Source organism: Monodelphis domestica, chromosome 1 (genome assembly GCF_027887165.1).
Source record: "Monodelphis domestica isolate mMonDom1 chromosome 1, mMonDom1.pri, whole genome shotgun sequence".
In the NCBI taxonomy this organism is placed as follows: Eukaryota; Metazoa; Chordata; class Mammalia; order Didelphimorphia; family Didelphidae; genus Monodelphis; species Monodelphis domestica.
The window spans coordinates 679,206,188-679,350,366 of NC_077227.1; the positions used below are offsets into that span (position 1 = coordinate 679,206,188).

General features: G+C 37.4%; 6 protein-coding genes and 3 pseudogenes across 6 annotated transcripts; 1 reads left to right on the forward strand and 8 right to left on the reverse strand.

Annotated features, from left to right (window-relative positions):
* Positions 1-7,444: 7,444 nt before the first annotated feature.
* LOC103092122 (olfactory receptor 1D2-like) lies at positions 7,445-8,377 on the forward strand. The gene has a single exon (XM_007477408.2). It carries the CDS (start codon positions 7,445-7,447, stop codon positions 8,375-8,377), a length of 933 nt encoding a protein of 310 aa, XP_007477470.2.
* A 9,829-nt stretch (positions 8,378-18,206) lies between these two features.
* LOC103092294 (olfactory receptor 1G1-like) lies at positions 18,207-19,124 on the reverse strand. The gene has a single exon (XM_007477409.2). The coding sequence runs from the start codon at positions 19,122-19,124 to the stop codon at positions 18,207-18,209; it is 918 nt and encodes a 305-aa protein (XP_007477471.1).
* An 18,783-nt stretch (positions 19,125-37,907) lies between these two features.
* LOC103092480 (olfactory receptor 1361-like) lies at positions 37,908-38,896 on the reverse strand (annotated as a pseudogene).
* Positions 38,897-47,867: 8,971 nt separating this feature from the next.
* Positions 47,868-48,800, reverse strand: LOC100015283 (olfactory receptor 1361-like). Its single transcript, XM_001369360.3, has one exon. The coding sequence runs from the start codon at positions 48,798-48,800 to the stop codon at positions 47,868-47,870; it is 933 nt and encodes a 310-aa protein (XP_001369397.3).
* Positions 48,801-55,023: 6,223 nt separating this feature from the next.
* On the reverse strand, positions 55,024-56,065 carry LOC103092848 (thioredoxin domain-containing protein 15-like; annotated as a pseudogene).
* A 3,854-nt stretch (positions 56,066-59,919) lies between these two features.
* On the reverse strand, positions 59,920-60,852 carry LOC103093019 (olfactory receptor 1361-like). The gene has a single exon (XM_007477410.2). It carries the CDS (start codon positions 60,850-60,852, stop codon positions 59,920-59,922), a length of 933 nt encoding a protein of 310 aa, XP_007477472.2.
* Positions 60,853-69,449: 8,597 nt separating this feature from the next.
* On the reverse strand, positions 69,450-70,382 carry LOC103093197 (olfactory receptor 1361-like). The gene has a single exon (XM_007477411.2). The coding sequence runs from the start codon at positions 70,380-70,382 to the stop codon at positions 69,450-69,452; it is 933 nt and encodes a 310-aa protein (XP_007477473.1).
* A 27,318-nt stretch (positions 70,383-97,700) lies between these two features.
* LOC103093379 (olfactory receptor 1361-like) lies at positions 97,701-98,633 on the reverse strand. Its single transcript, XM_007477412.2, has one exon. It carries the CDS (start codon positions 98,631-98,633, stop codon positions 97,701-97,703), a length of 933 nt encoding a protein of 310 aa, XP_007477474.2.
* Positions 98,634-115,814: 17,181 nt separating this feature from the next.
* LOC103093563 (olfactory receptor 1361-like) lies at positions 115,815-116,549 on the reverse strand (annotated as a pseudogene).
* Positions 116,550-144,179: the final 27,630 nt, after the last annotated feature.

The following is a 144,179-nucleotide window of genomic DNA, read 5'->3' on the forward strand; positions in this document are numbered from 1 at the left end:
TCATATTATATCTATTCATATCTACTTTCATGCTTAATATCTTATGCACTCTTATTTTTGATAACCATAAATCATAGTTGCAGTTTACTAACTAAAATATATATATATATGAATAGTATATTTATGATTAATGATATTAAAAGCAACAAATTATAATTTCCTTTTCATTTCTATACATCAATTACTGTACTAAGCACTGGATATACAAAGAAAGGCAAATATGTAGTCAATGTATATGTATCACAAGATCTCCTATTCTATTGGAGGAGACAACATGCAAACAACCACATACATACAAGATATACACATAGTAAATGCAGTATTAGAAGGAAGATACTAGCTCTGAGACATGGAGGGTGAAGTGAAAACTAGGAAAGGTATCCTGCAAAAATGAGCTTGAGCTATTTTGAAGGACACCAGAAAAGCCTTTCTCTGTTAAAACATTCCTAGGTCCTTCACCAAATTCTCCTATGATACGAACTTGAAGGTTTCTTAGTAGGAAACTAGTTTTGATGTGATCAGGGCTTGTAAGTTTTTCTATAATTGTATTGGTACAGGTATATTCAGAAGTTAACAGTTCTAATTAAGTGACTAGGATTGCACTGAGTAATTATATTGGAGATATAATAATGGAGATGAGGCTATAGTGGTCATTCTAAAACTTCTTGGAGTACAGATTTTCTCCCAAAGTGACAGAATTGTTCTTATTGAAAGTCTCAGGATGCTGACAGGTGTAGAGAATAATCCACTCATTTGGGAGGAAGAAATAATGTTAAACAGTCTAAAAATCACACATATGTGCCTCCTCACACATACATACATGTAAATTCATGCATGGGTCTGTATATATACTTAGAACTAAACATAGAATAAGGTATATGAAAGGTCTTTAACAAAACTATAAAAATCTACATGATGGACTAATCTACATTTGAGAATATAATTCTAATCTTGTCCCATTGTAACTTGTTTGGTTTCTCTCACTACTGCTTTTCAGATTTGTTCCCTTCTACTCAAACTTGAATTTTCTATTTTCCAAATACTTTCCATACTTCTCCACCAATGTATCTTTACTAATGCTCTTCCCTTCACATAGAATGACATTTCCCCCCATCTCTTTACTACCCACCAGTTGAAATCCTATAAGGTTGAGTTCTACTTCTTCCAGGAAAACTCTATTGGTTACTGTGAAGGAAAGTAACCTCCCTTTTCCAAACTGCAATGGAAATGTCTCTTTTTTGTACTTAACATTTTCTACTATACTTATGTGAATATGCATATCTATCTAAAGTCTTCTCTTTTTATGTCCTAGATGTAAAATTTTGGGTTGAACCAAATGATATCTCAGATTCCCTATATTTCTTACAGTCTGATGTTTCTATGACTTTAAATATACTATACATGAGGATTTTTAAAATTAAAATTTGAAATTTGAAAATTTTTATTTAATTAATTAATTTAGAATATGTTTTCCATTGTTACATGATTTATGTTCTTTCCTTCCCCTCCTCCCAACCCCCTGTAATAGCCAATGAGCAATTCCATTTGGTTTTACATGTGTCATTGACCAATATTTATTTTTATATTATTAATAATTGCATTAGGAAGATTGCTTAGAGTCTCCATCCCCAACCATATCCCCATCAACCCATTTGATCAAGCCCACAGTTCTTTCTCTGGATGTAGATAGTGTTCTTTCTCATAAGTCCCTAAGAATTGTCCTGGATTATTGCATTGCTGCAAGTAGAGAAGTCCATTACATTTGATTGTATCACAGTGTATCAGTCTCTGTGTATAATGATTTCCTGGTTCTGTTCCTCTCACTCTGCATCACTTTCTGGAGGTCTTTCCAGTTCCCATGGAATTCCTCCAGTTTATTATTCCTTTGAGCACAATAGTATTCCATCACCAACATATACCACAATTTGTTCAGCCATTCCCCAATCAAAGGGCATTTTCCCTTTCCCCCCCATTTTCCAATATTTTGTCACCACAAAGAGTGTGGCTATAAATATTTGTGTACAAGTCTTTTTCCTTATTAACTCTTTGAGCTATAAACCCAGGAATGGTATGGCTGGATCAAAGGGCAGACAGTCTTTTAAATCCTTTTGGGCATAGTTCCAAATTGCCATCCAGAATGGTTGGATCAGTTCACAGCTCCACCAGCAGTGCATTAATGTCTCAATTTTGCCACATCCCTTCCCAGCATTCATTACTTTCCTTTGCTGTCATGTTAGCCAATCTGCTAGGTGTGAGGTGACACCTCAGAGTTGTTGATTTGCATCTCTCTAATTATGAGAGATGTAGAGCACTTTTTCATGTTCTTATTGATAGTTTTGATTTCTTTATCTGAAAATTGCCTATTCATATACATGATGATTCTGAACAAGAGTGAGATCAGGCTATCTGCTATTAATTCACTTCTAGATAGGGGAATTAGGAAGGGCCCCAAGAAAAAAGTATCATGGGATCTGGGTCCCAAAGGACAGGAGGGAGAAGATAGGACTAAAAAATTCCCTAGTGCAGCTGGCGCCAGATCTCAGAATGGAATGGAGTCTGGGTGAGTACTTTTCCCAAGATTTCTCCCCATAGGCCACTCAGACTAAAGAACAGTGATGAGATAATTATTTCTGTTCAGCTCCAATGGGGAGTCTTAGGAATTGTCTCCCAAAGGACTACCAAATCTCATTCAGATATATGCTTCACACTGCCCTGGTTCAAGGCCCTCTGGCTTTAGAGTCATGGTATCTAGTAATTGTTCCCCTAGCCCAATGCTGAAGTTCCCAAATTTGAGGCATCAGTTCTCATACTGCAGGAAAAGAAAGTTCCTCTGTCACTGTGTAGTGTGTCACTATGAATGTTTCATCATCGGAAGAGAAGGCAACAGAGATTTGGCCTTGTAGGACAGCTTCTGAGGTCAGCATAGGCCATTGAGGTAAGAGTTAGCATAATCAAAATGTTAGCATTTTTTCAGATCATTACACAGACACCAAGATATGTACAAAAAGCAGAGATTTATACAATGTTCATAAATGCTCACATACCTGCAGGGATGTTCACATTTACAAACAAAAGTGCAGATACATAGAAGCTCATAGAGCTTCCTTCTTCCATCTTTTTTCTAAGCCCAAGCTGAGCCAGACTGAAGAGACAGTTTAGAGTAGACCATTCAAACTGGAGATATTTCTTTATAGAATCTCTCTCCATTTCCCACTACTTCTAGAGATTGAAAGCATAAATGAGAGAAATGGGATTGTGCACCTAAAGGCAATCATAGTCAAACAAAATCAGGAAGTTTTTATATTTGATACAATTTAGAGAGTCACATGAGACATGTCATGGAATAGAAGAAAGACTGAAACTTGATACAGATGATCTGGGTCCAAAGTCCTGCTCTGTAATGTATTGCAAGATCCTGGACATGCCACTTAAACACTGAAATTCCATTGCAGTTCATCTACTAAAGAAAGCTGACAATGAAATTGGACTACTTACTTCAGAGGGTTATTGTGAAGAATAAATAAGATTAAGGGTGAAAAACATAAATGTATATAATATAGTGTTATGTATGATATTATTATACTTGCAAGAACACAAAAGAAATCATTCAATATAATTACAATATTTATTACAATATATTACAATATATATAACAGTATAATTATAATAATTACTATTATACCATTAAATTGAACAAGCATATACTACTACTCCCTATGTTCATGCTGCTATGCTAGGGTCTGAGAAGAGATGAGCCTTGGGTTCCAGTCCATTGATGTATAGACATTCAAACCTGTGGAATCTATGAATGAGGTAACAATGAAAAAACGTGAGAAAACCAGAATGAGACTCTACTATTATGTATAGCTTCCTTGGGTTTGTGGCGCACTATGGTTTAACTAGAGGGGAATCATCCTGAGTTAGAGCTTCCTTTCCAAATCCTTTCTTTGTGTCTTGATGCAGTTCAGAATTATATTTTAATTCTTATTGGCTATCACTCTATCCTGATTCCTATGTAATAACTAAATTAAACTCTGGTCCTTAATTTCTATAGAGTTTATTAAAATTTGCTTGAATAGGAGAAGGCAGACAGAAGAGAGAAAAAAAACCTATTCTAACCTAGCCATGTGGATGCTCTCCACATGGCTCCCTCAGCCACCTTTCTTTCACCAAGCCCAGGAAAATAGAAAGACCCCCACTTTCTGTATTCCCCACTTTATTTTCTCCCTTTACACCAGGATCAATTTTCCCATCATTTCTAGGTCAAGTACCTAGGTTATTCTCCAGTGACCCACACTGGAGTGCAGGGATACAGATCAGACCCAAATGTGTGCTCCCTTCACACACCTATAAGGTCTTTTAACCTGACTGTGAGGTGTGGATAGCTCCAAACATCCAGCTCTTTTTCCTTCTTCCTTTTGCCAACAAATTCTGGAGTCTGTGTGCAGCTCTTTCCAGATTGATTTATTAGGGAAAAAAGTAAATTCACAAATAATTCACATTGGTTCAAAGAATCAAAAAGACATAAAAGTAATTTATTGGAAGAATCTAGATATTTTAAAATTTATCATCTGTTTTCTTCCTGTTTCCCTCATGAGGACAAGTAAGGGATATGACACTGTGATCTCAGGCCTAGTAGTGCCATTAACCATGGTTTAATTTCTCACAAACTCCCAGCAGACTGGAGATGTTTCCTCTAGGATCTCTTATAGGGGATTCCCTCCCCCCCTTTTAAAGTTCATTTATTTATTTAATTAATTTTGAATATTTTTCCATGGTTACATGAATAATTTTCTTTCCTTCTCTTCCTCCCACCCCCCTCCCATAGTCAATGAACAATTCCGCTGGGTTTTACATGTCATTGATCAAGACCTATTTCCATATTAATATTTGCAATAGAGTGATCATTTATAGTTTATATCCCTAATCATATCCCCATCAACCCATGTGATCAAGGAAATGTTTGTCTTCTGTGTTTTTAATCACATAGTTCTTTCTCTGGATGTGGATAGTGCTTTTTCTCATAAGTCTCTCAGAATTGTCCTGTATCACTGCATTGCTACTAGTGCCACAGTGTATCCATCTCTGTGTACAATGTTCTCCTGGTTCTTCTACTTTCACTCTGCATCACTTCCTGGAGGTCTTTCCAGTCTCCATGGAATTCCTCCACTTTATTATTCCTTTGAGCACAGTAGTATTCCATCACCCACATATACCACAGTTTGTTCAGCCATTCCCCAATTGAAGGGCATTCCCTCTTTTTCCAATTTTTTGCCATCACAAAGAGTGCAGCTATGAATATTCTTGTACAGATCTTTTTCCTTATGATCTCTTTAGGGTATAAACCCAGCAGTGGTGTGGCTAGATGAAAAGGCAGGTAGTCTTTTAATGCCCTTTGGGTATCATTCCAAATTGCCCTCCAGAATGGTTGGATCAATTCACAACTCCACCAGCAGTGCATTAATATCATAGGGGATCAATTTGACCCAACAACTAGGTCATGAAGTTCACCCTATAGAAAATTATTAAACATCCACACCAAAATCCAGGTAATAAAATATAACTACATGTTTAAATGCTTACATTTACATGCCAGTGGATCCTGTCTGCCAGAGTTTGGGAGCACAAATCAGAATGTCATGTCAAGATTAATATAGTTTGCTCATGCCCTGAAATGCTTTCAAATCCATGAATTTTATCTGCCCACTATTCCTTACATTCTAAGGAACTGGCCCATGAAGGGGATATGAGGCACCTACTTAGAGGGAAATCCCTTGACAACACCTATAGTCTAATTAATTTTTTTTTCACTTTAACGTGTTTTCCCTTACTTCACTTCCCAACACTAAGATGTTTCTGATTCTACAGCGTCTTTACTTCAGTTCTGTCTCTTATCATTACCTAGTATTTAAAAGTTTATGAGATGCTTTTTCTTCATTCTTATCCTATAAGGTAGGTTAATACATGAATGATTATCTCCACTTTTCAGATGAAGAAAAAAGACCTCAGAGTAATTAAATAACCTGTATACAGTTATGTTGGTGGTAATTGTCAGTTTAGAGTTCAACTGACATGTTCTAGGTCCCCATTCACTTCTCTTTTCTACTATGGCACACATACTCTTCCTCACATCATTTCTGTATCCTCTACAAACTATACAACATCTCTACTTTATATCCTACCATCTGTACATGAAACCCAAATTGTACAGAATCACTTACTACTGTCCCCAGTTTATTGTCTTTCCTTCATAGTAATACTACTTCCTAGCCTTCCAGGCTCAATATCATCAAGTTAATTTTGATTTCTCCTCATGTTGACTCCCCCCCCCCCATTACCTAGTTTGTCAACAAGTCTTATCAGTGCTTTTTCCTTTCAAACTTTTATGAAATAAATTGTGTTAAAGTCTTGTTTGTTCAGCCTTCTTTGTCATTTCTGGATATACCTCATCCTGAACTGAATACTCTTTTGTAGCAAAGAAAATTATTTAAATAAAAATAGCTTGTTACACATTGCCCAATATTTCTCTCAAAATTAATAGCCTATTTAAATGCATTCAGAAATGTCCATATTTTCCACCAACTACAATTGCCAATAGTCTTAGAGAGCTGACTGTCTCAGAGCACACAAAGGCTTTGCTCATGATTACCTAGTTAGTAAATCTCAATGGTATGATTTGATCTGAGGATTTCCTTTTTAAAAAATATAGCACTTTATTTACTATTTATGTTCCATTTATGTTTACACGTGCAATCAGAATTTATTCATAATTTGTTAAGTTCTTTGAGGATAATGACTCCCCCCCTTTATATTGAAAATGTTTAGAATGCAAAGTTAATTTTTCCTGAATTAAATGGAAAAATTCATACATTTATGTTGTAAATATTAAAATCTAGGGAAACCGAGGCAGGTAGAAATTAGTTTCTCAGATCAACTCCTACCTGGCTCGCCAACTGTAAAGATTAAAATTTAGGGAAACTGAGGCAGGTAGAAATTAGTTTCTCTCTGCAAGGAGTATTATATTTTTATGAGGTTTATTAAAGATTAAGGATTAAAGAAAATACAGGATAAGAAAACATGTGCCTAGGCCAGAGAGGCCTAGACAAGATAATCTCACATCATGGAAAAGACGCCTTTGCTCCAAAATGGAAGTCCAAAAAGAGACCGAGCCTATTCACAACCAGGTTTAAATACCTTCTCGATCTCGGCTCACATGAGAATTCAGTGAGATTACAGGGCATTCTGGGGATTGAAGTCCTGGATTTGTTTCTATTTTTTACATTGTACTCATAATTTCATAATTTATTCACTTACATTTGCATTCATTAGCCCATTCATTTAAGGAATAATTATTGGTTATTTGTAGATCATTTTTAATGTGTAGGATTCTAGTACTCACTAGCTATTGAATAAATGTTTGTCCTTGTTGTATTCACACAGAGATATGGGCTTTCAAAATCAGACCACTGTTTCTGAGTTCCTCCTCTTGGGTCTCACTCAGGATCCAGAACACGAGAAATTTCTTTTTGGACCATTCCTGGCTATGTACCTAGTCACTATGGCTGGGAACCTGCTGATTATCCTGGCTATTGTTTCTGATGTTTGCCTCCACACACCCATGTATTTCTTTTTGGCCAACCTGTCCTTCACTGATGTCTGCTTTGTATCTAATACAATCCCCAAGATGCTGGTGAATCTCTATACCCAGAAAAAGACCATCCCCTACACTGGATGCCTGATACAGCTGTATTTTTTAGTTTCATTGGTGGCTTTGGACAATCTCCTCCTGGCTGTGATGGCTTATGATCGTTTTGTGGCCATATGCCGTCCCCTTCACTATACCATGATCATGAGCCCCAGGCTATGCATTCTTTTTTTAGTTGCATGCTGGGTCCTCTCCATTCTTTATGGACTGACCCACACAATCCTCATGGCCACTTTGACATTCTGTGGGCCCAGGGAAATCAGTCACATCTTCTGTGAGATGTATGTCCTACTACGATTGGCTTGCTCTGATACCCGGGTCAACCAAGCAGTGCTAATCATAACAGGTTCTCTCCTCTTCATCATTCCCTTTCTGCTCATGCTTATTTCCTATGTTCAAATTGTCAAGGCTATCCTGAGGATCCCATCAGCTTCTGGGAAGTACAAAGCCTTCTCTACCTGTGCCTCACATCTGGCTGTGGTCTCTTTGTTCTATGGTACCCTCTTTGGGGTGTACTTGCAACCTTTGAAAACCTATTCTATGAAAGACTCAGTGGCCACAGTTATGTATGCTGTGGTGACACCCATGTTGAACCCCTTTATCTATAGTCTAAGGAACAAGGACATGAAGGGTTCCTTGAAGAAGCTTCTCAGAGGGAAAACTGCATCTTGATTTCTCTTTTCCCTGACTCCCCAAACTTATAAACTCCATGGTTTGATGCAATCTAATGCAAATCAGCAAGTATTTATCTTACATATTCTATGTGCACAACTCTGAACTAAATTAGAAGACTGAAGGAAGGAAAATAGAATATATTGTTTCTGCCCACAGAGTATTTATACATGGACATGCCAGATTCTAACAAAACCTGTGTGTGTGTGTATGTGTGTGTATGTGTGTTGAAAGAGAGAGAGAGAGAGAGAGAGAGAGAGAGAGAGAGAGAGAGAGAGAGAGAGAGAGAGAGAAGAGAGAAGAGAGAGAGAGGAAGAGAGAGAGAGAGAGAGAGAGGAAGAGAGAGAGACAGAGAGAGAGAGAGAGAGAGAGAGAGAGAGAGAGAGAAAGAGAGAGAGAGAAAGAGAGAGAGAGTCAGAGAGACAGAAAGAGAGACAGAGAGAGAGATTGGTTTTTCCTTTTCCTGTTGGCCAATTATTTAGAAATTTAAGAATATTCTAGCCCTGGTTCAAGGATTCCATATTCTCCACAATATGTTCCAGATCTTTGTATCTAATGTGATAGGGAAAGGATGTTTTGCAAAAGACTGTGTAATGCAAATGTTAGAGTGATTGACAGGAGCATGTGACTGAGAGTCACATGGGAGCCTAAGTGTGAGGATCTGGGCAAAGATTCTAAGGTCCCAACAGTCTTTGCACTTCTCTCCTGCTGGACCTGGAGTTGGAGGTTTGAAAACAGGTTTCTGGCTTTTGTTGATACAAGCTGAAGTCAGGAATCCTTTGCACTGGCTGCTGGTAGCTTGAAAAGAAGACTGAGGATCCACCTCTCCACTGCACCTGTTTTGAACAGCTTTCATCTGAAGATTCTGGCCCATTTGATTGGACTCCACTTGTGAGATTTGGTTGGGGAAACTTATTGTTTTAGCTTAGATAAGATAGGTTAAGATAGATTTATGGAAATTAGGGTTTAAGTTTAATTGTAATAATTCTCCTAACCCCATTTCCTTCTTCCCTTTCCCAAAAATAAACCTGATTTTTATATGTTTCCTTCTTGTTCATTCCCATAATAAATACCACAATTACACTACACAGAATCTAGGATAGTTTTAAACACCAAACCATTTCTTTCTTTCCTTTTCCTTGTTTTGTTTTTCCCTTTTTGCTTGATTCTTTCACCTTTCCTTAATCTACTCCCTTCCTACCACTGGAAATAAAAGCAAAACAAAACCTTGGTAATAAATATGCATGGTCAAGAAAAACAAATTCCCACATTGGTTTTATCTGAAAATGTGTTTTATTCTGAAACTGTGTTTTATTCTGAAATTTCTTTCTTTCACCTTTCTGTTGGGTTCTGAGGAACATGTTTTAATACAATGTAAAGTTATTTATTGCATTGTTCAGTTATTTTTTTCTATCTAAAATAATCTGTTGATAGTTGATAGGTACTGAATAAATAAAGGTGGGTAGTATTGTCATATTTATTTTAACTACATAAGCAATTAATATTTCTTCTATTACTTATATATGCCTTCATTTCTAAAATAGATATTTTATAGTTACATTCATAGAGTTCCTGGATGTATCTTGATATGCAGATGACCATATGTTTTATAATTTTATAGTTATTTTGAATTAAACTTTTCTTTTTTCTGACTTAGTTGTGTTTATAGGATACTGAAATGTCAATCATTTATATTGATACTTATTTTATATTCTGCAAAGCTGCTGAAATCATTAATGGTTGCAATAATTTTTCTAGTTAATTCTGGGATTCTTCTGCTAGAATATAATTTCACCTATAAAAAGTGGTAGTTTTGTATTCTTGTTGCTATCACTTATTATTTCTATTTCTTTTTTGTGCCTCATTGTTCTACATAGTATTTCTACAAACATATTAAATAGTGGTATAGGGATAATAGGAATCTTTACTTTAACCCTTATCTTATTGGAAAGGCTTTTAAACTTTCTCCCTTAATTAGAATGTTTGCTTTTGGTTTTACATAGATATTACCATGTTAAATAAAAATGTATTTCTTTCCTTTTTAATTTTTAAAAATGGATTTCATAAATAGATTTTTCAACATTTATTGATCCTATGATATATTATGTTTATATTTTCCATGTATTGAACCAACACTAATTTAAGAGTTTAAAATTAAACTGGCCATAGTGTATAATCTTTGTAATATGTTGTTTCAGATTCTTCCCTAATATTTAATATTTTTGGCACCAAGGTGAATTAGGTGAATTGTTGTCTGTAGTTTTCTTACTTTTATTTTTCTCTCCTTGGTTTAATTATTGAAACCATTTTGTATCTTAAAAAGAGTTTGGAATGTTCTTTTCTTTTGCTATTTTTAAGAGTTTATGTAATATTAAAATGATTTGTTCCCCCCCCCCTTTGGATATTTGATAGAGTTCACTTGAAAATCCATCTGATTATTTTTTTTTCCTTTGGGAGTTCATTTATGACTGGTTCAATTTCTTTTTCTGATATTTGGGTTACTCAAGTTATTTATTATTTTATTTATTTGGATATTTAATATTTTTGAAAGGCTCACCTCTTTACTCTGATTTATCAGTTTCATTAGCATAATTAGTCAAAGAACCAGGAACAGATGATTTTACAAGTGAATTCAATAAAAAATTTAAAGAACTTCAGTGTTATATGAATGGTTTGTAATAAGAGAAGACATCCCCAACTCTTTCTATTATTAAAATATAGCATAACAAAGATAATAGGTCAATATATCTAAAATAATTGATGCAAATAATTTAAATAAAATATTACAAATAGGCTATAACAACACATTAGAAAGATTATATATTATGACTAGGTTGGGTTTCTATAAGGAACACATTGTTATTCAATATAAGACAATATAAAATAATCAACCATGTCAATATATAAATAATAAAATTCATAAACTTAAATGAATAGAATTGGTAAAAGATTTTGAGAAAACACATTACTTAATTCTACTAAAATTCTAGAAATCATAGAAATAAATGAACCTTTCCTTAACATAGTTAATAGTTGATTTATACAAATCCAATAGCAAGCATTATATGCAATGGAGAAAAGTTAGAGCTTTTTCCTGATACGATCAAGGATAAAGCAAGGATGACCATTATCACTATCACAATTTACCTGTGCTAGAAATGCTGGCTACAGCCAATGAAAAGATAAAGAAATTAAACAGATAAAGATAAAGAAAGATTACTTTTTGAAGATGATGTGATGATATATATGTATATATAATCTTAAAAAGTCACTAAAATGAATGAAATTGCTAACTAGTAAAGATTCAGGATATAAGATAAGTAAATCCACATAAATGACCAACATTCCTTATATGATCAATAAGATGTAGCAGGAAAAGTTAGGACAAGAAATTGCATAAAAACTATAGAATTTATAAAATAATTTGGAGTGTATCTATGAAGATTCACTAAGGGACCATATGAATAACTATAAGACACTCTGTAGAAAGAGTCCTTTACAATTGGAACTCTATAAAATTTCATAAGTATATCAAGCCAATGTAATAAAAATGACAACACATTAATCTATTTATTCAGCATTATACCATGTGAACTCTCATAAGAATAATATATACTAAGAAAAGCAATAATATTTGTATGGGGAAAATGTTAAGAATCTTGAGCATGATCATTTTTAAAAGTGCAAAGGAAAGATTCTACTCTAAAAGATTTTAAATTGTTTTACAAAGCAATAATCATTAAAACAATTTGATATTGGTAACAAAATAAAGGTGAGTAAGTCCAATACATTATGTTCAAAATAGACAAAAACACAATACAATATAATTGAATACAATAGCACTAGAATTCCTATACCTCCATCTAATTGTACTTTTACTGCTTATTTCTTTTTAGCTTGAGTAGAAAGGATTTTTACAACACCATGTACCTAACTAACTTCTACTGATTGTGATTTTACTTCTGGATGGAATTTTCTCCAAACATTTTTGCCAGAGGACCTAATTTCTTTGGATCACAGAGTGGCTTCACCTCTTCTATAGGAACCACCATTGTCTATGATAAAAAGGCTCATAGAGTACATCATATTCATCCAGGTTGCTTCTTTCTAACATGTAATGTACACTGAATTCATAATTGACTAAGGTTCATTTCTGAATACATAATAGTAAATACTTAGTGTTCATTAGGTCAAAAGGTTTTTCTCTGTGGACACTTATAATACTGATCTGTAATAAAAATAACTGATACTTATATTCCTTGTAACTGGTCTTTCACACCTGTCTGTGATGTTTTGTGTGCATTTGAAAATGGAGATATGACTTCTAATTGGAAGAGAAAATGCTCATATTATATTGCTTCCCTACATAGAGATTGGGTTGGCATTAAAGCTTCAAGAGAGAGAGAGAGCCCCATATGGTTCAAGGCATTCTTTAGGAGAAACATATATAAAGGCTTTTTGAGCTAGGGACAAATAGGGAAAACCAACTGCTTAATTTGTCCTTGAGTTCTGGGTTGCTTCTCAAGATACCTTTGTGGATTTCCCTGTCTGTGAGGTCATGATTCCTCTTTTAGTTCGAGTTGAGAGATCTCTATGAATCCAAGCTGGAGAGCTCATTCCTTCTGTATATTTTCTATTTTATTCTAATATGCACATTTTTCTGATCTGATTATTTGTTTGGATAAATACATTTACTATTTTCTACCTGTGATAGTTTTGTGTGCAAGTACTATTTAGTGGAAAGGAATCATGCTGTTGTGTATAATTTTGGGGCTACTGTAGCTCCTTAAGAGAGACCATGGAATGATTGTACCCTTGCACCAGCAATATCTTTTTTGGAGGGGCCAGATGTATATACTTTTATTCAATTACCCTTGTATATTGGAAAGGGAAAGCATATATACTCAGCCATGGCCATTCTTCTTCTGCCCTGAAGATAGGAATCAGAAATTGCAGTATCTCTTAGAGAAGATTGGGTTAGATTACAGATTCATGTTGCCTTTGAGCTCATTAGAGAATAACAAGAACAAGAACAATGGCTAGGGTTAATATAATGCCTTGAGTTATGGAAAATGCTTTTCAAATATTATCTAATTTGACCCTCAGAAAAACCCTATGAAGTAGGTGCTATTATCCCCATTTTGCAGATAACAGATCTCAGTTTGAGAGAGTTCAAGTGACTTGCTTGAGGACACACAACTAGTCTCTCCTTTTCCTGAATCAAAGTCCTATTTTCTAATCTACTGTACCACCTACGTGTCTCTTCTGAGCAAACATAGCTTACATGGGCAAACATATTTTAAATTTGTAAAGTATTTTCCTCAGACCAAGTCTGTCAAGAAGATAGTGCAAGAAGTATCTTTGTTTAACATGAGTAATTGGAGATATTTAGAAGTCTAGTGATGTGTTCATGACCTCAAAGTTGGTAGGGTGGAATTCAAACTTAGATATCCTGTTTACAAATTGAACACTTGATTATCTAGGGCATATTACCTTCTCTGTGGGAAGAACATTGATCATCTGGAGATTGACCAGAGGATGTCCAGGAAGGTTCAAAGTCTTGAGATAATATAAAGATGCATTGAAGGAATTGTGGATGTTTGGACAGAGGAAAGTAAGTCTTGACATAAATTATGATCTTCAAGTATTTGAAGGTGAGGGCAGTGATTTGTTTTTGATGGTGCCAGTGGGCAGAACATGGAACAATGAGTAGCAGTTATAAAGAAACAAATCTAGCCCTGAAGTAACAAAAATGATTGCCAGTGAATGACTCAAGCTATCCTAAAGTAGAATAAGTGACTTTAGAAGGTGGTATGTTCACCCTCACTGGAAGTTTTAAGTAAAACAAGGTGACCACTTGATGGCTATATTGCAGAATAGATTCTTGTTCAGTTGTGGATTGGATGAGATGGAATTTGAGGTCCCTTCCAACTCTGAGTCTATGATTCTATGTTTAGGAAGCTTATGGTTAACCTAAAAGTAGATGATTTTTATTCTATTAAATTTATATGATAAATAACTAAATTAAAGTTTGTTTCAAACAGGCTTTGTAGCCTCTTAGTTGGTGTTATCTGCTTCTCCCATTTTTATACCATCACTCATTTTATCATCATATTTCCAAAGTCCAAGCTTCTTTAAAATTTTTTTTATTCCAAAATTTACAAAACCAAATAAAACAAGCATTTCTATATGCAAAAGTAAAAGAAAATTGTACATAAATAAAATCACAGATCTCTTATGTTTAGTTTACTTTTCTTCATATCTATGTAATAAACCTTGTCCACAAGTGTCCCAGAGTCTCTCCCCCATATCAGAGAAGATATTATTAAGGAAAGTATATGTTCATATAAATTGTCTTTCATGTTTTCACCTTTCAGTTCAATTTCTTTTTTTTTCTTCTTTTTTTGAAACCCTCACTTTCCATCTTAGAACCAAGGCAGAAGATGGTAAGGGCTAGGCAATGGAGGTGAAGTGACTTGCCCATGGTCACACAGCTGGGAAGTGTCTGAGGTATTGTAAGAAAGAGAGGATTTCAGAATATGAGATGGGTCTTTAGGGAGACTTAGATGCAGGGAAAAGATTCTACTATGTGTGTGTGTGGGAAGTGTGAGCCAGTTAACTGGAGTTGGAGCCAGATCTTTCTCTAGTTTGACCAGGACGGACTGACTGCTTTCCCTTAGTGGCTGTTTCTACCTTGTCTTTCCCATCCTATCTGCTAACCTGTCGACTTGTGGTCATCTACTGAGCTTCCTGGTGTGATCCTGAACCACTGATACTGCCTTTCCAAATCAGTTAAATCTTCTGATACTGGCCTAACTAAACCATCTAATCCCATTCCCAAAGAAACTACCATTACAGAGGCCAGATTTGAAGTCAGGACTTCCTGTCTCTGGGCCTGACTCTCAATCCACTGAGCCACCCAACTGCAGCCAAGTTCACTTTCTTGATGTAATATTCACAGTTTATTCTTCTAGCATTAATTCAGTAGTTGTGTTTAATGTTCTACTAATTTATTGTTCACTATCTCATGTAATTCTTTCCAAGGTTTTTTAAAACTGGCCTGCTATTTTCTTTTTATGGCACAGCAATGTTCCATCACAATCATGTTCTCCACTTTATTTAGCCATTCCCTAAGTGATGGACATCCCCTCAATTTCAAATTCTTTTCCACTATAAGAAAAATGAAGCTGCTATAAAAATTTTAGAATATATGGGTCCTTTTCTTTTCTTTTCTTTTCTTTTCTTTTCTTTTCTTTTCTTTTCTTTTCTTTTCTTTTCTTTTCTTTTCTTTTCTTTTCTTTTCTTTTCTTTTCTTTTCTTTTCTTTTCTTTTCTTTTCTTTTCTTTTCTTTTCTTTTCTTTTCTTTTCTTTTTTCCATGATCTCTCTGGGGAATAGTCCCAGATGATAGGTCTAAGAGTATACCCAAATTTTATAACGCTCCAGATGAAATTACAAATTGCTCTCCAAAATGCTTGGATCAGTTCACAGCTCCACATCCATTACATTTGTCAATTTGTCCTTTGGACATTTTAACCAATCTGATGGGTGTGAGATGGTATCTCAAAATCCATTCTTCTTAACCTATTGGCAGAAGAATATGGATGAGTGAAGGCAGACTGAAGGGAGCAAAGGTTTAAGGGGAGAAAGTTATTTAAAGAGGTATTTTTAATTAAATGATAGTGTATTAGTCAATATTTATTATGCAAACTGATGTCTTGCAATATGTGAATTATTTTTTTAATAAATCAAGAAAAATTTTATATAACTCAACCCTCCCATTGTTCTCTCTAATTATTTTTCAAATGTATGTGGGTTCCTGTATGACTAACAGAATACAAATAAATCTAAAGGTATTGCTAAATTAATGATACTGTATTATGTATCTTCTCTATCAACACTAAGAATACAACAGCTATCACATGGAGACCCATACAAAGTTTTGATATTAACAAGGGGACACCATCACAAATTGTCATGATTATTATTATCATCATTACTATCATGATAGTTAGCAGTTATATAGGACATATTATGTCCTTGGCACTGTGCTAAAGGTGTTACAAATATCTCATTTTATCCTCACAACATCCCTAGAAAACAAATGCTATTATTATTACCGATAATAGTTGAAGAAAGTGAGGCAAACAGATTAAATTAATACAGTGGGCACAAATATTCAAAGCTACTCAACTATAGCAACAAGGTAGTTGAGAGCTGTATCAAAGCAGGCAAGATGTGGCAGACATTGGGCATCAGAGCAGAAGTATAGTTGCAGGATCTAAAATAAACTCATATATATCATCAGTATTACTATAACACCTATAAATATCTGAAAGAAGAGAAAGTAAAGGACATCTAATTTAAAGTAACAATAGACAGCATAAAATACCTGGGATTATCCCTGCCAAGACAAAACTTAGGAAGTACATGGGTATAATAATAAAACATTTTTATATAGACAGATTTAAATAATTGGAGAAGTATTAATTATTTGTAACTGGGCAGAGCCAATATAATTTAAATGACAATTCTACTTAACTGAATCTACTTCTTTGATGTCATTCCAATAAAAATAACTAAAAATTATTTTATTGAGCTAGAAAAATAATAACAAAACTCTTTTAATGGAACAAAATGTCAAAAATGTCAAAGGAATTAATGAAAAAATTAAAGGAAGGACATCCAGCAATACCAAATCTTACACTACATTACAAGGCAGTAATTATTAAAACTATCTGGTGCTAGCTAAGAGATAAAAAACTAAATCAGTGGAACAAATTAACTATAATATACAGTAATACATGATTATAATAACCTTGTATTTGGAAAATATAAAGATTACAGCTTTGGGGATGAGAATTTACTCTTTCACAAAAAGTGTTGGGAAAACTGGAAAACAATCAGGCAGAAATTAGGTATAAGACAATATTTTAGACCATTTACCAAGATATGGTCAAAATAGATACATGACCTAGACCTAAAGGGAGATATTGTTAGCAAATTAGAAGAGTATGGAGCATATTGCCTATAAGTTTTATGTACAGGAGCAGAATATATGAATAACTAAGAGATAGATCATTGTGAGATGTAAAATGAATAATTTTCATTACATTAAATTCAAAAGATTTTATACAAATTAACCAATTTAGCTAAGATTAGAAGAAAAGCAGAAAATGGGGGGAAATTTTCATAGATTGTTTCTCAGATAAAGGTCTCATATCTCAAATAGAGAACTAAACTTTTAAGGATATGAGACTCTCCCTAAAGGACAAATGGTTAATGAATATGAACAGGCAGTTTCTGGATCAAGAGCTGTTGTGCTAAGGAACTGGAAATTTGGGGGATATACATCCATTGGGCAATGGCCAAACAAGTTGTGGTATATGATCATGATGGAATACTATTGTGCTATTAGAATTGATAAGCAGATTGAATTCAGAAAAAAATGAAAAGACATGCATTAAATAAGGAAGACTGAAATGAGCAGAACCAACATAATATTGTCTATATCAACAGCTAATGCTAATGATAAATAACTATAAAAATCTACTTCCAAAGAACTGACAAATAGAAGTAAGCCTGGTATATTTTTCATTCATATGTATTTTTCTTTCATTCATTTCATTCAAATGTATTTCATTTGTCAAATGGCAGACTTCTCTGCTGGGATTGTGGAAGAAAGAAGGTAGACAGCTTAGAACTTAGAATGGAACAAAAATTAAAGAAAAAAAGAAATTGTCATCCTCGTCTAAGTTTGGGGAACTAAAGGGAAGAGAAACATACTTTAAGTAGATAATTTAGATATTTTAGCCCTCAGGAAAAAAAGATTTAAAATAGTCTCACAAGGGCTGCTTTCATGTCCCTATTCCTCAGGCTGTAGATAAAAGGGTTCAGCATTGGGGTCACCACTGTGTACATTACAGATGCAATTAGGTCCCTTTGGGCTGAATGGTTGGATGAAGGACTAAAATAGACTCCAAAGACAGTCCCAAAAAAGAGAGATACTACAGAAAGATGGGAACTACAGGTGGAAAAGGCTTTTTGCTTTCCTTTAGCAGATGGAATCCTTAGTATTGCCAAGACAATGTACACATAAGAGATGATCACACAGAGGAATGGAATCAGGCCAACAAGACTACCAATGGTGAGGATCATTAGTTCATTAATAAAAATATCTGAACAGGATAGCTTCAGCAGGGGTTTAAGGTCACAGAAGAAGTGGGGAATTTCATTTTTGGCACAGAAATCTAGCTCATTCATCAACAGTGTATGTAAAAGGGAATAAAGAACATTAAAAGCCCATGTAATTGAAATAAACAGGAAACAAAGTTGGGGGCTCATTACTAAAGTGTAATGGAGTGGGCAACAGATGGCCACATAGCGGTCATATGCCATTGTGGCTAGGAGAAATTCATCCACCATCCCAAACATGATAAAAAAATATAACTGTGTCAGGCAGTCAGAATAAGAGATGGCATTATTTTGAGTTTTGATATTCACCAACATCTTGGGTACTGTGGTGGAGATGAAGCTGATATCGGCAAAGGACAAGTTGGCTAGGAAGAAGTACATTGGGGTATGGAGGTGAGTGCTGGAACCAACAGCCACAATGATGAGTAGATTTCCAATCATAGTAACTAGATACATGAGTAAAAACAGCCAGAAGAATAGTTGCTGGTATTCTGATCCTTCAAAAAGTCCTAGGAGGAGGAACTCAGAGCTCCTGGTCTGGTTTTTCAAACCCATGAGTCTGTGAAGAGAAAATCAGACTTACTAAACAATATAATTAAATAAACAATTTCTTTAGGAAATCATTGGAAATGTAATAAGCTATTTCTGCTGAAGGGGCCCTAAAACCACCAGTGATCATGGCACTATTTTGATCTATTCACCATAAAAGAGGCAAGTAGGTGTCACAATGCATAGAATTCATGATCTGGAATCAGGAAGACCTTAGTTCATATCTAGTCTCAGATATTTATTAACTGTGTGACCCAGGGAAATAATTTACCTTTTCTCAGCTTCATTTCCCTCATCTTTGGCACTTACCTGCCAGAGTTTTAAGAAGCAAATGACATAATATTCATAGTCTGTCTTGCAAAACTTAAAGGGAAAATTAATGCCAGCCATTTATTATTATCCAAAAAGTGAAGTTAAGCACACAGTGAAGACTTTCATATTTAAATTAGAAGTGACCTTGGGCAGGTTATTTTTCTTCCCTGGGCCTCATTTTTTTCTATATATAAGTTGAGAAGATAAGGTTACACATTTTTAATAGATCTTTTCACTTCCTGATAGCCTCTCTTTCTGAAATCCTATAATTCTATAAAAATTGAAGAAATTGTTATATAATGCTATAATTGTCTAATGGATGGTGGTGACCAGATCCAGTCATGTGAGCATATAGAAGACAAGGAAAGGCAATGCAGATTTTAAAAAGACCCAATTTCTACTCCTGCCACAGACAATTAGCAATTGTGATATTGGGAAAGTCATTCAGGTTCTCCATTAACCTCCACCATACCCCCAAATTTCCAAGATGATGACTTGGAAGCTTAGCATTAGTGTCTCAAGAGAGGGAGTTGCCTCCCTAGGATTCCATATATCAATAAACTTACAGGTGTATGGAGAGAGAGAGGAGCAAAGAGGGAAGGAAGGAGAGAGAGAGAGAGAGAGAGAGAGAGAGAGAGAGAGAGAGAGAGAGAGAGAGAGAGAGAGAGAGAGAGAGAGAGAGAGAGAGAGAGAGAGAGAGAGAGAGAGAAAGAGAGAGAGAGAGAGAGATAAATGCAGAGATAGACAGACAGGGATAGAGACAGACAGAGACTAAGACAGAGAGACAGAGAAAATTCAGCCAAACTGGACATTTAGCTGTAGTTTCATTACCTATTTCCAAACTTTTGCACTGGTTGTCCTACATGTTTAGAATGCACTTCTTCTTTCCCTCTATCTACTAGAATTACTTGTTTCTTTTAAAACTCAGCTCGAGCATGTCTTTCTATATGAAACATTATTATTGAAGTCTCTAGAAGGAAAGCTCCTTTAAAACAGGGACTAATTTAATGTTGTACACAGTAAGAGCCTGATGAATATTTGTTGGTTGGCAACTGCACAGAATACCCCAATAAAGACATTCTTCCATTACTCTATTTTCCATGTTTTACTTTGAGCTTAGATTTCCAATCAAACTAGTACTAGCTGTTTATTGCATTCAAAAGGCCACCATTTGTTCCATTCATTTCCAAGAGCTCTTTCCTTCATGTTAAAAATTTACCTCCAGCTCACTTACCCTCCTTTATAGAGGGAGAAAGAGAGAAAGAGAGAAAGAGAGAGAGGAGAAAGGGAAAATGAGACAGAAAGAAGTTGGGATAAAGGAAGGAATGAAAGAAAGGAGAAAGAGAGGAAGAGAGAATGAGATAGCCTAAGAGAGGAAGAACAGAGAAAGTTAGGTAAGGAAGGAGGAAGGAATGAGTGAAAGAAATACAGAAGGAGGAGGAAAAGATTAGGAGGCAAGGTGGAGGGAAAGTGAGAGATAGAGAGACAGAGAAAGTCAGAGAGAGAGAGAGAGAGAGACAGAGAAAGGAACAGGAAGAGAGAAACAGAGGCAGAAACCAAAAGGGAATCACTCTAGATGATTTTGGAATAATGGAAATCAAATTCCTTTATGAATACTCTATGCAAGGTTTGTGATCTGTTTTACATCTTATTTCTTCTTTTTATTCAAGTGGCTTGTAATTTACTCTCATGAAAATAATGCTTCAGTTTCTTTCTTCATCAATCTTCACCTAGTGCTCATCATATAGCTCTGTGATTGTGATATTGGAAGACACTCAAGTTTTCAATTAGCTCTCACCATACCCCAAAATTTCTAAGATGATCAATTTGAAGATTAATATGAGTGGAAGAAGGAAGTTGCCTCCCTAGGATTCCAAATATCAATCAACTTAAAGGTTTGGGGAGAGAGTGGAAACCTTAGGTTCTTGGATTTACTCATATGAATATATCTCCTTATCATACAATTATATACTAATGCCTCTTTTTTTATTCTGTTCCTTTTAAATGAGGGATAACTGTCTATAGCCACATACTAATCTCATTCCACAAAGATTTATTAGTACTTATGAAACAATTTGTTTCCTTTCATTCGAGTTTATTTTTATAATATTTTATTTTCCCCCAAATACATTTAACATTTTATACATTTATTTTTAAAAATTAAGTTCCAAATTTGCTCTATTTCCTACCCTCCTTTCATTACTCCTCATCCTTTCTCCCTCCCTGAGATTGTAAGTAATCTGATAAAGATTTTACATAATATGATATTATGTAAAGCATTTTCCCATGTTAGTCTTTTTGTGGAAAAGGATTCAAACAAAAAAGGTACTTATGAAAAAGAATCTTTTCATTAGTTTAATAAGGGACAGTACACCACTATCAATGCTAAAAGTGTTGAAAGTACTATGGTTAAACTTGAAATATATTTAAAAAACAAATTAAGTATTGTGGAAATTTATAGTTTAATATGTGGTCTTATTTCATTCATGTATAGCCCAATATTCATCATTGATATTTTTCAAGCTCATAATGACAAAAAGGAAAACTTTTTAAAAGTTTGCAGTTTTTCATGAGAATTTGATTCTAACAATTCATTAACCTGCCTTGGTAGACTTCTAGTGATATGTGGATTATTACAAGTGAGATAACATATAAAATACTATAGAAACTTTAAGGCTTTATATAAATGCTAGATACTGTTATCATCACCCTAACATCTACTACTACTACTACTACTACTACTACTACTACTACTACTGCTAGGAAAGAATGTCCCCAACTATGCACTCCCTGAGACTAGTCTTTTGCATTCTGAATCCCTAAACACTGAGTGAACAGTAAACATGGACAGTTAAAAATAAAAGATGGGGAGAGTAGGAAGCAAAGGGTAAGAGGAAAGGAGATGAGGGTGTCCAGGAACTTTGCATTCTCTGTTCTGAATAATTCTTTCCACTTTTTACAAAAACTAAGGGCTCTTGGAAGTAAATTATCCTACATAGATAATGGAACTTCTTGACAATTTAAAAAAACAAGAGAGATTTCATTTGAAGTCAAATTATTTAAGTAACAATGATATGTGTGTAGGTGTATGAATTAGATTTTCCATTATCTCCCCTACCCGAGAGAAGCTCCCCTTATTGACAACAGAACATTAAGAAAGAACAGAAAAAAGGAAGAGAGAACATTGATGGAATTGAGTGAAAGGAATATTCCAAGCCCTTCAAATCTTACCCAACTGATGTCTGCTAATTTCAGATGTTATCACACAGAGCCCTGACTCTGTTGGTGTGGCTTTTCTCTTGTAGTCAAAAGACACAAACATTGAAGGTGATTAGATGAACCATCAAGTCTCTCTGCTACTAGCAGCAAAATGATTTATAAATTTCCTTCACATCCTGTACTGAATCAATGGTAATCATTGTCCTCATAGTCATCTCCACCATCCTATTTGTACTTCACAATGTAAGAAAAAACATCTCATTGTAGGGATGTTGATATGCAGGAGATGAGACTTCTATGTCAAGTTGAAAAGATATCAATGTATTTATGGCAGTTCCTAGCCATATGCATTCATATCGAGTACTTTTGATGCCAGCCACTCAATGCGTTTTCTTCCTATCTTATTATTTGCTGCTCTTATGTGTTATTTTACTGACTTATTAAAGACTTTTACATTCTATTCCTTTAAAATGCAGTATAATCTTCTATAACCACATTCTAGTCCTATTCCCCAAAGGCTCAGTAGTACCTATGAAACAATTTGCTTCCTTTCATTCTAGTTTATTTTTTAAATAATATTTTACTTTACTGACTTATTCAAAACTTAAAAGAAATATGACCCCAATTTTCTGTCATCTTGCTCAGTATATATCCCGTTCATTATTATCTCATCTTTGTAAAAAGAGAGATAAATTTATGCAGTCAATTCCCAAGAGAACTGAACGTTCCTGTTCTCCCTTGTTAGAAGCTTGGCAAGCAGAAAGAGACCAGGGAAATTTACCACAGCCCCCTAGTAGCCCATTAAAACCAAAGAGGTCTGAATATCAATTGGAAAGCTCAATTCCTCCTAGAGACATCATCCACTAGAGTAATTAACTTTACTCTTTAAAGGAATGATTCAAATGGCCTGTTAGCACCATGGACAGGGCCAGGTTTTAGTCTTCCAATTTTTGATCTCCAAGGTCCTGCTTGGGAACTCTTTCTTCTGAGGCCAAGATGGATTTGGAACAGAGTATTATGAGGTAGTGTCCATAAATAACTTTATGAGGGACACTCTTTGTCTAGCCTGGACTCTGTGAGGGATAATTTAATAACATTAATCTGGAAGAAAAGTGGAATCACTGGGGATGCTTTTTAAATCTTATTATTTCAGGGTCTTTATTTTGAATTTAGATCTCATATAAAGTGGCAGAGACAAATCATAGAAGGTTTATTTTTAATTTTCACATATTGGGATATTTTGTATAGGTGAGATATATAAATAAAAGAGGTCATAAAGGTCAAACAGTAGAAGTTACTACATTGGAAAGGACACTGATAAACTGTATTTGGCCCAGAAGAGACTAGGAGACTGGAAACCATACCACATGCTGATTGAAGAAAAGGCATATGAGGACATGATAGTTATTTATGAAAATTTGAAAGATGATCATATGGTAAGTAAGGAGACCAGACTTAGTTGCAAAAGGTAGACATGTGGAAAATTGTGTGGAAGTTGCATAAAGGCAGATTTAGGCTCCATATAAGAAAAATTGTTGTTCAGTCATATCTGACTCTTCATAATCCTTTTAGGGTTTTCTTGGTAAAGATACTGGAGTGGTTTACCATTTCTTCAGCTCATTTTACATATGAGGTAGTTAAGCAAATGGGGTTAAATGACTTGCATAGGGTCACACAGCTAACAAGTCTCTGGGGTTACATTTTTAACTCAGAAAGATAAGCCTTTCTGAGTTCATGTCTGGTATTCTGGCCACTGCACAACCTAGCTCTCTATCAGGAAAATCCTACTTATAATTAGAGCTGACTAAAAGTGGAATGGCTATCTTTTAAGATAGTTGTCTCCTCATCTTTGGATGTTTTTACTGAGTGATTGAATCAAACAATCAACCCATGAACATTTATTAAGCACCTCTTACGTGGTAGGTATTGTAAAAAGTACTGGGAATACTAAAAGAGGCAAAAGAAAATGCTTGTCATGAAGGAGCTTTCAATCTTTTACATAAAAACAGACATAGAAAAAGTTAGCTATATAAAGGAAATTATTAAAAGGGGAAGATACTGGAATTAAGAGGGATTGCAGAAACTTCTTGTTGAATTTAGGATTATAAGTAGGAATAAAAGGACTGAAGGGCATCAGTAGCTGGAGTAGGGTTGGAAGAACATTCTAGGTATGATGGTCTGCCAGAAAAATGCTTGGAGCTAAGAGGTTGAGTATCTTGTTGACCACTCATTCACTATTTACTTATTGATAATGGTGTTTTCTGTTGAGTTATATGCTAGATCACCTATGAGGTCCCTTCAGATATTTATGGAGCTCTGGAAATCATGAAGGGGCAGCCACACCATTAATGGGAGTACTCAGTTTACTCTCATCAAAAAAGTACATTAATAAATTAAGTATGTTCACAGGAAACAATGACCTTTATACTCCAAAACTAAATATAGTGTGGGTTTTAAAGTTTAAAGTGGGTTTTAAAGGAAAATAACTTTTTATAAAGTAGAATTGGCCAGATGGAAAAGGAAGTACAAAAATCTCATTTATGAAAATCATGTCTTAAAGAATTGGGCGGGGGGGGGGCAGGTGAGTAGCTCAGTAGATAAAGAGCCATGCTTAGAGATGGGTTGTAGGTTCAAATTTGGCCTCAGACACTTCCTATCTGTGTGACCCTGGGCAAGTCACTTAACCCCCATTGGTTGCTGCTTTATAATACTGTTTGAGATCTGTTATAGTGAGGTCACCTTGCTCATATTTTTTTCACTAATTCTATCAATATTATTGGTAGGAAAATATTTTATTATGCCTTGAAAAACTTAAAGTGATATGGAAGTGCTAGCTTTTATTATTATTATTAAAAAAACAAAGTTAAGCACACAGTGGAGAACTCACTTAAATAAGAAGTTATCTTGTGCAGATGATTTTTCTTCACTTTTTCTATTTGTAAAATAAGGTGATTAGGTCATGTTTATAGACCTTCAGTTTTTTCTCAGACTTTCAATTCTGGTAGTCTATGGATGTGAAATTCTTTGATTATATAAACATCAAGTATATCATTGTATACTATAATTATCCAACAGTGTGGTGACCAGATTCAGCCATAGGGATATATAGGAGACATAGACAAGCAATGTGATTAAATCCAACCTCGGATCCAGAAAGATCTAGTTTGAAGTCCTGCTTCATACACTCAAGACTTATGATTAGGGTTAAGGCCCTCAGGCTCTCAGAGAATCCCCATCCTACTCCCAAACATTTTAAGATGATCAGTTTAAAGATCAGTGTCAGTGGAGGCAATTGCTTCCTTGGGAGTTCCATATGTCACTTAATTTTTCTTTCATTTTTTAGAAAGGGATTGTACACTAGTAAGCATATTAGAATTGTTAGAAGTATTCTGCTTTCTTTTTTTAATTTTATAGTATTTTATTTGATCATTTCCATGCATTATTCATTAAAGACAAAGATCATTTTCTTTTCCTCCCTCCCACCCCCCGTAGCCGACACGTGATTCCACTGGGTATCACATGTATTCTTGATTCGAACCCATTGCCATGTTGTTAGTATTTGCATTAGAGTGTTCGTTTAGAGTCTCTCCTCTGTCATGTCCCCTTAGCCATTGTAGTCAGGCAGTTGCTTTTCCTTGGTGTTTCTACTCCCTCAGTTTGTCCTCTGCTTATGGATAGTGTTTTATATATATAAAGAAAGAGTATCAGCAGAGAAACTGACAGCAAAGCTTATTGGATGAGAGATTTCAAAGAAACCATGGCATCTGACTTCCTCATTCTGTTGTTAAAAACAAAGGCACAAAAGACTAAATGACTTGCCCAGGCTTACACATTTGTGCTGGCAAAAGTTTCACACTAGCTCTCCATGAAAAAAAATGTAAACATAAATCACTTTTCATTTTAATTTGAATTATGAACATTTTCCCCATAGCTTTATTAAATCTAGAAAATTAACAACAACAAAAAAAGAATTGTTAGAAGTACTGTGCTAAATTTGAAATATACTTAAATACACAAATTGTAGAATTTCTTACTTGACAATTTGAAGAACAAGAGTTTTATTTGACATCAAATTATTTCAGTAACAATGGTATGTGTATATGTGTGAATAAAGCTTTTCAATCTCTTCCCTACATGAAAGATGCTCTCCACATTGATGATGGAATATTAGGAAAGAACAGAAAAAGTAGAGAGAACATGAAACAATAGAGAACATGGATGGAATTGGATGGATGGAATATTCCAAGACCTTCAAATCTTCTTCAAGCTCTTCTCATTCAGTGAAAAGGCATGAACATTGAGGGTGATCAAGAAGAAACATCAACTCCCTCTGCTATTAGTACCAAAATGATTTATACATTTCCTTCACATCCTTTACTGAATGAATGGTCCATTGTCTTCACAACCATCCCCATGAGCCTATTTGTATTTCAGTCAGAGGACACATTTCAGTTTAGGGACACTAAGATATGGGAGTTGAGATTTCTATGTCAAGTTGAAAGAATATCAATGTATTTATGGCACTTCTCTCCCAGGCATATGCATTCATATTGAGTACCTTTTAATATCAGACCTTCAGTGCCCTTTCTTCCTATTTTATGATCTGCTGCTCTTTTTTAGGACATCCAAAACTTTAAGGAAATATAACACCAATGTTTCATCAACATGATCAGTATTTATTCAGTTCATTACTGACTCATCTCATACTCTTGCCATGTAACAATAGTGATCACAATGGTAGTGAAAACAAGAAAATGAATATTATTATGGTGACAATTAGATGAAACTTATGGTCTATCTCTATTTTGAAGATGGTGCCTAGGTCACCCACCTCTTCTTTTCTCACCAGGCTGTAATGTGCACTCTTTTATGATGCCACAGAAAAATTATTGTCTGGAAAATCATTTCCTCACTGGAGTCTACTCTTGGAAATACACCCAGCCCTAGTGATCCCTCTCTCTGATTGAATAGCTTCTTCTAGGACCTTCCTTTAAGGAGAGTGCATAGGTTAGCTATCCAATCATCTCTCATTGTAAGAGAATAAGACTGCAGAAAACCTGGAGAAAAGATGCAATGAATGGAAGCTTGGAGATCCATCCATCAAGGAAAATTCCAGGGGAGAATGTGACCTGGAGAAGGCAGTTAAAACAGGAACAAATTGTAAGGAAATCATCAGTGGAGTACTCCAGGAATCTTTTCTTGGTCTGTGCAATTTAGTATTTTAAAAATCAATGTATTGAGGCAGGTGGGTAGCTCAGTGGAAAGAGAGTTAGTCCCAGAGATGGAAAGTTCAGGGCTCAAATCTGACCATAGACACTTCCTAGCTGCGTGACCCTGGCCAATTCACTTAGCCCTGATTTTTCTCTTCTGCCTTGATTCTAAGATGGAAGGTAAGAGTTTTAAAAATTAATAAATGTGCAACTTGGATGAAAGGGTAGATTGTATTTTTACCAAATTTGCAATGACACAAAGACAGTAAGGAAGACTAACATGTTGGATGACAGTCACTACATAAAAGGATTTGACAGGCTAGAATTTTAATAAGATGAAATATATTCCTACAAATATAAGGTGGTACAAAAAGCAATTTCATAGGTATAGACTAAAGAAGGTGTGACTAGACAGCATTTTGCCTTCAAAAAAATTAGGGGTGTATTGGAGTAGAAGTTTATTAGGAATAAGTAGTATGAAAAATGCTCCTAAACTAACTGATATGACATACAAGAAAATAAAATTTTAAACTCCATTAAGAAAGGATTAGGGAGGTCCAACAATATGTTACTCTGAAGAAAATGCATCTGGAATAATATTTTCTATGAGCCATGTTTTAGGAAAGATTTTGATAAATCACAGAATATCTAGAGGAGGATGAGTAGGTTGGTGGAAGACCTTGATGTCTTGCTCTAGGAGGATCATCTTTTATTTTTCCCTATTTACATGTAAAAACAATTTTACCATTAATTTTTAAAGCTTTGAATTCAAATTCTCTCCCTCTTTCTCATCTATCATCTGTCTCTCTCTCTCTTCTACTTTTCCTCCTCTCCCTGAGTTAGTGAGCAATGTAATATTGATTTTGCATGTGAAATCATGTAAAACTTTTTCATGTTGGTCTTTTTGTGGAAAAGATCTCAAACAACAAAAGTAGAAAGAAAGTGAAACAGTATATTTCAGTCTGCATTCAGACTTCATCAGCTCTTTCTCAGGGAATGGATGACATTTTTTTTCATCCTCAGTTTCTTGGATTGTCTCACTTGGATCACTGCATTGCTGAGAATAACTAGGTCATGAACAGTCATTTGTCAAAAAATATTGCTGTCACTATGTACAATGTTTTTTCTGGTTTTGGCTCTCTCCACTTTGTGTCAGTTCATATAATTCTTTGCAGATTTTTCTGAAATCATTCTGTTTGCTTTTCATTATAGCACAATAGTATTCCATCACAATCATATGCCAGAACTTGTTCAGCCATTACTAAATTGATGGATAACCACTCAGTTTCCAATTCTTTGCTATCATAAGAAGAACCACAGTAAATATTTTTGCACAAATATGCTCTTTCCCCTTTTCATGTTCTCTTTGAGATATAGGCCTAGTAATGTTATTGATGTATTAAAGAATATGCACAGTTTTAGGGTCCTTTGAGCATAGTCCCAAATGGCTCTCTAGAATGGTTGGATCAGATTGCAACTCCACCAACAGTGCCCCAATTTTCCTCCATCCTATCAAAAATTTATCATTTTCCTTTTCTGGCATATTAGCTATTCTGATAGATGTGAAGTGGTACCTCAGAGCTGTTTTAATTTGTATTTCTCTAATCAGCAGTGATTTATAGCATTTTTCACATGATTATAGTTAACTTTCATTTTTTTATCTGAAAACTGCCTATCCTTTGACTATCAATTAGAGAATGACTTTTTTTCACAAGTTTAACTTAACTGTCCATATATTTGAGAAATGAGACCTTTATCAGAGATACTTGCTATAAAATCCCCTCTTCCCCAGCTTTCTGCTTTCCTTCTATTCTTGGTTGTATTTGTTTTATTTGGATACCTTTTTAAGTTAAGATAATCCAAAAGTATCCATTTTATATTTTATAATTTTATCTTTTCTTTGTTCCTAAAGTCTTCCTTTTTAAAAAAATTAACTTTGTTTTATTCCAATAACAAATTTACATATGTTTTCCCAAAGTTATATGATTCAGGTAGTCTCCTTCCCGTTTTTTTCTCCCCCCTTCCCAGAATGGTCAAGCAATTCCACTGGGTTATGCAGTTTTATCACTCAAAACATATTTCCATTTCCATATTATTCTTTTTTTGTGAGAGCAGTCTAAAAGCCTTCCTTTATTCATGTATCTTGAAGCTAAGCTATTCTATGCTCTCCTAATTTATTTATGGTGTCACTCTTTATGTCTAAATCATGTATCCATTTTGATTTTCGATTGTGAGTTGTTGGTCTATATCTAGTCTCTGCCATATGTTTTTCCAGTTTTTTTCCCAGCAGTTTTTTTTTTTTTGGTAGCAATTTCTTGTTTCAAAAGCTTGGATATTTGGGTTTATCAAATGCTAAATAAATATGGTCATTTGCTACCAGGTATTATGTAGCTAATCTATTCCACTGATCTACTGCTCTATTTCTTAGTTAATACTGGATTGTTTTGATGACCACGACCTTGTAATACAGTTTGAAATCTAATATTCCTGGGCTGCCCACTTTCATATTTTTTCATTGATTCCCTTGCTATTCTGTGACATTATTTCTAAATAATAATGGGGTTGCAATATTATAAAGTTTTCTCAGAATTGTAGAATCTCAAGCATCACAGGGAATCTAGCAATCATGTAGTCCAATCTATGTCTGAAGAATCCCCTCTAAGTCCTACACAAGTTAAATGTCCAATTCAGTCCTCTAGTGAGGCAGAACCAGGAATTTGCTGAAATGAACTTGGTCAGGATCATGGGAGTTGACTGCTGAAGTTTCAGTATAAATATTTACATTTAGGAAATCAGCAAATACTACAAACCTGGGCTTGATTTTTGTTTTTGATATTGATTTTTGCTTTTGATTTTGATTATCAATAAAAATAGCACCTTCTTCACAGAGCTACTGTGAGGATAAAATGGGATAATAATTGCCAAGATTGCCACATTTGAAGCAGTATCTACATTAGTTATTATTTTTCTCGTGATTATGATGATATGAAAACCATTTTCTTTCCCAAACTCTTATACAATAATTTTAATTAGTCCAGAGATTTTATTCTACTAGTTTTCACAGCGGCATTTATTTGTTGAAATGAAAATTCAAAACATATACAAAATAGATGTCAACTAATAGTGTATTGAAAGCAATAAAATTTCATAATTCCATACAAACTATTATTGATTTTTTCTGAGAAAAAGTATAACAGGTCCAGTTTCTTCCATGTTTATTAACATACAAAATTTTAAAAAGCCGGCTACCACTGTGAGTGGTAATCTTAAGTGTTGGTTATCATGGTAAAGAACTGATCACAATATGAACTGAATTACAAGAAATATAGAGCATCTTCTATGAAGAACAGCAAGGAGTCCAGTGTTACTGGAGCAAAGGGAACAGGTTGTAAGGTATAAGAAGACTGGATAGGCAGTGGGGGAAGTTAAGCACTAAATAAAAAATGTTGTATTTGATCCTGGAGGTTATAGGGAACCAGTAGAGTTTATTGAATAAGGGAGGTGAGATGGTTTTGCTTTAGGAAGATTAATTTGACTGCTGAGTGGAGGCTGGAGGAGAGAGGGGAGAGACTTGTGGCAGGAAGATCAGGAAGCAGAGTACTGGAATAGTCCAGCCTTGAAGTGATGAGGACCTATACCAGCTTGGTGACAGCGTCAGAGGATAGAAGAGGGTGTGAGATGTTATGAAGCTAAAATCAATATGATTTAGCAATAGATTAGATAAGGTGAGGTGAGAGGGTGTAAGGAGTCAAAGATATGTTTTGAATTTTGATTGGGAGGGTGGTAGTACTTTCAATAGTAATAGAATGGGGAAGAGGGCAGATTTTAAAGGGTCAAGCTACAATTTCAATTTTGGCTATAATGAGTTTAATAAGTGTTATTATTAATAAGAATCCTCAACTTGCACTGGCATTGGCATATTGAAACTCCAGACGGATGGCACAATCATTTTCAGGGATCTAGACAAAACTTTATAAGGTTTCTCCTCCACAGACTAATGCAAAAGCTCTCACCATTGTTTTTTCCCTTAAAAAATATTCCAGGATGGGGAGCTAGGTGGCTCAGTGGACAGAGAACTAGGTCTACAGACAGGAAGTCCTCAGTTCAAATTTGGTCTCAGATACTTCCTACTTGTGGGATCTTAGGCAAATAAATCACTTAACCCAAATTGTATAGCTCTTACCAATCTTCTGCCTTGGAACTAATACTTAGTATTATTTTAAGACAAAAAGTAAGAGTTTAAAGAAAAAAGGCAGTAGATCTAATTATTTAGCAAAAGTGTATATTCAAATGACTCAGTAAAAACACTGATAACAAGACATTTGCCCTAAATTCAAGGGTGTATTCTCTCCCAAATATACTTACAGAGTGAGGTCAACAGTGGATCTAAACTTGAAGTATAAGGGTCTCAAGGCACACATGTACGGTATCCATAAGGCTAAGGCAAGTTGCAACTCGGGAACTTCAGGGTCTCTATTTTTCCTTTCCTCAGAGGGTCCTCGAAAACTTTATAGTAGATGGTCTAGTTGCTCTGCTGATCTGCTGGACTGGATCCTCCCAGGACATCCTTTCTGGATGGGTGTCTCAGCTGTGGTTTTCCTTCTTAGAGGTCATTTAGACAGTACTGAATGGGCCATCCTGTTACTGGACTGGCTCAAGGACTCTATTTGGCTGTTATACTGTCTCCTCACCAGGCTTGGCTGCTTCTGATCTGGGCTAGGTAGACTACTGTGATATTAGGGTGCTGCTGTCAGTCAGAGTTGGACCTGCCACTCTGCTATAGCAGGAGCTTCTGGTCTGGGTCAGGCAGGTTGCTCTGTCCCTGGGCTCTTTTCAGAAAGGGAGGTTTCTGGGTATAGGCAGATACACTGGATGCCTTGGGCTCGTCCTCTGATGTGCTGCTGCAGTCTTTTAGCACCTTCAGCCACTGGTCTGGCTGGTGGATATTACACTCTTCAGGCACAGTCCTCTTTCCACCATGGCAATAACCCTTAGTCTGTATTGGCCAAAGCCCTTCCTCTCTGACTCCTTCAGAGTCTTGACTCTGAAGTTTGCCAGCTCTACAAAGGAGGGAAAGGCCTGATGTCTGCTATTTGATAATCCTTCTGGGTCAAAATCAATTTTTTCAGTAATGTACTCAAGCCTGGCTTATGATGATCAGCATCAATTCATTTAGAGAAAGACATTTGGCTTCTTATGTGTATGACTAGCTAAGGATGAAAGTATGAATGCAGTCTGGTTCTAGGGGACTTTCATTGTCTTTGTTGACCTTTTCATAGGATTAATCTATTCAAGCCTCAGACTCTTCCGAACTTGTGGAATATTTATTTTGAATCTTGAAACTTCCCTCACCTCGAAAAAAAAACACCTTAGCTTTTGTCTTAGAAATGATGCTAAGCATCCATTCCAAGGCAGAAGAGCAGGAAGGGCTGAGTAATTTGGGTTAAGTGACTTGTCCAAGGTCACACAATTAGGAAATGTCTGAAACAAGATTTGAGACCAGGACCTCCCATCTCCAGGCCTTGCACTCTATCCACTGAGTCATCTAGCTGCCCCTCAAACCATCCCTCTTTTCAGTTATGTAGGATCTCTGTATTTTTTTTCCCTTGTGACCATTCAGCCTCCCTGAAGTTTCACTGGGCAGACTATCACATAGCTAAAGCATTGCCATTTGTGTTGCCAGCAACCATATTAAACAAGACAAAGGTCTTCTGCATGGGTAATGGACTGGTGTCCTGTCACCAGGACATGGAGGCTCTGGGCATTGTGGTGGAAAGGAGGCACAGGTCTTCCAGGGACAGGTTGACCAGGAGAATGCTCAAAGGGTTGGAAAAATATAGATCTCAAACTCCACATTCCAAAAGACATTTCAATCTCCCCTTTATGCTACCTCTAAAATCTCTGCCTTCTGGTTTCCTTGGCTCCTGTCAAGTCATGGATAAAACCTCACGTGATACAAGAAATCTTTCTCATATCCCTAAATTCTTTTGCCCTCCTTCATTAACTTTTACATAGATTGTTTGTATATAGTAGTTTGAATGTTGTATCTCCCATTAGATTGTGAGCTTCATGAGAGACTTCTTTATCTATCTTTGTATCCTTAACACTTAGCAGAGTCCCTGGCATATAGTTGGCACTTATTAAATGTTTATTGATCAAGTAACTGAAATGACATATACCATTTAAGGATATCACTATCCTTTAATTTACTCAGGTTTGAAAATTTGTTGTTATTCTCTATTCTTTTCTCTTCCTTGCCCTCTCTATGTCTAATTACATACCAAGTCTTAGATTTTTGCCTTCATAGTATATTTAACATCTATTGCCACTCTCTACTCACATTATACACCCCCCATCATCTGTATTACTTCCATGGCCTCCTCAATGGTCTTCTTTTCTCAAATCTCTCATGTCTCAAATTCATCCTGCAAAATAGCTGCCAAAGAAATTTTCCTAATGCACAACTTTTATCATAGCACTCCCTTGTTCAAAAATTTCTATTGGTTCTCTACTTCCTCTAGGAGAGACATTTGAACCTCAGGTCTGTAAATGTTAAAAGTATCTCTCTCTCTCCCTCCCTCCCCTGTCCCCCCCCTCTCTCTGTCTCTCTTTCTCTGTCTCTGTCTCTCTCCCTTTCTCTCTCCCTCCCTCCCTCCCTCCCTCCCTCCCTCCCCCCTCTTCTTTCTTTCACCTTAATACATTTTTATATAATTGGTTTCCTTTGTAATCCTATGAATTTTTTATTAACATTATTCTGAAAAGGGACCACAGATTTAACCAAAGTTCCAAAGGAACTCATCACATACACAAAAGGCTAATAACCCTTGTTTTAGGACAAATTCTACTGACTGGTAGTTAAAGTTCATTGCAATCTGGATCCTGCCTGCTTTTCCACAACAGGCATATTTCCCATTAGTCTTCACATACTACACTGCAACCCAAATGGTCTGTTTGCTGTTCCCTATAAATGGTGTTCCATCTTTTCGTTCTATTCTTTTGAACTAGCTGTCTTCCATACTTTCTCACCTCCATATCTTAATAGTGAGGAATAAGATAATATTTTACCTTCTTTGTGAAGAGCAGAAGTTCTGTTAAAGATCATATTCTTATTTCAGAATGATGTGCTTCTTAAAAGCTTAGCTCAGTTGCTGATTTTCCCTTGAAACTGCTAAATCTACCAGACTCCCATGCACCCAAAATGAATGTGAATTTCTTTTGAATACTGTGTTCAGAATGGTGAACAAATATAAAACAACATGGATGCAGCCACGATCAAAACAGTGGCATCTCATTGATTACATCATTGTACGCCAGCGAGACAACCAGGATGTAAAGATCTCTAGAGCCATGAGAGGAGCTGAATGCTGGATAGATCACTGATTGGTTAGAGCGACTCTTCAAATGCGCATTGCACCTCACCATCCAAAACACGCCCAGGCAGTTCGCACATTTTACAAAGTGAGTCATCTTAGAGATCCATCTTATTTGCAAACATTCCAGTCTTGCCTGTATGACAAGCTGTCTGCCAAGGGACCACTCACTGGAAGCTCAACTGAGAAATGGAACCAGTTCAGAGATGCAGTGAAGGAAATATCAAAGGCAGTCATAGGCCCCAAACAATGCAACCACCAGGACTGGTTCGAGGAGAACAACACTGCTATTGAAGACCTGTTGAGCAAAAAGAACAAAGCCTTTATGGAGTGGCAAAATAACCCAAACTCTGCTCCTAAAAAGGACAGATTCAAGTCTCTCCAAGCCACAGCGCAGCGTGAGATCAGGAAGATGCAAGACCGATGGTGGGAAAAAAAGGCAGAAGAAATCCAGCATTTTGCTGATACGAAAAACTACAAACAATTTTTCATCCCTCAAGACTGTCTATGGGCCATTAAAACCCACCACCACTCCCTTGCTATCCTCTGACAGTGACACACTCATAAAAGATAACAAAGGCATCAGCAACAGGTGGAAAGAACACTTCAGTCAGCTTCTCAACCGACCCTCTTCAGTCAACCAAAGCGCCCTTGACCAGATCCCCCAAAACCGCACCACTGAACAACTTGATGTCCCTCCTTCAATAGAGGAAGTCCAAAAAGCCATTCAACAAATGAGTGCAGGCAAGGCACCCGGTAAAGACGGGATCCCAACCGAGGTGTACAAGGCCTTAAATGGAAAGGTGCTCCAGGCATTCCACATAGTGCTGACCAGCATATGGGAAGAGGAAGACATGCCCGCAGAACTCAGAGATACCTCCATCGTAGCCCTATACAAGAACAAAGGCTCATGAGCAGCCTGTGACAACTACAGAGGCATCTCACTACTCTCCACTGCTGGAAAGATCCTCGCCCGTGTTATACTCAACAGATTCCTGTCATCTGTTTCAGAGCAGAATCTGCCTGAATCACAATGTGGCTTCCCACCAGATCGCAGCACCATCGACATGGTCTTCATGGTGAGGCAAATGCAGGAAAAATGCCTTGAGCAGAACCTAAGTCTCTACATTGTCTTCATAGACCTGACGAAGGCATTTGACACAGTGAACAGGGACGCATTGTGGGTGATCCTCAGCAAGCTCGGTTGCCCAGCAAAATTCATCAAACTGATCCAGCTCTTTCATGTCGACATGACAGGGGAAGTCCTATCTGGTGGAGAGACTTCTGATCGCTTCAACATCTCCAATGGCGTGAAACAAGGCTGTGTCCTCGCTCTGGTACTATTCAACCTTTACCTCACCCAAATATTACGACATGCTGTGATGGATCTAGAACTGTGCGTCTACATCAAATACTGACTGGATGGCTCACTATTCTACCTTCGCCGCCTGACCGCAAAAACAAAGACAACAGAGAGACTCATCCTGGAAGCTCTCTTCGCAGATGACTGTGCTCTCATGGCCCACCAAGAAAATCATCTCCAAACCATTGTGGACAGGTTCTCCACCGCAACAAAACAGTTTGGCCTGACTATCAGCCTCAGCAAAACAGAGGTGCTGTTCCAACCTGCACCAGGGAGGCCAACGAACCAGCCGTGCATTACAATCGATGGCACGCAGCTTTCTAACGTCAACACTTTCAAGTACCTGGGCAGCACCATCACCAATGACGGGTCCCTAGACCACAAGATTAATGCCAGAATCCAAAAGGCCAGCCAGGCACTTGGGCGGCTGCACTGCAAAGTCCTCCAACACAGAGGTGTAAGCACTGCGACGAAGCTCAAAGTGTACAATGCAGTGGTCCTCAGCTCGCTCCTGTACGGTTGTGAGACATGGACACTGTACCGGAAGCACATGAAGCAGTTGGAGCAATTCCACCAATGCTCCCTCCGGTCAATCATGAGGATCCGATGGCAGGACCGAATCACTAACCAGGAAGTCTTCGACAGAGCCAACTCCACCAGCATCGAAGTCATGGTCCTCCAAACCCAGCTATGATGGTCTGGACACGTCATCCGCATGGACCCACAGCGAATACCAAGACAGGTATTCTATGGTGAACTGTCAGCTGGACTCAGGAAACAAGGCCGACCAAAGAAAAGATTCAAGGATCAGCTAAAGTCCAACTTGAAGTGGGCTGGCATGACCCCAAAGCAACTAGAACTCGCTGCCTCTGACAGAAGCAGCTGGTGAACCCACATTCACCAGGCCGCCACCACCTTTGAAGATGAACTACGTCGGCGTCTTGCCGCTGCGCGTGAACGCCGACACCAGGCCACAGCCGCACCTCCCGTAACAACTGGCGTCCCAGGCCCCATGTGCCACAGACTCTGCGCCTCAGCCTTTGGACTTCAAAGCCACATGAGGGTACATCAATAGATGATAATGCACAAAGACAATCGTCATTCTCGGTCACTGAGAGACTACCACTTCTACTACTACTACTATATTTTATATTTGTATATACAAATATGCATACATGTGTATGTACATTTATACATATGTCTTATTTTCTTTAATACAATATAAGGGTTTTGAAGGCAGGGATAGTTTTATTTTCATTTTTGCTGCTCTAGCTCTTTGCATAGAGCCTGATATAGAATAGATAGTTAATAAATATTTGTTGCTTTATTATTTAATGTGTTGAATTCACTTGAATTCAATAATTCTGAGGTTTACAAAATTGCTTTTCTAAGAATCAGTCTCCGTAGAGCTATCTTCATGTCCTGATTTCTCAAGCTATAAATAAAGGGATTAAGTGTGGGGATCACCACAGTAAAGATAACTGAGGCCACTGTGTCCACACCTGAATAGGAGGATGAAGGATGCAAATAGACACCCATTATAGCCTCATAGAAGAGAAAAACCACAGTGAGGTGGGAGCCACATGTGGACAGGGCTTTCTGTATCCCCTGAGTAGATGGGATCTTCATTACATTGGAGAATATGAAAACATAAGAGATGGCAATGCATGTAAATGGGGTAACAAATACTACCCCACCCTCAGTGAACACCACCAAGTCACTGATGTAGGTGTCTGAACAGGAGAGTTTTCGAACTGGGTAGGGATCACAGAAGAAGTGGAGGATTGTGTTGTCAGCACAGAAGAATAATTGAGTTGTTAGTAGGGTATGTAAAAGTGCATGAAGATTAGTGATGACCCAGGATATGGCCACCAGAAGGATGCAAAGTCCAGGATGCATAACCATGGTGTAGTGGAGTGGGCGGCAAATGGCCAGGTAGCGGTCATAACCCATAACCATCAGGAGAAACCCATCCATAATTCCAAAACCAATAAAAAAATACATTTGCATCATGCACTCCACATAAGAGATGGAGTTTCTTCCTATTATGTGATTCACCAACATCTTCGGGATTGTAACTGATGAAAAGCAAATGTCAGTAAATGAGAGATTGGCCAAAAAGAAGTACATGGGCGAGTGGAGACAGGCATCCAAGGCAATAGCCAGAATGATGAGCAGGTTCCCAATCACAGTGACCATATAGACAAAGAGGATTAGCTAGAAGATAATTTGCTGCTCTTCTGGCTGGCTGGAGAGCCCCAGGAGAAGGAATTCAGAGATACTGCTTTGATTTTTTCTCTTCATATCTGCCAGAGACACAATATACAGTTGTTGATTGTGACTCAATCAACCCAAGATAACAGAAGTTTCATAGCTACTTACACTCATTATTTATGAACTAGTTTTCTTACATGCCCCCAAATATAAGATAGTTCTGTATTTGGTATTAAGTTAACTGTAAAGTTAGTTAGTCCAGTCTTTTAGATTAATGATCAAATTATTATGTCAGGGAATTAAGGTTTTGGTCATGCTTTGAGACCTGACTTAAACTTAATAAGCAGAGAAATAATGTAAATTGTTTTGAATTGAGCAACTCAAAAATAGTGAATTCACTTAGTAATTAATGTCATGAACAGTCTATAAAATATTCATAAAGTACATATATCTGGGACATTGCTATGATTAATTAAACATTTTGATTTGCATGCCACTCACTCTCATTCATACCTAAAATTCCATCTCTATACTCTTATGCACTTTTCCTGCAGTTCATGTAAAGTGTTTTTGGTAGAGGGAGGCAGCCTTGGAGTCAGGAAGCCTTAGGTTTACTTAAGTCCAGTCTCAGACACATTTTAGCTGTGTGATCCTGGGTATTTAGTCTCTTATCATATCCTCAGTTAACTGTTCATGACTATAAATGCCCTCCTCCAATGTATTTCTATTCATTTTTATTATATTCTGTTTCAATGAATTAAAAATTAATTTTCTTTCCCTCCCAGCCCATTTATACCATTAAAAAGAAAAAAGGGAAAGGAAAGATGCATAGTCAAGGAAAACTCACCCTCACATGGCCACATGCAAAAAACATTTCTCATTTTGCACCCTGAATCCATCACCATTTTGTCATGCGATGGGCTGCATGCTGATTCACTAGTCCTCTGAACTCATTACTGAATGTCTGAAACTATAAGTTAAATGAGAAAAGAGCTGAATTAAATCTGCACTGGTGGAGAAATTTTCCACACTAGGAATTTTTGGAAATGTTTAAATCACAGATATAGACTCAAGGAATAGATATTAGAGTTAGCACCATGGGTAGAAATAAATAAAGACAGACAAAAATTATTGATAATATTTGTTTCAGTTCACTGAGTTTAATCTACAAATTGAATATTTAGTTAAGATTCAGTTCACAACAACTTATTTTATACTGTTGTCTTTTTGTTTTAAACAGTAGAATTCTACATTAACAACCTGATAAATACTTTTATGGAGAGAGCTTTAAAAAAGTTAGCATAGTATTTAAAATTTGAAACATATATTTTTAAACCTTTACCTTCCATCTTAGGATCAATACTATTTATTGGGTCTAAGGCAGATGAGCAGTAAGGGATAGTGTAGTGATTAAAATAGTGGAAGACTTAAGTTGTAGTAGATAAAAGAGTAGATGAGTAAATTGTGACCACAGAAAATATGTTTTCGCTACAGTGTCTTGTTATTAAATCAATATATAAGGTGGTTGCCAGGGAAATATTCCCAATTATTAAATATATACCCAAGTCAACTAGGTTTTACAGGGACTTTAATTAATTAATACAATGAGGAATTAAAGAAAGAGAGAGAGAGAGAGAGAGAAAAAGGAAAATAAATGAGAAAAGGATAGGCCAGCCCAGGCAGCCCTGACCAACCCAGGTGTAAGCCCTAAAGAAAGATCAGTCAGTCCTTAATCACTCACCACAAGATCTGTCCAAGCAAGGATTCTAGTGACACCAGGCCAGCATCATCTCAGCTGCCTCCACCAGCTCAATCCTCAATCTGAATGTTTTTCTGAATGAATCTGAGCTCCTATTTAAAGGGCATTTTCTCCTATGTCACCTCCCCTAAGTCCTTATATCTACCAACCACAGTAGATGTTTTTCAAAGGACAGACCATTCTTAGTTCATACCTGAGTAGACTAATCTTTTGAGTAATTTACACCAGGAAAGCTCTGAGTAAGTTTCTCACCTCTTTGTTCCTTGTAAAATTCACAAGTTGCTTGACCTTTATAGGTACTTAGCACCCTTTTTGTATTAGTCCTAAAATAGGCATGGCTTAAGTACGGGTTTAAGTACTTTTGTACATTGTTCAGCAAGGAGTTTTTTTCCCTAAAGCAGGCTTAAGTAGGGGTGGAGTAGAGGTCTCACATTCCTGATCTAAGTAGAGTTCTCACATTCCTGATCTAAGTAGCTTCACTGCCCAAATGGGGAATAGTCCCAATGGGGAATTTTTAAGGTTCATAATAGGCAAAGGAGATTAAATGAATTGTCCAGGGTCACACAGCTAGGAAGTGTTAATAATATTTGTATTATCTACCTCACAGTGTTATTTAGAGCCAATTGCCTTAAAATGTTATTTAAATATAAACTTCAGTTTTTATTAGCTACAATTGTGTGGTGTAGTTAAAAGAGTTATATTTGGAGACTGGTGACCTAGGTTCAAATATTTATTCTGTTATTTAATATCTGAATGATTTCAAGCAAATTATCCAACCTCTCCAAATCTTAGTTCTTCATTTTTAAAATGAAGGAATTGTGTTAGAAGACCCCTGGGGTCACAGTTAGCTCTCAGTCTATGATCTTATCATTCTTTGAGAATAGTATCAATTCAACACCTTTAGATGTGAATACTCTTTCCTAACTCACCCAAATATCTTTAGGAGGCTGCTACATTGCTCCAATATTCCAAGATTTCTCCAAGATTCCAGTCTTATCATGGCTCCACATCAATGTTTCTGGGTAGATTTTCAAAGAAGCCATAGATTGGCTTTAGGTGATTCGATTTAAAGATATCCTTCATTTGTTTTCTTTCTCAGTCTGTAATTCTCCTTAAGACTTAGCTCCCTCAGGATGATATCTTTTCCATAATGCAGATGAGAAAAGGGAAAGAGAAAGCTACATAGAACACTTTTTTGTAGAGTTCACAAAAATCCTTGATGTTTTTATACCAGAATAAACAATTTCCAAAGCTACTCTTAAAATATAGAGAATTTTAGGGCTATAGATTTGCAGAACATTAGAGCAGAAAGGGATCATAGAATACAAGAATTCCTTGGGGAGACTAGGCAACACATGCTACAGAAATCCTGAGAAGGGAAAGTTCAGTGTGTATTGAATTGAGAAGAGAGAGGGGTTGGGGGAATTTTGACTGAGCACTGATGTGTGGGTAGTATTTGAATAGCCGAGGGTAGAGGAGAGCAAGTTAGACAAAGGGAAAGCGGGGAAGCCAGGCTTTGTAGGTGGGAAAACACAAAGCACTGGGAGGCACAGAGAGCAACCTAGATAGGATAGAAGGTGCACATCAAAGGAAAAATGAGAAACATGGTTAGAAAGGTACAGTGCAGTCTATCAATGAGTCAATTGCCAGATAGAAAGTTACAGACTTTCTTTAAAATAGAAATGGAAAATTTGTGAAAATTCTCCCAAGCCTCAAAAAAAGCAGTCCTGTTTCAAATTAGTGGGCAGGTCACTGAATATGGATCTAGAAAACCTAATTGTAATACCAGCTCTAACTACCTTTATGGTCTTAGACTAGTCAAGCTCTTTTGCTCTGGTCTTTAGTTTGCCTCATCTTTAAAATGAAAGTTGAGGACTAGCTGATGTTTAAAGTTCTTTCCAATTCTCTGTTCTAAGATTCTTTCTTAGGGACTACAGGTTAGCTGAGTTCTATCAAAAAGGAACTAAGTCACTATCCCAGTCATGATTCTTCTATTTTCTACTGTAAATTGTGTCCTTTCCATGGTGAGGCAAGAGGCAAGCAAAGATTGCCTGAAATCCAGTTTCTCACTGATATTAAGCAGAACAGGAAAAGGGAGCTGTCTGCCTGGGTCTGTGAGTAGTTATTTTTTTGTATAAGTGTTTGAACAAGAGTTGTGTGTGCAGCTACCATTTTGCTATGCCTTACCTGGATGGTTTAAAAGATCTCAGGCACTGTTGCTTAAGGATCTGGCTCAGTTACTTCTTTTTTCCAACCAGTAGGAAGTTCAAAGCCATCATTTTGTTGAGGGCTCAGAGAATTTCTCCCTAATTTAGATGAGATGAAAGTAGGGATTCTTGATGCTTGGACAAGCTAGGATGGACATAGTTCTTTTGTCCCAATGGGAGTCTAAGTCTGGCTTGGGGTGGGAAAATTTACCAATTTCAGAAACCTCTGAGATTTGATACCCATAGCACTTCATTAAAGGTTAAAGTGGAGTAATATCCTTGCTCTATTCATCTTTTCTTTGGTTGTCATTTTAATATGTGGAAGTGACGAGGGTCCAAATTGACCACATGTTATCACTTTGGCAAGTCACTGTGTCTGTTAGAGCCTCACTGTTTTCACAAAGTAAGGATCAGATTAGAATATCTCTAGAGTTCTTTCCTTCTTTTAAAATTCTATTTTCGATTCCTTTTATGATTACATGAATCTTGGATTTAGAGGAGTATTTACAGGTCATCTAACTTACTTCCCCTTGTCCTTATATGATGTGTAAATTCTGTCAACAAGATCACTGACAAGTTGTCAGTATCTTTTTGGATAAAGTTAATGACAGAGAACTCACTACTTCTCAAAACAATACATTACATTTTCAAATAGCTCAAATTGTTGGAAAGTTTTTGCTAATGTTGATACAAATAATTCATTTCTCTATATATGCTATTATAGTCACAGAGAGTAAGTCCTAACTTTATTCAATGTAATAGCCTTTCAGTTATTTGAAGACATCTCTCATGTTTTCACAAAGTCATATTTCTAGAAGCATAAAAAGTCTTTCCCCTTCAACCAGTACCAGAAAAGGATAATTCTGAAACCTCTTACCATCTTCATTATTTTCATCTAATCAACAAACACTCAGAATTTCTAGAATTAGCATCTTATTCCAGATGTGGGTTATAGCTGGACCAATGCATAATAGGCATCTGAAACTCAGTGTGTTCAAAACATAACTCATTATCCCTCCAAGTGAAACCTTCTCTCTTTTGAACCATCATGCTATAGTTTGGGGACACTACCACCCTCCTTGTCTTTAGGCCTGCAAACTCTATATCAAACTCAAGTCTTCACTCCCCCTCATCCACTATGCTGTGTACTGTGAAGTTTAGACTACAAGAGCATTAGATGACCCAATCAGAATCTAAAAGGCTTTGGTGTCATATTGACCCTTAAGCACAATAGCATATGCTAGGAATTAGGAAAAATGCTTGGACAAGGGTAATTGTTGACTGGAAGGCTGAGAAATGAAGTCTTGAGATAAGAAGGTATAGACAGAATACTCGTTGGGCTTTTTTCTCTCCAAAGTGCTTATGGTCTGACAGTATACAAGAAGCTTAACTGAGCAAGAGAACGAGTACCAATCAGGGAGTCAGGTTGAAGTTGAAGTCCCAAGTTGCTATAGTCCAAAGAGCTCCAAATCAGGAACTGTGAGAGGACTGACATTTTCCAATCTTAAACTCTTTCCCAGAAGCTTTGGATTCTATTTTGAAGATGTTACTGTCCTATCCTAACATGGAACTTATGTCCCATTTATTGGTCCTTCCTTTTTCTAGCTGACTCAGCCATCTCAACAAAATTGAAAATATAAAAATCATCACTTGCCAAAGAATGTCTCCCTGGGCTTCAGTCTATGATTTGATTGAGTAGTGTTAGAACAAGACCTCTACCAATCTGATGGACATGAACTCTACTCTAGTTTTTATGTTTTCTCTTGAGGTCTTTAGCCCTGTAAATTCCCTAGGTTCTAGAAATAAACGCACTACTTATATGGATAAAAGATAGCCTGAAAAATTCATTCTTTCTACTTATGCACCATTAGCAGGGTTGATAGGAATCTGGATCATTTGGCTTTGCATCAAGTTGAAGATTTTATAACAATATGGTGAAATCTCTCCCTTTCCCCCCAGTCCCCATATGGTTTAGTGAATATTAGATGGGGAAGATAATTATTATCAGTATATTAGATTCATCAACTAAGTAATGACATGGCTGATATCTGCCCTACTGGGATAAGGATTTAAATACACATTTCATGTAAGTAGACATACTGACTCACATCCTGTTGTAATTATAGCTTCCTCACATATCATTGGATATATGGTCCAACAAGAGCCCTATATGGTCCCATGGAGAGACTATCATCCCAGATCCAGTGAATTGACCGACCATAGCTTATCACCAGGAGGAATAGACAAATATGAGCTCAAGACCATGGTAGAAGGATTCTTGCTTGGATACTGATGCCTTCCTGCTTTAAAGATCAATTGCTGTGTCTGAGTAGATCAGTTTCAATTTTTAATTGTTTAATGAATAGAAACATATCCAGTGATTGAGTCTATGTTTGTCCAATTGGTTGGTCTGTTAAATGCACTCTCTGCCTCCTCCATCCACTGAAACCACCTTGGGTACTATAACAGATTGCTGAATGCTACTGTCTGGTCAGAGAATCCAGAGATACTGTGACTGTAATATCCCACAGAGGAACCATTACTAATCCTTTGTGGAATTGAAGCTCTCCACTGTTGAGAATGGCCTTCATCTTAAATGCCATTCTTGCTATTGGCAGGAGCTTCTGGACTGGGTCAGGCAGGTTGCTCTGTCAATGGGCTCTTTTCAGAAAGGGAGGTTTCTGGGCACAGACTGATATACTGGATAACTTGGGTTCATCCTTTGTTGTGCTGCTGCAGTCTTTTAGCACCTTTAGCCACTGGTCTGGCTGGCGAGTATTACACCTCTTCAGGCACAGACCTCTTTCTGCCAATGCAATAACCCTAAATCTGTATTGACCAAAGCCCCTCCTCTCTCACTCCTTCAGAGTCTTGTCTCTGAAGTTTGCCAGCTCTACAAAGGAGGAGGGAGAGGCCTGATGTCTGCTTTGATAATCTCTCTTGAGCCAAAATCTGTTATTTCAGGAATGTATTCAAGCTTGGCTTATGGTGATCAGCATCAATTCAGTCAAAGTCATTTGGCTTCCTATGCATAGGAATAGCTAAGAACAGAAGTATGAATGCAGTCTAGTTCTAGGGACTTTCATTGTCTTTGTTGATCTTTTCAGAGGATTAATCTATTCAAGTCTCAAACTCTTCCTAACTTGTGGAATGTTTATTTTGAATCTTAAAACTTCCCCCACTTAAAAAAAAACACAGCTTTTGTCTTAGAAATGATACTAAGCATTCATTGCAAGGCAGAAGAGCAGGAAGGGCTGAGTAATTTGGGTTAAGTGAATTGTCCAAGGTCACACAGCTAGGAAATGTTTGAAACAAGATTAGAATCCAGGAACTCCCATCTCCAGGACTTATACTCTATCCACTGAATCTAGCTGCCCCTAAAACCTTCTCTCTTTGTATTTATGTAGGACCTCTGTTGTTGTTGTTTTTCCCTTGTGACCTTTAAGCCTTCCTGAAGTTTCACTGGGCAGACTATTCTATAACTAAAACATTACCATTTATGTAATGGTGTATGGGGTGCTCAGGGAGGTGTAGTATCTCTGGTATGGAGGGCTTGTCGTGCCCTCCTAGGGCAGCTCTCCAGCCTCAGACCCTCACCTGACACCCAGCTCTCACTTGTGGCTCCCAGTAGCTGCTAGTATGCAGCAGCGGCCACACCCCAGGCAAAGGCTTCAACAGGCCGGCCAAACCTTGTGAGGGTAGCCATCGAGTCATCGACCCCTGGTGAACCAGGGCTTTGCTCACCCAGCATGTGAAGACTGTTTTGGAATAAGAAGGTTCAATGGCTGAGATGGCGACGCAACAACGTACTGTGGAGTGCTCAGGGAGTGTTGGAGCACAAAAGACAACACAGCCATCCAATGCAGCTGAGAAAGTCTCCAGGTGTAACGACTTTTCGTGCCACTAGACCGAGGCTTCCAAAGCCGAGAGAGTGGGACTGTCTCTGTGCATCAACTTTTCCACTTAAATCTCCTTCACGCAGAAGTGTCTTTGTGCACACTCATCTATCATAGATGAAAACGCACAAAGACAATTGTCATCCTCCATTAACGAGAGACTACTACTATCCCTAACACATAGAAGAGTTTCTGGCATATAGTAGGCACTTTTTAAATGTTTATTGTTCTGTTAACTGAACTGACATATATCAATTAAGGGTACCACTACCCTTTCATTTACTCAGGTTTGCAAATTTGGTGTCATTCTTATTCTTCACTTTCCCTTGCCCTTTAATGCCTGATTAGTTACCAAGCCTTACAGATTTTATGTTGTATATTTAACATTTATTGCCATTTATCTACTCACATTGCTCCCACCATAGTTCACTTGTACTATTTCAGTAGCTTCCTAAATGGTTTCCCTTCATCAAATCTCTCATGTCTCCAATTCATCTTCCAAAACAGCTACCAAAGAGATTTTCTATCTTTTCTCATGGCATTCCCTTGATCAAAAATTTCTAGTTGTTCTCTTTTCCCTTTAGGACAGACTTCTGAACCTCAGGTCTGAGAATTTTAAAAGTGTATACCTTCCTTTCTTCCTTTCTTTGTTTATTATTTGTTTCTTTCCTCTCTCTCTCTCTCTCTCTCTCTCTCTCTACTTCCTCATATCTGGCATTCTCTCTTCTATTTGTTCCCTTGAACTAGTTTTTTTCCCCATACTTCTTTCCCTAGCATCAGTAACTTTAATAATGAGAAATAAGACACTATGTAATGTTTTACCTTCTTGGTGAAGAACAGAAATTCTCTAAAGGTTATATTCTTACTTTGGGATGACATGCTGCATTAGAGCTCAACTAAATTGTCACTTTTTACTTGAGGCTTTCCTAAAGCTATCAGCTTCTCATATCCCCCAAATCAATTTGAATTTGCTTTTAATATACATTTGTGCATACATGTATATATATAGGAATACATACATGCATGCATCTTACTTCCTTAGTAAAATGTAAGGTTTTTGAGGGGAATTATAGTTTTATTTTCTTCTTTGAGTTTGAGCTCCTCATATAGGACCTTATATAGAATAGGTAGTTAATAAATATTTGTTCATTGATTATTGATTGTGTTGAATTCACTTGAATTCAATAATTCTGATGTATTTACAAAATTGCTTTTGAGAGAATCAATCTCCATAGAGCTACCTTCATGTCCTGATTTCTCAAGCTATAAATGAAGGGATTAAACATGGGGGTCATCACAGTAAAGATAACTGAGGCCACTGTGTCCACACCTGAATAGGTGGATGAAGGATGCAGATAGACACCCATTATAGCCCCATAGAAGAGAAAAACCACAGTAAGATGGGAGCCACATGTGGACAGGGCTTTCTGTATCCCCTGAGTAGATGGGATCTTCATTACATTGGAGAATATGAAGACATAAGAGATGGCAATGCATGTGAATGGGGTAACCAACACCACCGCACCCTCAGTGAACACCACCAAGTCACTGATGTAGGTGTCTGAACAAGAGAGCTTTCGAACTGGGTAGGGATCACAGAAGAAGTGGGGGATTGTGTTGTCAGCACAGAAGGACAATTGAGCCATTAGTAGAGTGTGTAAAAGTGCATGAAGATTAGTGATGACCCAGGATATGGCCACCAAAAGGATACAAAGTCCAGGATGCATGACCATGGTGTAGTGGAGTGGGTGGCAAATGGCCATATAGCGGTCATATGCCATTACCATCAGGAGAAACCCATCCATATTTCCAAAAGAAATAAAAAAATACATTTGCATCATGCATTCCACGTAAGAGATGGAGTTTCTTCCTATTATGTGATTCACCAACATCTTGGGGATTGTAACTGATGAAAAGCAAATATCAGCAAATGAGAGATTGGCTAAAAAGAAGTACATGGGTGAGTGGAGTCGGGCATCCAAGCCAATGGCCAGAATGATGAGCAGGTTCCCAATCACAGTGACCAGGTAGACAAAGAGGAATAGCCAGAAGATAATTTGCTGTTCTTCCGGCTGGCTGGAGAGCCCCAGGAGAAGGAATTCAGAGATACTGCTTTGATTTTCTCTCTCCATATCTGCCAGAGACACAATATACAACTGTTGATTGTGAAACAATCAACAAAGAATAACAGAGTTTTAATGTTACTTACATTCTTTATTTCAGAATGGTTTTCTTGTATGCCCCCAAATACATGACATTTCTTCATTTGGCATTAAATTTTTTTGTGCCACTTGCAATTAATAACTCTGCATTCCACATCTACATCCACATCTTATGTACTTTTCCTGCAATTCATGTAAAGTATTGATGGTAGTGAGAGGCAGTCATGGAGTCAGGAAGCTTTAGGTTTACTTAAGTCCAGTCTCTGACACATATATAGCTTTGTGACCCTGGGTATTTAGTTTCTGACCATATACTCAGTTAATTCTTCATGACTATAAGTGGCCTTCACCAATGTATTTCATTTCATTTTTATTACATTTTATTTGTTTCATTGAACAAAAAAATAAGTTTTCTTTCCCTCCCATCCCATTTATGTTGTTAAAAAGAAAAATGGAAAGAAAAGATCATAGTCAAGGCAAACAAATCTTCACTTGGCCACATGCAAAAAACATATCTCATTTTGCACCTTGAATCCATCACCATTTGCATAGGAGATGGGCAGCCTGTTGATTCACTAGTTCTCAGGATTCATGGTTACTGAATGTCTAAAACTGTAAGTTAAATTAGTGAAGAGCTCAATTAAATCTTCTATGGTAGAGCGATTGTCTACACAAGGAATTTTTTGGTAATGATTAAAACACAGATAAAGAGAGTTAGCTACATAGGCATATATAAATAAAGGCACATAAAATTATTGGTAATATTGGTTTCAGTTCACTGAGTTTAATCTACAAATTGAATCTTTAGTTAAGATTCAGTTCACAACCACTGAATTTATACTGTTATTTTTTGGTTTTAAGCAATAGAATTCTATATTATAACCTGAGAAATACTTTTATAGAGAGAGCTTTTAAAAGTTAACATGGTAACTAAAATTTTAAATGAAAAATTTAGATAATCTGTATGATAAGAGAACAGGAGGTATACTAAAAAGACAACAGTATTTGGAATCTGAATACTTAGGTGATGGTCTATAATTAATTAAGCGTTGCTTCTTATTGATGATATGGCCTTGAGCAAGTCTCAGCCTCCGTGAACCTTGGTTTGTAACATATGGGATTAATGATATTGATATTATGTAGCTTATAGTGTTATTTTGAACCAATCACCTTTAATGATGTTTAAATATGAACCTCAGTATTATCGGCTACAACAAATATGTCATGTAGTTAAAGAATTAGATTTGGAGGCTGGTGACCTAAGTTTGAGTCTTTACTGTTTTTTAATATCTACATGATCTCAAGTAAATTATCCACACTCTCTGAGTCTTCGTTCTTCATTTAAAAAGAACGATTTTAACTAGAAGATCTTTGGGGTCCCATCGAACTCTGAATCTATGATCTTATGGTCCTTTGACCTAACCTTGGTCTCATTTCAACACTCTTAGATGTGAACACTCATTCTTAACTCACCCAAATATCCTTAGGAGGCTGCTCCATTGCTCCAAGTTTCCATGATGGTTTGTGTTCAGTCTTATGGTGGCTCCACATCAAATTTCCTTGTAGATTTTCATAGATATTCCTATTAAATTTAATGATTATTCAATTTATTGATATGGTTCAATTACTTTCTTTCTCAGTCTGTAATTCTCCACTAAAGGATGACATTTTTTCTGTAATGCAGACAAGAAAAGGGAAAGCAAAATCTACATAGAATACTTCTTGTAGAGGACACAAAAACCCTCAGTGCTTTATAAAAATATCAGAATAAACTTAATATCAAATGTTGTTCTTAAAGTATAGAGAATTGTAAGTCTACCCATTCATAGAACATCAGAGCAGAAATGGTCCTTAGAGTACAGTAGTTCTTTGGGTAGAATAGACAACACATGCTACAGGAATTCAGAGAAGGGAAAGTGCTATGTGGATTGGATTGAGAAGGGGGTGGAGGGATTTTGGCTGGGTATTAATGTGTGCATAGTATTTAGTTAACTTGAGGTGGGAGAGAGGAAATCAGACAAAGGGAAAGAGGATAAGTCAAGCTTTGTAGATGAGAAAACACAAAGCACTGGGATGCAAAGAGAACAACTTACCTGGGAAAGAAAGTGCACATCAGAAGAAGAGTAAGAAATATAGTTAGAAAGGTACAGTGGAGTCTGTTGATGAGTCAATTGCTAGATTGAAAGTTCTAGACTTTCTTTAAACTAGAGGTGGAAAATTTCTGAAAACACTTCCTAGTCCTAGAACAAAATAGTTCTATTTCAGGATAGGTGAGAGGCCACTGAATTTGGATCTAGAAAACCTACTTGTAATACCAGCTTTAATGACCTACATGGCCTCAGACTACTCAATCTCTTTTGCTTTGATCTTTAGTTTCCCTCATCTTTAAAGTGAAAGTTTAGGATATTCTGATGTTTAAAGTTCTTTCTGGCTCTTTGTTCCAAGCTTCTTTCTTAGGGACTCCAGGTTTGCCAAGTTCTACCAAATAGGATCTGAGTCACTGTCCCAGTTATTATTCTTCTATTCTCTGCCACAAATTGTGTCCTATCCATTGTAAGGCAAGAGGCAAGCAAAAGATTGCCCGAGATCCAATTTTTCACTGACGTTGAGCTGAACTGGAAAAGGGAGCTGTCTGCATGTGTCTGTGCATAGTTGTTCTTTACTTGTGTGTCTGAACATGAGTTGCATGTGTATGTGTGTGTGTGTGTGTGTGTGTGAAATAGAGAGAGAGAGAGAAAGAGAGAGAGACAGACAGACAGAGACAGATGGACAGACAGACAGACAGACAGACAGACAGACAGACAGAGAGAGTGCATGTACATTTGAGGGCAATATTCCAGCTACTGTTTTGTTATGCCTTACCTGGATGGTTTAAAAGACCTCAGGCACCGTTTCTTAAGGACCTGGCCTCCGTTACTTCTTTCTTCCAAACAGTTGGATGTTCAAAGCTAGCAGTTCCTTGAGGGCTCAGAGAATTTCCTCCTCGTTTAGATGAGATTGAAGGAGGGACTGCTGGTCCTTGGATAAGATAATCTGGACATAATTCTTTTGTCCCAATGGGAGTCTAAGTCTGGCTTGGGGTGGGAATATTTACCAATTTCAGAAACCTCTGAGATTTGATACCCTTAGCACTTCATTAAAGGTTAAAGGGAGGTAATGTCCTTGCTCTATTCTGAGCAGGGTTCAAACTGACCACTTGCTATCACTTTGGCAAGTCACTGTGTCTGTTAGAGCCTCACTGTTTTCACAAAGTAAGGATCAGATTAGAATATCTCTAGTGTTCTTTCCTTCTTTAAAATTCTATTTTCAATTTCTTCTATGATTACATGAATCTTGGATTTGGAGGAGTACTTACAGGTCATCCAACCTCCTTCTACTTAATCCTTATATGATGTGTAAATTCTGCAATAAGATCGCTGACAAGTTGTCAGTATCCTTTTGGATAAAGTTAGACAGAGAACTCACTATTTCTCAAAGCAATACATTACATTTTCAAAGAGCTCCAATTGTTGGAAAGTTTTTGCTAATGTTGATACAAATAATTCATTTCTCTGTAAATACTTCTGTAGTCACACAGAGTAAGTCCTTTATTCCATGTAATAGCCTTTTAGTTATTTGAAGACATCTCTCATGTTTCCACAAAATCATATTTCTAGAAGCATGAAAGCCTTACCCCTTCTACCAATACCAGTATAGGATAGTTCTGAGCTTCTTTACATTCTTCATTATTTTCTTCTTATAAGCAAACACATCAGAATTTCTAGAATTAATGTCCTATTCCAGATGTGGGTTAGAGCTTGACCAATGGATTTGCCATCTGAAAAATCTCTGTCTTCAGAACAGAACTCATTATCCCTCACCACCCTCCCTGTCACTAGGCCTGCAAACTCTATATTGACCTCAAGTATTCACTCCCCCTCATCTCATTATGCTGTCTACTGTGAAGTGTAGACTACAGGAGCATTAGATGACAGAATCAGAATCTAAAAGGCTTTGGTGTCACATTGCCCCTGACGCACAATAGCAGACACTAGTATTTAGGAAAAAAAATGTTTGGACAATGGTTATTGGTTGTTTTATTTTTTGACATAATTAACTCTTTATTGTTCCAGAAGGAAAGACATGAAACAATACAATGCTACTTGGGAAATTACAGTTAGGTTTGCAACCCTGGTAAATTTTATCATTAAAAAATTCCAGCTCTCTAATTGTGGACTTTGAAATTGTTTTAAAAGAGAAATTCAAAGGACAGAAAATCTAAGTTCTTAGAATCATAAATTTTCTTTAACCATGCCATAGAATTTTTACCGCTAAAATACATTTTCAGAGCAGCTAGGTGGCTTAGTGGGAAAAGCCAGGGCTGGAGATTGGAGGCCCTCAGTTCAAATTTAGCTTCAGACACTTCCCAGCTGTGTGATTCTGGGCAAGTCACTTAACCTCAATTGTTTAGCCCTTACCACTCTTCTGCCTTAGAAACAATACCAAGTATTGCTTTTAAGAAGAGGGTAAGGGTTTAAAAAAAGACAGATTTTGGGAATTTTTTCATTAACTCATTAGTTCCAAATTTTTTTCCAATTCATCTTTATTTTCAGTTCTGAATTTTCTCCCTCCTTCTTCTTTCCTTCCCCTTCCCTATATATTGAGAAGAAAAATAAAACCCATTACAAATATTTAGTCATGTAATCATGCAAAACAAATTTCCACATTAGCTATGTAAAAAAAAAGTTTGCTTCAATCTTGTACTCTTGGGTCCATCACTTCTCTATTTGGAGGCAGATATCATGCTTTATCATGAATTCTATGGCATTGTGTGATTGGCCATTGTCAGAGTTACTAAGTCTTTCAAAGTTTATTATTTTTACAATATTGCTATTACTGTATAAATTGTTCTCTTGGATCTGCTCATTTAACCTTTGTATCAGTTTAAACAAATCTTGGGGTTCTTTTTAAACCATCTCCCTCTCAACCCTTTCATTTTTTTACAGCATAATAGTACTCTGTCACATTCATATACCATAATATGTTTAGCCATTCTCCAATTGATGGGCATCCCTGAGTTTCCAAATCCTTGTCACCACAAAGGGAGCTACTATAAAAATTTGGATCCTTTTCCTTTTTCTTTGATCTATTTGGTGTTTGAGAGCTTTGAGAAATCCTTTCGAATTATTTTCAAGAATAGTTTGGGGGAGGAGGCCAGCTGGGTGGTACAGTAGATTGAGAGCCAGGCCTGGAGACAGGAGGTCCTAGACTCAAATTTGGCCTCAGACACTTCCCAGCTGTGTCCCTGGGCAAGTTACATAACCCCCATTGCCTAGCCCTTAACACTCTTCTGTACTGGAGCCAATACACAGTATTTATTCTAAGACAGAAAGAAGGTAAGGGTTTAAAAAAAATTGGTTGGACTAATTTGCAGCTCCACTAGCAGTGTACTAGTGTGTCTGTTTTCCCATACCCCCTCCAACATTTGTAAATTTCCTTTTCTATCACTAGCCAATCTGATGGGAATGAGATGGTAACATCAGAACTTTTAATTTGCATTTCTCTATTAATGAGTTTTTTCATATGGTTACTGATAACTTGTATTTCTTCTCTCTGAATATTGCCTATTTATGTACTTTAATAATTTGTCAATGGGGAATGGCTTTAATTCTAACAAATTTGGCTCAGTTCCTTACATATTTTAGAAATGAGATCTTTACAAGGGAAACTTGCTACCAAGATGCTTTGCTTCTAATTTTTGCAACATTTGTTTTGTTTGTGCAAAGTCTTTTTAATTTTATGTAATCAAAATTATGCATTTTACCTCCTATGAGTTCCTTGAACCCCTCTACCTCTTCTTTGGTCATAAAATCTTGCCCTATCCACAGATCTGAAAGGTAATTTCTTCCATAATCCACTTCTTCTGATATATCTATATCATGACCATTTTGAACTTACTTTGATAGAGTATGACATGTCAGTCTATGTCACTTCTGCCAGACAATTTTCCAGTTTTCCCAGTATTTTTGCCAAGTAGTGAGCTCTTGCCCCAATAGCTGGAATCTTTGTGTTTATCAAACACTATACTCATTTGAATCTCTATACATACATTTTTCACATTTTAAAACAGTTCCTTGAAATTTTAAGTGCAAGCACTAAAAATAAGAAAAATAAATTTTTTAATCTTTCATATTTATTGAAACACTAGTATACAACACTAGTGTATGATTTTTTCTGCACATTCAGTAGCTCAAATGCAAAATTATTTTAACCTAAGTTAAAATATAATATATCTCTGTGGAAAACAATACAGGTTTCTGAAGGCAAAGATTGAATCTTTTCAATTTCACCTTCCAGTCTATTATTATTCAGTATGTCCATGTTCTTGTCCTGGAATGAGCCATCGAATACTTTCAGTCCAAACAGTAGCATACATAATAAAACTAATTAAAAAGAATAAAGAAAATACAAGCAACCAATCCACACTTTTCACCAAGGTGCTGGAAAGAGGGCCTCTTTGGTCATCTTCAGTCACTACCACATAATTTCTGGCTTCTATCCCTGTCTGATTAAAAGTGAAGGCTTTTAGAGTTTCCAGAGTCCGATCTGTATGATTAAATCTTGCCATTGGTTTAGCTCGTTGAAATAGCAAGATGTTGGGAACAGCCACAGTACCAAACCGGGTAGACAGACTGCTGTGCTGAGAAGCATTCAATGCCAAAAAATGAAGAGATGGAAATGTTCATAGTAAAGAATTAAAATGTGGGGCCAGACTGGCAGCGAAACGACACCAAGGAGTATAAAATAAGTCTAATGTACAATCACTACTGTTTGGGTTTAAAAATTCCATCAGGTCCTGTGAAACATTTAGAATTTATAAAGTGAAACTTTCTAAGCCCGTAACATTTCTCTCCTCACAATTCACCTGTGGAGTCTTTACATTGGCTGTACTATTAGAGTCTTCTTTAGATGATGGGCTTGTGGGCACAGCTTCAAGAACCAAATTATATTCTTCTCCATTATTAGGAATATTGGTTCCAGAAGAAGTTAGAGGAAAAAAAAAGACTCTCTCAGATATTGCATTTAGAGCCTTCAACTCCAGCATCACAACTGCCATTATTGAGGTCTGAAACTTGCCTCTCTTTTGCCTCTTCTGGAAACACAGACATTAAATGATCACCATTCACTTCATTGCCCAGGACTGCATAAACTGCTTCACCAGTGTTGTACAGTTCTGTCTGTCTGTCCAAGATCATGTTGTTCATTACTTAAGTAGACAGCCTCTGGACCAAGAGGTACTTCAGTTTCAGTGTGCTGTGATTTTCAGACAGTGAGCCTTCATTCTCCTCAACTAGGCGGAGCATCTCCTGGAACAAAACACCCAGCAGGGGAAACTACCACAGAGAAACAAGAGTAATTATTGACTGGAAGGCTGAGAAAAGAAGTCTTGAGATAAGAAGGTATAGACAGAATCCCCTTTCAGCTTTTTTTCTCTCCAAAGGCTGTCTATAAGAATTATCTTCCCTACCTCATATCCACTAAACCATAAAGATTCAAACTTAGATCACTAGTGACCAAATCTAGCTCTTTTAACTATATCACACATTTGTTGAAGCTCATAAAAACTGAGGTTCATATTAAAACAACATTAAAGGCAATTGGTTCAAAATAATACTATGAGATTGATAATACAAATAATATTTATCCCATATATTACAAACTGAGGTTCATGGAGGCTGAGACTTGCTCAGGACCATACCGTCAATAAGCAGCAATGCTAAATTAATTATAGACTACCACCTAAGCATTCAGATTCCAAATACAGTTGTCTTGCCAATATACCTCCTATTCTTCACCATGCTGATTGTCTAAATTTTGTTTCAAATTTTAGTTACCATGTTAACTTTTTCAAACCTCTCCCTATAAAAGTATTCATCAAGTTATATATAGAATTCTATTCATTAAAACAAAAAAATAACAGTATAAATTCAGTGGTTCTGAAGTGAATTTTAACTAAAGATCCAATTGGTAGATTAAACTCAGTGAACTGAAACCAATATTACCAATAATTTTATGTGCCTTTATTTATATCTGCCCATGTAGCTAACTCTCTTTATCTGTTCCTTGTATCAGTATCTGTGATTTAATCCTTACCAAAAATTCCTTGTGTGGACAATCACTCTACCATAGAAGATTTAATTGAGCTCTTCACTAGTTTAATTTACAGTTTTAGACATTCAGTAATGCTGAATCCTGAGAACTGGTGAATCAACAGACTGCCCATCTCCTATGCAAATGGTGATGGATTCAAGATGCAAAATGAGACACGTTTTTTTGCATGTGGCCATGTGAAGATTTGTTTGCCTTGACTATGATCTTTTCTTTCCATTTTTCTTTTTAACAACATAAATGGGTTGGGAGGGAAAGAAAACTTATTTTTTATTCATTGAAACACAAAAATTATAATAAAAATGAAATGAAATACATTGGAGAAGGCCACTTATACTCATGAAGAATTAACTGATTATATGGTCAGATGCTAAATACCTAGAGTCACAAAGCTAATATGTCTTAGAGACTGGACTTAAGTAAACCTAAGGCTTCCTGACTCCAAGGCTGCCTCTCACTACCAACAACAGTTTACCTGAACTGCAGGAAAAGTATTTAAGAGTGTAGGTGTGGAATGCAGAGTTATGAATTACAAAAATAACAGAGTTTTAATAGTTACTTACATTCTTTATTTCAGAATCCTTTTCTTGCACGCTTCCAAATACAGAACATTCCTTCATTTGGCATTAAATCGCACACAAATCAAAATGTTCAATTCATCATAACATCATCTGTTTTATGCCTTTTATGAACACTTTAAAGACTATTCACAACATTAACGGCCAACCAAATTCACTATTGTTGAGTTGCTCAATTCAAAACAATTTTGTCAATGCGCCCAGCAGAATATTGGTTTTTCTGTCTCTCTCTCTTCTATTTCCCCATTATCTCTAACTATTGTAGTTTTCCTCTTTGAAGGTAAAATTTTGTATACACCTGCAGTTAGAAATTCTTTTGGGTGCAGGATGCTAATATTTAGTGATTAATTGGGGAGACTAGTCCTCCAATCATCATTATGGGGGATGGTGACTCCTTCAGAGTCTTGTCTCTGAGGTTTGCCAGCTCTACAAAGGAGGAGGGAGAGATCTGATGTCTGCTTTGATAATCTCTCTTGTGCTAAAGTCAGTTTTTTTTTCAGTAATGTACTCAAGCTTGGCTTATGGTGATCAGCATCAATTCAGTAAGAGAAAGTCATTTGGCTACTTATGTGTATGACTAGCTAAGGATGAAAGTATGAATGCAGTCTGGTTTTAGGGGACTTTTGTTGTCTGTTGATCTTTTCATAGGATTAATCTGTTCAAGCTTCAGACTTTTCTTAACTTGTGGAATGTTTATTTTGAATCTTAAAACTTCCCCCACTTAAAAAAAAACATTTAGTTTTTGTCTTAGAAGTGATACTAAGCATTCATTATAAGGCAGAAGAGCAGGAAGGGCTGAGCAATTTGGGTTAAGTGACTTGCCCAAAGTCACACAGCTAGGAAGTATCTGAAACAAGATTAGAATCCAGGAACTCCCATCTCCAGGACTTACACTCTATCCACTGAATCTAGCTGCCCCTAAAACCTTCTCTCTTTGTATTTATGTAGGACCTCTGTTGTTGTTTTTCCCTTGTGACCATTCAGCCTTCCTGAAGTTTCACTGGGCAGACTATCACATAACTAAAACATTACCATTTATGTTGCCAGCAATCATATTAAAGAAGACAAAGGTCTTCTGCATGGGTAATGGGCTGGTGTCCTGTCATCAGGGCATGGAGGCCCTGGGCATTATGGTGGAGATGAGGCACAGGTTGACCAGGAACATGCTCAAAGGGATGGGAAAATATAGATCTCAACCTTCACATTCCAAAAGACATTTCAATCTCCCCTTTATTCTACCTCTAAAATCTCTGCCTTCTGGTTTCATTAGCTTTTTAATATAGATGTTGGTATATAGTAGTTTGAATGTTGTACCCATTAGATTGAGAGCTTCCTGAGAAACTGTTATTGTCTATCTTTGTATCCCTAACACATAGAAGAGTTTCTGGCATATAGTAAGCACTTTTTAAATGTTTATTGTTCTGTTAACTGAACTGACATATATCATTTAAGGGTATCAGTATTCTTTCATTTACTCAGGTTTGTAAATTTGGTGTCATTCTTATTCTTAGCTCTCACTTGCCCTGTTTATGCCCACTTAGTTACCAAGCCTTACAGAGTTTACATAGTATCGTTAATATCTATTGTTATTTATCTACTCACATTACTTCTATCCTTGTTCATTTACTGTTTCAGCAGTAAATGGTCTTTCTTCCTCAAATCTCTTATATCTCCAATTCATTCTGCAAAATAGCTGCCAAAGAGATTTTCCTAATGCACATCTTTTCTTATGGCACTCCCTTGATCCAAAAATTTCTAGTTGTTCTCTATTCCCTCTAGGACAGACCTCTGAACCTCAGGTCTGTAAATATTAAAAGTATATACCTTCCTTCTTCCTTTCTTTGTTTCTTTCCTTTCCCCTCTTTCTCTTTCTTTCTTTCTCTCTCTCTCTATATGAGGCATTCTTTCTTCTATTTGTTCCCTTGAAGTAGTTTTTTTCCCTGCATCAATTACTTTAATTGTGAGGAACAAGATACTATGTAATGTTTCACTTTCTTGGTGAAGAACAGAAATTCTGTAACGATTATATTCCTACTTTTGGATGACATGCTGCATTAGAGCTCAGCTCAACTGTCACTTTTTCCTTGTGGCTTTCCTAAAGCTATTAGCTTCTCATATGCCCCACATCAATTAAATTTTGCTTTTAATATACATTTGTGCATACATGTATAAATATAGGAAAATACACACATGCATCTTACTTTCTTAGTAAAAAATAAGGTTTTTAAGGGGAATGATAGTTTTACTTTCTTTGTGTTTGAGCTTCTTGTATAGGGCCTGATATAGAATAGGTAGTTAATAAATATTTGTTGCCCTACTATTGAAAGTATTGAATTCTTTTGAATTCAATAATTCTGAGGTATTTATAAAATTGTTTTTGAGATAATCAATTTCCGTAGAGCTACCTTCATGTCCTGATTCCTCAAGCTATAAATGAAGGGATTAAACATGGGGGTCATCACAGTAAATATAACTGAGGCCACTGTGTCCACACCTGTATAGGTAGATGAAGGACGTAGATAGATACCCATTAAAGCCCCATAGTAGAGAAAAACCACAGTAAGATGGGAGCCACATGTGGACAGGGCTTTCTGTATGCCCTGAGTAGATGGGATCTTCATTACATTGGAGAATATGAAGACATAAGAGATGGCAATGCATGTGAATGGGGTAACCAACACCACCCCACCCTCAGTGAACACCACCAAGTCACTGATGTAGGTGTCTGAACAAGAGAGCTTTCGAACTGCATAGGGATCACAGAGGAAGTGGGGGATTGTATTGTCATCACAGAACGACAATTGAGCCATTAGTAGAGTGTGTAAAAGGGCATGAAGATTAGGGACGACCCAGGATATGGCCACCAGAAGGATGCAAATTCCAGGACGCATGACTGTGGTGTAGTGGAGTGGGCGGCAAATGGCCATGTAGCGGTCATAAGCCATCACCATCAGGAGAAACCCATCCATATTTCCAAAAGAAATAAAAAAATACATTTGCATCATGCATTCCACGTAAGAGATGGAGTTTCTTCCTATCATGTGATTCACCAACATTTTGGGGATTGTAATTGATGGAAAGCAAATGTCAGCAAATGAGAGATTGGCTAAAAAGAAGTACATGGGTGAGTGGAGTCGGGCATCCAAGCCAATGGCCAGAATGATGAGCAGGTTCCCAATCACAGTGACCAGGTAGACAAAGAGGAATAGCCAGAAGATAATTTGCTGCTCTTCTGGCTGGCTGGAGAGCCCCAGGAGAAGGAATTCAGAGATACTGCTTTGGTTTTCTCTCTCCATATCTGCCAGAGACACAATATATAATTGTTGATTGTGAAACAATCAACAAAGAATAACAGGGTTTTAATAGTTACTTACATTCTTTATTTCAGAATTATTTTCTTTCATGCCCCTAAATACATGACATTCCTTCATTTGACATTAAATTATTTTCAAATTTATTTAGCACAGGCTTTTAGAATAATGATCAAATTCGTATGTCAGGGAATTGAGGTTTGGGTCATGATTTGAGACGTGACTCAAATGTAGTAAACTGAGAAATAATGAAAATTCTTTTGAATTGAGCAACTCAACAATAGTGAATTTGGTTAGCAATTAATGTTGTGAACAGTATTTAAAGTGTTCATAAAAGGCATATAACTGGGACAATGTTATGATGAATTGAACATTTTGATTCTTTGTGCCACTTGCAATTAATAACTCTGAATTCCACATCTACACTCTTAAGTACTTTTCCTGCAGTTCATGTATAGTGTTGTTGGTAGTGAGAGGCAGCCTTGGAGTCAGGAAGCCTTAGGTTTACTTAAGTCCAGTCTCAGACACATGTTAGCTTTGTGACCCTGGGTATTTAGTTTCTGACCATATACTCAGTTAATTCTTCATGAGTATAAGTGGCCTTCTCCAATGTATTTCATTTCATTTTTATTATAATTTTTGTGTTTCAATGAATAAAAAATAAGTTTTCTTTCCCTCCCAACCCAGTTATGTTGTTAAAAAGAAAACAATGGAAAGAAAAGATCATAGTCAAAGCAAATAAATCTTCACATGACCACATGCAAAAAACATGTCTCATTTTGCATCTTGAATCCATCACCATTTGCATAGGAGATGGGCAGCCTGTTGATTCACCAGTTCTCAAGATTCAGCATTACTGAATATCTAAAACTGTAAATTAAACTAGTGAAGAGCTCAATTAAATCTTCTATGGTAGAGTGATTGTCCATAAGAGGAATTTTTGGTAAGGATTAAATCACAGATACTGATACAAGGAACAGATAAAGAGAGTTAGCTACATAGGCAGATATAAATAAAAGTACATAAAATTATTGGCAGTATTGGTTTTAATTCACTGAGTTTAATTTACCAATTGGATCTTTAGTTAAAATTCACTTCACAACCACTGAATTTATACTGTTATTTTTTTGTTTTAATGAATAGAATTCTATATATAACTTGATGAATACTTTTATAGGGAGAGGTTTGAAAAAGTTAACATGGTAACTAAAATTTGAAACAAAATTTAGACAATCTGCATGGTGAAGAATAGGAGGTATATTGGCAAGACAACTGTTTTTGGAATCTGAATGCTTAGGTGGTAGTCTATAATTAATTAAGCATTGCTGCTTATTGACGGTATGGTCCTGAGCAAGTCTCAGCCTCCATGAACCTCAGTTTGTAATATACGGGATAAATAATATTTGTATTATCAATCTCATATTTCAATCAACTTAAATGTTGTTTTAATATGAACCTCAGTTATTATCAGCTTCAACAAATGTGTGATATAGTCAAAAGAGTTAGATTTAGAGACAAGTTTGAATCTTTGTTTTTTAATATCCACATGATCTCAGGTAAATTATCCACACTCTCTGAGCCTTAGTTATTCATTTTCAAATGAAGGATCTTTACTAAAAGACCTTTGGGGTCCCATTGAGTTTTCAATCTATGATTTTGTGGTCCTTTGACCTATCCTTGGTCTCAGATCAACTGTTTTAGATGTGAATACTCTTTCTTAACTCACCCAAATATCCTTAGGAGGCTGTTCCATTGCTCCAAGATTCCATGATGGTTTGTGTTCAGTCTTATGGAGGTTCCACATCAAATTTCCTTGAGATTTTCAGAGAAGTTCCAATTAAATTTAAAAACTATTCAATTTATATATATGGTTCAATTGTTTTCTTTCTCAGTCTGTAAATCTCCACAAAAGGATGACATTTTTTCCATAATGCAGACAAGAAAAGGGAAAGAGAAATCTATATAGAAAACTTCTTGTAGAGAGCACCAAAAGCCTTAGTGTTTTATAAAAATATAAGAATAAATTTAATATTGAAAGCTGCTTTTAAAGTATAGAGAATTTTAAGTCTACCCATTCATAGAACATCAGTGCAGAAATGGTCCTTAGAGTATGGCAGTTCCTTGGGTAGAACAGTTAACACATGCTACAAAAATCCAGAGAAGGGAAAGTGCAAAGTGGATTGGATTGAGAAGACGGTGGAGGGATTTTGGCTGGGTTTTGAAGTGTGGGTAGTATTTGGTTAACCTGAGGTGGGAGAGAGGAAATCAGACAAAGGGAAAGAGGATAAGTCAAGCTTTGTAGATGGGAAAACACAAAGCATTGGGATGCAAAGAGAATAACTTAGCTGGGAAAGAAAGTGCCAATCAGAGGAAGAATAAGAAATATAGTTAGAAAGGTACAGTGGAGTCTGTTGATGAGTCAATTCCTAGATTGAAAGTTCTAGACTTTCTTTAAACTAGAGGTGGAAATTTTCTGAAAATACCCCCTAGTCCTAAAACAAGATAGTTCTTTTTTACATAGGTGAGAGGCCACTGATTTTGGATCTAGAAAACCTACTTGTAATACCAGCTTTAATGACCTACATGGCCTCAGACTACTCAATCTCTTTTGTTTCCCTCATCTTTAAAATGAAAGTTTAGGATATTCTGATGTTTAAAGTTCTTTCTGGCTCTTTGTTCTAAGATTCTTTCTTAGGGACTCCAGGTTAGCCCAGTTCTATCAAATAGGAACTGAGTCCCAGTCAAGATTCTTCTATTCTCTACTGTAAATTGTGTCCTATCCATGTTAAGTCAAGAAGCAAGCAAAGATTGCCTGAGATCCAATTTCTCACTGACGTTGAGCTGAACTGGAAAAGGGTGCTGTCTGCCTGTGTCTGTGCATAGTTGTTATTAATTTGTGTCTGAACATGATTTACATGTGTGTGTATGTGTGTATGTGTGTGTGTGTGCGTGTGCATGTGCATTTGAGGGCAATACTCCAGCTACTGTTTTGCTATGCCTTACCTGGATGGTTTAAAAGATCTCAGGCACTGTAGCTTAAGGACCTGGCCTCAGTTACTTCTTTCTTCCAAGCAGTTGGATGTTCAAAGCCAGCAGTTCCTTGAGGGCTCAGAGAATTTCTTCCTAGTTTAGATGAGATGAAAGCAGGGATTCTTGGTTCTTGGATAAGATAGGATGGACATAATTCTTTTGTCCCAATGGGAGTCTAAGTCTGGCTTGGGGTGGGAATATTTACCAATTTCAGAAACCTCTGAGATTTGATACCCTTAGCACTTCATTAAAGGTTAAAGGGAGGTAATGTCCTTACTCTATTCATCTTTCCTTTGGTTTTCATGGTAATAGATAGAAATGAGCAGGGTCCAAACTGACCACTTGCCATCACTTTGGCAAGTCACTGTGTCTGTTAGAGTCTCACTGTTTTCACAAAGTAAGGATCAGATTAGAATATCTCTAGAGTTCTTTCCTTCTTTTAAAATTCTATTTTCAATTCCTTTTATGATTACATGAATCTTGGATTTGGAGGAGTACTTACAGGTCATCTAAACAACTTCCCCTTATCCTTATATGATGTGTAAATTCTGCAAACAAGATCACTGACAAGTTGTCAGTCTCTTTTTGGATATAGTTAATGACAGAGAACTCACTACTTCTAAAAGCAATACATTCATTTTCAAATAGTTTAAATTGTTGGAAAACGTTTGCTTATGTTGATACAATTAATTCATTTCTATATAGGTACCATTGTAGTCACACAAAGTAAGTTCTAACTTTTTTCCATGTAATAATTTTAAAATTTATTAAAAAAATTATTTGAAGATATCTTTTGTGCTTCCACAAAAATTATATTTCTAGAAGCAAGAAAAGCCTTATCACTTCAACTAATACCAGTATAGGATAGTTCTGAGCTCCCTTATCATCTTCATTATTTTCTTCTTATCAACAAACACATCAGAATTTCTAGAATTAATGTCCTATTCCAGAAGTGGGTTAGAGCTTGACCAATGGATTTGCCATCTGAAAACCTCTGTCTTCAGAACAGAACTCATTATCCCTCACCACCCTCCTTGTCACTAGGCCTGCAAACTCTATATCAACCTCAAGTCTTCACTCTCCTTCATCCCACCACACTATTTACTGTGATGTGTAGACTACAGGAGCATTAGATGACGGAATCAGAATCTAAAAGACTTTGGTGTCGCATTGTTCCTGAAGCACAATAGCATATGCTAGGAATTAGGAAAAATGCTTGGACAAGAGTAATTATTGACTGGAAGGCTGAGAAATGAAGTCTTGAGATAAGAAGGTATAGACAGAATACTCATTGGGCTTTTTTTCTCTCCAAAGTGCCTATGGTCTGACAGTATACAAGAAGCTTAACTGAACAAGAGAACAAGTACTAATCAGGGAGTCAGGTTGAAGTTGAAGTCCCAAGTTGCTATAGTCCAAAGAGCTCCAAATCAGGAACTGTGAGAGGACTGACATTTTCCAATCTTAAACTCTTTCCCAGAAGCTTTGGATTCTATTTTGAAAACTTTAGTGCCCTACCCTAACATGGAACTTATTTTCCATTTGTTGGTCCTTCCTTTTTCTAGCTGACTCAGCCATCTCAACAAAATTGAAAATATAAAAATCATCACTTGCCAAAGAATGTCTCCCTGAGCTTCAGGCTATGACTTGATTGAGTAGTGTTGGAACAGGACCTCTACCAATCTGATGAACGTATACTCTCCTCCAGTATTTTTTTTTCCAGGTCTTTAGCCCTCAAAATCCCCTAGGTTCTAGAAATAACCCAATACTTATATGGATAAAAGATAGCCTGAAAAATTCATTCTTTCTACTGATCTATCATTAGCAGGGTTTGATAGGAATTTCAATAATTTGGTATGGCATCAAGTTGAAGCTTTTATAATAAATATGATGAAATCTTCCCCCTCCCACACACACATTGTAGTGAATAAGTGGATATGGAGTGGGGAAAATAATTCTTATTATCAGGGTATTAGAAATGTCAACTAAATAATGACATGGTTGATAGCTATCCTACTGGGTCATGGATTTGAACACATATTTCATATGAGCACACATAGTGACCCAAATCCTGATGAAATTATAGATTCCTCACATATCATTGGAAATAAGTTCCAATAAGAGCCCTATATGGTCCCATGGAGAGACTATCATCCCAGATCCAGTGAATTGACCGACCATAGCTTATCACCAGGAAGAATAGACAAATATGAGCTCAAGACCATGGTAGAAGGATTCTTGCTTGGATACTGATGCCTTCCTGCTTTAAAGATCAATTGCTGGGTCTGAGGAGATCAGTAGTTTTTAATTATTTAATTTTAATTATTTAATTTAATAATTTAATTTAAATTAATTATTTAATAAAGATCATTTTTAATTATTTAATGAATGGAAACATATTCAGTGATTTGGGCTATGTTGGCTAATTGGTTGGTCTGTTAAATGCACCCTCTGCCTCCTCCATCCACAGGAACCACCTTGGGTACTATAAGAGATTGCTGAATGCTACTGTCTGGTCAGAGAATCCAGAGATACTGTGAGTATAATATCCCACAGAGGAGCCATTACTAATCCTTTGTGGAGTTGAAACTCTCCACTGTGGAGCATGGTCTTTATCTTAAATGACACTCTTGCTATAGGCAGGAACTTCTGGCCTAGGTCAGGCAGGTTGCTCTGTCCATAGGCTCCTCTTAGAAGTTTCTGCTGCATAGGCTTATATACTGAATGACTTGGGCTCGTCCTCTGTTGTGCTGCTGCAGTCTTTTAACACCTTCAGCCACTGTTCTGGCTGGCGAGTATTACACCTCTTCAGGCACAGACCTCTTTCTGCCAATGCAATAACCCTAAATAGGTATTGACTGAAGCCCCTCCTCTTTGACTCCTTCAGAGTCTAGTCTCTGAGGTTTGCTAGCTCTACAAAGGAGGTGGGAGAGGCCTGATGTCTGCTTTGATAATCTCTCTTGTGCTAAAGTCAGTTTTTTTCAGTAATGTACTCAAGCTTGGCTTATGGTGATCAGCATCAATTCAGTTAGAGAAAGTCATTTGGCTACTTATATATATGACTAGCTAAGGATGAAAGTATGAATGCAGTCTGGCTTTAGGGGTCTTTTGTTGTCTGATGATCTTTTCATAGGATTAATCTTTTCAAGCTTCAGACTTTTCTTAACTTGTGGAATGTTTATTTTGAATCTTAAAACTTCCCCCACTTAAAAAAAAAACACTTAGTTTTTGTCTTAGAAGTGATACTAAGCATCCATTCCAAGGCAGAAGAGCAGGAAGGGCTCAGTTATTTGGGTTAAGTGACTTGCCCAAAGTTGCACAACTAGGAAATGTCTGAAGCTAGATTTGAGCCAAGGACCTCTGATCTCCAGGCCTTGCACTCTATCCACTGAGTCATCTAGCTGCCCCTAAAACTACCCCTCTTTTCAGGACCTTTGTTTTTTCCCCTGTGTGACCATTCAGCCTTCCTGAAGTTTCACTGGGCAGACTATTACATAGCTAAAACATTACCATTCATGTCACCAGTAATCATATTAAACAAGACAAAGGTCTTCTGCATGGGTAATAGGCTGGTGTCCTGTCATCAGAGCATGGAGGCTCTGGGCACTGTGGTGGAGATGGGGCATAGGTCTTCCAGGGACAGGTTAAACCAGGAGAATGCTCAAAGGGATGAGAAAATATAGATCTAAAACTCCACATTCCAAAAGACATTTCCATCTCCCTTTCACTCCACTTCTAAAATCTCTGCCTTCTGGTTTCCTTAGCTACTTTCATGGCTGATGTAAAAATCTAACCTTCTTCAGGAAACCTTTTCTCATCTCCCTAAATTCTATTGCCTTCCTTTTGTTCATTATTTCTAAATTAACTTTCATATAGATGGTTTGTACATAGTAGTTTGAATGATATATCTCCCATTAGATTGTGAGTTTCTTGAGAGCAGCGACTTTTTTTTTATCTATCTTTGTTTCCTTAATACCTAGAAAAGTCCCTGCCATATAGTTGGCATATATTAAGTGTTTATTGATCAATTAATTGAATTGTCATATATCATTTAAGGGCATCACCATCCTTTCATTTACTCAGGTTTGCAAATTTGGTGTCATTCTCTATTCTTCCATCTTCCTTGCCCTCTTTATGCCTAATTAGTTACCAAGTCTTATAGTTTTTATGTAGTATATTTAACTTCTATTGTAATTTATCTACTCACATTGCTCCCACCATAGTTCACTTGTACTATTTCAGTAGCTTCCTAAATGGTCTTCCTTCATCAAATCTCTCATGTCTCCAATTCACCCTCCAAAATAGCTGCCAAAGAGATTTTCCTAATGCACATCATTTCTTATGGCACTCCCTTGATCAAAAATTTTGAGTGGTTCTCTAGTCCCTCTAGGACAGACATTTCAACCTCAGATCTGTGAATATTAAAACTATTTATCTACCTATATTTACTTCCTTACTTCCTTTTTTCCTTTTTTCCCCTTCCTTCCTCCCTCCCTTCCTCCCTCAATCCCTTTCTCCTTCCTCCCTTCCTCCCTTCCTCCCTTCTTTCTTTCTTTCTTTCTTTCTTTCTTTCTTTCTTTCTTTCTTTCTTTCTTTCTTTCTTTCTTTCTTTCTTTCTTTCTTTCTTTCTTTCTTTCTTTCTTTCTTTCTTTCTTTCTTTCTTTCTTTCTTTCTTTCTTTCTTTCTTTCTTTCTTTCTTTCTTCCTTTCTTCCTTTCTTCCTTCCTTCCTTCCTTCCTTCCTTTCTTTCTTTCTTTCTTTCTTTCTTTCTTTCTTTCTTTCTTTCTTTCTTTCTTTCTTTCTTTCTTTCTTTCTTTCTTTCTTTCTTTCTTTCTTTCTTTCTTTCTTTCTTTCTTTCTTTCTTTCTTTCTTTCTTTCTTTCTTTCTTTCTTTCTTCCTTCCTTCCTTCCTTCCTTCCTTCCTTCCTTCCTTCCTTCCTTCCTTCCTTCCTTCCTTCCTTCCTTCCTTCTTTCCTTCCTTCCTTCCTTCCTTCCTTCCTTCCTTCCTTCCTTCCTTTCTGTTTCCTCTCCTTTCTTTTTTTTTTTGCTGTTCCTCACATATGACATTCCATCTTCTATTTGTGCGTTTGAACTAACTTTTTTCCCTACTTCTCATTTCTGCAACAATTACTTTAATTATGAGGAATAAAATACTGTGTAATATTCCACTTTCTTGGTAAAGAACAGAAATTCTGTGAAAGATTATATTCTTATTTTAGGATAAAATGCTTCAATAGAGCTCAGCTGAATTGTCACTTTTTCCTTGAGGCTTTCCTAAAACTATCAGTTTCTCATATCCCCCAAATCAATTTAAATTTGCTTTGAATATACATTTGTGTATACATGTGTATATATATATATATATATGAATACATACATGCATGAATATTACTTTCTTAGTAAAATGTAAAGTTTTTGAGGGGAATTATAGTTTTATTTTCTTCTTTGTGTTTGAGCTCCACATATAGGGTCTGATATAGAATAGGTAGTTAATAATTATTTGTTCATTGATTATTAAATGTGTTGAATTCATCTGAATTAAATAATTCTGAGATATTTACAAAATTGCTTTTGTGAGAATCAGTCTCCGTAGAGCTACCTTCATGTCCTGATTCCTCAAGCTATAAATAAAGGGATTAAGCATGGGGGTCACCACAGTAAAGATAACTGAGGCCACTGTGTCCACCGCTGAATAGGTAGATGAAGGACGAAGATAGACACCCATTACAGCACCATAGAAGAGGAAAACCACAGTAAGATGGGAGCCACATGTGGACAGGGCTTTCTGTATCCCCTGAGTAGATGGAATCTTCAATACATTGGAGAATATAAAGAAATAAGAGATGGCAATGCATGTGAATGGGGTAACAAACACTACCCCACCCTCAGTGAACACCACCAAGTCACTGATATAGGTGTCTGAACAAGAGAGCTTTCGAACTGCGTAGGGATCACAATAGAAGTTGGGAATAGCATTGTCAGCACAGAAGGACAGTCCAGCCATTAGTAGAGTGTGTAAAAGGGCATGAAGGTTAGTGATAACCCAGGATATGGCCACCAGAAGGATGCAAAGTCCAGGTCGCATGACTGTGGTATAGTGTAGTGGGCGGCAAATGGCCATGTAGCGGTCATAAGCCATCACCATCAGGAGAAACCCATCCATGTTCACAAAGGTTATAAAAAAATACATCTGCATCATACACTCTACAAAAGAGATAGAGCTGCTTCCTATTATGTGACTCACCAACATCTTGGGGATTGTAACTGATGAAGTGCAAATGTCAGTGAAAGAGAGATTGGCCAAAAAGAAGTACATGGGTGAGTGGAGTCGGGCATCCAAGCCAATGGCCAGAATGATGAGCAGGTTCCCAATCACAGTGACCAGATAGACAAAGAGGAACAGCCAGAAGATAATTTGCTGCTCTTCTGGCTGGCTGGAGAGCCCCAGGAGAAGGAATTCAGAAATACTGCTTTGGTTTTCTCTCTCCATATCTGCCAGAGACACAATATACAACTGTTGATTGTGACACAATCAACAAAGAATAACAAAGTTTTCAATAGTTACTTGCATTCTTTATTTCAGAATGGTTTTCTTGCATGCCCCCAAATAAATGACATTTCTTCATTTGGCATTAAATTATTTTCAAAGTTATTTAGCCCAGGCTTTTAGAATAATGATCAAATTTTTATATCTGAGAATTGAGGTTTGGGTCATGCTTTGAGACCTGACTCAAATGTAGTAAACAAAGAAATAATATAAATTGTTTTAAATTGAGTAACTCAAAAATAGTGAATTTGGTTGGCAATTAATGTTGTGAACAGTCTTTAAAGTATTCATAAAGGGTATAAAACTGGGATGATGTGATGATGAACTGAACATTTTGATTTGTGTGCCATTTGCAATTCATAACTCTGCATTCCACATCTACACTCTTAAGTACAATTCATGTATAGTGTTGTTGGTAGTGAGAGGCAGCCTTGGAATCGGGAAGCCTTAGGTTTACATAAGTCCAGTCTCTGACACACAAATTAGCTGTGTGACCCTGGGTATTTAGCTTCTGACCATGTACTCAGTTAATTCTTCATGACTATAAATGGCCTTTTCGAATGTATTTCATTTCATTTTCATTACATTTTATTTGTTTCATTGAACAAAAAAATAAGTTTTCTTTCCCTCCCAGCCCATTTATCCCATTAAAAAGAAAAAGGGAAAGAAAAGATCATAGTAAAGGAAAATAATCTTCACATGACCACATGCAAAATACATATCTCATTTTGCACCCTGAGTCCATCATCATTTTCTCAGGAGATGGGCAGCATGTTCATTCACCACTGCTCAGGACTCATGGTTACTGAATGTCTAAAACTAGAAATTAGACAAATAAAGAACTGAGTTAAATCTGTGCTGGTGAGGAGAATTTCCACACTGGGAATTTGGGGAAATGATTAAATCACAGATTCAGATTCAAGGACTAGATAATGAGAATTAATGACACTGGTAAAGATAAATAAAGACAAATATTATTGGTAATATTTGTTTCAATTCACTGAGTTTAATCTATAAGATGGATATTTAGTTAAGATTCAGTTCATAACTTGATTTTATGCTGTTGTCTTTTTGTTTTAGATAACAGAATTCTATAATTATAACTTGAGAAATACTTTTATAGAGAGGGCTTTTAAAAAGTTAAATTGGTAACTAAAACTTGAAACGTAAAAAAAATTTAGGCAATCTATATGGTAGATAAATAGTGATGTATACTGGAAAGACAATAGTAGTTGGAATTTGACTGCTTAGGTGCTAGTCTATAATTAATTAAGCATTGCTGCTTATTGACGGTATGGTCCTGAGCAAGTCTCAGCCTCCATGCACCTTAGTTTGTAACATATGGGATTAATGATATTTGTATTATGTAGCTTATAGTGTTACTTTGAGCCAATCACCTTTAATGTTGTTTAAATATGAAACTCAGTTTCATCAGCTCCAACAAATGTGTCATGTAGTTAAAGAATTAGATTTGGAGACTGGTGACCTAAGTTTGAGTCTTTACTGTTTTTTAATATCTACATGATCTCAAGTAAATAATCCAAACTCTCTGAGCCTTAGTTCTTCATTTAAAATGAAGGGTTTTATCTAGAATTTGTATGGGATCCCATCAAACTCTCAATCTATGATCTTATGGTCCTTTGTCCTAACCTTGGGTCTCAGATCAACTGTCTTAGATGTGAATACTCTTTCTTAACTCACCCAAATATCCTTAGGAGGCTGCTCCATTGCTCCAAGATTCCATGATGGTTTGTGTTCAGTCTTATGGTGGCTCCACATCAAATTTCCTTGTAGATTTTCATAGATGTTCCAATTAAATTTAAAGATTATTCAATTTATATTGTTTTCTTTCTCAGCCTGTAATTCTCCACTAGATTTATCAGGATGACATTTTTCCCATAATGCAGAAAAGGGAAAGTAAAATCTACATAAAATACTTCTTATAGAGAGCACAAAAACCCTTACTATTTTATAAAACTATCAGAATAAACTTAATTTCCAAAACTGCTCTTAAAATATAAATAATTTTAAGGCTACGAATTCATAGAACTTCAGAGCAGAAATGGTCCTTAGAGTATGGCAGTTCCTTGGGTAGAATAGACAACACATGCTATAGGAATCCAGAGAAAGGAAAGTGCAATGTGGATTGGATTGAGAAGACGGTGGAGGGATTTTGGCTGGGTTTTGATGTGTGGGTAGTATTTGGTTAACTTGAGGTAGGGGAGAGGAAATCAGACAAAGGGAAAGAGGATAAGCCAAGCTTTGTAGATGGGAAAACACAAAGCACTGGGATGCAAAGAGAATAGCTTACCTGGGAAAGAAGGTGCACATCAGAGGAAGAATAAGCAATATAATTAGAAATGTACAGAAAGTCTGTTGACATGTCAGTGGCTAGATAGAAAGTTCTAGACTTTCTTTAAACTAGAAGTGAAAAATTTCTGAAAATTCTCCCTAGTCCCAGAAGAAGACATTTTTATTTCAATGTAGATGAGAGGCCACTTAATTTGGATCTAGAAAACCTGGTTATAATTCCAGTTCTATCAACCTACATGACCTTAGACTAGTCAAGCTCTTTTGCTTTGGTCTTTAGTTTCCCTCATCTTTAAAATGAAAATTTAGGATTTGCGTATGTTTAAAGTTTTTTTTTCCATCTCTTTGTTCCAAGATTCTTTCTTAGATTCTTAACTACAGGTTAGCCTAGTTCTACCAAATAGGACCCGAGTCCCACTCATGATTCTTCTATCCTTTGCTATAAATTATGTCCTATCCATGGTAAGGCAAGAGGTAAGCAAAGATTGCCTGAGATCCAATTTCTCACTGACATTGAGCTGAACTGGAAAAGGTGCTGTCTGCCTGTGTCTGTGCATAGTTGTTATTTACTTGTGTGTCTGAACATGAGGTGTGTGTGTGTGTGTGTGTATGTGTGTGTGTGTGTGTGTGCATGTGCATTTGAGGGCAATACTCCAGCTACTGTTTTGTTATGCCTTACCTGGATGGTTTAAAAAATCCCTAACACTGTTGCTGAAGGTCCTGGCTTGGTTCCTTCTTTCTTCTAAGCAAGTGGAAATTCAAAGCCAGCCTTGAGGGCTCAGAGAATTTCTCCCTATTTTAGATGAGATGGAAGTAGGATCTTTGGATAAGATAGGCTGGACATAATTCTTTTGTCTCAATGGGAGTCTAAGTCCGGCTTGGGGTGGGAATATTTACCAATTTCAGAAACCTCTGAGATTTGATTCCCTTAGCACTTCATTAAAGGTAAAAGTGGAGTAATGTCCTTGCTCTATTCTTCCTTCCTTTGGTTTTGATGTTTATATATGGATGTGACTAGGGTTCAAATTGACCACTTGTTATTACTTTGGAAAGTCACTGTCTCTGTTAGAGCCTCATTTTTTTTTCAAAAAGTAAGGATCAGATTAGAATCTCTCTAGTGTTCTTTCCTTCTTTAAAACTCTATTTTCAATTCCTTTTATGATTACATGAATCTTCTAGATGTGTACTTACAGGTCATTTAACCTACTTTCCCCTTGATCCTTACATGATGTGTAAATTCTGTCAACAAGATCACTGACAAGTTGTCAGTCTCTTTTGGGATATGTAAGATAAGGGAAGAGAGATTTTATGTGGACAAGAGATCATCTCTTGAAGAGCCCTGCTGAAGGAAGAGTGGGGGGAAGGGAAAAATACTGAGAGTTCTAAGGAAGGAAAAGAGACTTGGAGATCCAACTGGTAACTCACTTCAGGCTTGGGGAAGGAGAGGAGAGAGGTGGATTCCCTGAAGCTAAGGAGAAATCTATTTCTTTGGAGATCTACTGTTCCTTCTGAACCCCTAAATACATCCAATCAAACTCTCAAAGACAGCGGTCTAAAGTCCTCAGTGAGATTGTGGATTGGGACTTTTGAAGGGAGCCATCCACAGATCTCTTCCAAGGATTTCTTTCTCTGTCTCTCTCCTTTACCTGTCCCTGGACTCCTAGTTTTAGTTAAAGAGTAGGGATTGAAAGACAGTTGGCAAGAAAGAGGGATCAAGGCTGAGAAGCCTTGAACACCAGACTTTGGAGGGCCAACCTGCTAGAGGGGACAATTGTAGGGCTTCCCTGTTAACCCACTTTCCTACCTGATATCCTTGACATCCCTTGTATTCGAGGGTTGGTTTGGATAAAATGGAGAAAGAGTTTATGATAAATGACCAGAAGGTAGAAGGAGGGTGAGATGGATTCCCCCCTCCAGTCTTCTTCAAATATGTCTTCCCACTAACCCTGTCTTTATTCCCCTCTAATAACTGATTTATTAGGTGAACCTCTTCCTTTGGGGAAAGAGAGAGAAATCAGGTCTCTCCCTCTTCCACTATGACAAGGAAGTCAATTTAGGATAATTGACAACTTTATTCTAATAATTGGTGGTTAGTGGTAAAATAAGAAAGATGTCTGAAGGTCTAGAGGAAAGAGGGGTAAGGAAATTCCTGTCTGTCTAAAATCTCCCTTTTCCCTCCCTCCAAAGTTGAGAGACCCGGGCTTTACAGCCTGGGGTCTGAGAGATTCAGGTTTGTGAACCCTGGGCTTTGTCTCAGCAGAGCCAATGTAGAGACCCAGGATGTCACAGGAGCTGTGTGAGTTCTTGTTTGGCTGTTCTTATTCTTTTCAAGTTTCTGCCACACTTCTTGGTATCTTTGGGGGGAAATGGTGATTAAGTTCAATGATGGATTTTTGTATAACTCAGGATACAGTCTTGTCCTGAGCAAACCTTTGCTGTCTCAAGATAGAAAGAGACCAACTGCCTCTCCTTGCGATCTCCTCTTCCCTCAAGATTCCAAGCCTTCTCAACCATCCCCCACTGTGAATGGAAAACTTTGCATTTCTTCCAGGATCTGTCATTCAAAGTTCTGGATTATTCCTCTATCACACCCTTCCCTGCTTGGACCCCAATAAATCACCTGATATTTAAGATTTAGGTCTGGGACAGTCTATAAACAACAGAGTTAAGGGGATTGAAGATTTGGGGAGGATCATACCTCTCCCCAAAAGGGGGTTAGCTTCTAGATCTCAAGGATTCAAGATTCCCTGACCCAAGGATCTGACATCTCTCCTTGGCAGTTGAGTAGTCCTAAGATCCAGAAAGGAACTGACAGTTTATGTCCCTGGGGGAAGCAGAGGCATAAGAAATCATTTTGCCTCTCCAGGAGAGATTGGACCTCAGGAGCCTGTGGCTCCTCTAAGGGGGGCATCTTGTCATCTCAAAAAGGGATTCCCTCCCTAGTCTCTTGTCCTCAATCTCCCAAGAAACATTCACTGGGGAGATATACTCCTCTTTCAAAAAGATAGGATATGGTTATATTCCCCCAGAAGGAGGGAGAAGAAGGATCTCTTCACTCTCTCAAACCCATTCCTCCTTTTTCTCCATCATCACTATCCCTTCTCCAAATACCTCCATTATAGATATAATTAATGACAGATAATTCACTATTTCTCAAAGCAATATATTCCATATTCAAATTGATAAAATTGTTAGAAAGTTTTTGCCTATGTTGATACAAATAATTAATTTCTCTATAGATACTATTTTAGTCACTCAGAGTAAGTCCTAACTTTTTTCCATGTGATAGTCTTTCAGTTATTTGAAGACATCTCTTGTGCTTCCACAAAAATCATATTTCTAGAAGCATGAAAAGCCTTACCACTTCAACTAATACCAATTTGGATAGTTCTGAGCTCCCTTACAATCTTCATTATTTTCTTCTTATCAACAAACACATCAGAATTTCTAGAATGAGCATCCTATTCCTTATGTGGGTTAGAGCTTGACCAATGGGTTAGGCATTGTAAAAGAGGCAAATGGAGAGAGAAAATGGAGTGGGGTTTCTCTCCTCTCTTATTGATGGAGAGGGGTTCACAAGATTTAACTTAATGGATGGAGGTGTGTCTCCAGTGAAAATTGAAGGGAAATATGGAGGTAGAAGGATGTGAGGAAAGCTGAAACTCTGTGGAGAGATGGCTGTGCCTCTCTTCAAGGTTAGTTGACCTCAGGGCTAAGGATCACACAGAGAAGAGAAGGAATCTGTCTACTTCTCTTCCCTTGATTGTGGGCTCAAACTTCTGGGAGAATGTGATATCCCAGACAGCCCCTGCTAGGGGTAAGGATCTTTGTGGTGAGACCCTTCCTTATAATTCCAGTGACAAGCTGGCTCTTTGTTTGTCCCAGATGAAACTAGAGTTTCAATTTTTGATCTTGTGCCCACACACCCAACCTCTAACTCTTAATAAAACTCTAAATAATCTCTAACTGACTATAACTGAAATTTATTTTAAGAGGGATGGGAAATGAAGGCAGAAGAGATCAGGAAGCAGGATGGAGGGATCAGAGAGCCTAAACAATTTAAATTCAACAAATATTTGAAATCCATGGTCTTTGGCCAAAGGCTTGGTGCCCCACAGCCTTTTGGTTAAACACCCTGTTCCTTATCTCTTAACCTTTCACTAACTTAAACTAAATCTTTATTATCTAATCAGAGAATGGTGAAAAGGGGAAAAACCCAAAGGAGACAGGGCAGATTGGCTCCTGCCTCAGAGTACAACTGACTTTTGGTCAGTTTTGAGTAGCAGGAGTGTAATGGTGAAGAGATTTGTGAAGGATTTTCTAGCTGGAGACAGATATATAGCAAGGTGGAAATCAGAATTTTGTCCTCCTGGCACCAGGAATCTCTCTCTGACCCTCAAGAAGCACTCCTGACTATCTCCTTCCCAAGCTGGAAGTGCCATCCATTGGTTCAGAATTCTCTCAGCTCCTCTTCTCCCAGCATCCTCAGATTCTCTTCCCTGCCCCCTAGGCCAGTCTCTCTGTCAGACTCCAAGGTTTCATTTCAGGGTCTCTATTTAATTCTTACAGCAGCTTACAACACTCACTACGTTAAAAACAGAACTCATTATCCCTCCAACCAAAATCTTCTCTCTTTTGAACTTCCTTGCTATGGTTTGAGGACACCACCACCCTCCTTGTCTCTAGGCCTGCAAACTCTATATTGACCTCAAGTCTTCACTCCCCCTCATTGCAGACAACAGGAGCAGTAGATGACAGAATCAAAATCTAAAAGACTTTGGTGTCACATTGTCCCTGAAGCACAATAGCATATGTAAGTAATTAGGAAAAAATGCTTGGGCCAAGGTAATTGTCGACTGGGAGGCTGAGAAAGGAAGTCTTGAGATAAGAAGGTGTAGACAGAATAGACAGAATCCTTATTGGACTTTTATCTCTCCAAAGTGGCTATGGGCTGACAGTATATAAGAAGCTTAACAGAGTATAAGAATAAGTACTAATCAGGGAATCAAGCTGAAGTTGAAGTCCTAAGTTGCTGAAGTCTAATGAACTCCAAATCAGGAACTGTGAGAGGACTGACATTTTTTACAACTTCAAACTGATTCCTAGAAGCTTAGGATTCTGTTTTGAAGACATTACTGCCCTACCCTAACATGGAACTTATGTCCCATTTGTTGGCCCTTCCTTTTTCTAGCTCACTCAGCCATTTCAACAAAATTGAAAATATAAAAATGATCACTCACCAAAGAATGTCTCCCTGGGCTTCAGACTATGATTTGATTGAGTAGTGTTCTTCTTTTACTATATATTCTTCTACCAATCTGAAGGACATACACTCTACTCTAGTTTTTATGTTTCTCTTGAGTTATTTAGCCCTTTATATCCTCTAGGTTCTATAAATAACCCCAATACTTATATGGATAAAAGATAGCCTGAAAAATGCATTCTTTCTACTGATGCACCATTAGCAGGGTTTGATAGGAATCTGTATCATTTGATTTGGCATCAAGTTGAAGCTTTTATAACAAATATGATTAAATCTTCCCCCCCCACACACACACATTGTAGTGGATAAGTGGATATGGAGTAGGGAAGATAATTCTTATCATCAGGATACTAGATTTGTCAGCTAAGTAATGACATAGCTGATATCCATCCTACTGGGTTATGGATATGAACACATATTTTACGTGACTAAACATCCTGAACCAAATCCTGTTGTAATTATAGCTTCTTCATGTATCATTGGAAATATGGCCCAACAAGAGCCTTATATGATCCCATGGAGAGACTGTCATCACACATTCAGAGAACTGACCATAGCTTATCACCAGGAGGAATAGACAAATATGAGCTTAATACCATGATAGAATGATTCTTCCTCAGGTACTGATGCCTTCCTGCTTTAATGATCAATTCCTGAGCCTGAGAAGACCAGTTTCCATTTTAAATTATTTAATGACTGGAAATATATCCAGTGATGGAGGATAATTGCTTGGTCTATTAAATGCACCGTCTGTCTCCTCAATTAACTAAAACACCTTGGGCACTATAACAGATTGCCAAATGATACTGTCTGGTCAGAGAATCCAGAGATATTGTGAGTATAATATCCTACAAAGGAAACATTACTAATCCTTTGTGGACTTGAAGCTCTCCACTGTTGAGAATGGCCTTTATCTTAAATGGATTTCTGCCAACTTGTTATATACTCTCTGAATTACATTTTCTTCTTTTCTTCAATGTCTACATAATTAAAGGCAAATTAGTAAAATTATGGATGATATAAACACTCTAAGGTGGAACCTACTCTTTTGCTCCTGTGAGTATGTAGGTATTATCAATACCAGTCAATACAATAAGTCTTGGAAGAGGTTTTCAAAACCTCTGAAACACTTCTGAGTGTTGTGGACACAAGAGAACTACAGTATACATTGCAAGGACTGGATTTTGCAAGAAAAGCTCATATAGGGAGGAAATGGAACTTTGGCTGATGACAGGGGATGGGACTGGAATCTCCAGTCAAGAAAAGCAGGGAGACAGTTACAAAGAGGTTCTTGTCCCTTCTGAATTGAGAGGGGGAAAGAGCAATTTAGCTGAGCTCAGCCTGCTATAATCCCTCAATTGATCTGAAGAGACTCATATAGCCATCTTTCCTCAAAAGAGGTGGATAGAGACTTTTTCCCTTTGGGGAAGGCAAGAGACTATCTATCTAGAAGATTTGCCATCCATATCTTCAAAACTGTATCTCCATATCAGGAAATTACATCAGCATGATTCCACAGTGGTCTTCAGGGACCCAGGTCCCTTGACCTGAGCCCTCAACCCTTGAAGGGAATTTAGGGTGAAATCAGAATTAGGGACTTCCTGTTTTCCCTCTTTCCCTAACCTACCAATCCTAAGACTCTAGAGAATAAATAGATCTTTTAACTTACAGAAGGAGTAAACATCTCATTCTTCAATTGTACTGAGGGGATCAAAGATAGTAATCATCTAGAGAGGACAGAAACCAGAGATTGAAGGGGATTTCCTATTACCCTTCAGCTCTGGACAGAGATTCAGTTTCACTTCCTCTGAGGTATCTTTATCTGGGAGGGGAAGTAGTTTTTCTCTTTATCTGTTCCCTCCATCTCAGAGACCTGTCAAGCTTTGGTTCCTGATCCCCCTGTGTTGATTTAGAATTTTGAATCCTAGAGACTACATTTCCCTTTTCCTTTTCCTGTTTGTGCATCTCTGTACGTGGGGGGGGGGGGAGCTTTCAATTTCTGTTTTCTGTGAATGGGCTCTCTGGTTCCATGGTGGGAGAGGGAGGAGCAGCTTTTTAGTTTTTGTTAGCCTTACTTCCTTATACTTCAAGATAAATATTTAATAAATATTTTAAATATGATACTTGGAGTGATGGATATTAATTTTAATCTTTACAATTTTGGCAGACCATGAAAGAATTCTAGAACTTGGATTTTCTTTTTCCTTTTCTTTAAAGCTGGCAGCCTGGCTACAGCTGAGCAACTAGGCAGTTTAAAACTGCTGGTTTGCAAGCAAAGCCACTTTTCTACTGGTGGTTTTCAACCCTCCTCTCCAGCCGCCCAGCTGCGGCTCATTCCTTTAGCTCTCCTCCCACCTTCCAAGCCTCTGGGAGCTGTGAGTATTTGAGTATCTTTTACTCCCTGGCTGCCCTGCCATGCCCAGCTGCCTTAATTTAGGGGACTTGGTGGAAAATCCACTCCTCGATGCCTCAGTCACAGCACCTCAGGGCCACCTTGGTGCTGAAACCTAGTCACACCTGACTTGGCTTCTCCTACCCACGGCCCAAAGCTGCTGTTGGGTTTTTTTTCTTAGCCAGAGCTAGTTCCAGCCTGGCCCCCACCCCTGCATTGTGGCTGCTTCTGCCCTTCTGCTGTCACTTCTGCTGCCCTGATTTCCATTCCAGCTTTGCTTTTGCCAGGCAGCTCGAAGGGAAGCCCCTTTCCCCCACTGGACAGCTGATTGCCACCTAGGCTCAACCAGGCTCCTTGCCTTGGCTGGGGGAGTCCTAGCCCTTTTCTTTTTTCTTTTTTAACCACCCATAACCATACCCCTAACCCACCCAGTTGTAGTTCTGCCTCTTGGCCACTAGAGGTCAATATTGAACACTGAGTTTTCCTTCTCTTCCCTTTTTTCTTTCTCTTCTCTTTTCTCCACCCCCCACCCTTTTCCTGCTTAGTTTACAGTGGTTGTTTGCTGGCACTAGATGGCAGCAACAAATAAATAAATAAATAAATTTTAAAAAATTAAAAAAAATAAAAATCCAATAAAATCATTAAAAATTAAATAAGCTAAATACCCTCACCTTCTACCCCACCCCTTATAACAATAACAATTAAAAATAAATCAATGAAAATATACATTATTTTTTCCCTTTTTGATCAAAATTCTAAGCAGCATAAATGCTACCATTCATGAAAACCTTTTGCTTTTTGCCCAATTAGAAGCATGTAAAATTCCAATTCCCTTCTCTTCCTCATAATCCTAGGACATTTTATTTTTCTGATCTTCATTCTTAAGACAAAAGATACCTCTATAAAAGAGATTAAAGCAGAAATGCAGGCCAACAGGAAAATTCAATCAGAACATTTTGAACACTTACATAACCTAATAAAAGACACTGATCTCATTCAAAACAAGTCTGAATTTTGTGAGCCTGCTCCTGAACCACAAATAGAGGATGAACCTTTTTCTCCTGAAATGGAGACGAGACAGCCCTCTCGTATACATCAGGTGCAGACCCTTCTCTCTCGTACTATGCAACATCGCTCTCATGCTCTGCAACTACTGGATGATCTTACCTCCCCTGATCTTTCTTATAACCCCCCATCCTATCCTGCCCTTTCCCCCACCTCACAACCAGCCCCAACTCCAAGGAAATCTCATTCAGCTACCATACCTGTTCCTACCAATGTTGCCTCGGCACCCCCACAGTCAATTTCTAAGGAATCACAGACATCAGATGACTACTATGAAGGCCTTTTCTCATTAAGGGAAATGCCCAAGCAAGGACACAATGGGGATGGAGTGACCCTAAGACACCATATTCCTTTTACTCCCCCAAAACATAGAGAACTGGCACATAATATACCTTCATTTGAATCTGAACCTTTGGTTGTGACCAAGATCTCTGATATTTTTTATCAATATGACCCGCCCTATAAGGATGTTGAGAACTTGCGCAATGCTTTTCTAATGGAATGTGAGAAAAATAAAATCATCTCTCACATTAGCAAGACCTGGGGGCGTAGTGCACCACACTGGCCAGCTCAGGATCCTGCATGGGATTATAACAGTACTGCAGATCAGTTGCAATTACATTGATGTAGGGATGCCATTATAATAGCTATGCAAGAATGCTCCGAGGATATGGAACCATGGTCAAAATTTGAAAGGCTTAGACAATCAGAAAATGAAACACCCTTACAATTCATGGATAAGCTCATTGAGCGTGGGGGTTGATATCTAGGCCTTGGTATTTCTAAAGACCAAGATATTAAGCAAATAAGGAGACATTTTGTGAACAACTCTTGCAATGTGGTCCAAGATTATTTCAAGATGCATTGCCCATGGTGGCCTCAGATTGACCTTGAAGAGTTGCAAAACATTGCTTATTATGTCTTTAAAGACCAAAAGGAAAAACAGGAAGAGGCCAATAATATCATAGCAACCTTGAGAAAACACATCAAAATTTTGGAGGAAAAGATTGATAAACAAAACAAAGGGCATGATGATCAACCAATGGCATTAGCCCCTCTCCAAGAACCTAATCAACCAATGGTTCTAGCCCCTCTCCAAAACCTAATTATTAGTCCCTTACCTGCCAATTCTATCATAAGAAGGGCCACATAATGATGAACTGTAGGAATTTCCCCCAGGTACTGATGAACTATACCAACCAGAGAAATTCTTATAGGAACAATTACAGGAATGATAATTATAATGGTGATTTAAGGAATCGTAATTTTAGGACTGATAATAATCCTAGGGAGATAAATCAGGCACCTCACAAGTCATACCAAATGACACCACAGCAGTATATTTTGAGTGGAGTTCACCCCCGAACTACCTGTGGAGCTACTGTCCTTCAGGGGGGTCCACAAGGTACTACCCAAAGCTTATGAATGTGTATGGAGTAGGGGAGTGCTGGGGCACAGGAATCAGAGGATACAACCTTTTATTTTCCAAACCCTGATGTCTTACTGCCCATTGTTCCTATCTTCTTCCCCCTCCCCATACTAATTAGCCCCATGTAACATTAAAGGTTGGTAACACCTATTATGATTGCCTTTTGGACACTGGAGCTTCCCAGTCTGTATTGAAGAGTAAACCTGATCCTTATTGCAGTTCCATTGGCTCAGTTAATGTTGGGGGACACCCCTAATGGTTACCAAGCTTTCCCCTAGAATAGTGTCTGTAGGACCCCTTAGTGTAGAACACTCTTTCCTCTTAATGCCTGCCTCCCCTTTAAATTTTCTGGGGAAAGACCTTTTGTGTAAGCTTAAGGTCACAATAACTTGCTCTCCAGATGGCTCCAGTGTCATAACACTGGAATTGCCTGAGGAATCCTTAACTTAAAAGTTTTTCACAATGACTTGACCATATGTGAGACTTGAGGTTGTGGCTGTTAACATGTGTTAAATGCAAGACTTCTGTGTACCACACTCTATATTAAACATATGACATTGTTTGCTCTGGCTCCATTATCCCAAAAAAATGAAGAAAAGAGTTGAACCAGGAAATTCTATTTCCAATTTGTCACAAGATCTAGTCTCTTTTTCTATTTTCTCTCATGATGTGACAATTTACTGTAGTCCAGACTGCTAAATTGTGTTAGTGACTAATTGTTGTATGCTTAGGGGACATGGATCACTACAAAAACGTGTTATGAGTTGTGATTTTTATTTCTTTTTTTTCCTTTTTCCCAGAACATTTTTTCAAGTTTCATTTTTATTTTTTTATCTGACTCAGAAGTTATTTTGTAAATATTAATTTCTTTGATTGCTTGATTTTTTTGATACTTGATTGATATGCCTTATGACTCGACCTTTTATTCCTGTGTAATTCCTACATGCATCCTTGTATCCTCCTTGGGGGGGTGAGGGGGGATGTATTATTATTTTCTTCAGGGGGGACTATATTATTGTTGTGAACTTTGATTTGAATTTCAACCAAATTTAGAACAAGAGACTACCTCCCAGAATCTAGAAGGCACCATGAAGATGCCTGCAGATACCATATGCCGTACCAAAAGATCCAGAGTGAACTTTGAGATATGGTGAATTTGAACTTTGGGTTGGGGGTTGAAATGTTTTTGTTTGAATGTACACTCTTATGCCAAAGGGGACTGCCCCCCTCATTGGCTTTTTGTCAATGCACCTATCTTTGGTTTTGTTCCTTTTCCCTTTTATTTTCCTCGTATCCCCAAATTATTGTAATTTCCCTTTAAAAACTGTAATATTTGTATATACTTCTAGTTTAAGTTATAAGCTAGTTATGTTTTCATGATCCATTGGGGAGACTGGTCTCCCAAAGGATCACAGTGGGTTGTTGTGTTGATTTAGAATTTTGAACCCCAGAGACTACATTTCCCATAATCCCCCTTTCCTATTGTGGAAAGGAAACAAGACTGACAGTTGGTGGGGGAAGGGACAACTGGGAGTGGTAGTTGGGTCTTGTGACTAGCACTTCCTTCCTGCCGGGAGTGTGTGAGATTTAAAATGATTGAAGTCTTAAAATGTAGTGATTAAAATAGTGGAAGATATAAATTGTGATAGATATAAGAGAGGGTGAGTAAATTTGACCACAGAAATATGTTTCACTACAGTGTCTTGGGTTTTAAAATCAAATATAAGGTGGTCGCCAGGGAAATATTCTCAATTATTCAAATACCCAAGTATATTGGGTTTTATGGAGATTTTAATTAACAATACAATGAGTAATCAAAGAAAGAGAGAGAGAGTAAGAAAAAGAATAAGTATGAAGGGCCTCAAGCCAATATGGCCTAGACCTGAGTCTTAAAAGAGAAATCAGTCAGTTTTTTAACACTCACCACAAGGTCTGACTAAACAAGGATATTAGTGACACCAGGCCAGTGTCCTTCCTCAAAGAGTCTTCCAGCCAGAGATTGTTTAAAAGAGCCTCTCTCAAGAGTCTCCAGAGCTCCTACCCCAGAGGGACAGAGCCCCTCAGAGGAGCTCCTCAAGGAGCTCTCCTTCAAAATGAGAGTCAGAAATTGAGATCTTGAATGAGATCCAAGCTCTTATTTTTAAGGGCAAAATTTCCTCTGTCACCTCCCCTAAGTCCTTACATCTACCAATCACTGTAGAGGTTTCTAAAGGACCGTCCATTTTGAATTCACAGCTGAGTAGTTTTAATCTCTTTAGTAAATCAGAAAAAAATGCTGCTGTGTCGACAAATTTCATTAAGAAAAAACCTCTGAATAAGTTATCACCCTTTTAGGTTTAAGTAGTTTACAAGTTGCCCCACCTTTATAGGTACTTAGTATCCCATTGTATCAATTCTAAAACAGTCATGACTCAAAGAACTTCCTGTCCCTTCCATAAGCATGTATCAAAGAAAGTACTTTCATTGTTTAGAAGCAGTTTTCTGTCCTAAAGCAGTCTTAAGTAGGGTGGAGCAGGGACACTCCCATAGCTAGGAGCCCCCACACTCAAGTAGAGTTCTCACCATCTGCTAGAGAATTTTTTTAAGTAGAAGATTCCCCAATGGGGGAAACCCCTAACATTCATAAGTCTGAGAAATTTTTAAGGTTTACAATCCCCCCTGATGATCATGGGAGACCAGTCTCCCCATTGATCAATTAACATAATCAATTTTGTAATTCAAAATGCACTTCTAACTATAGATATACATGATATTCAATTTTCTAAGAGAAATTAGAATAGTCAGAGAGGAAATAGAAAAGAAAAGAAAAGAAAAGAAAAGAAAGCAAAACCAATGTTTTGCTAGGCGCATTTACAGAAAGCCAAATTAGGGGCTGTCCCTTTTGGCATGAATGTGTACATTTACAATAAATGTTCAATCAAAGTTCAGTTCAATCAATCATATACAAAGTTCATTCTTGATCTTCTTGATGAAGTGTAAGTTTTCGGCATCTTTCTGCAACAGTTCATTCTCTGGATATAAAAGTTACAAGCTTCTTTCTTGAAGATCTTTTCTCGAACAAAATCAAATCTTGAATTTTTTATAAAAGTACAATCTTAAATACAATCTCAAACAAAATATTAAAAAATTCTTAGATTTTAAATTAAAATACAATCCCCCCTGAAGTAGGCATTAAAAAACATCAAGTTTTAGCTCAGAATGCAATGTTGAGTTATGGGGGTGTATGAGTCAATTACCAAAAGAAGAGAAAAATAATCAAAAACATAAGAAAAAATTCAAAATAGGCCCTTGTATAGGTCCAATATAAAGTAATTTCTATCCCACAAGTCTGTAGGACAGAATGCAGTAATATGTCATTTAGCCATTTGTAGCCAAGGAATTAGAATTCTATTTTGATAGGAAAGCGTCATTCCCTCGTCTGATTTTTTTGTCATTCTCAGGGATATAGGGAGCCAGCATGATAGTCAAACTTTGTACTTGTATGAGTACTTCATAAAGAGTGTAGATACAAGGAAGTCCTACGACTTAACATATGTCAAGCGTCGCAAGCTCGAGTCTCACATTAGTATTTCCTATGTGCTCTTTTTGGCACTATTCAGGTTATGTCTGTGCTCCTTGTTTTTTATCCCTATTTCTGGAATCAGATACAAACATTAATCAAAAGGTCTTGAACCTAGTGTGAAGACTCGAGGTTACTATGTTTAACATGTGTTAAGACATAGGCTTTCCTTGTGTCCACACTCACTCTGAAGATACTCACAGACGAGTATCCCCGAAACTTTGGCTTCTATAATCTGGTCCCCTTTTCTGCCTTTCATAGTGTGGTACTTTTCTGTAGTCCTGGCTATTGACTGGGTAAATGCATCATTGCTTAGATCATTTTGATTGGGCCCTGATTCAAGGACCTGTTATACATTTATTTTTCTTTTACTTGGAATTTTTACACATAAGACTTTGATAGTCTATATTTTCATCCAGAAAATTTTTCTTTTCTTTTTGAGTTTTCTGATGTCTTTTTAATATCTCTTGCCAATTGATTCATATACCTCACACCTCAGCCATGCATCCCTAAGTGATCCTTTTTTTATATCACCCTCTTAACGGGGGGAATGTAAAAAAATATATCATTATTTAAATTGCAAGGTTTAAATTCCTTTTGAGAAGAATTTTAGTTAAAGAAGATGCTACTTCCCTGAATCCAGAAACTGAACTGTTGGAGAAGCCATCGTGAAGAAGCCTCCAGACCACAAGTTGCACAAAATTGAACTTTGGGTGTGGTTGATTGAACATTTATTTGTATCTGTACTTTCATGCCAAAGGGGACTGCCCCCTAACTGGCTTTTTGTCAATGTGTTCAGCAATTATTGGTTTTATTCTTTTGTTTCTCTTATCCTCAAATTATTGTAATCTTTAAATTGATGATGTTTTCATGATCCTTTGGAAAAAATTAATTTTTTCAAACGATCAAATGAGGGAATGTAAAAAAAATAGACTCGAATACAGGACTACAATCCCCACGAGCCTTTGCTCCACTTCCCCAGAATGCCTTGTAATCTCACCTGGGCCGAGATCAAGAAGGTATTTAAGCTGATTCAAAGGCTTTTGAGGGTCTCTCTCTCGCTCTTTTTGGGACTTCTGTTTTGGAGCAGAGGCGTCTCTTCCATGATGTGAGGTTATTTTGTCTAGGCCTCTGGCCTAGGCACATGTTTCTTACTTGTATATTCTTTTACCCTTAATCCTTAATAAACCTCTAAAAAATATAATTCTCCTTGCAGAGAGAAACTAATTTCTACCTGCCTCAGTCTACCCATATTCCCTAATTTTAATCTTTACAAGTGGCAGTTGGGTCTTGTGACTAGCACTTCCTTCCTTCGGGGCTTTACTTCCTGCTGGGTGTTGGAGGAGGGAGGAGCTCATTCAACCCAGTCTCTTGGTTCAGTGCGAAGAGTCAGGCCCAATCACTTCTGAAGGTTAGTACTGTTCTTGCTTGCTTTCTGTCTACTGCTAAGAGTCTGAATTAGACAAAGCGAGGACAGATATAGAGTAGACTGGAGTGGGAGAAACCTGCTACCAGCCTGTGGGGCCTGCCCTCAGCTCCAAAAGCTGAGGAAAAAAACCTCCAATCCCAACCGGTTATTAAACCTTATATTATTTGAATTCGCAGTCAGATAAGTGGACTATCTTTTCTGGGCATAGATGGAGCTGAACATCAGTTCAGTCATTCAATGACAAACAGTCCTTATTGTACCCCTGCTGCTTCCTCTCAGCAGGGGGCATCTCTCTCCTCTGACTCACCGAGCAATATTCCCTCTCTCCCCTCAACTCCTCCATACCCTGCTATAAACCTCCCATTAGCTCCCATTTTTCCAATCCCTCCATTTTCATTCCCAATGTAAATATTACATTGTGCATCTCTGTATGTGTGTGTGTGTGGAGCTTTCAGTTTCTGTTTTCCTTGAACAGGCTCTCTGGTTCCATGGCAGGAGAGGGAGGAGTGGCTTTTTAGTTTTTGTTAGCCTTACTTCCTTATACTTCAAGATAAATATTTTAAAAATATTATTAAATATACTACTTGGACTAATGGATATTAATTTTAATCTTTATACCCATCTAATAATGTGTACAGTATGATATAATCCAAATAATACATATGATTCATTCAATGGTATGCATATAAATTGAATTGTATCCTTCCTAGAAGGTCCTCTTTCACTTATCCCATTTTTGGATCACCTCCATGCTGTGTGCCCTATTGATATTCAACTCAATGAATATTATTGCCTTTGTCAGCTAGTCCATCAGAATAAGTATCAAGGACAGGGGATCCTAGTGACAGAGGTTGTTTGCATATAGAATCATGGCAGAGATGTAGGTCCCCAACAAGCTGTTAATTGTAATTTCTTTTTTCTCCTTCTGTTCTTTACTCATATTTTTTTCCTGCTTTCCCCCTCCTTATGGACTATATTCTTGCTCTTCTGTTTGTTTGCAAGATCTCTGAGTTTGAGCTTTTCTGCCCTGAAGGGGCTTCTCTGTTCTGCTGATAAACTGGATTAGGCTGATTGATCTGACCTATTGTATTAATATGCCCTGAGGCCAAATCTTTCCCAGCTGTTGGAATATGCTCAAGGTGAAGTTGAAGGTATGGAGGCAGAAGGTCCTCCTCTCTGCTCCTCTCTGCCTGCTGCCTCCCTGCTAGCCACCTGGTCAGAGCCCTGAGTTCCCCTGGTGGTAGCAAAATATTCCCTTGGAGTTGCAGCCTTCACCCTGGGATCGCACAGTAAGCACAAGTTCTAACACAGGTATCAGTGCAGTGGGTTGGGGAGAGATTTTGGAACTTTCCCTTATATCCAAGAATTCAATTTTATCTATGAATAATGTTTAGGTTAGGGGTGTATGGGGTGCTCAGGGAGGAGTAATATCTTTGGTATGGAGGGCTTGTTGTGCCCTCCTAGGGCAACTTTCCAGCCTCTGACCCTCACCTGACACCCAGCTCTCACTTGTGGCTCCTAGTAGCTGCTAGCATGCGCCAGCAGCCACACCCCGGGCAAAGACTTCGACAGGCCAGCTAAACCTTGTGAGGGTAGCCATCAGGTTGTCATCGACCCCTGATGAACTAGGGCTTTACTCACCCAGCATGTGAAGACTGCTTTGGCTGAACAGACAGAAGAAACCAATAAGAAGGTTCAACGGCTAAGATGGCAACACAGCAAGGCACTGTGGAGTGCTCAGGGCGTGTTGGAGCACAAAAGACAACACAGCCATTCAATGCAGCTGAGGCAGTCTCCAGAAGTAATGACTTTTCGTGCCACTGGACCCAGGCTTCCAATGCCGAGAGAGTGGGACTGTCTCTGTGCATCGACTTTTCCACTTAAATCTTCATGCACAGGTGTCTTTGTGCACAAAAACACACAAAGACAATAGTCATCTTTGGTTACTGAGAGACTACTACTACTACTAATGTTTAGGTTGAATCAAGTAGGAGAGACCTGTGGCTCTGTCTTGTTGTTCAGTTTGACTTTATTTGACTCTATTTTGAAGCTCTTATTGTATGGAAGGAAAGTCAAAGAGGATTTGGCTTTCTGTTGCTTTTAAGCCACTATCTTGACGGGTAAGGGTAGTAAGATATACTTTTGGGTATATATGGCTATGATAACTTACAACTCAGGAACTTCAGGGTCTATCTATTTTTTTCTTTCTTAAGAGGGTCCTCACAAGTTTCTTTCAAGTCATGGTCTAATTCCTCTGCTTATCTGCTGGACTGGATTCTCCCAGGGAGGATCTGAATGGGTATCTCAGCTGTGGTTTTCCTTCTTAGAGGCCATTTAGACAGTACTGAATGGGCCAGCCTATTACTGGACTTGTTCAAGGACTCTATTTGGCTGTTATACTATCTCCTCACCAGGCTTGGCTGCTTCTGAACTGGGCTAGGTAGACTACTGTGATATTAGGGTGCTGCTGTCAATCAGAGTTGGACCTGTCACTCTGCTATAGGCAGGAGCTTCTAGACTGGGTCAGGAAGGTTGCTCTGTTACTGAACTCTTCTCAGAAAGTGAAGTTTCATGGCACAGGCTGATACACTGGATGCCTTGGACTCACCCTGGATAAGTCAGTGACTGTTTTTTTTTAATCTATCTTTAAGAGTCCCTAGCATGTAGTTGGCATTTATTAAGGGTTTATTGATCTGTGAACTGTACTGTCATATATCATTTAAGGGCATCACCATCCTTTCATTTACTCAGGTTTGCAAATTTTGTGTCATTCTTTATTCTTTGCTCTCCCTTGCCCTCTTTATGTCCAATTATTTAGCAAGCCTTACATATATTACTTACTATATTTTACAACTATTGCTATTTCTCTACTCATATTCCTCCCATCCTAGCTCTTCTATACTATTTCAGTAGTTTCCTAAATGGTCATCCTTCATCAAATCTCTCATGTCTCCAATTCATCATCAGAAATAGCTGCCAAAGAGATTTTCCTAATGCACATCTTTTCTCATGGCACTCCCTTGATGAAAAATTTCTAGTTGTTCTCTATTCCCTCTAGGAAAGACCTCTGAACCTCAGGTCTGTGAATATTAAAAGTATCTATATAACTGTCCTCCACTTTGTTTTCTTCCTCCCTCCCTCCCTCTCTCCCTCCCTTCCTTCTTCCTTCCTTCCTTCCTTCCCTCCCTCCCTCCCCCCTCACTTCCTGCCTTCCTCCCTCCCTCCCTTCCTCCCTCCCTTCCTTCCTTCCTTCCTTCCTTCCTTCCTTCCTTCCTTCCTTCCTTCCTTCCTTCCTTCCTTCCTTCCTTCTTTCCTGGTGAGGTAAAGGGAAAGAGATATCACCTGCTGAGCAGCTGTCTTTGAAAAATGGGGTTCCCAAGAAATGGGCCAACTATGATAGCCCGAGGGGATGTCTTCTTTATTGATTGATGTTGCAGATATCCCGGGGTAGGTAAGCACAGACCCTCCTGAGGGACAAGCCTCTCCCCAAACTAGGTTTCACAGCAGGGGTCAGATAAGGGCCCTTTATGGTTGAATGGCTGTCCTTAGGTTCTCCTCCCTCTGTGTTCCCCTGAAATTATAGCCCTCCTCTTATCTAACTCCAGATTATTTTACTAGAGATGAATTTATTAACAAGTTTGGATTGGGAAGGTATCAGGTGTTAGGGGTAAAATTTATGGTTGAACTTAATATATTTTTAGTTTGTCACCAGGGATTTGAATTCTAAATCCCAATGAAATACTCAAGGCAGAATGGAAATTTATGGTGGTTTATTTACAATAGAAGGAAGAAATTAAGAAATGAGAGAGAGAGAGAGAGAGAGAGAATGAGAGAGAGAGAATGAGAGAGAGAGAGAGAGAGAGAGAGAGAGAGAGAGAGAGAGAGAGAGAGAGAGAGAAAGAGAGATAGGAAAAGGGAAGGAGAGGTGCCTTAGCCTGGTCTGAACCAGGCAGCAGTTCAGAGGCTTCAGTCAAGGGGTCTCTCCAGAGGCTCGTGCCTCCCTAAAAGGGAAGAAAATGGGAGTCAACCTTACAACTCACCATGTGATCCTCTAAGGGAAGCAGTCTGAGGTCTTATGCTCACGCTCCTCCATGTTTGACTTCTAAGGTCAATCCGTCTCACAGGAAGTGTCACAAAATATAAAGGCAGTTTTTTATATCATTTCCTATGTCTTACATCTACCAATGGTGGCTTAAACTTTACTTTGGATGGCCCAGGGGTCAGTCAGTCAGTTATTTCTAATTTGTCACTTGCTATCACACAGGGGTCATAGACCTCCCTCCCCTACATTTAATCCTTAAGTGGGTGTGTATACATTCCTAGTTGCTAGAATTCTAAATATTAAGTAGGGTGGAGTAAATCTAAAATTCACACAGGGTAGTGGGAATACAGATTCCCTATACTTCTCCCCAGATTGGGTTTGAGTCTCTCTCAGCTTTTGAACTGTGGCCAGACCTTGCAGGCTGATGGAGGGTTTCTTTTATTCCTGTCTATACTAATCTATGCTAGTTTTCTTAAGTTCAAAGTCTTAGCAGTAGACAGCAAGAGGAAGAAAAGGTTTTGACCTTCAGAGATGGTTGGGCCTGCCTCTTCAGGCTAGTACCCCTAAAGACCAGCCTTAAATTCAAACCTCTCCCCTTAAATCCTTTTGTCTGATGGCATGGTCACAGGAATCCACATAGAGCACACAGTTGGGAAAAATTCAGGAATAGAGGTACTTCTATCCAGAGATGGGGAGAGAGCATTCCTTTCAGTTCAAGGGCCAAGAGAGAGAAACCTCTAGAGCAACCATCACTCTCCAAGTCATCCTCCCCCCCACCAACTGTTATTGCTTTCTATCAGTTTTCACTTTAACATTCCAAATGTTGTTTGCTCCATCTCAGTGGCAGAAAATCCAGAGCTTGATTCAGTTTTCCTTTCCACAATCATCCCCTTTTTTGCTGTGCTCTTCCCAAGGTCACTTATTTTTATTATACTTACCAAGCTACCAAATTTACTTTCTAACTACTCCCCCCCAAAAAATAAATTTCCCTCAATTATTCTATCACTATTCTATGCTAATCTTATCTAAAGTAAGGAATTCTTTGCAGAAAAGTTTTGGGCAAGGGTAGTTTTGGTGTTTTACAATAAATTCAATACAATAAATGTTTGAACAAAACCATTACAAAGAAATTTGAATCTTAAAGCTAATACTACTTACTCTTGCTAAGTTAAACTAATACAAAAATTTTTCCTAGTTTATTGATATATATTTATATATAATTTTATTCATATATAATTTTTATATATTATATGTATATATTTTATTTATATATAATTTGCATATTTTAATATATAATTATTTGTATATATATTTATATATAATTATTTTCAAACTATTTATCTATATATATTTCCATTAAATACAATTTCAGCATCAGCTTCACAATAAACAATTAAAACTTTGCTATCTGCAAATGCAGTTTAAGTCTGTTCCTAAGTATAACCATCCATCTATTCTATGTTTAACTTAATTTACTCCTAATCTATTCCCTATTTATTATAACTATTCTCTAAATCCCTAGTCTAATCTATAACCTAATCATATGTACATGTATATATATGCTATGCTACATATTTACAGACTCTATCATTGTTACTAACCTAATTATAGTATAGACATTATTTACATATAATACAATAATATACATTGTTCCATAATCCTGATGTCAGTCAAATAGAAATATATATTGATCTTTCTTTTTGCCTAAGACTGTATGGAACTAACTATATACATATTTACATTTTGCATAAATGCGATTGCAGAAACTTGTTTATTTACATGAGGTCTCCCTATATATGTCAGTTTGTGATTTTGTGTTTTGTGTCTAATAGTGTTGTGTTCAATGGATACTTATCAAATTTCTTCAGATTTCCACTTCTCATGTTGACTGATGGTTCTCTCCTTTCTTCCAAGTTATGTAGTGTTGCAAGCTATTTCCCTAATAGGTGAAATTAATTTTGTTTTATGCTCTGCACTCAGTCTTACACATAAGTCCTGTTTCCATCTGTCCACTTCTTGTATAAATAAATTTAAAAAGGTCAAAGTCTTAGCTGTCCATTTCAGCTTTTTCTCTTTATTTCTTCTTTCTAACAGCTTTTCTTGATGCTTTTCCTTTGGGATGCTTTAAAATCTTTTCCTCTGGGCTGGACAGTTGTCTTCTTGTTGCTGTGGCATGTTTGATGGCTGGGATCTCATTGTCTCCAACATTATGTGGCCGTATTCTTTGTGGTTTACTTTTTTGATGCTAATCAGTTTTTTTAGTTTTGTTTTTCATTTCTCAGCATTATCTTTTGTCTAATTATCTTCTATGTCTGTTACTGTGGTGTTGGATTTTTCTGGTTTTATGTGGGAACAGTGGAAGCATGAGTCTTTCCTTGAAATTTTTACATCTGTTGGGGGTAGTAAGTAATACTTCATGTGGTCAAGTCCATTTTATGTTTGTAGTGTGGAAGTGAGAAATTGAGAACGATTTTGTAGCAGGAGTTTGGAGTAGCTGAGAATGATGACTTGCCAGTCAAACAAACAAGAGTATTCTGGTTTAGAATGTGAACAGGAGAGGCAGTTGGAGGAGACCAACTGATGGCTGAACCCTTTTGGCTTGAAAGAGGGAAGAAGGCTGTTCTCTCTCTTGGCTTTTTTTGAGACTGAAGCCTGAAGGTTGTCTTGAGCTTGGAAAGACAGAAGAAAGAAGGAGAAAATGGAGCTCTCTCTGATTTGCTCTGTTGTAATAGTGACTGAACTTTCAGATCTATTAGCCCATTTCTCCAAATTGAAATATTCCATCATCCTCCAATCTAAGACTCATCCTAGTGATAGGGAAAGCCCAAAATCCTCTTTCCTTCTATTTCCTTATCCTTCCCCGTCTTCCCCAAATAAACTCCTTACTTAAGATAAAAAAAGCTAAGAGAGAGAACAGCTTTGTTTCCTCTTTCAAGTCAAAAGAATTCAGTCATCAGCTGGTCTCCTCCAACTGCCTCTCCCGGTCACATTCTAAACCAGAATACTCTCATTTGACTGACTGATCATCATTCTTAGCTGCTCCAAATTCCTGCTACAAAATCATTCCCAATTTATCACTTCTACAATAGTCAATTTTCTATTGAAAAATTTTATGTATGTTTTGTCTCCTGGTTTGATGTGCAAATTGTAATCCAGGGGGTACTGTTTGTTGTATCAAGCCCATTTCATGCATCTTTGCTATTCTTTTTTGTAAAGCTTGTATATATTTTATTAATTGGCAATCTCCTCCTATCATTGCAATGTAAACTGGTTTATATGTCCTCTCTTGCCAAATTGCATATCCATATAGCATCTCAAATAGAGAAATATTTTGAAAACTTATTTAGTTGCCCCTGTATTGATAAGGGCTGGATAGATTTCATTACCCACTTTGATCATGACCCTTGGTTCTGTGTTCTCATTCTGTTGACACACTTGCACCACAGGTGCTTGTATTTCTATTTTGTTCATATCCCCATTTTGTTCTTCTGCTACAGATTTCTCTTGTTGCTTTGAATATTCATTTTGTAATCCATCATCAGTTTGCAATAGAATTGCATTAGCATGGAGACTTAAGGATGGTGTAATAATGTTGATGTTTGCTTTTCCTTGTGCATTTGCTATTGGTTGGAATTCTTTGACCTAAGGATTTAAAGTTGACTTTTCTATGATGTCATTGGTATTTCTTTTGTAATATCATCCCTGCTTTCAATGTCATTGTCTCCAGGAGGTCTGCTAATTTGAATGTTCTGTGTTATTGCATTTTCCTCCCCATTGGGCCATTCTGTTGTTAGCACATGTGTTTCAATTAATTTAGTTGAAGTTTGTTTAGAATCTCTAGAACTCTCTAATATTTGTGACTCATATGGTTCTGCTCTTGCTTTTGCTAGTACTATTTGTTCTGTACTTTCTGTTTCTAAAGTATATTCTTTCCTTTCTGCTAAATTACCTTTTTTTCTGCTGAGAAATGTTGCAATTCACAGTTTCTTGGATCTAATCTTTTATGTTCTTTGCTTTTTAAGATAGTCTCCTAATAAGGTGAAGGTTTGTGTGTTACAGTCTGTTGCCAGATCTATTCCTTCCCCTTTCTTTGTATCTTTCTCCACTGTACCAAAAATTTTCTCTCTAATCTCTGTTACATCATTATCTAATTGGATTGCTTTTCCTATCAGTTCTTTAGTTTTGTTTTGTGCTTTTGGAACCCCAAATTCTATTTGCATGCAGTCTTTTTCCCTTTCATTTTCCTCATTTCTCTTTCCCTTTTCCCCTTTTGATGTTAACCCATGCACCTGGCTTTGTAATTGGCATTGTTTTGCGTACTTGTGAATACTGTGGTTTTGCCCCTTATTGAATGTATCTTTCCATGGTTTCTAAATTTGGTGCTTGCAATGAATTCTTGCAATTACAATTGCAACATTTTGTATGTGTTTGTGTATTGTTGCTGCTATACTTTATGTTGCACTTCAAGGACCTCTTTTTATTGTTAACTTGGACTAATTGTGCCTTTAAATAGAAGTCACAAATCATGCATCCCAATTTCCTGCATAGGAAACAATTGGGTACATTATCTCCTTTGATTGTTTTGTGTGTGATTTCTTGTGGGTTTGTATGACTGCAAAGTGGCTAGATTTTTATTTCCTCAGTTTATTTTTGTTTAATTGTGTTATTTGCCTCCTTGAGCTTGGTTTTAAGATATTTTATTATTTTATCCTTTTCATTTATGATTTCTTTATGACCTGTGAATATGTAAGTTGCAGTTTTTCTTAAATCTTCCAGACTGTGTTTCTCAATCTTGGTGTTGAAGTTTAAAATATGATCTAATAGGTATGTTACTGCCTTTCACAAATTGTCTGCTTATGTGTTGGAGATTTGTTCATTAAAATTTTTGAAACCAAGCACATCCTCTGCTACTTCAATCACCCTATTGAGGAACTTTGATGGGTGTTTCACATCCTCCTGTCCCAATTTTTCAAATTGTACCCAAGTATCTGCTGTTTTTGAAAAACTTTTCATTGCCTCTAATAGATCTTCTCTGGCCTTTTTTAGACAATGTAGATTTGCATTATTAGATAACTCTAAGTCTGTTCCTTCCTCTGGCCATGATGTTAAATTTGGATTGTTTCTAGTTTCATCAATGAATTGTTGCTTTTCCCTTTTTGAAAATAATTCTGAGAGAAGAATTTCAGTGTCCTATCACTCTCCAGTTTGCCCTCCCCCACCAACTGTTAATGCTGCAAATATCTTCTCTCCAACATTCCCACTGCTCTCTGTTCCACCTCAGTGGCAAAAAGGTCAAAAGATTGATTCAGTTTTCCTTTCCACACTCTGCACCAATTATTTTAATTATGAGGAATAAAATACTGTGTAATATTTCACCTTCTTGGTGAAAAAACATGAATTCTGTAAAAGATTATATTCTTTCTGCAGGATGACACGCTTCATTAGAGCTCTGCTCAACTGTCACTTTTTCCTGGAGGCTTTCCTAAAGTTTGCAGCCTGATGCCCACAAATAAATTTGAATTTGCTTTGCATATACTTTGTATTTGCGTATATATACATGCACATATTTATATGTACAGGTATACATACATGCATGCATCTTACTTTCTTAGTAAAATGTAAGGTTTTTGAGGGGAGGGATAGTTTTATTTTCCTCTTTGTTGTTAGGGCTCTTTGTGCAGGACCTGATATAGAATAGGTAGTTAATAAATATTTGTTGATTGATTATTGAATGTTTGTTGAATTTACTTGAATTCAATAATTCTAAGATTTTTACAAAATTGCTTTTATAAGAATCAGTCTCCGTAGAGCTATCTTTATATCCTGATTTCTCAAACTATAAATAAAGGGATTAAGCACAGGGGCCATCACAGTAAAGATAACTGTGGCCACTGTGTCCATAGCTGAATAGGTGGATGAAGGACGGAGATAGACACCCAGTATAGCCCCATAGAAGAGGGAAACCACGGTGAGGTGGGAGCCACATGTGGACAGGGCTTTCTGTATCCCCTGAGTAGATGGGATCTTCATTACATTGGAGAATATGAAAACATAAGAGATGGCAATACATGTGAATGGGGTAACAAATACCACTCCACCCACAGTGAACACCATCAAGTCACTAATGAAGGTGTCTGAACAGGAGACCTTTCGAACTGCGTAGGGATCACAGTAGAAATTGGGAATAGCATTGTCAGCACAGAAGGACAGTCCAGACATTAGTAGAGTGTGTAAAAGGGCATGAAGGTTAGTGATAACCCAGGATATGGCCACCAGAAGGATGCAAAGTCCAGGTCGCATGACTGTGGTATAGTGTAGTGGGCGGCAAATGGCCATGTAGCGGTCATAAGCCATCACCATCAGGAGAAACCCATCCATGTTCACAAAGGTTATAAAAAAATACATCTGCATCATACACTCTACAAAAGAGATAGAGCTGCTTCCTATTATGTGACTCACCAGCATCTTGGGGATTGTAACTGATGAAGTGCAAATGTCAGTGAAAGAGAGATTGGCCAAAAAGAAGTACATGGGTGAGTGGAGTCGGGCATCCAAGCCAATGGCCAGCATGATGAGCAGGTTCCCAGTCACAGTGATCAGATATACACATAGGAATAGCCAAAAGAGAAACTTTTGCTGTTCTGGCTGGTTGGAGAGCCCCAGGAAATGGAATTCAGAGATACTGCTTTGGTTTTCTCTCTCCATATCTGCCAGAGACATAATATATAATTGTTGATTGTGATTCTATCAAGCAAGGATAATAGAATTTTAATAGTTTCTTACAGTCTTTATTTATGAACTAGTTTTCTTGCATATGCCCAAATATAACATGGTTCTTTACTTGGTATTAATTTAACTGCAAAGTTAGTTAGCACAGCCTTTTAGATTAATGATCGACTTCTTATATCAGGGAATTGAGGTTTTGGTCATGTTTTGAGATCTGACTTAAATGTAGTAAACCAAGAAATAATTTAAATGGTTTTGAATTGAGCAACTCAAAAATAGTGAGTTCACTAAGCAATTAATTTTGTGAACAGTCTTTAAAATATTCAAAAAGGGCCTGGGACCTGGGACAATGGTATGATCAATTGAACATTTTGATTTGAGTTCCTCTCACTTGCAATTCATAACTCTGCATTCCACCTCTATATACTTCAGCACTTTTCCTGCAATTCATGTTAAGTGTTGGTAGTGGGAGGCAGCCTTGGAGTCAGGAAGCCTTAGGTTTAATCAAGTCTAGTCTCTGACACATATTAGCTGTGTGACCCTAGGTATTTAGCCTCTTACCACATACTCAGTTAATTCTTTATGATTATAAGTGACCTTCTCCAATGTGTTTCATTTCATTTTTATTTGTTTCAATGAACAAAAAATAAGTTTTCTTTTCCTCCCAGCCCATTTATGCCATTAAAAAAGAAGAAGGGAAAGAACAGATCATAGTCAAGGCAAACAAATCTTCACATGGCCACATGCAAAAGCATGTCTCATTTTTCACCCTGAATCCATCACCATTTTCTCAGGAGATGGGCAAAATGCTGATTCACCACTTCTCAGGACGCATCATTACTGAATGTCTAAAACTAGAAGTTAAACAAACAAAGAACTGAGTTAAATCTGAACTGGTGGTGAAATTTTCCACACTAGGGATTTTTAGAAATGATTAAATCACAGATTCAGATTCAAGGAATAGATAATGAGAGTTGGTGACCTAGGCAGAGATGAATAAAGACAGACAAAAATTATTGGTAATATTTGTTTCAATTTGCTGAGTTTAATCTACAAGGTGGATCTTTGTTAAGATTCAGTTCATAACTACTGATTTTATACTGTTGTCTTTTCGTTTTAAGCAATAGAATTCTGTATTACAATTTGAGAAACATTTTATAGAGTGAGCTTTTAAAAAGTTAATGTGGTAACTAAAATTTGAAACATAAAAAAATTTAGTCAATCTATATGGTAGAAGAACAGTGAGGCATACCGGAAAGACAATAGTATTTGGAATCTGAATGCTTAGGTGCTAGTCTATAATTAAGTATGCAATGATGTTTATTGATGGTATATCCTTGAGCAAGTCTCAGTTTCTATGAACCTTAGTTCTTAACATGTGGGATTAACAATATTTTTATTATCTATGTGAGAATGGAGGATGAGACCAGTTATATTGCAAAGTGATGAAGGATGAAATGTAGGAGATCTTGATTAGAATGAAAAAAAAAAGAAGAGTTCCAAAGAGAATGTGAAAAGAGGATAAAGAGAGGATTTTAAAGTTACTGAAGGAGTGCTTGGGGCATTTAGAACCTTGAGAGGGACTTCTGAAAGTCAACTGCCAGCCCTGGGGGGAGTACTGGAAGCAGTTGGAGCTGTGAGAGGAGTGTCCAGCTGCAGGACTTGTTTCTCCCTCTGATCTGGCTTGGTGTTCCCTGTTTGTTCTTGATTTTTGGTTCTTGTTATTTGGTTCTGAGTTATTCGTGCTTGTTCCCCATCTGTTTAAATCTACCTGTGAGACTCTGAAGGAAGAAAACCATCTTGAACCTGAACTGAACTGTTTTACTCCAGATACCTACCAGGAATTAGCCTTCAACCCGTGGTGACACTTCCACTTGATCATCAAGTTTTATTCAACCAAATTGATCTATTCACCATTACCAAAAGCTGTGTAGGAGTAGCTATAGATTAGCGAAGTGAGGATTTAGACAGGGATTTAGGGGTAAAATCATAGTTAGGTCAGGGTGGTAGATAGCTTGGAAGATGAAGACGACAGGCTTTTTGCAAACCTCTTAGTTGGTGGGTGGAATATAGATCTTTTAGCTTACGGACTTTGTTGAGACCTCCTCCCTCACCCAATCCTTTTTATTTTACAATATTAAACTATTTGTGGACAACTATACATTAGTCAGTAGTGTTTGTGAAAGTTTCAGGACTGAGGGTAGCCATCTTGCCTTCTGAGTCTTGGACATACAGAGATAACAAACTTCTGATACTACTAACCTTCTGAGTGGCCAAACCCACATCTTTCATCTATCTCATAGTGTTATTTTGAGCCAATCACCTTAAATGTTATTTAAATACGAACCTCAATTTTTATCAGTCAAAAAAAATATGTGATGTAGCTAAAAGAACTAGATTTGGATACTGATGACCTGGTTTTGAATCTTTACTCTGTTATTTAATATTTACATGATCTCAAGCAAATTATCCAAACTCTCTGAGCTTTAGTTATTCATTTTTAAAATGAAGGGTTTGTACTAGAAGACCTATGAGTCCCATTGAACCTTCCATCTTGTGGTCCTTTGACCTAACTTTGGTCTCAATTCAACACCCTTAGAGGTGAATACTCCTTAAATCACCCAAATGTCCTTAGGAGATTGCTGCACTGCTCCAAGATTCCATGATGGTTTGTGCTCAGCCTTACAGTGGCTCCACATCAAAGTTACCCTGTGGATTTTCATAGATGTTTCAATGTAATTTAAGGATTATACAATTTATAGATATGCTTCAATTTGTTTTCTTTCTCAGTATGTAATTCTCTACTAGATTCAGTTCCCCAGGATGACATCTTTTCCATAATGCATTAGAGAAAAGGGAAAGAGAAATCTACATAAAATACTTCTTGTAGAGAGCACAAAAACCCTTACTATTTTATAAAACTATCAGAATAAACTTAATTTCCAAAACTTCCAAAAAATATAGATAATTTTAAGTCTATGCATTCATAGAACTTCAGAGCAGAAATGGTCCTTAGAGTATGGCAGTTCCTTGGGTAGACTAGACAACACATGCTACAGGAATCCAGAGAAGGGAAAGTGCAATGTGGTTTGGATAGAGAAGAGGGTGAGGGGATTTTGGCTGGGCCTTGAAGGGTGGGTAGTATTTGATTAACCAAAGGTGAGGGAGAGCAAATCACAAAGGGAAAAAGGGTAAATGAAGCTTTGTAGATGGGAAAACACAAAGCCCTGGGATGTAAAGTGAACAACTTAGCTGGGAAAGATAGAGGAAGAATAAGAAATATAGCTAGAAAGGTACAGTGGAGTCTGTTGATGTGTCAATTGCTAGTTAAAAATTTCTAGACTTTCTTAAAACTAGAAGTGGAAAATTTCAGAAAACTCCCTAGTCCTAGAAGAAGACAGTCATATTTCAATACAGGTGAGAAGCCACTGAATTTGGATCTAGAAAACCTAGTTAAAATACCCACCAGCTCTAACAACCTACATGACCTTAGGCTACTCAAGCTCTTTTGTTTTGGTTTTTAGTTTCCCTCTTCTTTAAAATGAAAGTTTAGAATTTGCTGATGTTTAAAGTTCTTTCTGGTTCTCTGTTCTAAGATTCTTTCTTAGGGACTACAGATGAGCAGAGTTCTACCAAATAGGATCTGAGCCACTGTCCCAGTCATGATTCTTCTCTTCTCTGCCACAAATTGTGTCCTATCCATGTTAAGTCAAGAGGCAAGCAAAGATTTCCTGAGATCCAATTTCTCACTGACATTGAGCTGAAATGGAAAAGGGAGCTGTCTGCCTTAGTCTGTGCATAGTTGTTATTTACTTGTGTAAGTGTCTGAACATGCGTTGTGTATGTGTGTGTGTGTGTGTGTGTGTGTATGTGTGTGTGTTTGTGTGTGTGTGTGTGCATGTGCATTTGAGGACAATACTCCAGCTACTGTTTTGCTATGCCTTACCTGGATGGTTTAAAAGATCTCAGGCACCATTGCTTAAAGACCTGGCTCATTTACTTCTTTCTTCCAAGCACTTGAATGTTCAAAGCCAGCAGTTTGCTGAGGGCTCAGAAAATGTCTCCCTACTTTAGATGGGATGGAAGCAGGAATTGCTGGTCCTTGAATATTATATGGATTGATGTAGTTCTAGTGTCCCAATGGGAGTCTAAGTCTGGCTTGGGGTGGGAATATTTACCAATTTCAGAAACCTCTGAGATTTGATACCCTTAGCACTTCATTAAAGGTAAAAGTAGAGTAATGTCCTTGCTCTATTCTTCTTTCCTTTGGTTTTCATGTTAATTAATAGAAGTAACTAGGGCCTAAATTGACCACTTGTTATCGCTTTGGCAAGAAACTGTCTCTGTTAGAGCTGGACTTTTTAAAAAAAGTAAGGATCAGATTAGAATATCTCTAGAGTTCTTTCCTTTTTTAAAACTCTAGTTTCAAATCCTTTTATGATTACATGAATCTTGGATTTTGGGGAGTACTTACAGGTTATCTAACCTACTTATACTTCATCCTTACATGATGTGTTAATTCTGTCAACAAGATCACTGACAAGTTGTCAATCTCTTTTTGGATATAGTTAGTGACAGAGAAGAATCACTACTTCTCAAAGTGATCCATTCCATTTTCAAAGAGCTCAAATTGTTTGAAAATTTTTGCTTATGTTGATACAAATAATTCATTTCTCTATAGATACTATTGTAGTCACACAGAATAAGTCCTAACTTTATTCCACGCAAAAACCTCTCAGTTATTTGAAGACATCTCTCATGTTTCCACAAAGTTGTATTTCTAGAAGCCTTGCCCCTTCAACTAATACCAGCATAGGATAGTTCTAAGCACCCTTACCATCCTTATTATTTTCTTCTTGTCAACAAACCTCACAATTTCTAGAATTAGCATCCTAATTCCAGATGGGCATTAGAGTTTGAACAATGGGTTAGGCATCTGAAACTCTATATTCAGAACAGAACTCATTATCCCTCCAACCAAAATCTTCTCTCTTTTGAACTTCCTTGCTATAGTATAAGGGTACCACTGACCTCCTTGTTGGTAGGCCTGCAAACTCTATGTCAATCTCAAGTCTTCACTCCCCCTCATCCCTCCATATTGTCTACTGTGAAGTGTAGATGACAGAAGCATTAGATGACAGAATCAGAATCTTAAAAACTTTGGTGTCACATTGTCCCTGTAAATCCCCTAGGTTCTAGAAATAACCTTCATACTTATATGGATAATAGATAGTCTGAAAAATGCAATATCTTTCTAAAAATCCACCATTAGAAGCTTTTGACAGGAATTTTGATAATTTGGCTTGGCATCAAGTTGAAGCTTTTATAAGAATGGTGAAATCTCCCCCCTCCAGTCTTCATATTTTGTCATGGATTTGATGTGGGAAAGATAATTCTTATCATCAGGGTATTAGATTTGTCAGCTAAGTAATGACATGGCTGATATCTGCCCTACTGGGATAAGGATTTAAACACTTATTTCATGTGAGTAGACATACTGATCCAAATTATTTTGAAATGATCATTTCCTCATGTATCATTGGAAATAAGAGCCACCAAGAGATATCTTTATGGATTTCTTAATCTTGAATGGATTTCTGCCTATATGCTCCCTGAATTATATTTTCTTCTAATTGTTCTTCAATTTCTACATGATTAAAGTCAAATTAACAAAAATTAATGTTGATTAAAAACACTCTAAGGTGGCATCTACACATTTGCTGTGCTATAGAGGCTCCAGTGAGTATGAATATATTATTAAGACCAGTCAACACACTTTAATACAATAGGTCTTGGAGGGATTTTTGAAAATCTCTGAAACACTTCTGAGGTATAGTATCATCCAAATAGTATATATGATTGCATCTGCTGCTTAAGAATCAATCTCACAAAATATAGTCCTGGTAGTTTATGTTAACTGAGAACCAGGTTGGCTAAAGTCAGCAAATTAAATGCTGATTAAATGGAGGAAAAGAACTAATATTACATCATTAGGGAGGCTGTGCACTTGTTTTAGAAAACAAGATGGAAATATTCATTAAGAGGTCTAAAGCTGTTTGTGCTCATTTACCTAGAGATCCCATTACTAGAGTTAAGTCATAAGGGCATCATTGAGATGGCAAAAAGATGTGTACATATGAAAATATTCATGAAAGTTTGGTTGTGACAAAATAATTGGAAATAACACAAATGCAATGAAGGGTAGAAATGACAATAGATTGTTACTGTTGAATATCATACATTGTATTAGGTTATTAAAATGATGAATATTAGAAATATAAAGAAAATAATGGAGAAAATATGAAGAAAGGAAAACAAAAGAGAATAATAATAATAAATGCAATGATTACATTAAAAAACATGGTAGCCTGAAAATCAAGAGAAAAAATATTTTCAACAAATCCAAAAGGAATCCAAAAGCAAAAGATGTTTATATTAGCATACATATATCATTTATACATTTTCAAAGAAATAAAAAAGCAATGTGGAGAATGTGATATTGCACACAATCTTTTTATAAAAGTAAATATGTCTAGTTAAATGACTTTTCGTGGTTGTGGTAGTTTCTAAGCATATAATAAAAAATTTAAAAAGTTAAAAAAAAGAAGAAACCTCTTGAATGAAATAATACACATTTATTGAGTATTACTGAGTAGTACAGTGTGAAGATTGGATTTAACTATCTCCTGATTTGTAACAATGAAGATGCTTATTCTAACAACATCAGGCATTTTTTGGGAACTTTACATCACTCCACCCTACTTTGTATTCAAAATCGGGAATGTCTGTAAACATGCTTGAAGATTGAGTGTTTAGGAAGATGGCCTTTGATAGAGAAATTGACAAATTAGAAAGAGCTGACAGACCCCTGGGCTGTCCTAAGTCAAGCTTAGACTATGATTGGTGCAGAGGAGATTCAGGAAAGGGAGATAGAATCATGTAGGGCTTTTTTTCCCCCCACAGGGCTTCCTATTGGCTATCTCTTTCCCTGGAGAGGTGGCTCTGGCTGGCAGCATGCTAAGTGTTCCGACATCTTGGAATGGTGGCACCTATTTGTCATTGTTTTTGTGGTGAGTTTGCCCTTAAGCTGATTCAGGTTCAGGCATCTTGGCTGAGCCCTCTTAGAGTTCAGGTTGATACATTCCTCCTTCACTCTCCAAACTCTTACCTTCCCAAAGCCTCTGGTCTTCCTCCTGGCACAAGCCAGGCTGGAGAAATCCTACACTCTTTCCTTCTTCTTTCTTCTTAATTTTCTTTCCACTGGTAGTAGTCTCTTGGAAGCTGAGAATGACAATTGTCTTTGTGCATGTGTGCACAAAGATACTTGTATGTGCAAGAGATTTAAGTGGAAAAGTCGGTGCACAGAGAAAGTCCCACTCTCTTAGCGTTGGAAGCCTGGGTCCAGTGGCACGAAAAATCATTTCACCTGGAGACTTCCTCAGCTGCATTGGGTGGCCGTGTTGTCCTTTGTGCTCCAACATGCCCTAAGCACTCCACTGTGCCTTGCTGTATCGCCATCTCAGCCTTTGAACCTTCTTATTGGTTTCTTCTGCCTGTTTCTGCCAAAACAGTCTTCACATGCTGGGTGAGCAAAGCCCTGGTTCACCAGGGGTCGGTGATGACCTGATGGCTACCCTCACAAGGTTTGGCCAGCCTGTTGAAGCCATTGCCTGGGGTGTGGCCTCTGCCGCATGCTAGCAGCTACTGGGAGCCACAAGTGACAGCTGGGTGTCAGGTGGGGGTCAGAGGCTGGAGAGCTGCCCTAGGAGGGCACGACAAGCCCTCCATACCAAGGTGCTACCCCTCCCTGAACAACCCATACACACCACTATATTATATATATATATATACATATATATATATATATTTCTTTCCACTATATTAATTAAATCACCATAAATTTCCAGCTGAATTCGGTATTTTTTTTTAATATTTGGGATATCCATGGTGACCAAATACTTAATGTAGTTTAGGTCACAATGCTAAAATTATCCTTTACCACAGATACTTCATCAAGTAATATTACTACAAAGATGAAGATTAAAGTCATTCCTGTGAAGGGGCTTAATTCTATCTGAGAGACAATAAATACAGCCCATCAATCTTGAAGTAGATTCAAAAATATACATAAGAAATATAAAGTATTTTTAGAGGAGGCTCCTAGAAGTTAGATGATTCAGAAAAGGCCTTTCAAGAAATCAGGGATTCCAAAAACCAAAATTGAGACAGAAGAATATTCCATATTTGAGGGAGAGTCTATGGAAAGAGATAGAGGTAGGAGTTGGAGTGTCTTTCACTAAGGAAGTTGATCTAAGTCAGAGTAAAGTATAATGAAGGTGGAAGGGATAAGTTGGAGCTAGATTGTGAAGGTCTTTAAAAGCTAGCATACCTCTTCTAAGAGTAATAGGGAGCTATGATAGTTTATGGATTAGGGGCGTGACATTGAATGACGTTTCAGGAATATTATTTTGGCAGCTGTTTATATAGAATGGGAGAGTCTTGAGGCAGGAAGTTGCTCAGAAGTTTGTTGCAAGAATCCAAGCAGGAGGTAATGAGGTACTGAAGTAGGGTAGATGCCCTGTTAGTTGAGAGAAGGAGTTGTCAGAGATATTGTACAGGAGATTGAACTTCAGACACAAATCAGACTCAGGATTTGGAATCTCTGACCTTTAACAAAAGGTTGATGACTATATTTCAAAGTAGTTGATTCTCAACTTATATATTTTGTACTGTGTATTTTTTTATACCCTTATCTTCCATCTTGGAATCAATACTGTGTATTGGTTCCAAGGCAGAAGAGTGGTAAGGGCTAGGCACTGGGGGCTAAGTGACTTGCCCAGGGTCACACACCTGAGAAGAGTGTGAGGCCAGATTTGAACCTAGGACCTCCCACCCAGCTGCCCCCTAGCTAAGTAATCTTTGAGATCCATTCAAACTCTGAGATTCTAAGTGTCTTTCAGAACAGTGTGTGCAATTACTATGACTGTATTAATAATAAAATGTATATATATGTACGTGTATACATAAATACATATATAATCCATAAGCAAATAGACAAAAAGAAATGGAAAGGAATGTAGAGAAAGACACTATTAAGCTCTTTTATAACTTTATCATGCAGATATAACTGGTCATGTTGACTAAAATTAAGTATTTTCCATGTTGAAATTGATTGGCCTCCATTTCATTTGGACCACAAACAGGCAAATTGGGAGCTTTTATTGTTGTTAATCATAATAGGACTTTGTTTGATGGTCTGGGCAGTAGTGTGAGGACTTAAACTGTGCTACTTGAATGTATGCAGCTTATAGATTTTGGAAGCAAATCCCACATGGTGTTTGTCAGAAGTATGTTCAAGCTGCTTGAGGCAAAGTAAATATCAATTCAGAACAGATACTTACAATCAGGATCAAGGGGACTGGAATTAAGGAAGGGAAAGCCAAGGTGACAGATTTTGACCAGTATCAAGACATGAAGGACAAAAACAATGACAAATACAATGATCAAGCATGAAATAAAGAAACTCCAGAAGACTTATGCCCTGATGGCATCTCCTCATAATTATGATAGCTAGCATTTTATTGGTGCTTTAAGGTTTCTAAATTGCTCTACTGCATCCTCACAAAACCCTTGGGAGGTAGATGCTATTGTTATCCTTATTTTTAAAATGAGGAAACAAGAAAATGGAGGAAAATTGACTTGCCTAGGGTCACACAGGTAGTAAGTTCCTGAAGCTGGATTTGAACTCAAGTCTTACTGACTCTACATTCAATACTTTATCCATTGTATCAAAAACAAGAGTCCTCCCTACTATTAATACATGTGTTCTTAACTTGAAGGTCACATTTCATGTTCTCATGGAGCTCTGATTTTTTTTTTTGCACTGATGTTAATGAGAAGCCTCCATTCCTACTTTCTGGTGGAGTTTGGTCATTCTGGGATACATTAGTAGAGAAGCACTGCTGGGCTAAGTTCCTAGTTGTAATCACCCATAGAAACCAAACATTTACCCTTTGAGTTCATTTAATTGGATTGCAAAAAAGGTGTCCCTTGGTGATTATTTCCTGCTTCAACAGAATAACCTGTGGGTAGAGGAATAGAACTTCCATGGGGCCTCATTAGTCCTGTTGTAGTGGAAATTAGGCTGTGCTCTCTCTCATGATTGCATAGCAGTCACTAAATCCCAAATTGAGTCTCTTGAATCTTCCCAATTCAATTCAGTAATCTTTTTAATTGCCTACTTTGTGAGAAAGCACTTACTCAAAGCAGGGCATGGAAAGAGGAAGATACAGGTATACAGATAAGTTTGGTCCACTGAGGTTTCTAAATATCTCATGCAACAATATTATATTTTTCTGATCTTCATTCATTCCTATGACTGTTTTTCTGTATAAAATCTCATGTCGTCCCAAATAGATTCTTGCAACAATTTCTATTCCTCCAGTACCCACACTAACTTCCCAATGCCTGGAATGAATCCAACTGCAATTAAATATTTGTATAATTTTACTCCGCCCTTCCTTTCCAATTTTATTTCCACTGATGAGTCAACATTCATTGAATGCTATTAGCCAAGCTCTGTGCTAGATCTTAGAGGGAATAAAGACATTGAACCTTGTAAATCTTAAAATTTCTTAGACTTATGAATGTTGGAAATTTCACCATTGGAAAATTTCATACTTGGAAAAAATTTCCTACTGATAGTAAGAACTCTATTGGAATGTGAACCCCCTTGGCATGGGAGGGTCCTTCTCCTCCCTACTTAACACTGTTTTAGGACAGAAACCTTTTGCTAAACAATGGAAAGGGCTTTGACCTATGCTTAAGCATATAACAGGAAGTTCTTTGAGTCATGATTGATTTTAGAATTGATACAATAGAGATACTTGGAATGACAGAACCAGGTCTTGGAAAATACAATCTCCACCCTACTCAGAGTAAAAGGATTTAGGAAGGGCTGCAGCAAGGATCAAGATTTAATTATTTGAGAATATGACCTTCAACAGACATGTGCAAAGGGGCAGACCTCTGGGTGGTCCTGGGTTAAACTAGAGCCACCATTGGCACAGGGGAGACATGGACAGTGATTGGTAGATGTGAGAACTGAGGGGAGGGAACTTAGATGGTTTCCTTAATGATAGCGGGGTCTGAGGACTGGGAGAGTTGAGAGATTTTGCTCTGAGAGGTGGTGCTCTGAGAAGGCTTGTTCTGAAGGAGGCTGGAGGTGGAGGCCCCTGAGACTGTTTCTCCATTTTGGTCACATGAGTGATAGGGACTGATCTCTTTTCTTTGCCTCAGCTATCTAAGGGCTTGGGCCTTTTGGCCCAGTCTAAACAGAGGAGGTATTTAAGCCCTATTCCCTTCTCTCCCGTTTCTCTCTTTCTCTCTCTCTCTCTCTCTCTCTCTCTCTCTCTCTCTCTCTCTCTCTCTCTAATACCTTTCTTCCTCCTGTTTGTAATTAAAAACTCCATAAAAGGTTGACTGCTGACTTGAGTTTTCATATAGGAATTACATAGCTGAATTCCTTGGCGACCTTAAATTAATATATATCAGTATTTTGAAGTGATTTCCTTGTCACACCTTCCTCTAGTCTAGAAGAAAAGACTCAATAAAAATGATTTTTCATTAAAAGATAGAATATGATAGGACATGAAAAGGTAGAATATGATATATTATATCTACAAAATGTAGCATGTAGAATGTGATATATAGTACATATATCGTATATATATACATTGTAGTAAATATTGATACTAGGGGAATTATGGTAATGGGGAAATGTTAGAGAGGTAACACCAGAAAGCAAGCCAAGGAAAAGACTGGATCTTGAGTGCTTCCCCTTACACTACTTCCTGTTCTCTTTTCACTGTCTGAGAAATATTCTCCTCACTGATGGTAAGCTTGAAGATTTCCCCTAATCCCCAAATCCCACAATGAAATCTTTCAACTAAAAGGTCTTTTATTCTTTGGATAGGGGAGGGAAATGAGAGGAGAGGGGTGAAAGGAAATTAGGTCTCCCTAAATTTTCTAAGTTATCCTGTTGATCAAAGATTTCAAGATATATTCAACATTCTGAAACAAAGTTATCTTTTCCTAAGGGGAGATATTGACAATAAATGCTGACAGGTTTCTTCTGAGCTAAAACCCAAAAGTCTTTTCAGCACACAGTCTTATGGATAAAGCAATTGCTAGAGAGTAGTCTTTCTTCTACTTTCTGGTCCAGTAGCCAGAAAAGGAATCCCCTCAGCCAGCTCAAACTGCTTAACTGCTTTTTCCCAAGGTTCCATGGGAAATCTCTCCATCTCAATTCATTGGCATTTCACAAAGTTCTGAGCTCCTTTTGTTTTTTTTTTTCAGGTGTCACTTCTTAAAATCTTCATTTACAACAAGTAAGTAAATATGCATTAAATATGTAGTAGTTGTCTCTCGGTAACCGAGGATGACGATTGTCTTTGTGCGTTTTTGTGCACAAAGACATTTTTGCGTGAATATTTAAGTGGAAAAGCACAGAGACAGTCCCACTCTCTTGGTGTTGGAAGCCTGGGTCCATTGGCATGAAAAGTCGTTACACCTGGAGGCTTCCTCAGCTGCATTGGATGGCTGTGTTGTCCTTTGTGCTCCAATACTCCCTGAGCACTCCACTGTGCCTTGCTGTATCGCCATCTCATCCTTTGAACCTTCTTGTTGGTTTCTTCCACCTGTTCCACCAAAATAGTCTTCACATGCTGGGTGAGCAAAGCCCTAGTTCACCAGGGGTCCACAACAACCCGATGGCTACCCCCACATGGTTTAGCTGGCCTGTTGAAGCCGTTGCCTGGGGTGTAGCCACTCCCGCATGCTAGCAGCTACTGGGAGCCACAAGTGAGAGCTGGGTATCAGTTGAGGGTCAGAAGCTGGAAAGCTGCCCTAGGAGGGCATGACAAGCCCTCCATACCAAAGATATTACTCCTCCCTGAGCACCCCATACACCCCATATATAGTATATAGCTATATAGAATGTTGTATACATATAGAATATAATATAGATAAACATGAAAAGATAGAATATGACAAATGGGAAATAAATTAAAACAGTATTTTGAGAGTTCATAAGGGAGAAGGATCACTTTTGGAATGGAGGAATCAGGAAAAGTTTCCTGCAGAAGAGAGAATTTGAGCTGGACATTGAAGGAGAGATTGTATCCTTTTATGAAGAAGATTGAGTTAGTTTGGAGAGGATTCATTATTGGATGATCTTCTGACATATCCCCTACCCTAGAACCAATAGCCAAATATTTATCTAAGACTCATTAAGAGCAACGTCTGAATCAAGAGTTTGGAGTAGGCCAGACACAACCAAATACAAGCAGTCAAAGGAATGTTGGAGGTAGAGTAAGAACATTTCACTGGAGATAACAGAGTCCAAGTCTTCAGATGCATCTGAGAGGGAAAGTGCAATATGGTGATCATAGTCTCAATGCAAACATTCAGGAAGCCTTGATTCTAAGTCTACTTGACTATATTAAATGCAACAAGACAGTTTCCATCTGTGGAGCACAGTTTACCCACCTGTACATAAGTTCACATACTCAGTCAATCATATGAGGTTATTGAGAAGGTCAAAGAAGGTAATAGAATGGAACTGGAGTTCTTAACCTGTTTTGTATTATGGCCCCCTTTGTTAGTCTGGTGAAGTCTATGGATCTCTTCTCAGAATGTTTTAAAATGTAAGAGCCCTGAGCTTCCCCTGGTGGTAGCCAGGTACTCCACTGGGGTTGTGGCCTTCACCCTGGGATCTGTAAGGGGTAAATTTTGGGTTGAGACTGAATGTAAAAAAATATTGGTCCCCTAGGATTTAATTTCTTAAATCCTAAATGAAACACTCAAGTCAGAATGGAACTTTATGGTGATTTAATTACAATAGTAGGAAGAAATTAAGAAAGAGAGAGATAGAGGGAAAGAGTTAATTTAAACTGCTCCTGCTCAGGATGAGCCAGACAGGAGTTCAAGGCCTTGGCCAAGGGGCCTCCCCTGAGATCCAAGGGAAAATGGAGTCAGTCTTATCACTCACCATGTGACTGTCTCAAGGAAGCTGTCTAAGGGAAATCCTCCATGCTTGAGTTCCAGGATCGAACTGGTGCATAGCCCTCTCCACAGGAAGTGACAAGAACTCCAAAGGCAGTTCTCTACATCACTTCCTGGCTCTCACATGTACCAATGGTGTCTCAAGCTTGGCTTTGGACAGACCAGGGGACAGTCAGTTGTTTCTGATTTGTCACTTGCTAACACATGCCAGTGTAGTGTGGGTGTGTACATTCCTGGGTGCTAGACTAAGCAAAATGGAGAAAATCTAAAAATCACAATCCCCACTGATGATTATTGGGAGACTAGTCTCCCCAATGTATAACTAAACATAAGCATCCTGCACCCCAAAAATTTCTAACTGCAGGTGTATACAAAATTTTACCTTCTGAGAGGAAAACTACAATAGTTAGAGTTAACAGGGAAATAGAAGAGAGACAGCAAAACCAATGTTTTGCTGGGCGAATTGACAAAACCAATTAGGTGGCAGTCCCCTTTTGGCATAAGAGTGTACATTCAAAGTAAATGCTCAATCAACCTTCAGTTCAATCAAGTGCACCCCAAGGTTCATTCTGGATCGTTCTATAGTGTAAGGGTTTAGGTATCTTTCTGCAAACAGTTTATTCTCTGGATTTAGGAATTAGCAAGCTTCTTCCCTGAAGATCTTTCTCGAACAAAAAATTTAAATCTTGGATTTTATGAAAATACAATCCCCCCTGAAGAATGTGTTTAGAAATACCCAGTTCAGCTCAGGATGCAAGGTTTAGTTATGAGGCGTGTGAGTCAATTATCAAAAGTATAAACAAAAGACAAAAAACAAAAACAAAAAAAACAAAAGACCAAAGAAAAAATAATGGAAGAAAAATTAAAATTATTTATTTTTTAAGGAAGAATTCAAAATCAGTATCAAAATATCGAAAATCTACATATACAAAATTTTGAGTAGAATGCAATTCCCCTGAAGAATGTGTTGAAAAACACCCAGTTCAGCTCAGGATGTAAGGTTTAGTTATGGGGGTGTGTGAGTCAATTCAAAAAACAAAAATAAAAATGAAAACAAAACCAAAATCAAAAACAAAAACAAAAGAAAGTTAAAAAATGAAAGAAAAATTAAACCCTTTTAATTTATATATATTATATATATATATATATATCTAAAGAAGAATTCAAAATCAGTATCAAAATATCAAAAATCTATGAATACAAAATTTTGAGTAAGCAAGAATAAATTTCTAACAGGCCCTTGTATTAGGGTCCAATTAAAGTAATTTCAAATCCCACAAGTCTGGAGGACAGAATGTAGCAATATTTCACTTACCCATTTGCAGCCAAGGCTACAGGAAGTTGCCATACTATGGGAGAGAAAAAAGAACCAGGTTTTTATTTTGATAGGGAAGTGTCATTCCCTGGTCTGATTTTACCTTCATTCTTGGGGATAGAGGGAGCCAGGATGACAGCCAAACTTTGGTACTTGTCTGTATTTTCACAAAGAGTGTGGATACAAGAAAGGTCTATGTCTTAACAAGAGTTGCAACCTCGAGTCTCACACTCAGGTTCAAGTCCTTAGTATTGGCTTAGAAGTTCATCAATCCTACCTGGATTGGTTTCTTTCTTTTTTACCTGTGTGCTCTTTTTGGCACTATTCAGGTTAAGTCTGTGCTCCTTTTTGATCCCTTTCCTAGAATAAGACACAAACATTAATCACAGTCCCATAACAATTATCAATAAATTGCAGGTTCCCACAGTCTAAAGCTGTTTGGGTATGTATTAATATTATAGCAAGTATATATATATATATATATATATATATATATATATATATATATTTAACTTATATTATTGTAGAATAAAAATTAATGTTGATTGTATGTACCTTAAGTACAAGAAATGAGAAAAAGGACAAATCAAATATTCTAATCAAAATAAAAGAAAAGCAATAATAAAAATAAGGGAAAAGAGAAAAGGAAAAAGAATCAGAAGTTCAATGTGTTAAAAAAAAAAGGCATCCACTTGTCAATGGATTATTATTTCCAATGCATGTATAGGATATAGTCAATCAGTTTCAATAGAAGATGCTCTCTTTACATGTGAGCAATGAATCCAAGAGTCCTTCTCTCCAGTTTTTGTAGATATTGGAGTAGTTAACAATATTTGGAATGGCCTGTCTCAGGAAGGCTGAGTTGCTCCAGTACGCTGGAATTTCTTTATAAACACCTTGTCTCCTGGGTTCAGTCATGAATTAAAAGGTCTAATGGTCTGGCTTCTACTGCAGCTCTAGATTCATGGAGTTCACACAGTTTGTGCTGTAATTCCTTTATATAGGAAGCAATAGTAGTACCGCCCCCTAGCCTGTATAGGCAAATGTCCAAAAAGCATCTCTAATGGTAAGATGTGGAGGTATCCCCTGGGTCTGCTTCTGAAAAGTGCCAGAGGGAGAATTTTAGACCATTTTAAATGGGTCTCAGTGAATAATTTGCCAATTATACTTTTAAATTCTCTGTTCATTCTTTCAACTTGGCCTGAGCTCTGGGGATGATATGGAACATGGAATTTGGGAATTATCTCCAAGCAAGAATATATATCATTTAGAACAGAATCAGTAAAATGACTTCCTCTATCTGAATCAATACATTCTTCCAGGCCAAAACGAGGAATAATCTCTCTTAAAAGCATCTTAGTAACAAAAGCCTCTGTGGCTCGGGCTGTCGAAAATGCTTCCAGCCATCTGGTCAGTTGGTCTACTATAACTAGACAAAATTTATATTGTCCAACCTTTGGCATTGTTATAAAATCTATCTGGAGGTGCTCAAAAGTTGTGTAAGCCAGAGGACGCCCACCAAAGGCTTAGCCATGAAAGGCTTGTTGGTTATATGCTTGGCAGGTAAAGCAGGCTGAACACACTTTAGAGACTATGGTAGTTATACCAGGTGCTATCCATACTCTCTTAACAGAGTCCATGATGCCCTGGGTACCAAAGTGACCATTTTTATGAACAGATTGGCAAATTTGGTGATAGAAACTTCTAGGAAGCAGGGTTTTTCCTTCAGATGACACCCATACCCAATTAATCTGTTTTGCTTTGAATTTTTGTTTCCATTTTTCCACTTCCTTTTCACATGTGGACAGGGCTTTCTGTATCCCCTGAGTAGATGGGATCTTCATTACATTGATGAATATGAAGACATAAGAGATGGCAATGCATGTGAATGGTGTAAAAAATACCACCCCACCCTTAGTGAACACTATCAAGTCACTGATGTAGGTTTCTGAACAGGAGATCTTTTGAATTGCGTATGGATCACAGTAGAAGTTGGGAATGCCATTGTCAGCACAGGACAATCAAGTCATTAATAGAGTGTGTAAAAGAGCATGAAGATTAGTGATAATCCAGGATATGGCCACCAGAAGGATGCAAAGTCCAGGTCACATAACTGTGGTGTAGTGGAGTAGGCGGTAAATGGACATGTAGCCGTCATAAGCCATCACCATAAGGAGAAACCCATCCATGTTCACAAAGGTAATCAAAAAGTATATCTACATCATACACTCCACAAAAGAGATAGGGCTGCTTCCTATTATGTGACTCACCAGCATCTTGGGGATTGTAACTGATGAAGTGCAAATGTCAGTAATGGAGAGATTGGTCAAAAAGAAGTACATGGGTGAGTGGAGTCGGGCATCCAAGCCAATGGCCAGAATGATGAGCAGGTTCCCAGTCACAATGACCAGATATACACACAGGAATAGCCAAAAGAGGAGTTTTTGCTGTTCTGGCTGGTTGGAGAGCCCCAGGAAATGGAATTCAGAGATACTGCTTTGGTTTTCTCTGTCCATATCTGCCAGAGACACAATATACAATTGTTGATTGTGATTCTATCAAGCAAGGATAATAGAATTTTAATAGTTGCTTACACTCTTTATTTATGAACTAGTTTTTTTGCATATGCCCAAATATAACATAGTTCTTTACTTGGTATTAATTTAAATGCAAAGTTAGTTAGCACAGCCTTTTAGATTAATGATCGACTTCTTATGTCAGGGAATTGAGGTTTTGGTCATGATCTGAGATCTGACTCAAATGTAGTAAACCAAGAAATAATATAAATGGCTTTGAATTGAGTAACTCAAAAATAGTGAGTTCACTAAGCAATTAATTTTGTGAACAGTCTTTAAAATGTTCATAAAGGACCTGGGACCTGGGATGATTGTTTGATGAATTGTGTGCCACTTGCAACTCATAAATCTTCATTCCACCTCTATACTCTTAAGCATTTTCCCTGCAATTCATGTAAAGTGTTGTTGGTAGTGGGAGGCAGCCCTGGAGTCAGGAAACACTAGGTTTATTTAAGTCCAGTCTCTGACACATATTAGCTGTGTGATCCTAGGTATTTTGCCTCTTACCATATTCTAAGTTACTTCTTCATGACTGTAAGTGACCTCCTTCAATGTGTTTCATTTCATTGTTATTTGTTTCAATGAACAAAAAAAAGTTTTCTCCCCCCCTTCCAGACTATTTATTCCATTAAAAAGAAGGGAAAGTCATAGTCAAGGAAAATGAATCCTCACATGGCCACATCCAAAAAACATGTCTCATTTTTCACCCTGAATCCATCACCATTTTCTCAGGAGATGGACAGTATGCTGATTCACTACTTCTCAGGACGCATCATTACTGAATGTCTAAAACTAGAAGTTAAACAAATAAAGAACTGCCCTGGTGGAGAGATTTTCCACACTAGGGATTTTTGGAAATGATTAAATCACAGATTCAAATTCAAGAAATAGATAATGAAAGTTAATTACCTAGGCAGAGATGAATAAAGGTAGACAAAAATTATTGGTAATATTTGTTTCAATTCTCTGAGTTTAATCTACAAGTTGGATCTTTAGTTAAGATTCAGTTCATAACTAATGATTTTTTACTGTTGTCTTTTTGTTTAAAACAACAGAATTCTATATTACAACTTGAGAAATACTTTTATATACAGAGATTTTAAGACGTTAACATGGTAACTAAAATTTGAAACATAAAAAATATTTAGGAGATCTATATGGTAGAAAAACAGTGAGGCATTCTGGAAGGACAACAGTATTTGATATCTAAATGCTTAGGTGCAAGTCTATAATTAAATAAGCATTGTTGTTTATTGATGGTATGTCTTTGAGCAAGTCTCAGCCTCCATGAACCTTAGTTTGTAACATGTGGGATTAAGAGTATTTGTATTATCTATCTCATAGTGTTATTTTGAGCCAGACGCATTAAACATCATTTAAATATGAACCTCAGTTTTTATCAGCCAAAAATATGTGATATAATTTTAAAAAGCTAGATTTGGAGACTGGTGACCTGGTTTCGAATCTTTACTCTGTTATTTAATATTTACATGATCTCAAGCAAATTATCCAAACTCTCTGAGCCTTAGTTATTCATTTTTAAAATGAAGGGTTTATATTAGAAGACCTATGAGTCCTATTAAACACTCCATTTATGATCTTGTGGTCCTTTGCCCTATCCTTGGTTTCAATTCAACACCGTTAGATGTGAATAGTCTTTCTTAACTCACCCAAATATCCTTAGGAGATTGCTACATTGCTCCAAGATTCCATGATGGTTTGTGCTCAGTCTTACAGTGGCTCCACATCAAAGTTGCCCTGTGTGGATTTTCATAGACATTTCAAAGTAATTTAAGGATTACACAATTCAAAGATATGCTTCAATTTGTTTTCTTTCTCAGTCTGTAATTCTCTACTAGATTCAATTACCTCAGGATGACATATTTTCCATAATTCAGTAGAGAAAAGGGAAAGAGAAATGTACATTGAATACTTCTTGTAGAGAGCACAAAAACTATTACTCTTTTATAAAACTACCAGAAAAAACTTAACATTGAATGCTGCTCTTAAAACATAGAGAATTGTAAGGCTACTCATTCATAGAACTTCAGAGCAGAAATGGTCCTTAGAGTATGGCAGTTCCTTGGGTAGACTAGACAACACATGCTACAGGAATCCAGAGAAGGGAAAGTGCAATGTGGTTTGGATAGAGAAGAGGGTGGGGGGATTTTGGCTGGGCCTTGAAGTGTGGGTAGTATTTGGTTAACCAGAGGTGGGGGAGAGGAAATCAGTCAAAGGGAAAGAGGATAGGTCAAGCTTTGTAGATGGGAAAACACAAAGCACTGGGATGAAAAGAAAATAGCTTAGCAGGGAAAGAAAGTACACATCAAAGGAAGAATAAGCAATATAGTTAGAATGGTACAGTGGAGTCTGTTGACGTGTCAGTGGCTAGATAGAAAGTTCTAGACTTTCTTTAAACTAGAAGTGAAAAATTTCTGAAAACTCTCCCTAATCCCAGAAAAAGACAGTCATATTTCAATACAGGTGAGAAGCCACTGAATTTGGATTTAGAAAACCTAGTTGTAATGCCATCTCTATAGACCTACATAACCTTAGGCTAATCAAGCTCTTTTGCTTTGGTCTTAGTTTCCCTCATCTTTAAAATGAAAGTTTAGGATTTGCTGATGTTTAAAGATCTTTCTGGCTCTTTGTTCTAAGATTCTTTCTTAGGGACTACCGATGAGCAGAGTTCTACCAAATAGGAACTGAGTCCCCATCATGATTCTTCTCTTCTCTCCTGTAAATTGTGTCCTATCCATGTTAAGTCAAGAGGCAAGCAAAGATTTCCTGAGATCCAATTTCTCACTGACATTGAGCTGAAATGGAAAAGGGAGCTGTCTGCCTGTGTCTGTGCATAGTTGTTATTTACTTGGGTAAGTGTCTGAACAGAGTTGCGTGTGTATGCATGTGTGTGTGTGTGTGTGTGTGTGTGTGTGTGTGTGTTTGTGGGTGTGTGTGTGCATGTGCATTTGAGGGCAATACTCCAGCTACTGTTTTGCTATGCCTTACCTGAATGGTTTAAAAGATTCAGGCACTGTTGCTTAAGGACCTGCCCTTGGTTACTTTTTTCTTCCAAGCAGTTGGATGTTCAAAGTCAGCAGTTTGTTGAGGGTTCAGAGAAGTTCTCCCTAGTTTAGATGAGATGAAAGCAGGGATTCTTGGTCCTTGGATAAGATAGGATGGACATAGTTCTTTTGTTCCAATGGGAGTCTAAGTCTGGCTTGGGGTGGGAATATTTACCAATTTCAAAAACCTCTGAGATTTGATACCCTTAGCACTTCATTAAAGGTAAAAGTGGAGTAATATCCCCACTCTATTCATCTTTCCTTTGGTTTTCATGTTAATATGCAGAAGTGATGAGGGTCCAAATTGACCACTTGTTATCATGTTGGCAAGTTACTGTCTCTGTTAAAGTCTGACTTTTTTCAAAAAGAAAGGATTATATTAGAATATCTCTGGAGTTACTTCTTTCCTTCTTTAGAACTCTAGTTTCAATTCCTTTTATGACTCTTGGATTTAGAGGAGTACTTACAGATCATCTAACCTACTTCCCCTTTTTCCTTACATGATGTGTAAATTCTGTCAACAAGATCACTAACCAGTTGTCAATCTCTTTTTGGATATAGTTAATGACAGAGAAGTCACTACTTCTCAAAGTGATACATTCCATTTTCAAAGAGCTCAAACTGATAGAATTTTTTTGCTTATGTTGATACAAATAATTCATTTCTGTATAGATACTATTGTAGTCACACAGAGTAAGTCCTAACTTTATTCCGTGTAATAGCCTTTCAGTAATTTGAAGACATCTATTGTGCTTCCACAAAATTATATGTGTAGAAGCATAAAAAGCCTTGCCCCTTCAACTAATACCAGTATAGATAGTTCTGAGCCCCTTTACCATCTTCATTATTTTTTTCTTATCAACAAACATCACAATTTCTAGAATTAGCATCCTAGTTCCAGATGGGCATTAGAGCTTAACAATGGGTTAGGCAGCTGAAACTCTTTATATTCAGAACAGAACTCATTATCCCTCCAACCAAAATCTTCTCTCTTTTGAACTTCCTTGCTATATTTTGAGGGCACCACCACCCTCCTTGTTGCTAGGCCTGCAACCTCTGTATCGACCTCAAGTCTTCAGTCCTCCTCATCCCACCATGCTGTCTAGTGTGAAATGTAGATGACAGGAGCATTAGATGACAGAATCAGAATCTAAAAGACTTTGGTGTCAAATCCTTATTGGACTTTTTTCTCTCCAAAGTGGCTAAGGGCTGACAGTACACAAGAAGTTTAACTGGACAAGAGAAGAAGTACTAATCAGGGAGTCAGGTTGAAGTTGAAGCCCCAAGTTGCTGAAGTCTTTAAAACTGCAAATTAGGAACTGTGAGAGAACTGACATTTTTTTTTCAACCTCAAACTGTTTTGCAGATGCTTAGAATTCTGTTTTGAAGACTTTAGTGCCCTACCCTAATATGGAACTTATGTCCCACTTGTTGGTCTCTACTTTTTCTAGCTCATTCAGCCATCTTGACAAAATTGAAAATATAAAAATCATTACTCTCCAAAGAATGTCTCCCTGGGCTTCACACTATGACTTGATTGAGTAGTGTTAGAACAAGACCTCTACCAGTCTGAAGGGCATGCACTCTACTCTAGTTTTTATGTTTTCTCTCCAGGTCTTTAGCCTTGTAAATCACCTAGGTTCTAGAAATAATTTTTTAACTGATCATTTGCCACCTATTGGGAACCCTTAGGGTGGACCTTTCCCGTGGCAAGTCTTTAATAAAATAGGTCTTAGAGGACATTTTGAAAACCTCTAAAACACTTCTGAGGTATATAGTATTGCCCAAATAGTACATATGATTGCATCTGCTGTTTAAGAATAAATCTAACAAAATATAATCCTGGTAATTTATGTTAACTAAGAACCAGGTTGGCTAAAGTCAGCAAATTAAATGCTGATTAAATGGAGGAAAAGAACTAATATTACATTATTAGCTAGGCTGTGCACTTGTTTTAGAAAACAAGATGGAAATATTCATTAAGAGGTCTAAAGTTATATGTGCTCATTTACCTAGAGATCCCATTACTAGAGTTAAGTCATAAGGGCATCATTGAGATGGCAAAAAGAAGTGTACATATGAAAATATTCATGAAAGTTTGGTTATGACAAAATAACTGGAAATAACACAAATGCAATGAAGGGTAGAAATGACAATATATTGTGACAGTTGAATATCATACATTGTATTGGGTTATTAAAATGATGAATATTAGAAATATAAAGAAAATAATGGAAATATATAAAGAAAGGAAAAGAAAAGAGAATAAGAATAATAAATGCAATGATTACATTAAAAACATGGTAGCCTGAAAATCAAGAGAAAAATATTCAAATACAACAAATCCAAAAGGAACCCAATAGCAAAAGATGTTTATGTTAGCATACATATATCATTTATACATTTTCAAAGAAATTGAAAAACAATGTTGAGCTTGTGATATTTTACACAATCTTTTTATAAAAATAAAAATTTCAAGTTAAATGATTTTTGGTGGTTGTGGTGGTTTCTAAGCATATAATAAAAATTTTAAAAAGTTAAAAAAATAAGAGACCTCTTGAATGAACTAATACACATTTATTGAGGATTACTGAGTAGTACAGATACTTTGTCAAGTAATAGTACTACAAAGATGAAGATTAAAGTCTTCTCCCTGAAGGGGCTTAGTTCTATCTGAGATGCAATAATTGCAGCATATCAATTTTGAAGTAGATTCAAAATATTCATAATAAATATAAAGTACTGTTAGGGGAGGGTCCTAGAATCTGGATGGTTCAGAAAAGGCCTTTCAAGATATCAGGGATTCCAAAAACCAAAATTGAGACAGAAGAATATTCCATATTTAAGGGAGAGTCTATGGAAAGAGATAGAGGTGGAAGATGGCGTTTCTTTCACTAAGGAAGTTGATCTAAATCAGAGTAAAGTATAATGAAGCTGGAAGGGATAAGTTGGAGCTAGATTGTGAAGGTCTTTAAAAGCTAGCATACCTCTTCTAAGAGTAATAGGGAGCTATGATAGTTTATGGATTAGGGGTGTGACATTGAACGACGTTTCGGGAATATTATTTTGGCAGCTGTTTATATAGAATGGGAGAGTCTTGAGGCAGGAAGTTGCTCAGAAGTTTGTTGCAAGAATCCAAGCAGGAGGTAATGAGGTACTGAAGTAGGGTAGTTGCCCTGTTAGTTGAGGGAAGGAGTTGTCAGAGATATTGTACAGGAGATTGAACTTCAGACACAAATCAGACTCAGGATTTGGAGTCTCTGACCTTTAACAAAAGGTTGATGACTATATTTCAAAGTAGTTGATTCTCAATGTATATATTTTGTACTGAGTATTTAAAGACAAGTTCAAAATGGGTCCACAAGTTTCAGTAGATCCAAAGGGATCCATTATACAAAAAGACTAAAATTCTCTAGCTAGGTAATCTTTGAGATCCATTCAAACACTGAGATTCTAAGTTTCTTTCAGAACAGTGTGTGCAATTACAATGATTGTATTAATAGGAAAATGTATATATATATATTTATACATATTTAATCCATAAGCAAATAGACAAAAAAGAAATTTTAAAGAATGTAGAGAAAGAAACTATTAAGCTCTTTTATAACTTTATCATGCAGATAAAGTGACTAAAGTTAAGTATGTCTCCTTTCCATGTCGAAATTGATTGGCCTTCATTTCGTTTGGACCACAAACAGGCAAACTGGGAGCTTTTGTTGTTGTTAATCATAATAGGGCTTTGTTTGATGGTCTGGGCAGTAGTGTGAGGACTTAAACTGTGCTACTTGAATGTATGCAGATTACAGGTTTTGGAAGCAAATCCCACATGGTGTTTGTCAAATGTGTCCAGACTGCTTGAGGCAAAGAAAATGTCAATTCAGAACAGATACTTACAAGCAGGATCAAGGAGATTGAAATTAAGGAAGGGAAAGTCAAGATGACAGATTTTGACCAGTATCAAGTCATGAAGGACAAAAACAATGACACATACAATGATCAAGCATGAAATAAAGAAACTCCAGAAGACTTATGCCCTGATGGCATCTTCTCATAATTATGAAAGCACCATTTTATTGGTGTTTTAAGGTTTCTAAATTGCTCTACTGCATCCTCACAAAACCCTTGGGAGGCAGATGCTATTGTTATCCTTATTTTTTTTTAATATATTTTATTTGATCATTTCCAAGCATTATTCGTTAAAGATCATTTTCTTTTCTTCCCCCCCACCCCCCATAGCCGACGCGTAAGTCCACTGGGCATTAGATGTTTTCTTGATTTGAACCCATTGCTTTGTTGATAGTATTTGCACTAGAGTGTTCATTTAGAGTCTGTCCTCTGTCATGTCCCCTCAACCTCTGTATTCAGGCAGTTGCTTTTCCTTGGTGTTTCCACTCCCATAGTTTATCCTTTGCTTATGAATGGTGTTTTTTTCTCCTGGATCCCTGTAAGTTGTTCAGGGACATTACACCGCCACTAATGGAGAAGTCCATTACGTTCGATTATACCACAGTGTATTAGTCTCTGTGTACAATGTTCTCCTGGTTCTGCTCCTCTCGCTCTGCATCACTTCCTGGAGGTTGTTCCAATCTCCATGGAACTTCTCCACTTTATTATTCCTTTTAGCACAATAGTACTCCATCACCAACATATACCACAGTTTGTTCAGCCATTCCCCAATTGATGGGCATCCCCTCGTTTTCCAGTTTTGGGCCACCACAAAGAGCGCAGCTATGAATATTTTTGTACAAGTCTTTTTGTCCATTATCTCTTTGGGGTACAGACCCAGCAGTGCTATGGCTGGGTCAAAGGGTAGATATTCTTTTGTCGCCCTTTGGGCATAGTTCCAAATTGCCCTCCAGAATGGTTGGATCAATTTACAACTCCACCAGCAATGAATTAATGTCCCTACTTTGCTACATCCCCTCCAGCATTCATTACTTTCCTTTGCTGTAATGTTAGCCAATCTCCTAGGTGTGAGGTGATACCTCAGAGTTGTTTTGATTTGCATCTCTCTGATTATAAGAGATGTAGAGCACTTCTTCATGTGCTTGTTAATAGTTTTGATTTCTTTATCTGAGAACTGCCTATCCATGTCCCTTGCCCATTTATCAATTGGAGAATGGCTTGATTTTTTGTACAATTGATTTAGCTCATTATAAATATGAGTAATTAAACCTTTGTCAGAGGTTTCTATGAAGATTTTTTCCCAATTTGTTGTTTCCCTTCTGATTTTAGTTATATTGGTTTTGTTTGTACAAAAGCTTTTTAGTTTGATGTAGTCAAAATTATTTATTTTACATTTTGTGATTCTTTCTATATCTTGCTTGGTTTTAAAGCCTTTCCCCTCCCAAAGGTCTGACATGTATACTATTCTGTGTTTACCCAATTTACTTATGGTTTCCTTCTTTATGTTTAAGTCACTCACCCATTTTGAATTTATCTTGGTGTAGGGTGTGAGGTGTTGATCTATTCCTAGTCTCTCCCACACTGTCTTCCAATTTTCCCAGCAGTTTTTATCGAATAGTGGATTTTTGTCCCAAAAGCTGGGATCTTTGGGTTTATCGTATACTGTCTTGCTGAGGTCGCTTTCCCCCAGTCTATTCCACTGATCTTCCTTTCTGTCTCTTAGCCAGTACCAAATTGTTTTGATGACTGCTGCTTTGTAATATAGTTTTAGGTCTGGGACTGCAAGGCCCCCATCGTATGTGTTTTTTTTCATTATTTCCCTGGATATCCTTGATCTTTTGTTCTTCCAAATGAACTTTGTTATGGTTTTTTCTAAATCAGTGAAGAAGTATTTTGGTAGTTCAATGGGTATGGCACTAAATAGATAAATAAGTTTGGGTAGGATGGTCATTTTTATTATATTGGCTCGTCCTATCCATGAGCAGTTAATGTTTTTCCATTTGTTCAGGTCTAGTTTTAGTTGTGTGGCGAGTGTTTTGTAGTTGTGTTCATATAGTTCCTGTGTTTGTCTTGGGAGATAGATTCCTAGGTATTTTATTTTGTCTAAGGTGATTTTGAATGGGATTTCTCTTTCTAGTTCTTGCTGCTGAGCTGTGTTGGAGATATATAGAAAAGCTGATGATTTATGTGGGTTTATTTTGTATCCTGCAACTTTGCTAAAGTTGTTGATTATTTCAATTAGCTTTTTGGTTGAATCTCTAGAATTCTTTAAGTAGACCATCATGTCATCCGCAAAGAGTGATAACTTGGTCTCCTCCTTGCCTATTTTGATGCCTTCAATTCCTTTATCTTCTCTAATTGCTACTGCTAGTGTTTCTAGTACAATGTCAAATAGTAGGGGTGATAATGGGCATCCTTGTTTCACTCCTGATCTTATTGGGAATGCATCTAGTTTATCCCCATTGCAGATGATATTAGCTGTTGGTTTTAGATATATACTGTTTATTATTTTTAGGAATGACCCTTCTATTCCTATGCTTTCTAGTGTTTTTAATAGGAATGGGTGTTGTATTTTATCAAAGGCTTTTTCTGCATCTATTGAGATAATCATGTGGTTCTTGCTAGTTTGCTTGTTGATGTGGTCAATTATGTAGATGGTTTTCCTAATGTTGAACCAGCCCTGCATCCCTGGTATGAATCCTACTTGATCATGGTGAATGATCCTTCTGATCACTTGCTGGAGTCTTTTTGCTAGTATCCTATTTAAGATTTTTGCATCTATATTCATTAGGGAGATTGGCCTATAGTTTTCTTTCTCTGTTTTTGACCTGCCTGGTTTTGGAATCAGTACCATGTTTGTGTCGTAAAAGGAGTTTGGTAGAACTCCCTCTTTGCTTATTATGTCAAATAGTTTGTATAGTATTGGGGTTAACTGTTCTCTGAATGTTTGATAGAATTCACAGGTGAATCCATCAGGCCCTGGGGATTTTTTCTTAGGAAGTTCTTTGATGGCTTGATGGATTTCAATTTCTGATATGGGATTATTTAAGAATTCTATTTCCTCTTCTGTTAGTCTAGGCAGTTTGTATTTTTGTATATATTCATCCATTTCTCCTAAATTGGTGTATTTGTTGCCATATAATTGGGCAAAGTAATTTCTAATGATTGCCTTAATTTCCTCCTCATTGGAGGTGCTGTCCCCCTTTTCATCTTTAATGCTGTGAATTTGCTTTTCTTCCTTCCTTTTTTTAATTAGATTGACCAGTACTTTGTCTATTTTGTTTGTTTTTTCAAAGTACCAGCTTCTTGTCTTATTTATTAAATCAATAGTTCTATCACTTTCGATTTTATTAATTTCTCCCTTAATTTTTAGGATTTCTAATTTGGTTTTCTGCTGGGGGTTTTTAATTTGATCGCTTTCGAGTTTTTTCAATTGCATTTCCAATTGATTGATCTCTGCTCTCCCTTGTTTGTTAATATAAGCTTTCAGGGATATGAATTTGCCTCTGATTACCGCTTTGGCTGCATCCCAAAAGGTTTGAAAGGATGTTTCACCATTGTCATTTTCCTTGATGAAATTATTAATTGTTTCTATGATTTCTTCTTTAACTAAACGGTTTTGGAGTATCATATTGTTTAATTTCCAATTGGTTTTAGATTTGGTTTTCCATGTACCATTACTAATCATTATTTTTATTGCCTTGTGATCTGAGAAGGCTGCATTCATTATTTCTGCTTTTTTGCATTTGTGTGCTATGTTTCTGTGACCTAATGTATGGTCAATTTTTGTGAATGTGCCATGTGGTGCTGAGAAGAAGGTGTATTCCTTTTTATCCCTATTTATTTTTCTCCATATGTCTATTAATTCTAATTTTTCTAAGATTTCATTCACTTCTTTTACCTCTTTCTTATTTATTTTTTGATTTGATTTATCTAAATTTGATAATGGTTGGTTTAAGTCTCCCACTAGTATGGTTTTATTGTCTATTTCTTCCTTCAATTCGCCTAGTTTCTCCATTAGAAATTTGGGTGCTATATTATTTGGTGCATACATGTTGATTAATGATATTTCCTCATTGTCTAGAGTCCCTTTTAACAAAATATAATTACCTTCCCTATCCCTTTTGATCAGGTCTATTTTTGCATTGGCTTTATCAGATATCATGATTACCACTCCTGCCTTCTTTCTATCAGTTGAGGCCCAGAAGGTCTTACTCCATCCTTTAATTCTGACCTTGTGGGTGTCAACCCGCCTCATGTGTGTTTCTTGAAGACAACATATGGTAGGGTTTTGGATTCTAATCCATTCAGCTATTCGTCTACGTTTTATGGGTGAGTTCATCCCATTCACGTTCAAAGTTATGATTGTCATTTGTGGACTCCCTGGCATTTTGATTGCCTTCCCTAATTCTAACCTTTTCTTCTTCGGCTCTACCTTTTAGTCCAGTGATTTACTTTGAATCAGTGCCCCTTGTCCCCTCCCTTGATGTTTCCCTTTTTAGTCCCTCCCTTTTTCTTCCCTCCCCCTCCCCCCTCTCTTTCCCTCCCTTTTTGTTCTCCCTCTCCCCTTCCCCCCCCTTGGTTTTCCCTTCTCCTTACCCTTGTTGGGTAAGATAGAATTCAAGATCCCAATGGATCTGGATGTTTTTCCCTCTCAGAGTTGATTTCCCTGAGATTGAGGTTTAAGTAAACCCCCCCCCTCTTCCTCTCCTTCTTATAGGAGTTTTCTTCCCCTCCCCTTCCCATGTGAATCTTTGTGTGAGAACCATTATTCTATTTGGTCTTTCTTTACCCCCTATTTATACATTACATTTTCCCCATATGTTAGTATACATAGATTGATATAAATGTAGTCCTTATAGAAGAGAGTTTGAGTAAAAGAAGAAGATAACATTTTTCCCCTTTCCTTAATATTTACCTTTTCAGGTATTCCTTGCTCTTTGATTTTCGGTATCAAACTTTCCACAGAGCTCTGGTCTTTTCTTTGCAAAAAGTTGGAAGTCCTCTATTTTGTTGAATGCCCATACTTTCCCTTGGAAGTATATAGTCAGTTTTGCTGGGTAGCTGATTCTTGGTTGGAGACCCAGCTCTCTTGCCTTTCTGAAGATCATGTTCCATGCCTTACGATCATTCAGAGTAGAACTTGCAAGGTTTTGTGTGACCCTGATTGGTATTCCTTTATATCTAAATTGTCTTTTTCTGGCTTCCTGTAGGATTTTTTCTTTAGTTTGATAGCTTTGGAATTTGACAATTACATTCCTGGGAGTTGTCTTTTGGGGGTTTAGTGTAGAAGGTGTTCTGTGAGCTCTGTCAGTGGCTGTATTGCCCCCTTGTTCTAGAATCTCTGGGCAATTTTCTTTGATTATATCTTGTATCACCATGTCCAGTTTGGTGTTTATTTCTGGCTTTTCTGGGCGTCCAATTATTCTTAAATTTTCTCTTCTCCCTCTATTTTCCAGATCTATCACCTTGTCGGTGAGATATTTTATGTTCTCTTCTAATTTCTTGGTGTTTTGGCTTTGCTTTATTAGTTCTTGCTTTAAAGCCTGGTTTTCTTTTACAGTTTGGTCAAACTGGTTTTGTAGATGCATGAATTTCTTTTGCATTATTTCCCACTTTTCCTCCCAGAGGGCTTCCATCTTTTTGGTCATTTCTGATTCAAATTCTTCATGGGTTTGTGGAGAGTTTCTATTTCCTTTGGAAGATTTTGGAGAATTTTCTTCTATATCTTCTTCTATCTGCTCTGTATTTTGTATTTTGGCTCCATAGAATGTGTCCAAAGTCGCCCCTTTCTTCTTATTTTTCTTGGTATTTTGGGGCTCCTGTGCTTCTGTGGAGTTTGTCATCTCTGAATGTGGAGGATTAGCTTTTCTTATCTCTGTCTGGTGATCAGAGGCTTTAGTCCTGGGCAGATGGTTCTATGAGCTTTCCCTGGGTTAAACTGAATGTGCCTCACTGGAACTGGAATGGAAGGGTCGGACCACGAGGCCACACTCTCCCCCCCTCCCCCCCCCCCCCCCCCCCGGCTCGATTTCCGGAAGTTGCCTTCAGAATCGCTGGCTGTGAGGCTGTATCCTCGGCCTGCGGGGGGATGGGCTGCAGCTTTCCCAAGCTCTAGGGCAAGGACTTTCACTGAGACTTGGATAGCAGGATCTAGCCCGTGAGGCTGTCTTGCCCGCCCTGAGGGTTGCTGTTGTTTCGACTAGCTCTCTGCAGCGGAAGCCCCAGGCAGTAACTTTCACTGGGACTCGGATAGAAGGCCCTGAGGGTTCTGCTCTCTGAGCCTGGCCGGGCTGCGGCTTCCGGGAGCCTTGGACTCTGCGCTCCTACCCCTGAGGTCCAAGTGATCTCGGGTTCTGGCTTTTGAGGGGAGCCGTACCTTTTGAACCGGGTCCAGGTCCAGGAGGAGGGTTCCCAGGGTCTGTGCTGTTGATCGTTTTGAATTTCGGCGCCTTAGGAGCTTATAGTTTGAGATCGGTCGGGAAGGGTTTTCCGGAGATCTGAGCTTTAGCTTTCTCTAAGCCGCCATCTTAACCGGAAGTCCCTGTTATCCTTATTTTTAAAATGAGGAAACAGAGGAAAATGGAGGATAATTGACTTGCCTAGGGTCACACAGCTACTAAGTTCCTGAAGCTGGATTTGAACTCAAGTCTTACTGACTCTACATTCAATACTTTATCCATTGTATCAAAAACAAGAGTCCTCCCTACTATTAATACATGTGTTCTTAACTTGAAGGTCACATTTCATGTTCTCATGGAGCTCTGATTTTTTTTTTGCACTGATGTTAATGAGAAGCCTCCATTCCTACTTTCTGGTGGAGTTTGGTCATTCTGGGATACATTAGTAGAGGAGCACTGCTGGGCTAAGTTCCTAGTTGTAATCACTCATAGAAACCAAACATTCAATCTTTGAGTTCTTTTAATTGGATTGCAAAAAAGGTGTCCCTTGGTGATTATTTCCTGCTTCAACAGAATAACCTGTGGGTAGAGGAATAGAACTTCCATGGGGCCTCATTAGTCCTGTTGTAGTGGAAATCAGGTTGTGCTCTCTCTCATGATTGCATAGCAGTCACTAAATCCCAACTTGAGTCTCTTCTATCTTCCCAATTCAATTCAGTAATCTTTTTAATTGCCTACTTTGTGAGAAAGCACTTACTCAAAGCATGGTATGGAAAGAGGAAAATACAAGTATACAGACAAATTTAGTCCATTGAGGTTTGTAAATATCTCATTCAACATTATTGTATTTTTCTGATCTTCATTCATTCCATCAAATCTTTCATCTTAAAGGTCTTTTATTCTTTGGATAGAGGAGGGAAAGGAGAGGGGAGATGTGAGAGGAAATTAGGTCTCCCTAAAATTTCCAAGTTATCCTGTTGATTGAAGTTTTCAAGATATATTCAAAATTTAGGAAACAAAGTTATCTTTTCCTAACGGGAGATATTGACAGAAAATGCTGACAGGTTTCTTCCAAGCTAAAATTCCAAAGTCTTTTCAGCACACAGCCTTAAGGATAAAGCAATAGCTAGAGAGTAATCTATCTTCCACCTTCTCGTCCAACAACCAGAGAGGGAATCCCCTCAGCCAGCTCAAGCTGCTTAACTGCTTTTCCCCCAAGGTTCCATGGGAAATCTCTCCATCTCAGTTAATTGGAATTTCACAAAGTTCTGAGCTCCTTTACTTTTTGCAGGGGCATTTGTCACTTCTCAAAATCTTAATTTACAACGTGTATATAAATATGTATTGAATATAGTATATAGATATTTAGAATTTGATATATATATAGACTATAATATAGATAAATATTAAAAGTTGGAATATGGCAACTGGGAAATAAATTCAAACAGTGTTTTGAGAGTTCATAAGGGAGAAGGACCACTTCTAGAAGGGAGGAATCAGGAAAAGTTTTCTGCAGAAGCGAGAATTTGAGCTGGACTTTGAAGGAGAGGTTGTATTCTTTCACGAGGAAGATGGAATTAGCTTGGAGAGGATTCGTTATTGGATGATCTTCTGACATATCCCCTACCCTAGAACCAATAGCCAAATATTTATCTAAGACTCATTAAGAACAACCTCTGAATCAAGAGTTTGGGGTAGGCCAGACACAACCAAATACAAGCAGTCAAGGGAATGTGGGGGTGGGGTGGGGAGGTAGAGTAAGAACATTTCACTGGAGATGACAGAGAGTCCAAGTCTTCAGATGTATCTGAAAGGGAAAGTGCAATATGGTGATCATATCCTCAATGCAAAGATTCAGGAAGCCTTGATTCTAAGCCTAGTTGGCTATTTATATTAAATGGAATGAGACACTTCCCATCTACGGAGCTCAGTTTCCCCACCTATCATGTAAATAAGTACATATACTCAGTCAACCACATGAGGTCATTGAGTGTCAAAGGAGATAATAGAATGGAACTGGAGTTTTTATCTCGTTTTGTGTTATGACCCCTTTAGTAGTCTGGTGAAGTCTATGGACCTCTTTTCAGAATGTTTTGAAATGTCTAAAGTAAAATATATAGAATTGCAGAGGAAGTCAGAGGTTAGTGAAAAATAAAGATCTAGTTTTCCTAACCAAATTCACAGATTCCCCTGAAATGTGTCCATAAACACCTGTTGATCCAGGTTAAGAAACTTTGGATTAGGGGCCAAAGTGTGGAATGTCTTAGGTGCCATATAAATATCAAGTAGTGTAATTATTCTCAGGGACTCTGTGATTAATACCATCCCTGAATGGATTTATGATAAATAGATGGGGAGTTTAACCCTAACTAGTCTCAAATACCCAGGAGAAAATGTGATTTGGACCTGCTCCAGTGGGAAGAAATCACATGATTGGGGAATGCGATGCCATGGTCATTAATCAACCCAATATCTATTAATAGCTCCTCCCAGTGATGCCTTGGACACAAGGGAGGTCTCTACAAATGATCTATTTTGTCCCATTTGATCATTCTTATTTCTTTCAAGAACCATTCCTAAATGAGACTAGTGAATCTCAGGACTAAAATTACTAAGACACTGGTCCCTGAATTTCATGCCAGATGTCCTACTCTTTCTGGCCAAAGGCTACTCTATCCAATCTATCTATTCCATTTTTAAAATGTGTTCTTCCCTCTGTAGAGACCCAGTTGCTAGTTTGTTAAGTGCTAGAGATGAGTTGTCACTGGGTAAAGGATGAACTTCCTTTTCCTCTCTTTCTGTCCCACAATATTGCAGTCAACTGAAATGCAGCTCTCTACACAGGACTAAAGAAGGCAGGAATACCAATGTTACTGCTGCATTACATCAAGAAATGGGAGGTAAGGATGAACTAATTTTTAGCCATGTGATTGGGGAAGTTCAGGTGCAGCAAACAGCAATAAATATCCTCAATCATACGTCCATTCACCCTCTCACACATGAAAATACAGATTAATGAGTTCATGTGTATGTGTGTGTGTGTGTGTGTATGTATGTGTGTAATCAATGAGTGCTCAAATAAACAGATATATTATTAAAGTGAAAATTGTACTTTTCTTTTTGAAGGGAATCTATCTTCAATGGCTTGAGGAGGAGAAAACGTCAAAGGGACCCTGAGATATAATCTTGTAGAGAGCAAAGATTAAATACCAATATTTTAAATTATAGGTTTGAATGCATTGTCTATATTCAGAATACTAATATTAGTATGAGTAGGAAATTCATCTCCTCCAACTTCCTACCTAACTCAGGATCCCATCTTCTTCATTGCATATGAATGGCTATCTAGTTTTTGTCAGGGCATCTCCAGTGACAGGCAATTTTCTCACTCAAGAGGCAATCTTAACAATGATCAGGAAATTTCTCTGAAATAGGTCAGTCACTGACTCCCATTCATTGGAAACTGCCTGCTCTCTTGAGTCACATAATATAAAGATGCTTCCACTTCCAGAAGACAGTACTTCAAAGCATTTAAAGAAATCAGACAATTCAACTAAATTGCTCTTCAATAAAAATATATATGAATTCCTTTTTTTTCTTTCTCAAACAATATGGTTCCAAGATGTCTTGTTATACTGTTTCCTTTGTTAAGAAATATATCATTTTGTCAGTAAAATGTAACCCCTAAAATGTGATGCCGAGAACTGAAGGGATATGATCAGGGCACAAAGTAGCACGATTCTCATCTTCCTCATTCTTTACTTAACTCAGTCTGAGGCTATGATATTGGTTAATTTAGAACTGAGTCCAACAAAACCTTCAAGTCTTTTTCAAATTACTTGCTATTAAGCTATCTCATTAATTTTAAATATTTGCAGTGGATATTTTGAACCAAACAGTTGGATTTCCTATTTATTCCCATATTCCTGTGTTGCTTACATTAAAGCTATTGTCCTCATCTCCTCTCCTTTATCCAACAACTTTCAGTTTGGTCCCTTGGACTCCCAGTTCTTATTGTTAATAATAATCTGATAAATCTATACTTTTATGTTGAATGGGAAAACAAAAGAATGGTGAGGGGCCTGGACTGCAATTTGCTGCCTTATCTTGCCACAAACCAGGCCTCTATGGACCATTTCCTGGACATCTCCTCGCCTTGCTGCCTCTACCCTAATCATCATCATTATCCCTCAGCCTGAGTTCCTCTTTATGTGTTGTCTTACCATATTAGTATATAAGCTTCGTGGTGTCAAAGACAGTCTTACTTGCTTATATTTGCAACATTAGCACTTAGCATGGTGCCTGACAGAGTAAATAATTTATACATTTTCTTTTTTTAATTTTAAAATTTTATTTTGATAGTACACACACCCCTTTTGCTCTCAATGAATAATTTTTAACACAGTTGATTGAATGTGCTCCATTATTTTTGAAATTTTGGTCTTAATATTTCTGATAAAGTGATTTGATGGTCTTAATAAAAGCTTATTTTGATACTTGGTTTTAATAGCTAAAAAGACATTTTACAAAGATACAGAGATCCAAATAGAAGTACTCTAGGCCTTAGACTAAACACAAGAACAATGCCACTTTTGTAACCTTATTTGAATATGACAGGGAATAAGATATACCAGAAGGTGCCTCATATCTAGTTTCCATCATCTAAGTTCCTGAAAGCCTCAAGGTACCAAATGGCCTAGAACAGAGTTGTCAAAAACATGGTCTACAACACTTCCAATTGAGGCTTGAACTAGACTGAAATATAATTGGGAAATATTTAACAAAGTAAAAAAAAATGACTATATTACCATGTGGTTATCTAAGTCAAGATGTGGCCACTAGGGATCCTTCTGAATGATGCAATGGTTCTTATTTCTTTGTTTTTGGGGGTGTGTTTTTTAATTTCTATAGATTATTTTGTCTTTCAGGCTTTTGCTGAACATTAAGAACTAGCTTGAGTAAGAGTTCAGCCTTTGGGTTTACACCAGAAAACTAGCACATATCAGTCAATGACATAGCCCAATCTGTACTTTTATAAACTACTTAATGCTACTACTAATTAGTATTAACTCCTTATTTATTTATACAATTTTTCCAAGGTTATATGATTTGTAAATTAATTATAAATTTCTAAGTTGCTGTTTTGTGTTATTTAATTCATTTTCCCCCAAAGAGTCTTTTGGTTCTTGATTCTCTCATTCATTATATTAGCTATGTGTCTTCACTCCATGCCAATGAAAATTTTATAATTATTTTTTTCATCCAAATCATTAAAAATCATGTTGAATAAGGTGACAAGATCACCCTTACATGCTTTCCTCTAGGATGAAATTGATCCTTTAAAAAATTACTTTGAAATCTTACCCACCTTTATGTAAGAATGGGATAGGGGTACAGAAAGCTACATGGCTTGGGGGCCATGAGGTCCATTACTATCAGAATCTGAATGAATGATAGTTACAAGGACTTTTCTGAGAACAGTACGATTCCCAAAATCGACCACCTTGAGACTACAGTGTGATTGTTCAGTATCCCAGGCTTCAGTCTGTAAAATGTAGCAGAGATCCCTGGAGTCCTCTTTTTTTTTCAGAGTGACTAAGATGCTACACTCATGGATTACAAAGTCCCAAATAATAGTAATTCTCTGGCTTACCAAGAAATTTCCCTTTTATAATTCACAACTGTTCTACACCTAATAAATTATTATTCTCAGTGTTTTATTTCCTGATCCATTGGCTTCTGTTTAACCTGGGATCCAAAGTCCTCCAATTTCTGAATGGAGTATATACCCAAAGAAATAAAAATCCCAAAGCTGAGAAGGATGTTAGAGATAATTCATTTGGTTCAATTTAATTCCTATCTAATTCATTACACTCATTTTTAGTCTTATGTCCTCAATGATAAAGTATACAACCATCTTTCTTGAATCGAGTGAGTGGGTATAATTTTTGAAAACAAGTTTCATATGCTAAACCATTCACTTATCTTTCAGATAATCTGGAGGAGCCCAATTGTTGTTTTTTTTGGGGTAGAGGCAATATGGTAAAATCTGTGAAAATGGAGAGATGGCCAGGCACAAGATCAGTAGGAATGCATGGCTGTATACAATTTCTAAGTATTCCTGAGTTTATTAAGATGTGGCAGCAAATACTTTCATTTCTGCTATAAGATATTGAACTGATAAAAATTAGTCTCTGGATGTGGGAAGTTAAGGGAAGTTAAGGAAGTTAAGATATGTAGCTGTGGAAGAGTGGTCCATGGAAGTGGGAGGAGTATTTTAGGAAGAATGCTCTATTTGGTCTTATGGTTCAAGGTAGAGCAAGGACCATGGTTCAAGGATTTAGAGAATATTGGTATTCAGGTAACTGGCAAAAACATGAACTTCATTACTATGAAGTGTATCAAGAAGGCAAAAATGAATGCAATATTCACACATTATAGAACATCACAAAGATTTGGTCACACAGGTCCAGGATTACTCAAATAAGGGAGAATAGTACAGCAGTAAGGTTTTGATGAGAGTAGAAACATAAATTGCATATCACTGGAGAAATCTTGTACCATAAGTTGGGTACAAGACAGGCAATGACACCAGATGGGGGAGGGGTGTTTTTTAATCTGAACCAGATGTGGTAGAGGAAATTCTCGAGGGTCATCTCTCAGTACCAGATTCAGGTGGAGGAGTTTCCTTATTGGGAGCAAAAATCAGGTGAGTGAATTGGTAATCAGGGGATTTTAGGAGTGGATGTTGGTACCTGTGTCTAATCAGGAACTGAGGTTGTTTACATAGTTGACAAATGATCAGAATGAGCCAGGACAGAAGAAAGGTACAGACTGTCTCTTATTGCTTACATGTTCATGGTGATTAGATGTCCACAATGCAATAACATATCAGTTATAACTGCCATATATCTAAAAAGATCTTCATTATTATAAAGCACAATCATGTGTACCAATGAAGGAGAGTTGGAGAGTGTCTGGCAGCCTAGAACCTCAGTGGTTGGATGAGAAATTTAATGTGTGAGAAGGCTGGATTTTGGCATTCCCAAGAGGCAGAGCCCATGTAAGAGTGAGTGCATGTGGACTTTATGCTCTTTCTTTCATTCCAAAATAACATCATGATGGTAAAAGAACAGCCAGGTGTTTCTGAACCCCCTACAGGCATCACAAAGGAAACAATAATCATAAGAATACATATTCCTTATATAATGTTTTAAGGTTTGCAAAGAGCTTTACCAATATTTTATACTTACAACTCTGGAGGTAGGTTCTAATATTTGCAGGTAGGAGTAAGTAATTTGCACAAAGTCACATAGCATAGTCAGAAAAAGGATTTGAACTTGGGTTTTACTATCTTTAGATCTGGCATTCTGTTCACTGGACCTTTATCCAGCCACAGAAAATGGTCTTAAGTGGAGAAGAGGTTTGTAAGCAGACATTAAGCTTGGAATAAGAGTGAGGTCAGCATTACTATGAGTAGTCTATGAGAATCATTTGAAAATTTACCTTGGAATAAGATAATTTTGCTATGATTTTCTTCTTCATTTATCAATCGCCTGAGGACTGTGTTAGTCATTTAAGGGGATTGAGAGATATGACAATGATAAAATACACATGATAAATACAAAATGGCATATAATCACTCTATGAAAGGTCTACAGCAAGTGATATGTGAGGTTCCTGAAGGAAAATGATTGCTGATGGGAGGAGGTAAAAGAGAAGGTTTATGAAAGAGAATTTGAGCTTTTGCTTAAGTGGTAATTGAGTTCAACTAGCAGAGACAGGTGAATGGAATCGCACACAGCCTGAGCAAGAATGCGGAGGCAGAAAAGGGCTTTAAAAGAATTCTTGCCCTTTGATCCAGCCACACCACTGCTGGGTTTGTACCCCAAAGAGATAATAAGGAAAAATACATGTACAAGAAAATTCATAGCTGCGCGCTTTGTGGTGGCAAAAAATTGGACAATAAGGGGATGCCCTTCAATTGGGGAATGACTGAACAAATTGTGGTATATGTTGGTGATGGAATAAGATTGTGCTCAAAGGAATAATAAAGTGGAGGAATTCCATGGAGACTAGAACAACCTCTAGGAATTGATGCAGAATGAAAGGAGCAGAACCAGGAGAACATTGTACACAGAGACTGATACACTGTGGTACAATCGCATGCAATGGACTTCTTTTCTAGCAGCAATGCAATGATCCAGGACAGTTCTGAGGGACTCATGAGAAACAACACTATCCACATCCAGAGAAAGAACTGTGGGAGCAGAAACATAGAATAAAAACATATGATTGATCACATCCTTTGATGGGGATATGATTAGGGGTTTTGGCTTTAAATGATCACTCTATTGCAAATATTAATAATATGGAAAAAGGTTTTGAACAATGATACATGTATAACCTAGTGGAATTGCTTACACAGGAGGGGGGAGAAAAAAGGGAAGTAAGGAACATGAATCATGTAACCATGGAAAAATATTTTAAGTAAATAAATAAAAATTTAAAAACTGTGGAGGCAGGTGAGTGCAGAATATATGAGAGATGGCAATTTTTCTACTTTGCCTAGAATGAACACAGAGTGAAATAGCATGTGATAAAGAGGCATAGCAATTAATCAAGCATCTATTAAGTGCTTACTATGTGTCCAGCATATGGGGATAAAAGGATGGCACCAGGGATAAAAGGACAGGAGGAAAATAGTTTCGTCCTTCAAAGAACTTCTTATCTAGTTTGTGTAGGTAACTCCTTGACTCTATGAACCATTGACTTTATTTACTTCTCACTTCCTTGCAATCTGTCTTGGGCCCCATCACTCAAGTGATACTATTCACTCCAAGTTTACCAAGAAATAATAACAAAAACAATAAAAAGCTAGTATTTTTATTGCTAGTATTTATATACTGATTTAGAGATTACAAAAGATCTTAATATATCTTATTTTATACTCAAAACAACAATGGAAAACAAATGCTATTATTATTCTCACTTTACAGATAAGGAAATCAAGGCAGATAGAAATTAGATGCCCAGAATCATACAGCTAATAAGTATCTGATGCTGGATTCAAACTCTCATCTTCCTGACTCCAAATATTCTATCCATTGTGCCACTAAACTTCTTGACCACCTATTAATTGTTAAACCAAATGACCTTCATTCAGTCTTCATCCTTCTACTTGTTTTTGTAGACTTTGACATAATATCCTCCTGGATATTGTCTTTTCCCTGGGATTTTTTTGATCTTGCTCTTGACTCCAGAAATCATCTTCCTCAGAGGACTCTCAAAGGTTTCTTTTAGTTCCCTTCCTCATAGGTTTTAAGAGGCTTCTAGTGATTTGGTTCTCCCAGTATTGTAGGGACACAAACTCTCAGAGTAATAGGGATAGAATGATCATAAGAATCCAGAGACAAAGGTTGCTATACAATTTATTTGTTTGCATGTACAATGGTCTCTTGATTGCATCCTTGCTCAAAGAAGTTTAACTTTTGCCTGGTTTTATAAATTGAGTGCAATGGGACAATGAAGTGGGGATTATGGGATTTTCAAATCTTGAGCAATCCTTGATTTTTCTGCTTCCCTTTATAGTCAGAATGTCAGTCTGCAAGGCTTTGTTCCTGGTAGCATTGAGCAACATCTATCAGAAGGCCCATTGGATAGGTGTCTGGACCTAGAGTCAATGAGTCTGGAGTTCTATTATTGCTTCAGCCACTTTCTAGCTGTAAGACCCCAGACAGGCCATTAAGACTCTCAGTTTCGGTTTCTTTAGCTATACAATTAATAGGTTAGTCCGGATAACCTCTAAGATCCTTTCTCACTATAAATCTATTAATTTAAAAGATTTGTCTGACTTCTAGATCTTGAAAGGTTTAATTTTTACATAGTATTCTCATGGAATGTTCATTCTGATCAGTGACCAATATGTCATCTATGTAGTGGTAGGAGAAGAAGGTAAACAGAACTTGGTTATTCTTTTGTTATGGATATTGTTATGGGTATTTAGAGGAATGTGTTGAGCAGGTGGATTTCTCCATAGATCTCAGTTTCTTTCTAGATTGATATGGAGATGGGGTATACCACCTTTTTCATTACTTCATAGTCTACTATAAGCCTCCATGTCCTTGTGGCTTTTTGCACTGGCTAGTGGAGATCAGCATCCTAACCTCTTTCATTTCCATGATTAGGTGATATATTTCTATCACTTGTTCTTGTATCTTATACTCTTTTATACTTATGATCTTGTATGAATGAATAAGCCTTATAGGTTTTAATTTTGCCTAGGTTACAGGATATTCCATGCTAAGAGACCAATTGACTACATTGGCTTAGACTCTTGTTCTCTAGTAAATTTATACTTAAAATGCATTCATCTATGGAGCAACAATCTCCCAATTCCCTATCTTGAAGCAGGCACATAATAGTTATGACATAAAGGCTTCCTAAATTAATGAACATTCCTTTCTTTACCTTGTTAGTGTTTCCTAGTGTGATGCTAACTCAGAACCCTGAGTCCGAAGACTGCAGAATATTTGTTCTCTTTCCATACCTCAACTCAAAACTGCTAGTACATATTTGCTCCCATGTTAAATGCCAAGGGAAAACACTTGGTAGATTTGGGGCTGCTGACCCCACCCTTATTAGAAGAATTTCTGCTTAATGACAGGAGACCAACATATAGTAATGTTTGTGCCTGCTCTCTCAAAGCAAGTCTCAGAAATACCACTCCAGAGATCTCAGAAGCTTCCCATAAACTTTTTGAGCACCTTGTGCTTGGGAATCCAGACTCTTAATTCCCTTTAGAAGAATCTTTTTATCCTCCTTTTTCCTTGATCCTAGTCACCCTATAATAGCTTTCCTTCCTTCCCAGAACCTCAAATCTTGTCTGATAGGTGTTGGACAGTAAAGACTAACCCACTCTTAAATAAGCCCTGGGAACCAGTAAGAGTGAGATGTGGGAACATGACCAAAAATGTATGTCTCATTCCCATCTTATATCCATCATCCTTTGGATATCATGATTGCGACTCCTGCCTTCTTTTTGTCAGTTGATGCCCAATAGATTTGGCTCCACCCTCTTACTTTCACCCTATGTGTGTCTACCTTTCTCATATGTGTTTCTTGTAGACAGCATATGGTAGGGTTTTGGACTCTAATCCACTCTGCTATTCGCTTGCGTTTTATGGGTGAGTTCATTCCATTCACATTCAGAGTTATGATTACTAGCTGTGTATTTCCCAGCATTTTGATTTCTGCTCCTTTACCTGTCTTTTCTTCTTTCACTATTTCCTTCTACACCAATGTTTGCTTTTGAACAGTCCCCCTTGTTCCCACCCTTATTTTACTTCCCTTTCTACCCCCTCCCTATTTACCACCCCTTATTTTCCCTGTAGTCTTTCTAAAATTAACCCCCTGCTACCTCCCTCTTTTGTACTGCTTCCCTCCCCAACAGCCCCCTCCCACCATGAGCTTCTTTATGACATATAAATTTACCCCCATTTGTTTCTTTTCCCATTTCTTTTAATATTAACCTATTTTAAGCTCTAGTTATATATATATATATATATATATATATATCTGCATACTCACGCGTATGTATTTTTGCATGCATATATCTATATACCTATTTATGTCTTGTCCTTTCATCCTATACAGTTTGTTGCTGTTCCCTCTAAGTATACTTCTTTTTGCTGCCCAGCTAATAACAACAGTTTTTAAGAGTTACCAATGACCTCTTTTCTTATAGAGATACATATCATTTTAACTTAATTAGTCTCTTAAAATTTTTTTTTGTTTTTCTTTTTTCCCCTCTTTTTTAATTACCTTTTGATGATTCTCTTGAGTTCTGTGCTTGGACATCAAATTTTCTGTTCAGGTCTGGTCTTTTCTTTACGAATTCTTGAAATTCTTCTATTTTGTTGAATACTTTCCTCTGTAAGAATATAGTTAGTTTTGCTGGGTAGTTGATTCTTGGTTGTAGACCTAGTTCCCTTGCTTTCCAGAATATCGTATTCCATGCCTTTCTTTTTTTTCAGTGTGGATGCAGCCAGATCCTGAGTTATCCTCACTGTGGTTCCTCGGTATCTGAATGACTTCTTCTTGGCAGCTTGTAATATCTTTTCTTTGGTCTGATAGTTCTTGAATTTGGCTCTAATATTCCTGGGTGTTGTCAGTTGGGGATTAAGTACAGGAGGTGATCTGTGGATTCTATCAATCTCCACTTTTCCCTCTTGTTCAAGGATTTTTGGGCAATTTTCTTTAATAATTTCCTGTAATATAATGTCCAGGCTTTTTCTTTTGTCATGGTCTTCTGGTAGGCCAATAATTCTTAAATTCTCTCTCCTTGAACAATTTTCTAAATCCTCTGTTTTGTAAATGAGATGCTTCATATTTTCCTCAATTTTTTCATTCTTTTGGTTTTGTTTTATAGTGTCTTGCTGCCTTGTGAGGTCGCTCGATTCAAGTTGTTGTATTCTGGTTCTTAAAGATTGGATTTCATCCTTAGTTTTTTGGTCGTCCTTTTCCTTTTGGTTGGATTTTCTTTGGAGGTCATCTTTCATCTTCTTCATCTCATCTTTCATCTGCTTTGCCTCATTTTCCAGCTGGTTGATTTTGGCTTTCAAGACACTATTTTCTGTTTCCTGATGACTTATCTTAGTTTTTAAGTTCTTTTCCCAATTGTCTTCAGCCTCTCTTAATTGTGTTTTGAATTGCATTTTGAGTTCTTCCAAAGCCTGTATCCAATTCGTTGGGATTTTTGATTTTTCCTTTGCTGGGTCCTCCCCCTCTGTTTCATTCGCTCTTTGCTCATTACCTGTGCAGAAGCTGTCTATTGTAATTTCTTTCTTCTTTTTCTGTTGTTTGCTCGAGTTTACCCCTTCTTTGCTCCTCATATTTGGCCGTGCTCTTGCTCCTCTCATTTTGTTTTGGTTTTGTGGCTGTCAATCTCCCCTCTTGGAGCTTTGTCAGATCTCTTGGTACAGTCTCTAGGAGAGGAATGTTAGCTTCCCTGTCCTCTGGAGGCTTTTGATTGGATTGAGTTCAATTCGGTTGGGCTGTATGTGGTATGAAGCACTGAGGCTCTGAAGACTCCTGGAAGGCTGGGATGCCCAGGCTCTCTCCAGTTCTCTCCAGCTGCTTCTCTGCTGTCTGCAAGTGCCTTTGCCTGCCTCCCTAAACTCTGAGGAGTTCTGATGGGATTAGTTCAACTGGATTGGTCTGGATGTGCCTGAGGCAAGGGTGAGACTGGAGCCCAATGGAGGGACCCAGCCCCGGCCCATTTCTCCCTGGCTTCCTCCCCGCTGTCCAAGTGGATGCTCCGAGCCTGGTGCCCCACTGCTCCCAAGGTAGACCCTCCAAACCAGCACCTTTGCCCACTCAGAGGTTCCTGCTGCTGCTGGGGGCTCAGCCCTCTGGGTTGTGGGGGAGGGGTCCTGGGACCTTCGCTCTGCCTTCCCCTTAGCCCTGAGTATTCTTGGATTCCGGCTGTTGGGGGGCATACCTTTTGATTTGAGTCCAGAAGGAGGGTTCCCCGCATCTGTCCTGTTGTTCAGATTGAATTTCAGTGCCCTAGGAGCATTCAGTCTGTATCGGTAAGGAAGGGTCTTCCACGAGGTCTGAACTTTTGCTGCTTGCTAAGCTGCCATCTTGACTTCGCCCCCCCCTCCATCATCCTTTGGACTGAAAGTTGGTAGCATGCTTCATCATAGGTCTTCAGGAGTCTGGGTTGATCATGACTTCAGTCCAGGTAACTTGTAATAAGGTTATAGAAGTAGTTACGTGGTACAGCATATAAAGTCAGGAAGTCTGAGTTGAAATTAAACCCCAAACTCTTTCTGACTATGTGATCCTGAGCAATTCATTTTATCCACATTTCAGTTCTCATTCTGTCAGGATAATGCCTTCATAGGCAGTTTGAAGTAGTTAACTGAAGCTCAGAGGAAAGGTCAATATTGGACTTATAGATGATATTTAAAGCCATGAGAGCAAATGCTGAGAATGAAAAACCTCTTAGTTGCTGAACTTAAACATAGCAGTTTAGTAGGGTAAACTGAATTCATGTATCAAAAAAGTTAAGAAATGAATGGATCATGAGGAAGTAGCAGTATCATGTAAAGTCTATTTTCTTTTAAGGAATATAGCTGTGAATTGGAGGAGAGAAATGAGATGGTAGATGAATAGGTTCAAAAGGCAAAGAG

Excerpts from the sequence above, each read along its gene's own strand:
- LOC103092122 (XM_007477408.2), top strand. The coding sequence starts at position 7,445 with ATGGGCTTTCAAAATCAGACCACTGTTTCTGAGTTCCTCCTCTTGGGT.
- LOC103092294 (XM_007477409.2), bottom strand. The coding sequence starts at position 19,124 with ATGGGTTTGAAAAACCAGACCAGGAGCTCTGAGTTCCTCCTCCTAGGA.
- LOC100015283 (XM_001369360.3), bottom strand. The coding sequence starts at position 48,800 with ATGGAGAGAGAAAATCAAAGCAGTATCTCTGAATTCCTTCTCCTGGGG.
- LOC103093019 (XM_007477410.2), bottom strand. The coding sequence starts at position 60,852 with ATGGAGAGAGAAAACCAAAGCAGTATCTCTGAATTCCTTCTCCTGGGG.
- LOC103093197 (XM_007477411.2), bottom strand. The coding sequence starts at position 70,382 with ATGGAGAGAGAAAACCAAAGCAGTATTTCTGAATTCCTTCTCCTGGGG.
- LOC103093379 (XM_007477412.2), bottom strand. The coding sequence starts at position 98,633 with ATGGAGAGAGAAAACCAAAGCAGTATCTCTGAATTCCATTTCCTGGGG.